The 144,179-nt window shown below is 42.9% G+C and overlaps 1 protein-coding gene across 13 annotated transcripts; it reads right to left on the reverse strand.

Moving 5' to 3' along the window:
- Positions 1 to 3,338: 3,338 nt before the first annotated feature.
- Positions 3,339 to 93,831, reverse strand: BCAS1 (brain enriched myelin associated protein 1). Of its 13 annotated transcripts, none has more exons than XM_005284184.4 (13): positions 93,559 to 93,698; positions 86,899 to 86,980; positions 86,254 to 86,338; positions 64,074 to 64,663; positions 53,451 to 53,594; positions 52,595 to 52,639; positions 45,036 to 45,176; positions 40,822 to 40,857; positions 40,263 to 40,478; positions 26,814 to 26,981; positions 16,950 to 17,015; positions 11,206 to 11,457; positions 3,339 to 4,320 (listed from the first exon to the last, which is right to left on the reverse strand). In XM_005284184.4, exons 2-13 carry the CDS (start codon positions 86,968 to 86,970, stop codon positions 4,246 to 4,248), a joined length of 1,890 nt encoding a protein of 629 aa, XP_005284241.2. In that variant the 5' UTR covers positions 86,971 to 86,980; positions 93,559 to 93,698; the 3' UTR covers positions 3,339 to 4,245. The 13 variants fall into 13 exon arrangements, with proteins under 13 accessions (XP_005284241.2, XP_042714288.2, XP_008170707.2 ...); XM_042858354.2 differs by lacking the exon at positions 93,559 to 93,698 and adding an exon at positions 92,821 to 92,959; XM_008172485.4 differs by lacking the exon at positions 45,036 to 45,176 and having other exon boundaries at positions 93,559 to 93,700.
- Positions 93,832 to 144,179: the final 50,348 nt, after the last annotated feature.

Consider the following 144,179-nt stretch of genomic DNA (forward strand, 5'->3'; position numbering starts at 1 on the left):
GCCATGTTCAAGCGCTTCTGCGGCAGCGCTTTAATGTTGCTAGTGAAGACGTGCCCTAATATGAAAATGTTAAATATACAGTAAGGTGTAAATCTTCAACAGAGCCACCACCTGTATAGGCACACACCGTGAGCAATTCTACGTTTGCATACAGTTCAGTTTGGTTGTTTATTAAAGCTTTTTTTCCTATCAGATAAGAATGTTATAGGAATAATATCTATGCCACAATGCTTCCATAATTAATCTACTTTATTCATCTACTGAATAGTTTTTATTTCTTTTTGATTTCACTTCAGTAGCATCCTGGACAACATGCATTTTTTTAAAATATAAGCATCAACAGAACTTTATCTGGATCTCTAGTCACAAATAAGTCTTCCTCTTCTTGACCCACATGTAGGGAAAGCCAGAGAAAAAAATGAGTTATTAATGCTACTGGCATTACAATCAGAGAAGGAACTTGCAGGAACGGCACTGAACTAGAACCCATTTAAACCAAGTTCAGTTCCCAGCTGCAGACTCCCTGAGGGACCCTAGGCAAGTCACTTAGGGTCAGATTTTCAAAAGCCCTCAGTCTGAATTTTGTTGTGCCTCAGTTTCCCATCCATAAAAGAGGGATAATGACACTTACTTTTCCCCACCCTTTGCCTGTTTAAATTGTATGGCCCAGATCTACAAAAGTATTTTAATGGAAGTTAAGAGCCATTTGTGGATCTGGGCTTAAGCTCTTTGGCAAGGAACTCTTCTGTGTCTGTACAGTGCTTAGCACAATTGTTGATTTGTATTCCTGTAGCACTTACGAGCTCCAGTCATGGACCAGGACCCCATTGTGCTAGGTGCTGTACAAACACAGAGCAAAAAGATGCTTTCTGTCCCAAAGTCTTGTTGTCTATATATAAGGCAAAAGACAACCATTAGACGCAGCCAGACAGATGGGGGAAAGAATGGGGCTCTGTTTTTGTACAGGTCTCTAGGCAATACTTAGTACAGAAATAAAACACTACAATCAAATTCCATATTTTGGCTGTTTTTAAAATTCCGCTTCTATTTCTGCATAAAATCCACATCAGACTGTTTGACACTGGAAATTACATTGTTTTACTCAAGTTGTGCTACTGAGTCAGCTCAGGACAGTTCCAGGCTTGAAAATATCAACTATTTGCCTCTTCTAGTTTAACAAAATTGGGCACCTGGCCAGTTTCCAAAGAGAGAATTTGTTTGCAGGTTGAAAAATCTGCAGCATGAAACTTCACAAGAATCTAATTGTTTTTCTGCATTTCCAGTGCATAGCCTGGCTGAAAGAAAACTAATCCTGTAACGAGCAGAACACATGGCTGTGGAGCACAAAACAACTTAACTGTTGAATGAGCTCTTTTATGGAGGGCAGTCCATAAATCACTGTCAGTTGGAGGGAGGCATTTCTTATGCGAATGGCAGCTATTTATTTAAACTCATTTCCTAGGAAGTTTACTTATTCCCTAGACAGCAGTTTTGGCTTTAAAATTTTATTTCTTTAAAAATTCTACTTTAAGATCACTGGATATTTTGCAATATTCTGATGTAATGTGGTTTGCTATTCAAAAGCTTAAATATAAAGAGAGAGCTGATTCAGTAAAGTTCTTCATGTGATTTCTTGACAACTGGGGCTCAGTGCAGTATTTTGGTGTGGGAACTAAGAAACATTAGCAACCTTTCCCTTTGTCTTTGGCTGTGGCTTTAACAAAGCCCTGCCTCCCATATAAGCTCTCAATCTTTACTTTATGTGAACATCTACCATCTAAAAAATATTTAAATTTAGTAACATGGCACTGGGATCGAGGAAGCTCAACTGAATGGTGGATTCGTCCCCTACGACCTTTTTTTCCTCTTAGCATGTCGTGCTGCTTTATGAGAAGGCTGACGCTGCTTCTTCAAAGCTTGTAATCTTCCTGTTATCAGAGAGGAATCAAATGAAAGGGGTAGTTCCTGTGTAACGGGGCCCTGCCGAAACTAACCACTATTTCATCAGTATTAGCCACTCGGTGGCATGAAGTCATCTGCAATCGCTCTCGCCTTTTTTGAACTTCAAAAAGGTTGAGATGGAAATAAAATGTTTAGATTTGGTTGAAATAAAAATGTTCAATTTTTTTTTTTACATTTTTGATTTGCGCCACCTCTCTCCCCCCAAAAAGACCTGAAATGATTTTTTCCCCCTAAAAATGCCAGTGAACCAAAAAAATCCATTATTCATACTGCTCTGTGTGGCAGTCACTTCCCTGATTCCATTGTAGAGATAAATTTCTCTTCTAAGGAAGGTCTGGCCTTCACACAGACTTTTTATAACAAGTCAGCTTAGGGGAGTGACCTTTTGTTTTGTTTTGTTTTTTTGTAACTGAAATAATTATTCTGGTACAACCTCTATTGTGGCTGCAGCTATACTGTGATCAGCTATACTGATCAACAGGCCTTGCACCAGTGTAACTATTAGGCTTATTGCTGGTTTCGTGCCACATTAAACTTTCCTATGTGAAGTGGAACAGTGAGAAAATGGGACGTTAACTTAAATCTGATCAACCTGGATATAACAGGACTGATTCTCCTGTCACTTACACTTGTGTAAATGAGAATTAACTCGTTGCAGTCAATGTTATAACACAGATGTAAAACCAATAAGCTGTGGATCAGGCCCAAGATCCATATAGTGGTTTTCTACAATTACTCTTGATTTATATCACTATATATGACATCAGATTAAAGGCCCATTGTGGTTGGGAGAAGAATAGACAGGGCTGAAATTATTAAAAGACCAATGTAGCTTTCTGATGCTGGCGCTAGTTTTGGTCATCGGTTGCAAGACTATGGGTTTGAGAGGTCCACTGAAGCATTATTTTCTACCTACAAAAGATCCTAATGAGAAAGACAGATCTCTTCACCTCTTCTTTCATAATACTAATCAGGAATATAGTTCTGTAGAGGCTACAGAATCCATCTACCTACAGTGATGATATCTGGAAAGGACCGAAGTTTGAAATCTGAATTCAGTTCTAATCGATTCTTGCACTGAGGGAGTATGACATATTTATTCCACAGCCAAGCATGGTGTGGATGTGTAATTTATCCTTGCTTCCATATCAATGATCAAAGAACAGGGACAACCTGAGTCCCTGTATAAAGATCTTCAGTTAAGGACTAAAAATTCAAATGATTATTTTTTTAAAAGGAAACACATTTGGTTGTATATTGATTATATGTATGATTTAATAATCTATCATTCAGATGCTACTATGCATTAAAATGTCAGTCCCACAGTTCCCTGTTTGAGTTAATATAAGGGTTTAATAAACCACAGAAATCTGAAATCATTTGTAAAATTTATTAACCCTGATTATTACAAGAGTTTAGTAAAGCAGGGAGAATTCTGGTCAGTCTTAGGGTTGCTTTTTATTAGGATTAATTACAGATATGAATGGAGATGAGTAACTGACAAAACAACTAAGGTTTTTATTTTTTCTAAATCTGAAAAACATTAACAACATAAGATTGTAGATACATCCTCTGAATTAGTATAGTGGAGATACTAGCGCCCCCTTGTGCTTATGAATAGTTTAAGTATTTGTATTTGTTATTCTACCTCACCAAGTCAAGGAAGAAACTGTGCTTTAAATCATTTCAAGCCTTTGCATTTTAGCCTTTTAATTTACATTAATAATATGCAGGCCAATCTGAAGCATAATCTTAAAACCACTGATTCTATTATACGGCAGACCTTGCTAATTACAGCATAATGACAAACTACATAAGGGTTGGTTGGTTGGTATTTACTTTTAAATATAAATTTTATCAAAATATGATTTTTTTTTTCATGACTGCTTTAAAGCTCTGTAGCTGAGAATTCTTTGTTCACTGCTTTGCCACAAAAATTGCATTCCTTTCATCACATGCACTTACTCTGCTATTCATCTTTTTCACTGCCACTTGCTGACCTCACCTATACTTCCTCTCACCCCCATAGACTTAAAAATCATTCACATGACCTCCCTTTAATTATAATATTACAGATTGTTTCTCAATGACCTTTACAGTTACTTACTAACATCTAATGAACAAATTCTGTAAATGATACACCTCAAATGTACACAAACATTGCCTTTAGCCTTCAGCATGGCCCTCTTTTGATGACGGCCATATAAAGGAAAATAATGAGACATCTTTACTGCAAGGGAGCTCATAGAGAGTGGCTGATTCTTCAGCAGCCAAGCATATTCATTACTTGGATTTTCCAGCAGGTAAAATAGACACTGGATCTGTTTGCACTTCAGCATCAGACATCCGTTTCGGCCCCTGGGGAAGAATATATAGAAATGTAAAAATAATTGAACAATGCTGAAGAACAATTACATCTGCAATTATGTTTTAGTTCTTTGCAAACAGACATTTCCATTGATGTTACTTCTCTTCTCCCCTCAATTCTCCTCCTTTAATCAATTTTTAATACTATTGAGAGCTGGAGCCACATCTGCACACTCCCCACAATGGGAGAAAAATGGTGCAAGCCACAACTATACCTAAACATGGTTGTTGCTCATTCTCTCTGGTTATTGTTTTCAGAGAACTGCACTAACCAACCATGCTATGTTATTGTGGTTCCAGAATAGTTCTCAATAAAATATCATTGTCCAAACTGGTTACTGCACCCATACTGGAGCCCTTCAAATGGGCTTAGGAGTTCTGCTCCCAGTTTAAAGGAACATTAAATGCCTTTACATATATAGGTATTTGAAAATGTCATAATGATCTTGCATTTGTAATACCCTGTCTACACTACAAACCCAACTGTTCCGGTAACCGTTCATGACACTCCTCTGTCCCGATTATAAGAAACATGGTTGAGTTGCAACAGCTCTAGTCACAACACAGACATGGCTCTGTCTTACATTAGGTGAAATTTTCCAAGCAGTTAAAGCCATTTTGTGAACCCAGTTTTAGGTGATTTGGGGTGTCCTGACCCATTTTTAGTCATCTTGAAACCAGCACAATAAATATAAATATGCAAAAATCAGTTGAATAATTCTGAAGGACAGGCGTCTTAAACAGTCTAAATCCAAACCCATGTCTAAACTACACAGCTAAACAGTTTTAAAATTTCATTTAGCTGAACCAGATTTAAAACCGGTTACAAGATTTTCTGCAGTAGACCAGTGCCATATGTTAGCTAGGCTTACGCAGCCATACCTACCATTCTGTCTAACTGTGTGTATTTAGTACATTATTGGAAAATCTAGACCTCTATCACTCACAACTTCAGCAGTGGGTCTATTGCCTGGAGAGGATGTGCACACAGGGTGGCACCAATAATGCACAGAGAATGGCACTCTGGGACATACAGTTTCACAGAGAAGTGGGAGAAAGGAGGACTAGCCAAACTAGTCTCACAAGCATGGTTAGGGAATCCTCCCCCTTGCTCGTGAAGCAACAGCAGATACTTTGACATTAATCCACGTGGCCATGGTAATGACCTGTTGGCTGCTGGCCATTTTATTTTTCTCGTTCTAAAAAATTGCAGCATAACACCCCTCCACCCTTAAAAGGCACCACCACCACATCAGTTGGCCAAAGAGGGCACTGTTTTATCCTGTGCAATCTATGTTGCCCCAGATGCAGGCAGGTGCGACTCCAGTGATTGGAACTGAGTTGCACCCGCTTACACCAAAGTTGAATTTGAACCACTGTGTCTAGAACTAGATGGCTTCTAACTGGTTATGCCCTGCAGGCAGCACAAGCTGTCTTTTTAAACGCATCGACATTGGTAGTTGACCGTAATTATAAATCAACAACACAAAACAAGCTAGTCATTCCAAACTGAGCCAGTGAAAAGAGTCTGAACATCTATTAAAAGATTTCCCAATGTTAGATGATTAGCTTGAAGTCTGTCAACTGTAACTGTGTCTGTGCAATGCATGACTACATTAACTTGAGAAATAAGATACTATTGTTTGCCCCATTTCCTATAAAAACTGCAAGCGGGAAGTGAACTCATTTTAACTAACTTAGCACACTTGCCAAATAGCATCATTTATTAATGTTCACCTATAGTGCATCCTGATCGCTGTGCCCATTTTCAAAGTGCCTTGCTAAATAAAACTGGAAGCTGGAAAGGATGCTGGCCTGTGATTCTTATTATCTAGAATTTTCAAGGCTCTTGTGTCTATGAAACAAAGTGTTGATACCTCTGTTTTAATAAGCAAGTTCCAGATCTGCCCTCAGATATATGGGTAGGCATGGTTCCCATTGGTCCAAACTCTGCTCTCAGTTATTCCTGTGCAACCCCTTTGAGGGCTAACCTGGAACACATTTAATTTGGATTGTATCTGTTCTAAGTGCGGGACAGGAATGTAGTGATATAACGGCAGTTCTGATTCAGAGCGCACTCAACAAAAGCATTGCCTCCATGCACACTGTACCGAAGATCCCGATTCAGATAGTTCCCGAGAATGTTTTCATGTGTGAAATACCCACAGTTTCCATTTATTTCATTTTGAGTTGTCCTATTTCTGAAAATCAGCCATTAATCTCGAGCTTTAGTAAATGTACATTTTCCTGATTCTCACTCTACCCTAAATTCCTTTGCATTTTATTACGTTGTGAATTCCTCTTTTGCTTATGTAACAGACACAGAATTGTGTAGCTTCTTTCAATGAAGTTCAGATAGTCAATGACCCTTGTTCTCTGACAGACCAATGCTATTGGTGCTGTAATTTTGTCTAATAGCATAATCTGTTCCACTAGTAGCTAGGAACAGATGCCTGATCTCAACATTCTAATCTAGTGCATCCCTGCACATTCCGTTCCCTTTATACTACTCTGTGAGCTGAGGGGTGAAAACATTATCTACTATCCTTTTCCAGAAGAATCAATGGTTTCAGGGCAGAGTGTTTTTTAAAACAGCTGGCCAGAATTAAAGGGACAATCCAGTGGACTTTGCCGATGAAAATGCACAATGGAGTATGGAGACAAGTAAGGTCTAGAGAACCTCCGTATCTGCTAAAATATCTTCTATCCCCATTTTATCAGTCCAGAGCTCAGCACTTTATCAGAGAAGCTGTTACCAGATTTCTGGACTGATACTTTGAATGGAGGATACTATGATTGGCTTATGTATAGTCTAATACTCTGAGTTTAACTATTACAATTTGTGGTGTGGACTTTGCCACTTATTTTGGTTTGGTCTCCTCAGAACTATCATTGTTGTATTGTAAAGTGTTGGTCTCTGGAAGGATTGAGGATTGACTTCCTTAGACATGGATAAAAAGTTGAGACATAAATGTATGAAGGAGTGGTAATATGCTGTCAAATATTTCAATCTGGGGAATACTTCTGTTTTAAATGCTGAATATTCTTCCTGATTGGAGAGGTCAAAACATCCATCTCCTCTGTGCAGCAAGATCTGGTAGTGGATTGGCTTTCCCAGTTGGAGAGCTAGCCAACTGGCCAGATAAACTATAAATCTAAAACCTTTCCACTATATATATACATATAAAAAGGAGTTATTCTGCTCACGAAAAAGGAAAGATACCAGAGTATGTTAGGGCTTTGTTAACGCAACAGAAAATGATGCACTGCATGGCCAAATTCATATCAGGCATGAGAAATACAAAGTAGCAAAGAAAAATATCTCAGAGAATCTCTCTTTCTATTCTCCCTTCACTTTACTTGCTTGTAGCAATATCCACCTCTCTTTCTCTGCACACAATCTCATCTCTCTTGCTGCAAAAGCCTTCTCTGCTCTGTGTCTGAGACATCCTCCTGCCTCACTGACTCTTATATAAAAACATATTCTCTTGTTTGCCTCCTAATCTCTTTGCAATTATTCTAATGCTGTAGCTATTTAAGGCCATGTCTACACTTACAAGCTTACAGCGGCACAACTGTACCAATACAGCTGTGCCACTGGAAGAGCGCTCATGTAGCCATGTTATGCCAATGGGAGAGAGCTCTCCTGTCAACATAATAAAACCAGCTCACCGAGAGGTGGTAGCTATGTCGGCGGGAGAGCGTCTCCCACTGACACAGTGCTGTGCACATGAGTGCTTATGCCAGCAAAATTTGTTGCTCAGGAAGGTGGTTTTTTTTACACTCATGAGCGACAAAAGTTTTGCTGACATAAGTGCTAGTGTAGACATGGCCTAGCTGTATGAAAAGTTTCTGGTGCAGCTTGTATGAATGACACAATACAAAATAAAGAACTATTGTCTACAAATACAGAACCCCTTTCTCACTCATTGACTTCACTGACAATTTTGACTAAGGCTACATCTTCACTACGGGGGGGGTGTCGATTTAAGATACGCAAATTCGCGTAGCTGAATTCGACGTATCGCAGCCGACTTACCCCGCTGTAGGGACGGCAGCAAAATCGACCTCTGCGGCTTCCCGTCGACGGCGCTTACTCCCACCTCCGCTGGTGGAGTAAGAGCGTCGATTCGGGGATCGATTGTCGCGTCCCGTCAGGACGCGATAAATCGATCCCCGAGAGGTCGATTTCTACCCGCCGATTCAGGCGGGTAGTGTAGACCCAGCCTAAGAAAAGACATTGGTATTTGGCCCACAGTATTTAATTTCTGCAGAATTCAAACCAAGCAATTCTCCATTATCTCTAGAAACAATAGAGGTAGTAAATATTTGCATGGTCAACTTGTAACCCATGTGAGGACGCCCTCTACTCAGTTCACATAAGAGGTTAACAAATCTACTACAGCTACCAGCTAAATCGTTTAGATCAAGCAATAAAAGCTCATGGTTTTACACCAGAAGATCCCAGGTTCAAACCCTGCTGTTGGCCAAAGTGGGATTGGTTACAAATATACATAATATGAGTCGAGTTTTCCAGACACGTGAGTACACTGTATGCTTGTCAGTCATGTGGTGCATACACACACATTTATATACTTGTGCATATTGGGGACTTGCACACAGATTTGGGAAAGTACACACGCACTCAGGAGCACGTGTCTAATAACTGGGACCAGTTTGTACAAGATACGAACAGTAGGTATAAACAAGGTCCTGCTTCTCCCAGAAGATGCTGAGCAACAGGACCTACCCTTGACTTCAGTGGGAGCTTCAGACAGTGCTTAATTTGTAATGAAAGAGGTACTGGGGCTCAAGCAATTTTTTACTTTAATAACTGATGCGGCAAGCACAGTGGTGCTGGGGCTATGAACTGCCAAGCCTAGAGGTGTTGGGGCTCAACCCTGGCAAGCCCCAGCACAAATTAAGCACTGGCTGCAGATGAATGGAAATCAATGGAAATTATTAGTACTTAGCATCCCTGAATATCTGGGGTGAAATTCTGGCTCCACTGATTTCAAAGGCAAAATCATCCCAGATTTTAAGAAGGCCAGGATTTCACTCAAGGCCTCTAAATGATACATATATGTTAAACAGGAAAAAAAATTGTAAGTGGCTTCATTATTATGAAGAGATCATGCAGAAAGAGTTAAGTTTCTTTCCTTCTCCTTCCCCAGCCAATATACAAATTTTTTGTAATGCAAATAGCACAGTGTAGGATAGATCACAATTCTGTGAAATGAATGTAAATCAAACACTCCTTATGATGTGGAAAAACATCTGCCACAAAATGAGTCATATTGTTCTGAACAACAGCTTAACTTTATAACCTAATGTTCTAAAAGGGCTAGTTTTCAAATCAGTGTCAATTTAAATTCTGTTCTACTTGCTTTTTCCTCTTCCGGGCAGTGGTGGTTGGCTCTGTTTTATTTTCTTTCCTAGTCACTTTATGAGCAGAGCCAGGGGGAAAAAAAGTTTTAAATAACCTCGCACAACCAGATTCATTACAGATAAGGTGGCCTCATCGTTTTGTGTTCTTCCCACCACTGGGTATTCTTGGCGATGTCCACTTGGGATGTAAAAAGATGTGGCTAGCCTTGGATGAGGGTTTGAAGTCAGGAGTGATCCCATAGCATGTTGTACTCAGTCTCTCTGTTGTGGTAGGGAGAGCGGAACAAGTTGTTTCCTGCCAATTGATTTTATGAAAAGCTACTAGAAAATGCTTGACTCCTCTGTTCCTGACATTGGTTGTTTAGAGAGAAGGCATCTTAACAGAGGCAAGTGGCTATCTGTAAACTAGCTTTTGCATTGCTCACCATGAGAGAGACAATGTCAGTGAGGTAATATCTTTTATTGGGCCAACTTCTGCTGCTGAAAGAGATGTTTTTGAGCTACAGAGAGCTCTTCTTCAGGTCTGGGAAATGTAATCAGAGTCTCCTAGCTAAATACAAGGTGGGACAGATTGTTAAGCATAAGGAGTTAACACATGTTGCAAGAGACTATTCACAATGAAGTGGGCAATGAACACCTCTGCAGTCATAGGACAAAGGAGGATTAGTAGACTGCAGATTGTTGTAATGAGACATAAAATCAGTGTCTCTGTTCATGACTTTTAATGTCTAGCAAAGTTATGAATTTTAGCTCCCATACTAAAACTGCACAGGTGTGGTGCAGCTTTTCTTTGAGGATGAAGACTGAGAGGTCAGATATGGAGAGTGATGGTTTTGTAAAAAGCGTTTACCCGCAGGTGATAGGGTATTTCTGTCTGATCATTTTTTTCTGTGTCAGTTCATTTGAGAGCTTAGTGATTGTCTGGTTTTACCCACATTGTCGTTCTTCGGGGGGACTTAATAAAAGATATTACCTCACCCACCTTGTCTCTCTCATATCCTGGGACCAACACAACTACAACAACCTTGCTCGCCAAGGCCTCACTAGATGGGTGAGAGAAGGGAAGCGGAAGGCGCCATACCCATTGTATACCCCGAACAAGCACTAGACTCGTTGGCATCCCCCAAGCTCATGAGAGTTCAGATGTTCAGTCAACAACATTTTCCCCAAAAATCTAAATTTCAGGGGTGTGAAATGCCACAAAATAAAGTGGCAAAGAAAAATCCACGCATGTGTTCCCAAGATATTTTCCACCTGCTCTAATGTTGATTGGCAGCTGTGTTCCCATTTTCCCCTGCCTCTGGCTGAAAATGTGCTGCCGTAAGGGCCTGATCCTGCAAGCTGCTCCATGTAAGTGAACTCCAGTGCCAGCCCATTGACGTTAATAGCATGTACCAGTGCAGGGGTCTGCTCACAGGAGGCAGCTTGCAGGGTCGTCATTTAAATCAGCGGAATCACGATTTAAAAGCAAAAGTTAATTTAACGTACTAAGCCCTTAAAAAAGCCTCCAAATGACTGTCTCTTCTCCATTTTCTTGAGGGGGGAGTCCTTCGCAGTGTCCCCTCCATTCTGGATTGAGTCGGTGGCTGTGGTTTGCTGTTCTCTGGAGTCTTGCTGATCTTGGGTTTCCTGTTTGCTCAGCTCTGTTGTAGACGTTTTGTCTTTTGAACTCTCCTTGCTCTTCTGGCCCACAGGTTCACTTTCCGTTGGGGCGACTGGCCTCTCTGTGGAGCCTGATGTCTAAAGCAGTTTCAAACAATGGTTATTTTTAGTGGAAAATATAAACATTTTGGCAGGAGGTTCATAAATATAGTAAAAATCAAAGGCCACCTCCAACATACAGAGCTTGGGCCTGATTCAGCAGCCTTTACTTAGGAGAGTAACCCCAATGAGACTGAGATCACTTATGTGAGTAAAGACTGAGGATCAGACCCTTTCTGCATAGCCTTTATTTTTATATATTTCGACAGTGAAGCTTCTTCAGCAGGCAGCGGCACGTGATTTAAAAAAAGAAAAGACCGTATATTTATAGATATAGAGAATTACATGCATGCTCTCACAGCTGCAAAGATATAACCGTCTCTGTATCCCAAGCTGCAAAGTCACCATAGAAGCTTGAAAGTGCAAGGGAAGGAGCGATAAAGACAGGTAGCAGGGCACATAAAGCAGAGGTAAAAATATCCCGTCTATAAAATTACAATACTCCACCAGGTGATTAACAAGCCATGATTTGGCCAAGGAAGTCCAGTGCCATAGAAAATGCTGCATGGAATTGCAAAAGGAGACACTGTGAATTCCTTAAAACACAAACAACATTACAGAGCAGACAAATACAGTGAAGGTAAGAACTCAAATTGAGAAAACAAGTAGATAGGGTCAAAGTTCACAAATCAAGATTCAGATTTGAAGAACAAATAAAATAACATGATGATTCTGTCAGTTTCTGTGGTTGTAGATTACTGGTTACATCTGTGCTAAAACATTTGCTTGCAAATGGGAATTTCTTTTTGCATCATACAAGACTTGTCAAAACTATATTGACTTATATATTCAGTTAAAAAGAATCATGGTAGTGGAGCCTACAAATTAGACATATTTAGGCCATCTGCAAATTTGGCCCTTGCAGCCTGAAGATGCTCCCATGGTTTAACAAATTGCAGTGTTGCCAACTCTTCTGATTTTATTGTGAGTCTCATAGTAGTGGTTGATTTTCTTAAAGCTCCATATCCTGGAATCATGTGATTACAGGAGAATATCAGCTTTCATTAAAAACAAAGTAAGTCTTTAGCTATCATGGTTACAGAGAAACTTCGAAGTATAAACTCTAAAGCAGGGGTAGGCAATCTATGGCACGCGTGCCGAAGGCGGCACGTGAGCTGATTTTCAGTGGCACTCACTCACACTGTCCGGGTCCTGGCCACCAGTCTGGGGGGCTCTGCATTTTAATTTAATTTTAAATGAAGCTTCTTAAACATTTTAAAAACCTTATTTACTTTGCATACAACAATAGTTTAGTTATATATTGTAGACTTATAGAAAGAAACCTTCTAAAAACATTAAAGTGTATTACTGGCACGCGAAACCTTAAATTAGACTGAATAAATGAAGACTCGGCACACCACTTCTGAAAGGTTGCCGACCCCTCCTCTAAAGGCTCAAAAACCAGGAGACAAAGAAAAAGAACTCCAAATCTATTATTAAAAAAACCAACCCTCATGATTTTTAAGCTCATCACATAATTTTGGGGCCTGATTTATGATTTTTGAATTCCTGGGGTTGGCAATACTACAACTGGTCAATTTCACATAAGTCCCTCTTTCCTTTTCATTATAGAATCATAGGGTTCGAAGGGACCACAAGGCTCATTTAGTCTAACTCCCTGCCAAGACTGCAGAATTTGTTGTGCCTAAACTATCCAAGACAGATGGCTATCCAGCTTTCTTTTGAAAACCTCCAGTGAAGGAGCATCGACAACCTCGTTAGGCAGTCCATTTCATTGTCCTACTGTTCTTACAGTTAGGAAGTCTTTTCTGAGATTTAATCTAAGGCTATGTCTACACTAGCATGTTTGTCAATAAAACTTTTGATGGTCAGGGATGTGGAAAAAAAGACACCTCGCCCCCCTGACCGAAATAACTTTCACCGACAAAAGTGCCTGTATGGACAGCGCTGTCGGTGGGAGACGCTCTCCCACTGACATAGCTACCGTTGCTCATTGGGAGTGGTTTAATTAACCCGACAGGAGAGCTCTCTCCCGGCAGCATAGAGCAGCTACATGGGACACCTTACAACAGCACAGCTGCAGTGGTACAGCTGTGCCGCTGTAAGGTCTGTAGTGTAGACAGAGCCTAAATCTGCTATGGTGTAGTTTGAACCCATTGCCTCTTGTCCTGCCCTCTGTGACAAGAGAGAACTTTTCTCCATTTTTTAAGGCAGCCTTCCAAGTATTTGTCCTCCCTTAATCTCCAAACTAAACATACCCAGTTCCTTCAGCCTTTGCTTATATAGCTTGCAGTCCATCCCTTTGATCATCTTCGTTACTCGCCTCTGGCTCTGTTCCAGTTTCTCTACATCCTTGCTATATATGTACTGCTCACACCAAAATCTTGCAGGTCAGAGAACCTTTGATTCTATATCCATGCCAATTCCCCTGCTGTTTAAGATTGAACAACTTAATTCCTTGACTAAGGCTACGTCTACACTACAGCCTATGTCAGCATAACTTATGTCACACAGTGGTGTGAAATCCCCCCCACTCCCCCAGCAACATAAGTTATAAAGACATAAGCACTCATGTGCACAGCGCTATGTCACAACACAGCTTCTGCTGCTGGCGAAGGTGGTTTTATGATGCTGACGGGAGAGGTCTCTCCTGTCAGCATAGAGAGTCGAGTCTTCACCAGACGCGCTGCAGCTGCACCTGTATTGGTACAGCTGCGCTGCTGCAGTGCTGTACTTATAGACAGGGCCTCAGTTATAATATTGTCTTTATTTTCAACTGTGAACCCTTGTTCCTTTTCTTTTGGGGAGGTAGTATGTCTGTGTATTGCTTGCTTGTATATTGATTTCTCAACCTTTATATAAAATCAAACCTATATCATTTCTCTGGAATTCCCTCATTCTGCTGTGGCACATAAGACGACCCATCAAATTTGGAGTTATAATCGGGTTTATAATGCGGTTTCAGCAACGGCATTATACACCATACTGAGGCTAGCTGTGTCTCTTAGGAAAAAAGAATATTCTTAAGGCAAACTCAGAGCTATTCAGCAACTGCCGGATTTATCTACACCGACACTGTATCTTGTAAATAATTGCATATGGGGTAAAAGAGCTGATTTTTATGTGTTCTGTGGGCACCCAAAACTTACAAATCGGGTTTCTGGGGGTGCAAAGAATGCAAGGAAAAGTGCTGCATAAAACCAAATTTAATTCTGTCTATCCTTATTCTGACTAATTTCCATGTCAAACAAGAAGCACTCATTTGCTCGCCTCCTGCTTTGTTTGACAAGATACTTGTCCCTCTTATTTGCCATAGATTGCTTTTTGAAATGTCACTATTTAGTGGATTCGCAGACCTGCATGAACAACTAGAAATAATCAAAGTACAAAGATTCCTGCACTACAACATGGGATGTGTCTGAGGTCATGTCCACCCTACAGGTATATAATGGTATAATTGCTTCCATCATTGTAGGAATTCCACCTCCCCAAGTGATGGTAGATAGGTTAATAGAAGCATTTTTCCATCAACCGAGCTGCATCTATATCAGGATTAGGTCAGCATTGCTAGAACAGTCAATGGTGTGGATTTTTCCACGCACATGAGCACCACGGCTATGTTGACTTAAGTTTTAAGTGCAGACTAGGACTAAGTTCCAAGATGTGAGGACAGAGTCTAGCCCTGATAAACACCCTATGAAATCAATGGGATCATACAGGTTGTAAAGTTAGGGCAGATTCTGTCCTATCATGTTTATTCAATTGTGTGAGTTCCTGATAGTTATTGTAGTTTTTCAGGCCAAATCCAAACTGGCTTCAATGGGACTGTTCTGATAAATGTAGCAAGCAGATTTTGGCCTTTGATGTTACTCAGAAAAAACACTTTAAACAATATCGGTAATATTTTTTTCAGACAAAGCAGAAAACAATCAGATAATCTCTTTGAGATGTTTCATATTAATCTTGAAAGGCAGGAAATTGACACATTTAATATTGATGGGAGTGACATCAGGAAATACAAACTGAAACCTATGAATAATGAACCATGTTAATGTTTCTCATTTTAAAGGTTGATCTGCATCTGACAAACTGCATTACCTCTTTTGGAGTTAATTTACTCCCACGGAAAAAAGTAATAAAAAAGATTAACAGGATAGTATTTTTCCTGTCATGTTTTACTAAGGCTTGATCCAAAGATTTTGAAGTCAGTAGAAAGCTTCCTGCTGACTTCATCGAGCCCTGGATCTGTCCCCTAATGCAGTTATTTCACATACAACATGTCAGTAATGAAGAGAGAAATGGAATCAGAGCATTCCAAGAAAAGCTACAAAAGATAAATTAAGGCAGTTGTTTGATACACTAGCATAACCAGTTAAAAACAGGCAAAACAATTAAAATAAAGTGAACAATGGACTGATTCTCCTCAGTGCAAGTGAGAGGAGAATCAGGCCCAATACATACATGTTTTTTCTAGAAATATGGTAGGTAATTGGTAGCAACTGACAATTTAAAAAAAAAAAAAAGGAAAAGAAAAAGAAAAAAGTATAGACTATGAGCCCAGGACGATAGTCATCTGAGAAGTCTCATTGTAAGTAAAGAATTGTTAGCTTATAAGAGTAAAGATTTCAGAATCAGACCTTGTATCTTCTGTGATCTCTATAAGAGAACCATCAGCTAAGATTAGCTTAAACTATCAGCGGATGTTACACAACAGAAAAACACTTTCCAGATGATAAAAATGAGAATGAAGAAAGAAGGTCTGATAGGTCAATTTTCATCACAGCTTTAATTTTGCTACTGAGTTACAGAAAACCATAACAGTCCATACGTGGCCAGATCTTTAGCTAGTGTCAGTTGATTTAGCTCCAGTGACTTAAATGGAGGTCTGCTGATTTGCACCAGCCGAGGATCTGGCTCATAGTAAAGATCACAGCTTTTGAATTTCTACTAGAAAAGTCAGTGATTTTATAAAGAAATCTTGGCACAATAAGGAATATAAAGGGACACGATTGGGTAGTTTTGGCTCATGCTTTAGGTTTTGTTTAAAGAAAAACAAAACAAAGAAATGTTTTCCTGATTTTTGTTAAATTTCAGTGAAAGTTTTTACTTTAAATTTAACTCTTCTTCCATAGTGTTTGTTGGGAAATAATCTCTCTCCAATAGTGCATGTGATGCTCTAGAAAATAACCGACTCAAAAGATATCTGGTTAATTTCACTGTCCAAGGTGATTGAAGTGCAAAAGTAAACAAATAGCATAAAGGCTGTAAAGGAAAATAGATTATAAAAATTGGTTCATTTTACTAATTATTATGAAAATGAAAAACATGAATTTTTTTTTAACCTTCATTCATCCTTATTAAGCAACAACGAATGGAAGAAATTCCATGGACATGATACCATCTTTTTACAATCCGTGATTTTTTGTACTAAAAAGCCAATCAGATAATTAAGTGGGAAATAAGCTACAGTGAAACCCATCACCAAGAGATGAATAAATCCAAACACTTACTTGGTGACTGGGGTCTGGCCCATTTACCTCTTCTGAGCTGGTAGCCCCTCCATCATTTTTGACTGACTAAAATAACAAAGGAATATAGGTCTTCCACGCTTTAAGCATAGATTCAATATTAAATCAAAAGTCTAAAGGCTTCATTTAAGCACATCATTCCTAACAGTGTAAACGCAAAACAAAACCATCACATCTCAAACTGTCTGCAAACACTATTGAAATGGGTCTCCTTCGATGACTGTATCATTGTATTTCAATGCAGCACTGTAGGCTTTTGGAAGGCAATTTTCCTGTTGAGGGCTGTACAATATGAACAGCGTCTCACTGGACTGATGATTGTGCAGTATGATGAGTGGGATGGATGGTGCTATCATCCCTGCCATCAAAGTTAACTAGGGATGTGATTCTGGCTCACCGCTCTGAGACAACTCGCCTTATAGGATTATCCTCTTGAGAGGTTGTACTTGTACTTTATTTCTACATATGTGCTTAAAGCTGCGGTTGACAATTAAAACCTGTTGAGATTTGCACATTTTCACCATTGCTCTACATTTCCCACCCCAAATTACATATTTTGTTTTATGCCTTAACTCTCAAAGGAGCGTGTGCATATAGGCAACAACCTTTCTTGGCCTCAGCTCTTCTTGGCCAGAATAATCAAAGTAGACCCTGAGGCTGTAGCACAGGCAAGGTGTTCAAAGTAAACCTTGACTCTGAATTACATTTTAAAAGAATGATCCGATGTCCCCATATTTTTATATAATATATAATTAGTTTTATGGATGGATATGACAAAAGGATTAATTAAAATTTGGGTTAGGTTTTAGGTTGGAATTAATACTTAAAAAAATTACTAGAACAATGTAAAAATAGGTCAAAGTGTCTGATTGGGTTCTGTTTCCAATAATATAACATGGTATTCTGTTGCGATTTGTTTAGCCATGGAGTATTAAAGCATAAAGTGAACCCCAGTATTTCAAAGTTCCCGAGCTTGAATGTCATTTTTCATTGCATAAGTGCAATGAAAACAATGAAAGGATGTGACTTTTGCTCTAAAGATAGACTAAGCGGATTTGTGGTTTTCTGCAGCTTGTAGATTTATCACTTGCAATACAACATTATCAGCTCAATCCTGAGTGCAATCTCGTAGCAAATATCTCTTTTTGGTGTATGATTCTTTTCTTTTCTCTCTAGCTGTTGAAAATCAATACTAAATAGGAGTTTGTTCCAAAGCTAAAGATTTTAAAGGGGTTTATTATGGGTAACCAAATTTGGGGAAGGCATTATTCTTTTAGGAACATGTCTTGGCTTGGTTGATCAATTACCTAGTTATATTAACGATGGTTGTTACCTGTGGGAAAGGTTGAAGAAATGGGAGAGAGGAAGCACTGTGTGATCTTTGTTACATTACAGGTTAGTACCCTAGTCTATGGTGTATGATGACTGTATAGCGATAAGATCGAGTTTGCATTTCTATTTCAGTGACTCTTATTCATATATGTTTAAGATGAATTTTAACAATAAGTTTACCAAAATAGGAGCCACTCTACTGCCTTTTATACATAGGAAAGAAGAATAACTTTAACAAACCTTCAGTAATCTCTCAGAATTCAAACTACTAATTATCAGTGGAGCATAGTTAACTATGGGCTAAATCAGTGGTGGGCAACCTGCAGCCCGCGGGCCCCACACGGCCCGTCAGGATAATCTGCTGGCGGGCTGCAAGACAGTTTGTCGACATTGACTATCGGCAGGCACAGCCACCCGCAGCTCCCAGTGGCTGCAGTTTGCTGATCCTGGCCAATGGGAGCTGCGGGAAGCGGAGTGGGCTGTAGGCCACAGGTTGCCCACCAAAATCCTACAATCCTTACCCAGGGAAAATTCCCATTTGTTTCAATGGAAGTTTTTCCTGAAGACCTCACCCTAACTAAGTGCTCTTTTCTTGTGTCCCACTTTAACCAATTTAAGGTTGCTATTGATGGGCTTTTGAAAGTGTTTCCATGACAAGGAAGGCGGGTCAACATGACAAGATAGTGGACAGGGTGGGGACAGGGAACAGCTTTGCTAAATACAGGCTACACTTTTGTGAGTAATGACTGTCAGAATTGGGTCAGTGTAAAATACCTATATCTATACTTAAGAGGAAGCTGTTACTAAGGACTTGTCTACATTGGGAAATTGACTGGTATAGTTATTCCGGAATAACTCCCCACATGAGCACTCCATTCTGAAACAAAATGTGACTTTATTCCAGAATAATTACTTTGCTTCTGAAGCAGATTAATAATTCTGGAATAAAATCACTTTTCTATTTCAGAATAATGTCCACATGGGGGAGTTATTCCAGAATATCTAAATTATACCAGAATAGCTATAGCAGAATAGTTTTTCTGGAATAGGTAAGAACGTAAGAACATCATAACTGCCATACTGGGTCAGACCAAAGGTCTATCTAGCCCAGTACCCTGTCTTCCAACAGTGGTCAATGCCAGGTGCCCCAGAGGGAATGAACAGAACAGGTAATCATCAAGTGATCCATCCCCTGTTACCCATTCCCAGCTTCTAGCAAACAGAGGCTAGGGACACCTTCCCTGCCCATCCTGGCTAATAGTCATTGAGGTATGCCAGTCCATTTCCCCCACATAGACAAGAACTCAATCCCAGCTTTTCCATTGACCTCAGGTTTATAGCTCCACTCATTGTGGTCAGAGAAAAGAGAGAAATTTTATACTGTTCAAAAGTTTCCTCATAATATCTGCAGATATTCATGGCATATGATACATACTTGTTTTGATCAATTAAGCCTGAGTAGCGGGACAGGATTTTGCATCCATGCTTGATTACAGATGTGGCCTATAGTTCAAGCAAAATAATGCTGACATTCCTTTATGTTTAATATTGTTATAAGGGGTTGGAGTGAGTCAGTACTTGGTGATGCATCCTACCAGCCCTTCCCTAGTGACTCCAGTAGGTGTTGTTGTATTTACTCTACATAACAAGGTTTTAGGATTGGCTCTCTCTGAGTCACTCTGAAGGTTAAAATGTGTGAGTTAGTGTGGAATGATGGAACAGCTATAAGCATGGTTGAGAAGCACTTTTCGCTCAGAATATCACCAGATTGAATCATAACTGGGTTTCATGGTCTGTTACTGTCCAATGTTTAGTTCTCAGACATTTATATTTCACAAATTACATCTGTGTGATGTACAGGTATGGTGTACAGCTACGCCATGCTAAGAGTCCAAGACCATTATGATATCAGAGGTAACTCAACCGAACACCACCCTTTCTCTATAGCTAATTTGCATGCAACAATTTCATTGGTTGTATGAGGGAGACTGTACAGCTGGGGGCCCAATTGCCACTCATACAAACCAACATAAATCTGCCAGCACAACCCCTCTGCGGGACACACCATCACAACCAACCACACAGCAACACAATAACCCCAAACACATATAGTCCCTCATGGCAGCACACACTTCTTATCCACCACCCACACAAATCCGTACAACTCTCCCAGCACAATACAACACAATTAGCACACACAACCCCAAACATTATTCTGAGGGCTAGAATGTCTTTTGAGTCAGTGTGAAGCAATGGAAACAGCAACAAGCATGGCTGAGCGCTCTTTTTGTTCAGAATATCATCAGGTTCAATCATCGCTGCAGTCTTCTACTGTCCAGTTTTTAAGTTGCCAGCTGTTTTCAGCTTTTTTATTATCTATGACATTATGAATTACTCCGAGTTACAGTATTTCATTAAAAAAAAAAAACCCACACATTTCTAGCCCTTACAGTTCTAAATGTCAAGAATGTTAGCCATACTGATGCTCATAATTTTAGCCGAAAAGCCCAACTACTATGGACTTGTAACTGAGGGTTATGCTCTTGGCAAAACTTGGTTTGAGTAGAGTAGCACCACGTCCCCTTGTCCCCCACTCTGCCCCCTGACTGTTATTACAGTCTTCTCACTCATGGTGAATTGAGGGAGAATGGATTCCTTGGGATTGGAATCATATGATTGCAGGGGAACCTGTCTCAGTCAAAAGCAGGACAGCAGATGGACCAGAGTTGTTCTGCCTATACTCTCTTGTATAAAAGAATAATCAAGAACTCAGGAATAGAAGAAAGACAACACTTCATCCAGAGCAGAAACCTGACAGGAAGAGTCTAGTCTAGGAGAAAGAGGAACAGTTCACCCAGATAGTCCAAAAAGTTTTGTTCTATTCAGGCCTTGGTTAGCTTTGATCAACCTTTGCCCTCACTATATCGGATAAACCTCTCCTCTCCTTGCTCAGCTGAGAGGCCGTAAGAATATTTTCACTGTCTAATATCCTGTGGACCATAGATGACAGAACATGCGGTCCAGGGCATTTCTCAATAGGCACACAGGAAATAATAACTTGTTCCATTTCCTCTGTGGAAATCTAATCTATGAATTATAAAAAAATAGGGACCTCCTTCTGTCAAAGGTAAACTATATAAATCTTCGTCAAATAGCCTAAGGCTCTAACTTCTCTCTTGTGTTTCACTAAGGAGAGAGCTCTTCTGCTCAACCAAAATGGTAGAAGCAACACTAAAACTGCTGTAGGCTCTGAACATCTCAAAACCAGATTTTTGCCTCCAATGAAAAAAGAACAAATTCCACCGTTCTTGCATATAACTGGTTCATTTTGAATAATCTTTGGATGGCCATTGGTTTTTGTCCTCACGCTGCCAAATTGCTCCAGACTCAGGACCCCCATTTGTGAAAAGTCCACCAGGGAAATTATTGTTATGGGAAGTGACTGCTACCTCCATGCTGATGGGGAGGCCCACACTGCCCAAAAGTGAATTGCAGAAACTGGAAAGGGGTCATGCCCATGGTGCATGGCATGTACTGATCCCTTGCAGTAGCTTCTCCCAACAGGTTTCATACAATCCTGGAAGTCTATGGTGACAATACTGACTGCCCGCTCCCTTGCTAAGAATCCTTCTCTGGGTGCAGGGGGATTAGTTGGCACTTGGTTGAATCCAGGATCTTTGATTTTTCTTTCAAAAGTAATAATTCTCCACAACTGCTCCCTTTTAATGGGGGAAGAGGAACTGATAAATCGCTCCTCCATCTGGAACATACTTTACCGACAGAGGAAGGTGTTAGAATCCCTATAAAGATTCCAGTTATGGAATAACCCATCGTAGGCTAGTGCTTGGTTGGCTTGTATCTATCTAGGTCCATATAGAGCCCCTGTCACCATAATATCGGAATACCTTACAAACAATCCTTGCAGCACCCCACCAGTTGGGGATAATATTATCCCCATTTTACAGATAGGGAACCACGGCACAGAGAGATTAAGTGGCTTGTCTAAAGTCACACAGGAAATCTGTGGCAGAGCCAGAAATGAACCTAGATATACTGAATCCTAGTCCATAGCCTTAAATAGAAGACCGTCCTTCTCTTAAGCTTCAAGATTAACATCTCTTTTTGTTTTTTGGGGTAATATAATTGTGGATGTTCTCATTATCCATATAAATATGTGCTCTGGTTTTGAATCATGCTGAACGCTTGGCCCTGATGAGATCTTGTAGCAGAGAGTTCTACTGGCAAATTATTCATTCATTTATATAATATATATAGAGTATTTCCTTTTGAATAATTCTTAATATTGCTGCTTTTCATTTTTATTGACGGCCCCCTTGTTCACCTACCTCAGAAAATAGAAGTGAAGGATCCCTTTACTTTTCTGACTCATCAGGTTAACCTGAAGGTGTCAAATGAAACACAACATAGACAAAATCTTGTATATTTGTAGCCATTGGGGAAGTGAGAGCCTTTTGGATCCCCTTCCACAAGCAAAGGGGAAAAAATAGAAACCCAGGTAATCAATTTAAAATTAAGACAGTTCCTACTTCAGGAACTTCAATAATTGTAATGATACATCTATTGCCTAAAGGAATATAACAGCAGCTAAGCTAGAGATAAACCAAACAAATAAAATGCTATTAAAAGTCCCAGCCAAGAAACTTGTGGCCATGCAACCATGAGGCCCTGCAACATTCCATTCCACATACAAACTCCCTTTGTAATAATCATTTAAGTATCAGAGGCCTTGAATAAATATTTGTTAAGATACTATCTTTTAAGGATTTATTGCCTGTTTTACCCTTGACGAGGGAACAGGAGATTTTTCTAAGGAAGTGTCAGATGAGTTGGTGGCCTGTATAGAGTGTGTGGCACATCTTGTACAGCTGAGAGTATTTCTTTTAGTCATTTTTCACAGCTCCAGTAGCCTCCTTGCCACAGTGTCACATGTTATGACTCTTCAGGTGTAGTATCAGGAAGCACATTTTGAAACAGGTTGGGTTTTCTCCTATTTTGTAGGTGAGAGTTTTATAAAACAGATCTAAACACATACGTCAGTGCTTTAGCTTTGCAGCTTTAGGTAGCAGGTGCTAAGGATTAAACTCATCACCCACACGTAGGAGACATATACTGTAGGCAGCGGTGAAAAGTTGAAAGGTACAATCCAAGCACTGTGGGCCTGATTGTTCAGTCAGACACCCCATAGTGTCCCTCCCAGGGAGACGTACAGATGAAATTGAATAGCTTTTGAGTGGAAATTACAGCTACTAGCACAGGTCCCCATAGTACCCAGCTGTTCTGTGCAAAGAGATTCCCCACCACACACATCTCACATCTCTGTACAGTACCAAGCACAACTGGAGCACAGGAACTTCTCCCTCCATGTGATTCCCTGCAGTGGAAGATCATGCAAGGGGAGCAGGATGAGGTGGAGAGACATGAAGCTATACTTACCCAGCTCTAGACAACAGCTGGGGAATCCTAAACACTTCCTACATATTTAAGCATGTGATTATTAGTCGAAAAATATTAGGAAAGTTTGTTATTCATCATTTGTTACCCTTCTGCTTTTAAAAACTTTCATCCAGTTAGAGAGCAGAAAATAACACCATGCAACTTAGGTGACCAATCACACATCAAATAATATGCTTACTCAATATCTAGTATTCTAGGCAAGCAGATGGATAGTATCCAATAAAGTGAAAATCATTCAGTGAAATTATTTGGTACATACTTCAAGAACAACAAAGGAAATCAGGGTCTGTTTGGGAATGATTGGATACACCAAAATGAGCTAAATCAACAATAAACAGTTCAAAATGCTGTAGGTTCAGTTATGCAATTAATACAATTCTATTTCCAGCATGGAGGGGATATTTGTCGTCTTCTTAGTTCCTTGTTTTTATTCCTTAACAATGAGGATAACATATCAGCTTCTTCCTCTTTTAAAGAAGCAGAAAACAGAGAAGCTGAGCCAAGACCAACTCCTTGCTCCGATTAGAGCAGTGTTACATCTAGTGCTTTTTAACAGAGTCTTGTTTGTTTTGCCATGGTGACTTAAGCTGTGCGTGGAACAGAGCTTTATATTTAACCAGTGCGACTTTTTAAATTTTTCAGTAGGGGAGGTGTTTTGAAGTTATGGTTATCTCAGAATTGAAGCCTGATGCACATGGCTGCTGACTCGTATGGCCTGCTTTCCTAACGAGTTAGGCAGGCATTCATTTACAAGCTTACATGATCAATCGGGTGACACATTTTTATGTGCAATTACCAAATGTCCATATGCAAACAAAGATTTGAGGCTGGAGCTGGATTTAAAAAAAAAAAAAGACCCAGTGTTAAGTGTCCAGTTCCCTTTGAAATTAAATGGCTGTTGGGTGCCTAACTCCTTTAGATACTTTAGAATATCTGAAACTAGATCCTAATTGTATTGCTAATCTGTATGGTGTGCTGGATGCCTTCCATTCAGTCTACATGGGGAAGCAATTAAATCCCTCTTTGTTCAGTGTGTGACAGTGGAAACAGGGAGTTTGATTGGATTGCAGTACTGAATATGTCCTGGGTGTCAGAAAAGAAGCAGAAAGCTAGCACAAAAGCCAGGAGACAGCCAGAAAAGCACTTTTAGGATTGCCTTAGGAAGAAGCAGAGAGAGAGAGAGAGCGCAATTTGGTGCAGAGTGCTCACTGGAAAGAGGCTTGGAAGTGCAAGCTTGCTGTGTTCAGGGAAACAGGACTTCGTGTACATTCTTTGTACATAAACAAGACTGCACTTGAGAAATTCCTGACTCCATCATCAATTTCTCCAACCCGCAAAGCCCCAAGCATTGATTAACCACTCAGACCTAAGGGACAACAGTATGACAACTTGTTCTCTTTACTGTCCTTCATCTCCACTCCTCTCCATTTGTTTGTCTCAGCCACATGTTTCATCATGTCACAACCAAAATGGTGAATTCTTTGGGGCTAGGACTGTTTTTTTTTTTTAATTGCATGACTGCTCAGCTCCTAGCACAATGGGGCTCTGATCCTGTATTGGTACTTATAGCTGCTACTATAAACAATTCTTCCCAATCTTCAGATCTACCATGCAGGAAGCTGGGGATCTCAGAAGTATAAGGATGCACAAACCAGCCTCTTTCTTCCAGGAATACCCAGTGCACAGAGGTCTAGGACCAGGAGATTGTGCAGAGTTGCTCTTTCAGCACTATGCCCCCTGGATATCCCTTATAAATCCTCAGGGAATTGGTTAAATCAGCTTTCTAGCTGCTTTCAGCAACTGGAGCAGACCCAAGAATCCACGTGTGCTGAAAAACATTTGTGAATTCACTCGTGGCAATGGTATTTTCAAATTAGACATGCAGTGGTCCAGCCAAATGCACACCTAACTTGTTAAAAGAATGTAGGGTGATCCCGATAATGGCTCGGATTCCAAAAACTGTGCATCCACCTAATTTCGGCATACAGTTTCCACAATTATGCATGCACATATTTGAAAGCATGCCATTCTGACAGGCTGAGCCACTATATGGTGTCAGATAAAAGCTAAGTTTTATACAGCTATGACTCCATATCAGGTAACTACCTAACCAATAAAACAGCATCTGAACCACCTTGCCAAAACAAATAAAATGCTATTAAAAGTCCCAGACGTGATAGTGTTTTAATCAGAGCAGCAGGTTAGTTCTATACTAGGACTGTTTTCTTTTCTGCTTCTTTAGGATCATTTGAAGAAGTGACTTCAAGTGCAGTGAATGAGTGTACAATTGCCGTTTAGATTACAACATTGTCATTTGCATGTGCATTCACCATGATAGTGGTTCGTGTCCATGGAAATAATAAGATACATGTCACTTATTACCTTCATCACTTCCTTGTATGTTGTTCCCATTTCTACCCCACTTTGTCAGGAGTTGAGGGTTATATTTTGATTTTGTCTTTTAAGACTGGTGAAGTAAGGGGCTGTATCTAGGTAGCTAACCCCACTTGGGCTGACAGCGGGGTTTGAACCTGAGACCTAAGCATAACCCTCTATCTCTGACCTAAAGAACTAGCTGCCTGATTCAAAGTCCACTGAAATTAGTTAAGACTCCCATTGACTTCAATGGGCTTTGGATCAGGCTCTATCTCTGCTACTTAGGCGCTGTTAGCTCTAGCAGACCCATAAACGTTTGTGGAGCAGCCACTAGAGGGAGATATGTAACACAAAATAAACATGGGTGACACTTACAGCACCTAGCACATTTTGGGCTCTACAGAAATATAAATAATGATATCTTATGTGCAGTAATAGTAATTTCACATGCAAAGTAGGCTCACAAAGGTTTTCATAGTATTACAAGAGCATTTACGTGCCTCTGGTCAGTTATAAAGATTGTCTCCATTATTTACATATGTAGCTTTCATTGCTGTACGCAAACAGAATTGTAAACTCATTATGAGAATTGTTTAAAAAGTTACCAGCCACAAGTTTTGAACAAGGCTCCCTCAGATCCTTTTGTTCAAAGCCTCTGCTTACCAGTTTAAAAAACTTCCTCAGGTTTGTTTTGGGGTTTTTATTTTCTTCTCTTCTAAGTTTTACTTCTGCAGTTTCTGGGCTTTTAGTCTCATCTTTGTCAGGAGCCACTGCTTCTAAAGATGCCTCCACTTTCGCATTGATTACAACCTCTGTGTCTTCTGGTGCAGTCTAGGGTTTTTTTTGACAAATATTAAGAAGGCAGAAAATCATTCATCTGTCATACTCTTTAAATCAGAACTTTTTTTTAATGCTGTTATAATGTAACGATGATGTTCTGAGTTAGAAATGCAGGAATTCTATACAGAAAGAATGAACATCAGGTACAATTATTCTAGGAATTGCATTACATCCTTTAGGGCTGGGGTGACCAGATGTCCCGATTTTGGGGGCTTTTTCTTATATAGGCGCCTATTACCCCCTCTCCCCACCCCGTCCCGATTTTTTACACTTGCTATCTGGTCACTCTATTTAGGGCTCCCAGTCAGGAAAGCACTGAAGCATGTGCTTAAGTCCATACCTATTCAAGAAAATGTTTAAATCAGTGGGATTTAAGCACAAGCTTTGTTAGACATGTGTTTGAGAACTTTCCTGCAAAAAAAGTGCTTTCTTAAATTGGGGCCTTAGTTCCCAAGTACAATGTTCACCTTTACTCACAATTTAAAACAAAAATTTAATCAACAGAGAATGTGAACACTTACAGTGGTATAAATCAGGAGTAATTTCACTAAAGTCAGTTATACCTTTATAAAATGGGCATGAGCGAGAAGAGAATCAGGCCCAGGGGGTTTGTAAACAGAAATGGGAATAAGATTAAATAACTTGTGAAAACAATAGTGGGTCTGATTCTTCACTGGCTTTCACCTGGATTAGTCACTCACACCAGTACAAAGGAAATGTGGGGTGGATGAAAGACATCAGACTCAGAATTCTCAACTCAGTCATATCAGTAGTGCTGTCACACACACACACACACACACACACACACACACACACACACACACTTTGCAAAGGTGTAAATAACTACATGAGATGCAAGGTAAAGGAGAATCAGATCCATTGTCTTACCAAGATCCTGATCCTAGAACACCTCCTGAGTGTGCTCAACTTCCACTGGCATTCATGAAAGTTAACACGTGCTCAGCAATTTGCAAGAGGTACTCTGCATTTAGCAGGATTGGGGTCCAAATGAGCTCTAAAGTATTAATGAAAAATGGTGTCTATTCACTTGAATGCCTCATTCCACAGTCTACTCAGGGCCACACCTCTGAGAGCTTATTGTGTTCAAGTGAGCAATGCAAACTGCACAATACAGAGAACACAACCAGGAGGAACATAGGTGCCTCATCGATGTATGGATGCTTCAGATCCCACCTGGACATGGGGCTAAACGTGCATTTCCTTGGCTGACTGTTCTCTCTTATATAACTGCCCAGGTACATAGGTGCTAGAACTAGGGTGCTCCTGCACCCCTTGGCTTGAAGTGGTTTCTATCAGATCCAGGGTTTACAGTTTGGGTCAATGGCTCTCAGCACCCCCACTATAAAAAAATTGTTACAATACCCCTGCCCAGGTAGACAATAAAAAAGTCTTTCTCCTGTGCACTAAAGAAATGTTAATTAATTTGGAACTCACAGTCACCATATAGAGAACCATCTTCTTTTCTGTCTTAGATACCAAGCTATTAGCATGGAAATAACCCAAATAATTTGACCTGAACCCAGCCTTTGCAGCATTTTACAGCCAATTGCAGAATGATGCATAACATCATAAACGCATCTTATTTTGCATTCAGCACCTTATACACCAAACTAAAATGAAAGTAGTTACACTAGACATTGACATTTAGACATGACCTGCTGTTTACATTGCCAACAAAGTGAATATAATTTAAAATATTGTACAAACCAACTGCTGTAAATGTGTCACATCAATTTATAGACATGCATGCAATATTTATGTACACTGTATAGAGTTACTTTTAATGTGTGTGCCTATAGGATGACCTCCTCTTGGCTTACACACTGGGGATTGAATTGGAGACCTAAAAAGCATGAGCCGCTACAGTTTAAACTAAAGAACCACAGCTCTATTGCTATAGGCTGTAACACCTGCTATCCTTTGTGTCCTGGGCACAGAGGGAAGCTGTAACATGCACACGCAGGTGCCCATGGTATAAAGCATATCGTTTGAATGTTTTAAAATGGGATTGGTGAAGTGCATGAATAATCTGCAGTAAATAATCCTGATTGTCTGGATATAATGCAACCTTTTGTGAGTGAAATGCATGGAGACTGGTGGGGGGAAGGTTGCAGGGGAAGATATCTATTTCACCCCCCCCCCCATCTCAAAGGCTCTACAGCACAGCCGCCCCTTCCCCATGACTGTTACTTCAGCTGATGAATGACAAGTGGCTGTAGGCTCTCTGCACTGCGCATGTGAAGGGCCCACAGGATCTCTATAATTGTTTATCCCCATTGCCGACACTGCCCTTTCTTATTATTTTGTTATGATCATTTGGACCCATTAAGGGCTCAATTGCAGCTTTGCTACAAGCCCCCAAGAGCATAGTCACGCTGCCTCAGGACCAGGCACAGTCACAGTCTGGTTACTGGTTCTCCCCAAGCTCCAGGAGAAAGGTAATTTGAGCCAGCCCTGTACCTGCAGATAACTTTCCCTGCCACCCTTGCTCCACTATTCCAGAAAGCACACTCAAGGGGCAGAACCAAGGCCCTTCTAATACTGCATGCTGCCATTGGTAATGTGTGTATTTACCTCCTTACTCCCCTGCTCAGCACATAGCCGTGGTCAAAACTGTGCCCTACGTATCTATTGGCCCAATTTTGCTATCCTGATTCACACTGCATAGCACCTTCCCACAAAAGTAATCCCATTGACAGCGCCCTCCAATGTAACAGCACCCTCCAATGTAAGTATGACAGGTATATGAGGTCAGAGAAATTAGCCTCAGATTTCCTAGCATGCATTGAAACAGATTGTGATATATTGCTAAACATGGGTTTGTCTGATCTATTCTTTTCCTGGGTATTTTTTTCTTTTTTCGTTGGGATGAACGGTATTTTGACAGGAATCAAGATTAGATGTTCAGAATCGTAACTTTTTCCAGCTTTACATTTAATTGCAATGTTCCTCTTAAAGAAATTACTGTGTAAATCTAAAGTATGTTTAAAATAACTCTATGAACAGAATTTAAATGTATGAAAGTTAATGAAACAGTTAATCATTAGTAATAATTTTAATCTGTATTTCTATTTTATCTGCTTTATGAATACACATAATCAATTCACCATTTCTTTGCTAAAAGGAAATAGTTCATTGCACGAGCTGGAAGAGTGGCTCAGTAAGGCAGTGACTTAGCTTCTAGGAGCTCATCTTTCAAAGATTAGCATTTGGGATCCTATTACGGCTACTGCTGTTACAGCTGCAGCCCGAATGAGTTTTCTCTCAAGCGCTTTCTGTGCAGGGGGTTTAGTTTCTCTAGTGATAACAATTGCATCCTGGGAGGAAATGCCAAATACTGGAGGGAAGGAAGGAAGGAAGGAAGAAAGAAGAGCTGTCTGTTAGAAAATATTAAGAGATAATCAGCCATTCAGGGGGATTAATTTGTTGAATATTCCATGCCTCACAACACTATACTTACAGTAATGAGGTACTTTTATTCGTTGGTCACTAGACTGTACAATTTAAGAGTAGGAAATTTAGAGTCAGAAACCTTTAGGAAAGTTAAATAAAACTTGCAATTTAAAAATAATATCAAGCCTACTTTATAAATACAATTACAGAGCCAGATTTTTTTTAAAATAGACATGTACAAAATGCACATCTAATTTGCAGTGATGACAACTGCATATGAAATCTCTCATTTTACCTGGGCAATGTTGCTAACGCACATTTTAATTAGGCATCCCACAGTGTTCCTGAAGAAATTATAAGGTGCCTTGTCTGCAGTTCTTAGTCTGCTATTAGGAATGACATTTTTATAATAATTTGGTTATAATTATTATGAGGAAGGAATCCTGTACAATTGCATATGTGTGTGCACATACACTAGAGCCCCCTTTATAGTTTTCAGAGCTTTTAAAGTATTTCCATTAACTTGACCTGGAATACTTTCTTTGAGGTGAAGCTTTATGTACAGTTATCACATCAGGGTTTCTTTATACTTACAAATATACATCAAATCTAATTGTTTTTAAATGCTAGCTATGTGCTGGCTTTGGAACTCAGGCCAGAACTGTGAATTATTTTTCAAATGTAGATGTTATTATATAATGACCCCTTACTACCGCATTCATACTTTGCATTACATACATGTTGATCCACTACTCTCAGTCAGAACTTTATGTGCACTTTAGAGGTTGTACATTTGTGTGCCTAATTTGCACAACCCAGTACTGCAATTGTCAGAGCTTCTGTGCTAATTGATTATCATGGGTGAAATTCGTACCCTCCTGAAATCAATGAGCGTGTTCCCATTGCCTTCAACCGGGTCAGGATTTCACCCCCTGCATCTAACCAGTCACTGATAGATGAAATCCCTATAGCCATTTTGAGTGCTGTTACTAGATGTGTGTGTACATATTAGATGTACACTTGCATGTGTTTTTGTCATAGTATACCTATTTTCTAAACCCCCTCAGCCTGAGTCACAGGGTTTGTGTACGTTAGAGATTCATATCGGCATAGCTATTCCAGCATAGCTCTGTAGTGTAGATGCAGAAGAGGTTTTTCTGTTGGTGTAGGAACATCACCTCCCTGAATGAAGTTAGCTACATTGACAGAAGCTCTCTTCCATCAACATAACTGTGTCTATGCTGTGGGTTATGGCTGCATAGCCTCACTGGTCAGGGGTGCGGTTTTTTCACACCCTGACTGACATAGCTATGCTGATATAACTTTCAAGTCTAGAGCAAACGACACTCTCCCTCTCTATTTCCTATAGCATTGAATACTGTAGATACGCCGCTACAGCTTCTGAAGTACAGGCCTGGCCTGTTGTTTCAGCATGATGAATGAGACAGGAAAATGACTGCTTTCATCCTGTCACAACCTATTTTGTGTGTTATACTTACAAAAATGCATTTGAAAGTTCCTTATTTTCCCTCAGCCCTGTAAAGTTCAGACCTTTCATATTCTTGTGGCTCCTATTATGCTTTACATGCTATAATGATGATTTAACTTTCAGATCTTATTTTAAAATACTTCACTCCAGAAAATGAAATTCCTTCAGAATGTGCTTTGTAAATAAAAGCTGAAAGAGCACACCAGAGCTGCTGTACAAACAGCAAAATTCACTCCATTGCTGCCATGACATCACAAAGGAAATGTCACTCCTATAACTATAAAGAGTGTTTCCAAACTGCTGCTGTGATTCTGTCAAGTTCCAGTTTTATTTCACCATCTTGGTTGACATACCGAAGCTTGGCTGTATTTAGTTTTTCCATGCAGGATGTTTCAATGGAATGCAAAAACTTTTAAACTTACACACTTATATACAAAGCAATAAAGGGTCAAATTGTTACTTTCATTGCAAAGTATGAATAATTGGGCTTTGTAGTAGGGACTTCATCCATGGGTTGGGGGAGGGCCCTGGACATAGAAAACTTATCTTCTCGAAACCCTGCTAACTCTAGGGGGTTAATGCCCAATAACCTATTTAATATTTTAACAGTTATATTCTTCATACCACTAAACCTCAAGAGGAAGTAGGGGCCACTGGTTACTTTCCTGGGACTCTGGAGATCCTTCCATACTCTGCCACAGACCTCCTGTATGACCTTGGGCAAGTCACTTAGGCCCAGGAGGGATTCAGAGCTCAGGTTAAATGGTGAGTGGTGTATAAATTGCTGTCTAAGTTTTCTGTTGAAAGAGGAACAGGGAACAATAGGAGGTTGAACTGCAATGGGAGTTAGGCACCTAAATATCTTTTAAGGATTTGAGTCTTAGGGCTTGTTGAAATGATACATTAGTATAGGGTTGTTGTTTTTTTTTTAAATGGAAATATCCTATCTCCTAGAACTGGAAGGGACCTTGAAAGGTCATCAAGTCCAGACCCCTGCCTTCATTAGCAGGACCAAGTACTGATTTTTCCCCAGATCCCTAAGTGGCCCCCTCAAGGATTGAACTCACAACCCTGGGTTTAGCAGGCCAATGCTCAAACCACTGAGCTATCCCTCCCCCATTTGAGAAAAGGTTCTCAACCTTTTTCTTTCTGAGGCCCCACCGCCCCCCGCTATAAAACTCCACAGTCCACCTGTGCCACAACATTTATCTGCATGTAAAAGGCAGGGCCAGCATTAGGGGGTAGCAAGCAGGCAATTGCCTGGGGCCCCACGCCACAGGGGGCCCTGTGAAGCTAAGTTGCTCAGGCTTTGGCTTCAGCCCTGGGTGGTGGGGCACACATTAATAGGTATTATGCACCTGGTATTAATATAGTATATATTAAATGAGAGTATGGGGAAGTCATGCTAAATTGTATTCTACTTACTTACTTATGCTAAAGAATACAGCCCACAATACCTTTTAATAGTACAATTCAACATTTGGCATTGGCAGATAGGAAACCTGTCAAAGTCAAGATACATAAATGTACTGTCCTGGTATAGGCTTGGGATGTGCCTCAATGCCCATTGGCACCAGGGGTGTACTGTCCAAAACAAAAGATAATGAAAGGCCAGAACTGGTTATGGACTGGTTGGTTAGAACTCAGTGACGTATGGAAAGCTCTAACTTGTAAACACTATTTGATATAAATACAAGTAGTTTTGGAGGCATATTTTGGGAGCAGACCTTCTGTGTGTGGGTGAACTGAACACCCTGCAAGAAACTACTTCCTGGAAGGATTGGTGACATACTAACTCTTTCCTGTACTGTACTGCTTTGTCCTTAGACAATAAATTGGCTGTTTGGTTACTTTATCTCTTGAATATTTTTAATATCAAACTGCAATAGTCAAGCAATTGGTTAAACTTTGAGTTATACAGTTGACATACTTATGCTGGCAAAATCTTCGGTGTAGATGCAACTATGCCAAGAGAAGAGGGTTTTTGTTGGCTTAGCTAACGTCATCGGTAGGTAGTGTAGCTATGCAAGCCGAACTTCTGATGGCTAATGCTGCATCTCCACTAGGGGGCTATGCCAGCATAGCAATTCCAGCCAAGGCTGTGCAGTGCACACAAGCTGTTCAACTGTCACTACGATGGTTTTGAACGTTTTACCTGGTATGTTTTTAGGCCCTGGAACATTCTGAAGGGTCCTGAAGGGTTTATTAGGCTATTTTGTGAAACAATGAATGTTTATGGTGGTTGAAACCACAAGTAGCCTTTTCAAAATTGAAAATGCTGGCTTCCTAAAGAGAGATTATCTTTAATTAGGCTGTCTCTCTAATGGATGTTCTTACATATAGTGCTGACTAAATTAGAAATCGGAGTTTGTGAAGAAGAGTCACAGTAGGATATGCAAACCTGGCATTATATGAAAGGAAACTTTAAAGGCACCACGCAATTCCCATAAGGTAAGAGAGGCCAAGTTGTCTTACATTTTGCAGATTCCTGGAATCTGACAGCACATTACAGAATAGACATAACTCCTCTTAATTTTAGAGAGTGCTGTGCACAGTCTTCCAAAGCCAAAACAACCCCTCCAAATTACAAGGTTTTTTTTTTTTTTTGACATACTTTTAACTCTCTGCTTCTGATGGAAGGCCAGAAGAAATGTTCTTATTTACCATCCCAAAGATCTTGAGAGATGCCCTTGACAGCAGCTGAAGTTTAATGGGAAAAGCCTGACAAAGATGAATAGTCAATAAACTTTGAATGATTTTACATTAACTTAAATTCTCCTCTAGGGTATGGGCCTGTCTTCCTCTTTACTCAACAAAGCAATAATAAAAATTCAAAATGACACTATGTTCTGTGATTAGTTTTATAAGGCAGAATCTACAATTTGTATAATAATAAATTATAGGGAGAACAATTTTATCAACTTTATTTGTCTTGAATACACAGTGATATTCCGATAGCCATAAATTACATTGACTGAGCTTTCTGGATTTATAAGTCAAAATTCTGCTGTCAGTTACACTGGGGTAAATTGGAATTAATTTCACAAAAGTCAAGAGTCTCTTCTGATTTGCACCAATGTGACTGAGCTTAAATTCCTTAAAAAGAGAGAAAACAGACTTTGCAGAGAACAAGCCCAAACCTTGGAATAGCATTTCAAGGCAAATACCTTGTTTGAAGGAATAAAATTAAATCCACCCACTAGCCTCACTATTACAGAGCTACAATTGTATTTTTGTTATTTAAAATAATAATTTTCTCGGCCTCTGTTGTGTTTTATAACAGTATTTTACAGCTTTTTTGCTTCTTTGTTAGTTGGAAAATACTGTTCTACTTCCTATAAGATACTGTTTTCTGTTCCTTTTCCTATAAAAACGTAGTGAAAGTGGTAATGGTGGTATCTGTATAAGTTATTGTCTAAACTCTGAATTCTTCCTCTGACTTACAAGACTTTCAAGCCTTCCTACAATTCAGTAATTGATGTTGTACCAGTACCTAGGAGTTTTCAGTTCAGTGTTTTCTTTTATGTTAGTACTATACAAAATAGAGTGAAAGTTGAAAATGTCATTTATTTTCGGGCCTGATGTAATGAGCTGGTTATAAGGGTTTGTTTCATTTACTGAGCATCCTTTCTTAAGTTTAAAGTAAATCCTATACCTTGCCTTCTGTATTATTCTCACATGGCAGCTTCAGCGTGGTGCTCCCTATCTGAGTCTAATCTCCATCCTGCATAAGACTCTATTTTTCTTGGGCCATGCATTTGTTAGCTAACAAACCAAACTGTATTTTCTTGTAATGCATAAGTATTAATTATGCTCATCTTTTGCAATTTTTTAATTTAAAAAAAATGCAGCTGGGTGTGATTTTGATCTCTGCTGCTTAAGAGGCACGTGGTAGAACTCATAGCTCAGTGGGAGAAATATAATGGCTTTAAGCTATTTTTGTGCCCTTCTGATTTTGGGTGGCCCCTGTGTGACTTAGAAAGGGTCTGTTTTAGTTACTGCAGCCTGTCTCTGCCTGCTTACGGGAAGTGGCACTGTCCAGAACCACTATAGTGCCTTATGCTATGGCCCAGCTCTTGATACCCGTCCCATCTCTAGGATGCCCGCTACATTAGGACTTCCAAGGGGCTCCTCAGAAATCAGCCGTGCCTGTCTTCCCCAGTTATTACACAACGGAACTTCCCTTTTAAAGCCCCTTTATGTTGCTTTGGCCCCTTTAGTCAGGATAAAAGGACCAGAGTTCAGATGATACCCTCACCCTCTACTCCCGTGCAACTTTTCCAGTAGTACATTCTATAATGGAGGTTGACAAAGCACTTCAGGGACTTGATGAGGCCTGGGTAATACATTATAACCATCTTCTCCACCCAAATATTCGTTTTCCTTCTCTATGGGACTCACCCTTCACGTACTGTTTGCTCTGCAAATCCCATGGTAATGACTCAGTGCTGAAGGTTGCTGTTTGATACATGCTTATCATACCTGCTGGACAGCTGGGTTGCTGGCTATACTATCAATAGATAAATCCTCCCTTCTCAGTAACAAAGGCAGGTCTTTTGCTGATACATCTATGACATCAAAACTGTAACAGCTTCAAATTGTGATTTTCCCCTCCAAAATGTATCCATTATTTGAGATAATTTAGTGACCAATTTTCCTGAATCCTTCTTAGCCTGCAGCTGGTTTGTGATTATTCTATATTCAAAATGGCCATGTGGTATATTTCTATGCCTAGACACGTTCAAGTCCTGGAATCAGGTTTCCAGTGCAAATAATTGTGATTACAAATGCAAAATGTGCTTGTCCGTTAATATTCATCGTTTGCTTAAAAATTAGAAAGCGTACGTTGGCAAATATTCCAGCCATTTGTGAGAATATTCCTGGAAAGTGATCACAAAATGGGGCCAAACACAGCAGAAATGAATTAATTTGGAAAGTTAAACAAGCATTCACAGATATTATTTTGCACTGTTTACCGAGCTCTCATTAAAGCATTAGCACTACAGTCTGTTGACAGTCATTTCATTAGTTCTGTTTTGAAGTGAAAGCTCCTTCTAGAGACAAGCAAAGCAACTTGAGTTTCAGGCTACCCTATGAGGCTAATCATTTTGTGCAGTTCTGCATTTCTTTGGCCTCAGCTGATTAGGTCACCAAGATTCCTGATTAAAGGAAATATAATATCTTCCTCTATCAAGAAAGCCTAAGGAAGTGATACAAATCTTTTGCTGGTAAGGGATAATCATTCAAACCAAACAGGTAATTTTATTTTTTTTAAAACAACTAAATATAAAGGGCCAAATTCTGTTCTCAACTACACCTGTTTATATCTCTTGTAACTCCATTGAATTCAGTTCTCCCTGGTCAAATCAATGGAGTTATTATGGAGTTTGCACCAATGTAGGGTTCGGATTTGACCTACAGTACCCATTTCTCAAACAGAGAGAAAAGTGAGATTTCCAAAAGACAAAGGGCCTAATTTCCCACTGGTTTATACCCCTGTAAACAAAATAAACTTCAATGACTGTAAACCAGTGTATGTGGGAGAAGAACTGGGTCCAAAGATTATTTTAAATTAACAGAATATAGCATCAGAAGCTCAGGTGGTGTAATTTATCATCGTTCCACTGGAATCAATGAAGAGTTAATTCAAACCAGCTGAGAACCTGGTTCATATTTTTAATTAGCCTAATTTTGATTGTGCCTGCCACGTATGAGATAAGATAAAATAATTCTTCCATGGCAATCAACCTTCCTTTGACAACAACTAGTTCATTAATGGAGACAAAAGATATATTTTCATGTATTTTAAAATCAGCTACATTACAGTGAGAGAGAGCGAGAGAACATGAATTAACAAGAACACCCCACAGGGAGTTGTAGACTGGTGTAATGCATTATTTCAACCATTAAAGCCAAGCCAGGAATTTTATTATGAAGTAATTACAATATGTCTTGTTTCCTACCGAGAAAACAAAACATTTAAAAATAACACCTGTTCAGCTAACAATGCAAATATTTTTCAACTTGTCTGAGAAAAGTCAAGAGACTTCTAAAGCTAGACAAACACTGGTTTGGATTAAATAAAAAGCAAGACAGGAATTTCAGACAAAATTCAAAACAGAATTTTTCTGAGCTTTGTAAAAGTTGGGCAATTTCCCCAATTTCTCTTATTTTTCATTGTCCCTTTATTTGGCTCCAGTGAGCTCATGATATTTCTATCCCATCTGGAAGCAGGAAAGACTAGAAATCTCACAACAAATCTTGTTCTCATAAGACTTCCAGCCAAAGTTTGCAGAATCAGGAAGTTTGGAGAGTTCAAAATTAGGCAGAGATGGACCCATGCAGCAAAATTTGGGTCCAGGTTTCAAAGACCTCAAAAGTTCACGGGTCTTTAGAGTCAGGCATTTGGTGAAGGCCCATCTATACTCAGAAAGTTGTGATAGTCACCCATATCTGCTGCAGCCTATGTTAGGTCTGCACAGAGATATGCAGAGCTCTCTCTAGTCCCTGTCCACTACTGGGGCAAATTTCTACTCTGATCACCCAACACCATTTGGATGGTGAGGAACATAATAAGTGGAGTGGGGATGGAGCCAGAGCACTGGTGAGACTCTTGTCTTGCAGTGATAGTATTTATTTTTGTTCCAAATTTTGAGGGCCACAAGGAACATTAGTTAGGATAGTCAAGCCCTTTTTGTGGGCTCAAAGATGGCCCACATGCCAGGAAGGATCTTGAGATGTCTTTATACCCCTTCAGTCTCCCTTCAGATTGACAGAGGTTAAAAAAAATAAAGAAACAAATGGAGGGAGTTGCCTGGGCCTGACATATTTGGGCGGGATTGTGGTGTGTGAGGGCAGCTGATATTCACAGTGGATGGAACTCACCACCGTGCAGAAGGTCTCTGCACTACTTGAGTCCAATAGAAGCCCTCAGGAGAAGTCTTTAGTGGGACTCCCCTAGTGCAGAGGCTTTGTGTTGGCCCTCAGTAGAGGGCAGAATCTCATTTATTAGTCCTAATGGAATTTTGGCCGATAAATCTTCAATGAGAGTTAATGTTCAGGGACGGATCTCCATTTCCCTTCTTTCCTCTTACACAGTAGACTAGGTTACTTATTTATTAAAAACTGACAACTTGGACTAAGTGAATTTCTGGTACAACTCCCATTGACATCAATGGATTTACAACATAATGGATTTGTCCCTTTGTTTTCAGCTGTTTCTCTTCTTATCCCATCTTGAGGCTCAGTTGAGCCAGACATATTCAGAAAGTGGATATGGTTTCCGTAACAATATGAAAGCTCTCAGATATCTCTTTCTCCACTTTACAGGCTTCCTTTCATTACAAATACCTGATTCACCCAACGCCATAGCAAAATAATAAACCCAGACAACTGCTTTAAACTGTCTTGGATGTGAAATGAAACAAGCAAATCATGCTTGCTTCATCTGTGAACTAGTAAGCACCATAAATATTCAGTGTCAGTGGCATACACAAACTATGTCTCCAATTCCTCTGTCCATTACAGAAATTATAGACAAAGAAGCTCATGGGCTTCATTTAATCAGTATCTATTTATTTGGAAGCATTTCATTGTTGGCATCTAAATCTGAATAGTAGCCCAGGAGGGCAGTTACTCACAATACAATGAATCAGTATAGTTTAGTGCAGGTCCTCTGGTAAATAAAATTAGAAGGGCCCAGCTTTTTGTATATGTACCACAAAGAAACATAGAAACTGCAGCTTCATTTTCATAATTCCTGCTAGTTTCTATCAAATACACTGTTTTAACTAAGGGCTGCCAAGCAGTCAATCTGAACCCACAAACTTATAAGCAAGTTCATTCTTGTTTGAAACCCAGCAGAAGAAACAGACCCAGAGAGGGACAGATTTTCAGACCGTTAAATAAATCAAGTGACTCCTATAAAAAGAAATAGATTTCTATGGAAATTACTCTAAAAACCTATAGAATTTATTAAAGAATAATATAATCTCTAAAGGATTTTGAAACCAATCTATATCATTTAATAGAGATTTATATCACCTATCATAGGGTTAGTTCAAAAATTCTATAGAAAGTTATGACTCTTTATTAAATCATATAGGACTTTTCCAGAAGAGTCATAACTACACACTAGTAAAGTAAATACATGTGCAAATAACCATCAATAGCCATTTGCACAGGCAACTGCACAAAGCACACGCACAATGGTGGTAACTGCACAGACATTCACACTTACCTACCTTGTTTAAAAATGTGACTCTGCTTAACTTCTTGGCTTAGGTTCCTTCATCAGGAATCCAGTTATATCATCTCCCAAAACTGGGGAGGTGGGGAGTAGAGGAAACAATTCTGAAATCTAGACATACCTTTTTCCAGAAGAGTTTGCTCAATGGTGTGGAAGGAGGTGCAGATCTCTCCTTAGTCATATCTTTGGGGGCTTCGGTAGTTGCTGCTGTTGCCTGCTGCTGAGTTGCAGGTTCAGAGGCTTTTGCATTCTGCTTTGTGGTCTGTGATTCTTGAGAGGGAGGGGCATTTTTTTCAGATTTTACATTGACAGAGGTGACAGGCTGTTGTTCAGCACCCTAGAGACATACACAACAATCGTTACAGCATCATTAACACTTTGTAAAGGAAAACGGACTCAAAACACACTCAAGCATCGCTCATGACAAGAGCTATGACCCAATAAACCATGATTACCCAAGAAATATAACACGGTACAACACAACTTGTACAGCATCAGTCATACAAATTGCATTGCCATACACTTCAGAGTTAAGTAATGCAGTGAACTCATGGCAAGGAAGATGTAAATGAAGTAGAAATCCATCCACTGCAAAGTCTGTTAACTGTTACATTCATACATTGTGTCAGACTGGATGTGGCAGTGACATTAGTTAAAAAATGACGGCATCATCTACTCACTTGGACATTAGTTGTCTGTTGGGCCTCTTTTGTGGACTAAAGGGAAACAAAACACAAAGGCAAGTTTGTTTTGAACAATACCATTCTTCACAGTTACACAGTTTAGGAATTGGTTGAATCTCTAATCATTTTCTTTTCAGTGAATATTTGTGTGTATGAAAGTCCAGACTCCGGCTGCCATGTAAATTGAATTGGACTGCCCTGCTTCTCCCTACCCTTTTTAAGAAACAAGGCAGCTGTAGTTTGAGCAGCTCCAGCAATAAACCTTTTGCTTGACCTACAGGAATTGCCCTTTAATAGAGAATGATACACACTACATCAGCTCTACCTTACTGGAGTAGAGCTGGCTACTAAAAGGTGTTGGGCTTTCATACTTAATTTATGGAAATCACCAAGCTCAAACTCATCCACTAGTACATCAGTCACCTTTATTTGGTGCATTTTGTGTCCTTTTCCCACCCAATTATTTATATCTTTAGAAACACTGGAGTTTCATGTCAGGTGCTTTGTGGCCAGTTCTGGTGCATTTATTTTCACAGACTTGTAATTTCAAGAAAAAAAAAAATCTCCAACTCATTTCCTTGTATAAGTCATAACAAATTAAAAAAAAAAGTAGACATAGCTTTTCAAAGGCACTCATTTGTGTGTGTGCACCTGCATATGCATGTATGCACATACAACCCTCAATGCATGTGTACAAACACTGGTTTATGTTTATAGATGGGGACTGTTTGCAAAATGGTGTCTTTGAAAATCTGGGTCTTAATTTCTGGGATAAGAAATGTTGAGTGATAAATGCTATACTGCGGCCTATGTTTTGTAGCAAAATGCAGATAAGATATTGCAAATAGTGCTGCAATAATTGCTTAATCAGGCCTTTAAATGTAGCTGGATCTGATTATACTAGGTGCGGCTGATGTAGAGAATTGTCTAGGATGGATTTGGGGCTATACAGGGCCGTGTAATGTTTGTTTTTAATTTCTGTTTTGAGGCCTGGTTAATATTTGAGCTATGCCCATTACAAATGACAGTGCAAGTAGATTTTTGTTGTTGTTATGATTGTTTGAGCATCAGGTCTTATTGCAGAGTTTTGCAAAGCACTGTATGCCCTAATTCAGTACTGAAGGTAAATGTTCTGTAGTCTTGAGACCTTTAGGGAGTAATATTTACTCAAGTTCAGAAGGTCTGCACACACCTTTAAAGCACCTGCGTTTTGTGGTAAGGCTATGCAGGGGGAGAGGGAGATGGCAAAGAGAGAATGGTCACACAGTGGGGCATCTCTGCACTTTAAAGGCCATGGAGTGTGCCTGGAATATATCATCTCTGAATATGATCAACAGACAGAGCAGACCATTGGGGCAGCCTAGGGAAGAATCCATGAGGTCCACACTTATGTAGATCCAGGGGCTAGGAATTTCCAGTCTATAAACTGGTGTTGTGGCTACAGAGAGGCGGCACTGGTGGTTGGAGGTTGATTCCATTGCCACCACCCTTCCTCCCTACAGAGTTCCCTACCAGGGCCAATTTATAATTTTATGTAAAAAATCAGGTAAAACTCAATGGTCTTGGCTGGGATTTGCTTTTCAATTTGGGAGTTTGTTCACATGAAAAGTGTGATCTTTGGGGTTATTGCGACACTGGTAGCCTTGCAGCATGCAGTTTATGCAACCAGATCCAAACTTCACTGAACCAGTTATCATGACCCTTGAGCTGCTCACTCCAAATGATAGGGAATCTTATATTAGGAAATTCTCGATTTTGTAAATGGAAGAGAATCAATAAACTAGAATATAGGCAAATGCTCTTCCTGCTTCTCTAATTCTAGGCACCCTGCCATGCTGTTGGGAGATTTCTTGAAAGAACAGGTGTGAGCGTTCTGCTGGAGACATGAACTTCCCCTTTTGTGGTTAGCTTCAATGGTCCAGAGTAATTTACAGAACTCCAGGGTGAATGCCAGAAGCTGACTTCAACTGTAGCACCTGAAAGTTAATTAATTATTTCTCGCCACCCCAGATGGAATTTCATAAATCAATAAAGTTATATTTAAGCATAAAGCGATATACACTCAGGATCTGGATTTAGTGATGCACAGGGATTCAGCTGGGGGAATCCCATCAAAGCTAACAAAATCCCGGGGTACCAGGCTTAACATGTTTCCAGTTACTGCTCACAAGCAACATTTGAAACTTGTTTTTAAATATGCTTATTGTGACTAGAAATTAGTATTTTATAGAAGTGACAGCACTGAAAAACAATGGATTTTTAAAAAAATCTCAACCATTGCTATCCTCTTTCAATTAGGATGGATACTTCAGGATTATTACTGAAGCTAACAAGACTATTAAATACAAAAAACTCCAAGTAGCCAAGTGTTCTCAAAATGCAGTGTTCACCGTTACATTTTATTAAACCAATTAGCCATCATTTTAAATACATTAGTTCTTTATCTAATTGCCTAAGAAGATGTGTCATGTTTAAATTACAGTTTGTCATGTCATAGGACCAGAAATTAAGACATGAGGCACTCCATTGTAAAGTTACTAATGTCAGTAATTTCAGATTTTGAAGCAAATCAACACAAAGGACTGACATTCCTGTGGTGGCACAAAAGGTAGTGTCCTGATTTGAGACCTCTGCCACAACTAACGGGGTAGTGTTTTAGCCTCAACTTTGAACTTTCTACCTTTTTCATTGGCGAGTGTCAATTTGTGGTCCCAATATTATTTACACTTGTTTTATAGTGTGGTAATTTCTTATATATTTAAACACAAAACACTCACACACTTTGAAAAACATAATAAAAAAATCCCCACAGAAGGAGGAGTGAGATTCAACATAAAAAGTATGCATTTATAAATACCTTTTAAAAACATATTAGTTAGTCATGTTTGACACTAGTGGGAGGTCTAGGGGGTAGACTGTGACCAGCTAATTTATTTTAAATGCATTAAATACTCTACACTATTTAAAAATGTGTTCGTTAGAACATGTTAGATGTCATGTTTTCAAAACATGACCTATTTTCCTAGTCTAGACAGTGCCCAATAGTTTTAACTGCAGCGGAAAGACTGTCATCCCTTCCATGAGAATTAATGAACATTTCCAGTCTAGAAAAAAATGAAGGAACATGGAACTTTTAGTGAACAGTGGAGAATAAAATGTTCTTTTTAGTTTTGAAGGGCTTCCTCCCCACCTCTAACCCTAACATAGCTACTTATTATAAAAGCCCCCTACTCCCAAAACATTCCAAGTGGGTGTCTGAGTGGAATTTTTGCATGCAATTAATATTATTTTCCTCCCCTCAACTAAAGAGTCTCTGATTTTACATTCTTTGGGATATAATGCTACTGTTCTTTGCCTCCCAACCACAGTGCATCACAACATAAATCTTGATCATCCTTGTTAAGACAAAAACTTTGATTAAGATCTAACATACTAAATACTAGGACTGGGTTGAAAATTCTCTGTCAACACTCCTTTTTCCTATGGAAAACTGGATTTTCAGCTACATGAATTTTTTTAATGGAAAGTGTCTGCTTTCCTCAAGGTTTCATTAGGAAAAACAAAAAAGATTTTCAACCAAAAACAAAATTCAGTTTTCAGCCAAAAATGTTTCAGTTTTACAATACAAATTCAAGCATTTCAGAGGAAAAATATCCCATTTTCCAACCAGCTCTACTGAATGCATGTTTGGGTTTATAGGCCCCAGTTCAGCAAGGTATTTATGCACATGCCTTATTTAAGCATGTGAATAGACCAATTAAGTCAATGGGATTTTTTTCATTGTCTTCAGTGGAAGTTGGATTGGGCCCTTAGAGCTAGCATCCCATTGAAGGAGATCTTTTTTTTCAGAATTCATTGTTTGTCAGTGCCAATCTTCTATGTATTCTGGTTATGGTCATTGTAAGTTTAGTTAGTGTTAATGACTTATTACAATAATAAAAGAACATAGGTTTTAGCGGATTAGAGGGATTCTTTCAGAATCCTGAATTCACAGATGGTATATGAGGGAAGTTTTTCCATGTTGCAAAACACTTTTTTCCTATAGGTTTTAGGTATATGCTCATGTAATTATTTTTCAAATGATTTAAGGGTTGACCAGATTCCGATCTCAGTTGCACCATATTAAATCCAATCATTTTAATACTTCACCCTGCGAGAAGAGCCATCTGTTACTGCTCAGGGTTCCACTTTTGCTAGAATCATATACAGACCTTATGCCTAAAGAATTTGCTAAATGTTTTGTGTCCTAATTTGGGACTCTCTGACTTCTTTTTCTTGGCTCCTTTAGCTTGGGATTCTGCTGCTGTCTTCTGAGCAGGATGCCCACCATGGCCCTTTTCCACTTTGGATTCCTTTTGTGCAACAGCATTCATAGTCTATTACATACTCCATTTCCTTTAATGCATTATTAATTATACATAATTAAGTATTAATTAATACATAATAAAACACTTACATGTGGTGTATTAAAGCCAAACATTTCATTTCATCCACCTGGACAATAACATGCCAAAAGAATGTTATATTTTTTGTTTAAGTGTTATCTCTCAGTTCCCATGGACTTTGTTTCAGGTGAACAGTAGCAAAATTTGACAGTCATCACTTGGCAAACCTCCTCTTTCTGTTATTTCAGTGGAATTCAGGTGATTTGAACAGAGTTACAAATCAGAGACGAATTTGTATGTGAATGTTTAATCTGAGTCCAGTGGGCCAAAGTCGGAATTAATTTAAACCAATTAAATCCAAGATTAATTTCACTCCAGATTAAACTAGTATAAATGAGATCCAAATTTGGCCCCAAATTCATCATTATGAATTCTACAAAGATTAAAGCATTTACTTAATTTTGAGCACATGAATAGTCCCTTTGAGTTCAGATGGATTATTCATGTGCTTAAAATTAAGTGGGTGTGTAAATCTTTGCAGGGTCAGGGTTTATCTTTATTATTTAGGATTTTTCTAATAATGTACTGCTGGTTATATAAAAAGGGTTTCTGAATAATATGTATAAATAATAAAGATGTATTAATCTTGCATTAATGCATTAATCTAAAATGCATGTGCAAAACATTCTGAGATATATGGAAATGTGTAAAACACTTATGCAAATGTCTACCAGCCATGTTGAAAAAAAAATCAGAGAAATATTAGGAAGTGGGCAGGTACTAACGTTCTTAAATCAGGAAGTAAATGTTTTAAAGTCACCCCATTGTATATTCCCTTAAGACAGTGTTTCTCAAACTGGGGCCGCCATTTGTGTAGGGAAAGCCCCTGGCGGACCGGGCCGGTTTGTTTACCTGCCCCGTCTGCAGGTCCAGCCGATCGCCAGGGTCGTGGTTTGCTGGTCGTGGTTTGCTGCTGCAGGCTAATGGGAGCTGCTGGAAGCCGCGGCTAGTACGTCCCTCAGCCTGCGCCGCTTCCAGCATCTCCCATTAGCCTGGAGCAGTGAACCACGGCCAGTGGGAGCCGCGATTGGCCGGACCTGCCAACGGGGCAGGTAAACAAACCGGCCCGGCCCGCCAGGAGCTTTCCCTACACAAGTGGAGGCCCCAGTTTGAGAAACACTGCCTTAAGAGGACACTGCTTCTGGGAATGATCTTCCAATCTGAGCATGAATCAGGAGTATCCTACTCTCTGATACCAGAGCTAGAAGTATGGCTTCAAACAGCTGGAATTTCCAGAGCAAAACCACTTACATTGACTGTCTGAGGAAGGCTGGTCTGTTAAAATAGCTAACCTGTCTGGGAATCTCTGAAAACCTCTTGAGTGGAGCTGCATGAAAGTTTTCAGTTGGAATTCTTAGATGAAAAAATGGCTTTTTTCAAAGCTGAAAACTTTCTTCAGTATTTTGGACATTGTTGAAATTTTCCAATTTTTAAAAAGGAAAACAAACCAACCCAAAATTTGTGATTTATTTCCAAGTTTTTAATCCCCTCACCCCAATCTTTCTAAGTGGCAAAATAGTAAGAGGTGATAGGGGAAGGGGAGAGGAAGAGAAAGAATGTGAGGGGGGGAGGAGAGGGAATCCTCTCAGTTTTTCAGGTTTAATTATTGAATTTATTAATTAAAAATAGAGAATACCATGTTTTTGCAAACCATACATACAACTTTTTGGCCAATTCTCTTCCTGAACCAAACTAACCTCATTAATGTAATAACATTAATGCCAATACTCTATAGAGTTCACAGGTAACACCAGTTAAGATTCCTCCTTTATCCACCTCTTAGAAAAATTCAGCCTTTTTATAAATGTATGAAAGTAAGGTGGTGTTCAATAAAAACATGCAGTGTATTATACATGCTCTTTAAGCTTATAGATTATAAAGCCAGAAGGGACCATTATGATAATCTCATTTTAGGTGGGATGGTAGAATGTTTTGTTTTATTTTATTTACATTTTATTTTTTTTATTGAATGTATTTAATTAAATATATTTATTTAAATCTAAGTTTGTTTTATTTGCTATTTGCAAATGTCTTGGGCTTAATTCTGATCTCTTATCCCACTGTAACTCCATTTATCGCAAACAAGGTACTCCTGATTTATAAATGAATTAAAAATCAGGCCTAATACATTCAAAAATATGAATATGCCAGATTAGACCAATCAAATCCAAAATGTAAACTACCAGCTGATCACAGGCTTTTGAACGCTTTGACCAATCAGAGTTGACTGACTTATAGAAACCACAAGAACATTGAGTGGTCCAGGTCCCAAAGCAATAAATATTGTTTGGTCTACAGTGCCATCAATTAAATTAAAGACACTATTGTTCACTGGATCATGCAGGATAATATGAAATATTTTGTAGGAAGCTCTGAAGCCGACATAGAACTAGATGTCATCCTGACATCTAGATCTTCCCTTGACATGCAGTTTCCCCTAACTCTGTTGCATCCTATCTCTTGGATCTTTTATTATATGATAGTTGAGTTTGCTATTAAATTCTTCTTACCCTCTTCTGTCCTGCAGTGCTCTTGATATTCCCATCGCTCTACTAAAGGGTTGAACATAGTGGGACAATTTCAGGAGTACTGTGAATGGTTGAATAGGGTTGAATAGATCGTTCAGTTGAGGGCAGATTTGTTCCAGTCAAGTAGATAACTTTGGCCAATAACAACTTGTAAAAAAACAGCGAATCCTATGACAGTGTGATTCAACTCAACAGAAGAGGAAGGTGAGCAGGAACAGTCAACATGGATTCACCAAGGGCAAGTCATGCCTGACCAACCTGATTGCCTTCTATGATGAGATAACTGGTTCTGTGGATATGGGGAAAGCGATGGACGTGATATACCTTGACTTTAGCAAAGCTTCTGATATGGTCTCCCACAATATTCTTGCCAGCAAGTTAAAAAAGTATGGATTGGATGAATGGACTATAAGGTGGATAGAAAACTGACTAGATCTTCAGGCTCAGTGGGTAGTGATCAATGGCTCTATGTCTAGTTGGCAGCCAGTATCAACCGGAGTGCCCCAAGGGTCAGTCCTGGGGCCGGTTTTGTTTAACATCTTCATTAATGATCTGGATTATGGGATGGATTGCAGCCTCAGCAAGTTTGCAGATGACACTAAGATGAGGGGAGAGGTAGATACATTGGAGGGTAGGGTTAGGGTCCAGAGTGACCTAGACAAATTGGAGGATTGGGCCAAAAGAAATCTGATGAGGCTCAACAAGGACAGGTGCAGCATCTTGCACTTAGGATGGAAGAATCCCAGGCACTGCTATAGGCTGGGGACCGACTGGCTAAGCGGTAATTCTGCAGAAAAGGACCTGGGGATTACAATGGATGAGAAGCTGGATATGAGTCAACAGTGTACCCTTGTTGCCAAGAAGGCTAACGGCATATTGGGCTGCATTAGTAGGAGCGCTGCCAGCAGATCGAGGGAAGTGATTATTCCTCTCTATTCAGCACTGGTGAGGCCACATCTGGAGTATTGCGTCCAGTTTTGTGCCCCCCACTACAGAAAGGATGTGGACAAATTGGAGAGAGTCCAGCAGAGGGCAACAAAAATGATTGGGGGCTGGGACACATGACTAATGAGAAGAGGTTGAGGGAACTGGGATTATTTAGTCTGCAGCAGAGAACGGTGAGGGGGGATTTGATAGCAGTCTTCAACTACCTGAAAGGGGGTTCCGAAGAGGATGGAGATATGCTGTTCTCAGTGGTGGCAGATGACAGAACAAGAAGTGATGGTCTCAAGTTGCAGAGGGGGAGGTCTAACTTGGATATTAGGAAACACTATTTCACCAGGAGGGTGGTGAAGCACTGGAATGGGTTACCTAGGGAGGTGGTGGAATCTCCATCCTTAGAGATTTTTAAGGCCCGGCTTGACAAAGCCCTGGCTTGGGATGATTTAGTTGGGGTTGGACTAGATGACTTCCTGAGGTCTCTTCCAACTCCAATCTTCTATGATTCAAGTTACTTTGTCATCACTGTGCTGCACACAGCTTGTGTCACTAAGACTTTTGGGGGCATATTTCATGGTTCTTGTGCTGCAGTAAGAAGAAATGCTCTATGATTCCTTCCCAGTGAATTGTGGGAGAATCTGTTTGTCCCGGGGGGAATTGTGGGAAGACTCTGGAGGACTATCAGAACTCAAATGCATCCTCACTGCAAAGTGGGTGGATTACCAGTTTGAGATGAAGTGGAACCCGGACTCTAACCCTTAAGCACCAGCTGTGCCAGCTAGCTTGCGTTGAAAGCACAACCGAAGTTGGGTGAAGACATGAGTGGAGTTAGGGGCAACATGCAGGTAAGAGTATGGGCTAACTCTGCAATGAAGACACATACTTAGAGAGAACTTATTCTGTGGACAAAGTGGTTGCACTATAAAAACCGTTCCCTGTTGTATTCATGAAGAAAAACCTGCTCCTGCTCCCATTGAAGTTGATGGTAAAACTCCCATTGAATTAACTAAGGGGAGGACCAAGTCCTAACTGGAATTAGGGTCAAATTTTAGTACTCCTGTTTGCTGACAGGGTTTTTAATATGGTGAAAGTGGCAAAATTCCTGTTTTGAGCAAAATCATTGATTATGAATTCATCTCTATCAGAAATGCATTATTTGTTCCTCGCTCTTTTCCTACCAAACTGATTTTGAAATGGGAGGGGAAGGGGGAATTAAAATTTAGTGCAAAACAAACCAAACACACAAAATGTTATCTTCTTTTTATTTTAGTTTTTTCTTGAATTGAGTGAAAATATGATTTCTCACTAGGAGTGAGGATTTATTTGTCTTGCCAATCTAAATGCTTAATCGTGGTGTTAATTCTGGAAAAAAGATTATTGGAAGTAAAAATGTGTTCTTTGTAGAAAGCACTCCCAGCAATCTCTGTATATTGTGCACAAAGGCTGATTTGCATATCCTGCTGGAGGCACCCGGACATGTTTACTTTTACAGGTGTGCCAGCAAACCAAACCCAAACAGCATATTTGTTTCCAAACTTCAGTGTGCCTATATCTACAGTCATATGTTGCAGAAATATCAGTCTGGTTTTCACAAAGTCAGGCATGCAACTGTCTATGTAGGCTGGGATTTTAAGAGGCTCCTGAGACAGCTAGATATTCAAATCTCATTGAAATTCAATTGGATTTGCGTGCCTTACTTCTGTTGGCTCCTATGAAAATTTCATCCCTGGTAGTTAGGGGCAGTTGACAGAGTTGCATGGACAAGTTAGGTAACTGTGTGCATGACCTATGACATGTCCAAACAATCAACATTTGGCTGGTTGTTAAGAATTAAAGGGACATAAAGAATAGCAGGAAATTGGTATAAAAGAAGAACTACATTAACGGTTATTTTTTATTACTGAATATACAGACGTCTGATGCTACTTTTGAAACTGTTTTATTCTCTTTATGCTATTTCTCTGAATGCACTTGATAAAATCTAATGAATAAAAATAATGTAGGAGGTTATTTAGTTATAGTCATATGAACTCATGACCAGGTTCACCGGGAATTCCTGTCTAATTCACACTGTCAACAGTTTTCCGGTAGGCTACTGTAACATTGCATTATTAAGCTACATTATATATTCAGATGGTCCAATTCTGCTGATGATGAAGCCATTATGATTTTTGACACTGACTTCACAATGGGATCAAGAGCAGCCCTTCAAGGCATACTTGTTTCTATTAGAATGATTTGTGCTTTTAAAAACAGCCCCCAGAACATATGCAATTGTCCCAAACTTTGGACAATGCCAGGTTTCAGATATGCACAAGAATAAGACTATTACCATAATAATGCTTCACAGAGCTACAATAATAACGATTCCTGGAGCTCACACATTTGCTGGGCCAATTTTTGCTCTGTTACACCAGTGTAAATCCAGAATAACTTCAGCGGCAAGACTCTAGATGTAACAGCATGTAGAAATTGGCACAACGGGCCATATCTTCAACTAGTATAAAGGCGTGCAACTCCAATAAAGTCTGTGCCTATGAAGGTTATGCTGATTTTCACGAGCTGCTAGGCGGTGGGAAGGAAATGTCACTGTAGGAGAGACTGCAGTCTGCACGCTGCATTACATTAGAAGAGTCTGGACATTCTTTCTACCCCATTTTAAAATCATCATGGAGAAACTGACTCTCACCTCCCCATGTCCTCAAATGCCTGAATAAATGAGAGAATTATACAGAGGTGGGGGGAGGGCAGAATTTACCTCACAAATCAGGAGCAGGGTACAGTTTTCATCTGCTTAGTAGGAATAGTACAGCCCCTCCAACTACAGCATGCGCCTAGTGTGGATGCTAGAGACACACAATGAAGGTGTCAGGTCTGGTCCCACTGAAATCACTGGAAGTCTTCCCACTGACTAAAATGGGAGTTAGATCAGACCCCTTGTGGGTTTGTTCCCACCAATGGCATCTGGTTTAGACCCCAGCTCCAGCAAGAGCAGAATTCAGAGGAGCAGCCGTGTTAGTCTGTATCCGCAAAAAGAAGAACAGGAGTACTTGTGGCACCTTAGAGACTAACAAATTTATTAGAGCATAAGCTTTCGTGGACTACAGCCCACTTCTTCGGATGCATATAGCTATATGCATCCGAAGAAGTGGGCTGTAGTCCACGAAAGCTTATGCTCTAATAAATTTGTTAGTCTCTAAGGTGCCACAAGTACTCCTGTTCTTTTTTCAAGAGCAGAATGTGTTGTCATCTTCCTATAGACCTGTTCCACTGCTGGCCACACCCTATACAGAATAGCTACAGTTCTGCTGTGCTGAAGGACTTCTGTGACCCTCTGTACAAACAGGTGAGAATGTCTCCCTGTATGCAAGGCCTCAAGAAAAATATCTATATTCACATTTAAATAATAGGAAGTGAAAACTGGCAGCTTTGCACATCTGTATAAGCAAAATCATAAAGAAATCCTGACCCGATAGTAGTTAATGGGAATTTTGCAATTGAACTCAGTGGGGCCAGAATTTCATCCAGAAACCCCAAACTCATCTAGTTTGAGAATCTAAATAATTTCCAATATAACAATATTACTATTTCAGCTTCAAACATCTAACACGGGAAGTGAATTAAGTAGTACATTCAGCACAGTATTTGAAACAGAATGGAAAAAATAGACTAGTCTATGGTCATCTTTCTTCTTTTGTATTTTATTTCTGAAAGGTTACTGTTTGTTTCATTACAACAAACAGTAACCTCATGTACAGAGGAAGGGAAGGCACAGGAGAAGAAAGTATAGCATTGAAACCAATCTGAGCACACTGGAATGGTAATAACAGAGAGAAAAACATCAAGCAAACTGCCTACCTTGTCCTCAGAGTCACTTTTGGCTTCTGATTTGCTTGGTGAAACCTTAAATATTTGAGAAAACAAAATACTGTAATAGTGGATGAAATATGTCCAAATTCAGCTTCTTTTATTAGGAAGGATCTGAAATTTCATCAGTTAGAACCCAGCAGGCTTATCTATGACAATAAGGGAAAGAATACACATGCAACCTACAAATATCAAACTCTATTTTGCTTTCCAAATGGGAAAGACTTATTGCATATTAATATGAGATGAATTCATTTCCTGAATGTAATTTTGAGACAGTGTCTGGAAAGATACAAAATAAAAATAAAAAATACATTAGACAAACCTGCAGGTTCTATTATTCCCTAAAGGTGAACCCAATCATGACCTATGGCATTTGCTGTCCTTTTGCACTGCTAATTTAGTATTTTCATTACCCAGCTTCCTCTCTCATTAACAACTATTATTCTTCCTTGTACTTAATGGTTTTCCTGTCTCTTCCTTGACTTACATTTGTGCTGCCAGTAACTGATGATTGTTTTGTTTGTATATTTAGACATTTTCAAAGCAAGTTTTAACTCACGGAAAATATTTTTAACAGAACTGAATGACTTGGGTTCTAAAATAGTCTATAAGAGTAGAGGCCGTTTTCCTAATCAGTACCATTAAGTAACTATTGCACAGTCTCTTTCTCTCCCTATCAATCTAAGCATTCTCTACGGCATCAGTTCAGTTTTACAACATTAATCTTTGGTACCCGAGATAATGAGCATATTAGACATTCATAGAAGCATATAGATTGGAATTTAATAAGCAGTCTTTGTTCTTAGATGTTCCCTATATAGCAAAACTATAGGCAAAGACTTACCAGCGTTTTAAAGAAACTCATGACAGAATTATTGTTGTCTGTTGTGGCAAATGCCTTGGGGTTCTCTTGTTTTACTGCTGCCTCGTCAGTATTGACACCTGCTGAGCCTTGCTGCACGGCTTTTTGGTTGCAATCATCTATGTCCTAAAAAAGGAGCACAGTTTCTTCAGACCCAGCTTGTTTAATTTCCAGTGGAATGTAAAAGTAACACTTGTGATTTGCATCCTGTTGCTCTCAAGAGTCACAACCCCAATTCCAGCCATACTTATCCAGCCTACATATTCAGAACAATCGAGCATTTATACAAATCTTTTTGCCCCCTCTCTTCTAATGTAGTAAACATTTGCAGATGGCAAGAGGAACACTGTTCTGAGCTACAGAATATAACACACATAGCAAGTAAAGTTGCATGCAGCATCCAAAACAACCCCCCTTTTCTATTAACATGGCTTAGCGCTTGTGGACGGTAACAAATGGCTGAGATTTTGGCCTTTGAAGTCGCAATGTCTGATTACAACATACAAAGAAAACTTCTGCTCCTCAATATAGTGCAATTTCCAGAAATAATTTTTATCTAGAAACCACAAACAATATTAAAAAAACCTCTCAAACCACCAGCAAACATCAACAATAACTCTAGCTTTTTAAGCCACACAGAGCTGTCTCTCATGTATGAGAGGCCAGATTTTCCAAACAGTACAATCAGGAGAGTTTTCCTATGCTCACACTCAGAATTGGGAATTTATTTTCAAAGAAGCTCACTTCCCATATAGGCAGTGAATAAGGGCCAGATTTTCAGAAGTGCTTAGTAGCTGCCGTTAGCACATTTACAGTCTGATTTTCAAAAGAGCGCAATATCTACCATGTTAAACTTTTCTGAAAATCTGGAACTCTTCGAAAATGTGGCCCCTAGACTGTCTTCATAATTTACAATTTTGGCACCACTGATGACTCATAAACTATCTAAAGAGCTGTGCAAAAAATTCACCTCCCCCTTCCCAAATATCTTTTACATGAATACCTAAAAGAAATAACATAAAAGCGTGAGTCCTCACACACCTTTAGGTTTTGATCTTGCAATGTCCTAAGTGCATTTTGAGAGGTACTGACCATTCCCATCTTCTCTGAAATCTGTGGATGTTGAACACCTGGCAGGATTGGGCTCTGGGCTTTAGGGACTCCGTTAGCAGACAATTCAAATGCAGTGGATCTCATTGTAACTAACAAACAACAGTGTGATGAGCAAAGTGCAAGCAGACCAGTTAGGGATCTGTTCCTAGTAGATAACTTTGTAATTGTTAGCACTAAAGAGGCTAATAGATCAGTTAATCACAAGCCTATGGATTTATACACATGAAAATGAGTGAATTCAATTTCAGTTTACAGTGTCTTACATATAAACGACTCTTTGAACAACGATTGGGCATATTCTTCTTTTCCCCCTTTATTAACACTCAGGTTCCCTTTCTCCGTTAATAATTTATTTGTTGGGCTTGCTCCTGAAAATCCTACTTATGTGAGCAGTCCTGTTGCAGTAAGTAGGACCGACCACATACAATAAGCCAGGTTCCTTCCCCTGTTCTAGCCTCTCCATAGTGCTGTGATGGCATCGAGGGCCAGAATCTGGCCATAACTGGTCAGCTGAATTCCTGGCATGGGAGAGTGCTCAGCTTGTGTTTCTGTGCCCAGAACAATAACAAGTGATGATTCAAACTGCACTCTATCCTGAGAGGGGAACACATCACAGAGATGGGCTGTTTCCTCAACTTCTCCCCTTTTGGGCTGCCCATATCCACCTATCTTGAGGGAGCTGAGCTTTTTCCAGAGGCACAAGAAGCAACTTCACAGTGGGTGCATAGTTATCTCTCACTTTCCTGGGGCCTCCCCACACCTACTCCATGTGTTTAGGACAATTCTGCACCTTTCTATGCTGCAAAAGGAGAGAGGAGAAGATGGCCCAATTGTCTTAATTTCAAAAGCCTACATGAAGAGCAGCAGGACGTAGAAGATCTATCAAGAACCCGAAAAAGAGCTCTGTGTAAGCTCAACAGCTTGTCTCTCTCACCAACAGAAGTTGGTTCAATAAAAGATATTACCTCACCTGCCTTGTATCGCTAACAGAAGATCACAGTGAAAAAGCAAAAGTCCGACCAGCTAGGTATGCAGGTGCACACATGGGACTGCTGGATGGGGTATGCAAAAGAAGTGTTCATACAAGCTGAGGTTGGGTTGAGGTTCCACTGAAAATTGGGCCCCATATAATTTTAATCCAGATAGTTTTCTGTACTTTCCTTGTATCAAATGTCCCTGATTAAGGACTGAGAAATGCTCCTTCTTTCTAAATAGATCATAATTATATAGGTTTCAGAGTAGCAGCCGTGTTAGTCTGTATCCGCAAAAAGAACAGGAGTACTTGTGGCACCTTAGAGACTAACAAATTGATTTGAGCATAAGCTTTCGTGGGCTTGTTACTAACCCTGCCATTTCTTCTTGCTCTTCCTTTTTCATGGCAAACAGCACACCCCAATTGTTTTAAATGACTCCAGTCTGTCATGCTTGAAGGAATGACAACACATGCAAAGTCTGTTTATAGATCAGATAACCAATATGGAACCTGGAGCCTTTAAAGCTTGTGGGTTGTTTTCTGTTAAATGGGTTTGTGGGGTTTTCTTTAATTTTTGCTTACATCTCTTGAAATAAAGCTTCATTATTAAACATCATAACAAAAATTAGAAACTCTCTTGCAAAAAAAAAATAATTTTTTTTCTTGGAACTGTCAAACTTACAATTTTTTGACAATCCATATATTTTTTGTAAAAATAATTGGAAAAAAATCAAAAACTTTTGACAAATTTTGAACAGTCAAAATTTTTCAACCAGCTCTAATTATAATCTACTAAACCATGGCAAGAGAAGAGATTTCATGCGGGAATGATGTATGCAGTATTGTACCATAAGTGTAGTCCACTCCTGTATTCAGTTCACTGATATTCTGATTCAGCACTGTTTCAATGCATTGTTGACTTGGGGCCTAAGATCTTATCAGTTACTAGTTTTTTACCCTCTATTCCACACCCACCAGGGGTGCAGATATTACAATGAAAAAAGGAAAGAAACCAGTAGAAAGAGAAATATTTCTGTACCCTTTGGTGACATATTCACTAATGAACTAAATAAACTAAAATTGAAGTGCATTTTTAAATGCATTAGGACATACTGCCCTTTTCACTCCCTCAACAAAGTTTACCTCCTCTCCAGGCTGTAAATATTGGTATTTTGAGGAGGTACTTTAGTGTCTAGATAACTGTAGTGATGAGTGCAGTACAGGGCAGACAAATGCATCTGAACTCATATTGATTCGTTTACTTATACTTATATCAAGCTGCCTGCCCCAGGGTGAGCACAGGAGCTCACTAGCCATCGGTGGAACCTGCTTCCTCCTGTACTACAATCCTGCTTGATGGGCTGGTACAGGGAGCATTGAAGGCCCAGCCCCATCTCCTCCCTGCCACTCCCATGGGTAGCGAGCACCTCCCCTGTGAGTAGGGAGGAAGGGGTTTTTGCACAGGGACTGAATTCAGCCTTGTCTCTAGATGTACTACATAAGTTGGGGCGTAAGGAGGGTATGGAAGGAAGGTTCCTTGTGCCCTTGTACCTCCACTTCTCATGGAGCAGGCCACTGTTATTTTCTCAGGGGGGAGGATGTTTAGCATGAAGGCTGCTATATAGAGCTGTGCTTGAGTCCTAAAAAAAGAAGCCCTGATGTCACCACTGTGAGTCGAGGTGCTCACTGGCAGCAAAAGGGGGAAGAGGGGTTCTATACTCCTGCCAGGACCCTTCAGCCTGTGCAGCAGTACAGGCCTCCCCTCACCCTGGGGGGAAGAAGGGGGTGCCTGTGGCGCTGACCATAGGGAAGGCAGGGATAAGGCACAATGAAGGCATGCCCAAGCCTCCCCCTTGGCCGGCTCTGAGTGTAGACACAGCAGCTGCCACCTCTCTTCCTGGCCATGCCTTGGCCTCCCCTCCTAGCCCGCAGTGCCAGAACGCCAGCAGGGGCTCCCCATTGGGTGAGGATGCAGGCAACAGATCCCTCAGTGCAGAGCCGCCCCACACTGCTGGCTTGGGCATGCCCGTGATGAGAAGCCATGGCTTCTGGGTCGCTGCTCAGAGCTGGCAGTGGGAGGAGGGCCTAGCTCCCCATCCCGCTTTTTTGTGCCTCCTGGCCTCCTTCATTGTGCTCCCCCCTTCATTGCACCTGTCAGAAATACCAGAACACGATTCTGGAACATTCCAGCATCGCTCAAGTGCTGATACAGAGGCTGTCCACACCTCTTGTACAGCACTGATGGACAAGATGAGAAAGGGACACCCATGCAAATCCGATCACCAGAAATCTCTGAGTAGTAGGGTAGGCTCTAGACTTGGGAGATCAGGGTTTGTTTCTCAGCTCTGCTATAGGCTTCCTGTATAATCCTGACAAATCACACAGGGCCAGATTTACAAAGGTATTTAGGCACCTAAAAATGCAGATAGGTGCCTAGCTGTAGACACAAAAGCACCTTTGGAGATTAGGCACCTAACTCCCATTGGAAGTCATTAGGAGTTAGGCATCTATCTGCATCTTTAGGCACCAAAATACCTTTGTAGATCTGGGCTTTAATATCTCTGAGCATAATTCCTCATCTGTAAAGTGGGGATGACATTAATAGTACACTTCTCCAACCCTTTGTCTGCCTTGTCTATTTAGATGGAGCTCTTCAGAGCAGGGGCTGTCTGTCTGCATACAGACACGCATGTGCGGGTGCACAGACACACACGTACACACACACACATACACACACACACACACACATACACACACACACACACTCAATAATTACAGTGCCAAGCACAAGGGGGCCCTGATCTTGTTAGTGGCCTCTAAGTGTTATTTCAATACAAATAACAACTTATAATAATACAGTATATTTTCTTCAAACTGCAGTATGGATTTACCAGAGGCAGAGAAAATAGTGACACAAGAAGTAGTAATAGCCATTAGGAGATGATGTTCCCACTTTTTTGAGGCACAAAATTGAAAAAAATAAGTTGCCAATGTATCTTCAATAGGTGGTATCTCTGAAATACCTTGAGAGAAAGGACTAGCTGGCGTTATAATGGCACACAGGAGGTTTCTATCAACCTGTCATTAGGCTTTTTTATCAGTCTCCACTTTTTCAAAGAAATAGTCCTTTGGGTCATGTTTCTGAGATTTTCTTCCTCTCTATCATAGAATTTTAAAAGAACTATTTATATATGATTTACAAAGGAACATATATTTGTATGGGCAAGTGGTGGGTTGGGGGAGGAGGGGTGAGGAATTCTGAGCATGTGAAATCATGAATGCAATTAAAAAACTTTACTAGAGGGCTTCTTTGGCACTGTGAAGTGTGCACAGAGTGGGGTACAGTCTTAGACCTGTATGCAAGGAGTTAAGTACACAGGTTTCATTAGCAATAACAGGATTTTACCTGCTTAAATCTCCAGCCACCATTTTGCAAATCTACCACAGAAAGATATTCATCACAATGGCTCAGAACGTTTTAACAGGCTATTTAGGAGTTTCTTGCAAGGACCTGACACAATAGTTTGTACAGCTGCCAATTACAGGCCAAAGCCTTTCCAAGAACAGTATGTTCCCTGCAAAACACACGCAGTCTGTGCCAGTTTCAGTGGCCATTCTTCCAAGGATGCCATGTATAGTGGTACTGGACACATGATAAAAGCTAGCTCTACTTCAGATGTGAAAGGGACAGTAAAGTGTGAGGCACCAGACCAAAAAAACAGGATGCAGAATATACATTACTAAGCAAAACTAGCCTCAGCAGAGTGCTTGAAACTGGTGACATCAGCAAAAGAACTTCAGTGAGAATTGTTTAGTGACTTTAACCTGAGTTTCTCTCTCTCTGTCTCTCTCTCACACACTCAAATAGAAATGAAAGAGAGAGACGCACACAAACACAAACACACACAAAACCAAACACAGGACTATCTAGCGACCATCACTGGTCAAGTAGGAGTAGGTGTTCTACATTCCTACAGCCGTCCCAACGCATCTCATTGCTGACCTGAAACACTCGCCTACGAGAGCCAGACTACACAGTGTAGAGAGAGGTGGAGGATGTAAAGAGCCTGAGGCACCATGCTACCCAGAGCCACCTCAAAACCCAACATGCCACAAGCACAACTAAATCCGCTATCACCCTTTCTTCCCCCTAATAGACACACACATGTTGCATAGTTAAGCTCATATTTTCATATGCGGCAACCAAATTGCATCAGCAAAATAGGTGCACATAGGAGCAAACAATCAAATTGCACTCACAGGATACACCTTTTTCTCTGGACAGTGGGCAGTTTCACACACAGTTACCTTTTTTGCACTATAATCACCTTTTTTGTACGAAGAGCTCCCCTAAACTGTTAGCCTCCATCAGCATTCAAGCTGCAAACTCAGACCCAAACCTGGGTCTTGATATGGGGCTTTAATTGTGGCCCAGCACTAACTTCAACAGGAATTTTGCTGGAGTAAGGACTGCAGCATCAGGCCTTTACAGCGTAAGTCAGGAGGAGATAAAAAATATAGAACCTCACATTCTAGAGTCATATTTAAATACGCACAAAAACTTCTGCATCAGCGCATTCCATAATGTGCTCAGCAAAGACAAATGCTAATGAAAAAGCCTCTGGAAATAACATAGGAGGAAAATCAGCATTAGGAGCTAAATGTTCCTGGGTAAATGTTCCTGGGTAAATGCATTTCTGTAAGGAGCCAACCTTTTGAGTAATTAAGGGCTTATACTATAATCTTAGTTCAGTCATTAGAAAAACATATCAAAAGAATGTATTCCTGCCAACACTTTTGTTTGTATGAATCCTGGCTCAGTGAAACATTTCAAGCAAATAATTTATCTTTTCTTTGGCTTAAATAGTAAATTCTTCATCAATTCATGAATCCTGTCCTTGTTTTAATTATGCTGTGATGTGAATGTAGTTTTGTAGACCACGAAAATAAAGACTGGTTTGTCAAACACTGAATGCTTGTGCAACTCCTAAGCTAAACCTGTGGAGTCTATCCTTCACTTACCAGCAATGTTATTGGTTATTTGTTGGTGCTTAACCTCAGTGATGCTTTGACTTGAACAGGCTCTTACAGAGGCTACAAATCACAATCCACCAAAAACGATAATGGCCAACAGCAATAACTTGAGTTTCTTTTTAATGGTGTAACATTGTGCAGACACAATCAAGTTAAATTAACAGCTGTTTGGGAGATTTTTGGTGTAATTATAAATCTTAATCCTTCTGCCATCATACATGCAAAGTAACCAGTTTTACAGGAAACATAGTATGTATGTATTTGAAGACAGAGGCCAGGTCTTAGTTTAATCAGGTGGAATTAAAGCAAAGCTCAGCAACTCAAGAATAATTATAAATTTGACAGCATTTTTTATCACCCCTTTTCATCTGGCTATAAAATGTTCATTCCTGGCTCATCATAAAAGGTCTCAGACTCCCTCACCTCCTGTCTTTTTGTGTTCTGTCCCTCAAATATACAAAGAAATGCCAGGAAATTCAAGGCTAAGGCTGAAGTTTCACTATCACATTGAGTACCAATTGAGGCCCTTACCCTACAAGCACCTATACACATTTGTGACTTCACTGGGACCATTCACATGCTTAAAGTTAAGAGTATTTGCAGACTCAGGGAGTTAGTCCACAAGCAGTTTCACTGAATTCCAAAGGCATTATATGCAAACTCAGGCCCGAATCCTGCAAATACTTATGCATGTGCTTAACTTTACTACTCCAACTAGTCCCATTCATTTCACTTGCATTGGTCGTTCCAGGATTGGGGTCAAAGGTAGTATTCAACATGAGTAAGGGTAGCAGATGTCCAAGTATCCAAGCTAGAGCTGTGGAATAGAAGAAACATTTCTAACGTGTAATTGTTTGAGTTGGAAAAACTTACTTTGATTTGATCGTGTTTGTGATACATTGATGTTTGCTTTTAACAAACGCTCGTGTGCTTGAGGTTTACACATGTGAGAATTTGTTCACAACAAGCAAATGTTTAACTCTAATTCCTAGTGAAAAGCTACTTTTGTTTATATATTGCAGTGTACAATGTATGCTTCACGTTTCACTGCTTGCACCAACCAACACAGCATGAACTGTACACTGCCCATTTTATAATCAAATATGCAATTTGAAATGTGTGCTTTGTGGTTGCTGAAGTCTTAACATAAAAAAAGAGAATCATAGGCCAACTAGAAGTGTCTGCCAGTCAGAGAGGGGTGTGATTCCCTACAACGTTTTTATACCAGCAAAAAGCCCTACTGTAGATGCAGTTATACCAGCAATGTTGTTTTGCTGATATAGCTTATTTTGTGTGGGGAACAGGCATAAGCTATAGCTCTAAAAACATTCTTTATTTCTGGTATCAGTTGTGTCTTCTCTCAGGGGTTTTGCCTATGAGCAAACCATTGCTAGTAAAGTGAAATGGCACAGGCCTGGTCTAAAGAAAGTCACAAACAAAGGAAGAATTGTGAATTTTATACTTAACTGTAAAGGTAACAATTCTAATCAGCTATAGGCCAAGACTTAAGCTTGAAGAAATTTGTAAATATTTTTGAATCCTGGCAGAATATCAGTCTTTCCCTGGATAATTTGCAAACTGAAAGAAAAGGCAATAAGTACTGAACACATTATTCATTGTGGATTATTCATTCAGCTCTGCTTTAAACAGTGAGTGATTTTAGATTCCATGAGTCCAAGTCAGAACACAAATACACAAGTGTGCATAGGCACTATATCCCATATGTTATACATTAGCTGTCTGAGATACCCAGTGATGTGCACCATTTTTGAAGGACAGGCACAAAAACACATTTGTTATCAATAAACTTCTATTCTTTCAAACTCTTATCTTAAAACAAACTGGCAAACCTTAAAAAAAAAAAAGATAAATAGATTTATTCTAGGGCTGAGATCCTCCAGAACTGAGATAGCAAACCTTGGGGCGGGGAGAGGATGGGGGGGAAATGAATTTCAGAGTAGAAAAAGAAAGACTTATTTTAGAAACAATACTGCAATAATATATTCAGAAGGCAAACGGATCTCATTCAGAGATCTGGTCAGTGCTGCTCAAGGCAGCAGTTACTGATATTCCACCATTAGTGTAATTAGAGGACTTATGCTAGAGCCATCAAAATAATAATTGCTCTTAAAATTGCCTTTTCCTCCATAGAGTCTGATAAACAGCTGCCAGTTTTTATAATGTCTTTTTTCCCCAGAGGTCATAAAAATATTTGAGCTAGATTCTTAGCTGATGCAAATTAGCACATTGAAGCTAACAGTGGAGTTACACCACTTCACACCTGTTGAGGGACTGGCCCTTTGAGCAACATAGCCATGCTTGAAGTGCCATGATATGCAAAATCAACCTCTAGTAATGTTGATGGTGTAAAAATTTACAGATGAAGCCTGAACGCATCCCTTAGAAAAAGTTTGGGCTGGATGCTCAGCTGTTGTAAAGTAGCATTACTGTGTTGAAGTCAATGAAGCTATGTTGATTTGCCCCATTAAGTTTAAGAGCCTATTAATAATCATTTAAAACCAGAAAGAATTCTGATTACATTTCCTCCTACATTCCACTAATTCTACTTCAGAGTGCTGACAGCCCTTCATAAATAAAAAATACAATAAAATTAATAATAAACCACTGCACGTTCTCCTTGCTACTACCCGCTATTCTACAGGAAGAGTAAAAAAAAGCCATCACATTTGAGACAAAGTATAAAGCAACTCAACAGTAGCGTCAGAACAATTGCTATAGATACAAAACAATTGTTTATCTCAAATGCTGAGATCTTATCTATAAAGCGCACACAAGAGAGTCAAGGTCTATTTCCAGCTCTGCTACTGACTAGCATATGACCTTGGGCAAGTCTCTTAACTTCTTAATGCTTCATTTTCCCTGTCTCTAAAATTCATTCCTATCCATTCTAAAGAATTATCATTCTTTGGATGAAGAGCACTATATATACAAAATGCAAAGAGTTACTACGGTATTCTAGGCTTCACTAAAGGTTGTGACCTAGTATGTATGATATGCAATAAGTAGCTAGTGCATAAAATGAGTGAGTTAGTATTTTATAAGCTTCATGTGAAATATGCCTAAAGAATTTCCTAAAACCATTCAATATCACACACTGAGCTCCTAAAGCATGAAAGTCACTTGTGCTCCAAGTACATTTTTTACACGTGCAGCCAGCTGCTGTTCATCATCTAGACTAATGAAGCATGAATATAGCTATCTTGCCCAAGTCTTTGGTAAAAATACAAATGAACTTAAACTGTAGGTCAAACATCACCAATTTTGTCATGAAACAGATGCCACAGCTTGTATTAGTCTTCCAGAGATTGTTAGATTTCCCTGATAAGTGGGGGAGTCACACTACAAAGCAAGAATATTTGCTGCCTGATTCACACAACCATCAGAACATGATGCTGTCCTGCACCATTAATAATCCTAAGAAATTTCATTAAGGAAGAAATTGATATTCCCATTCAAACACTTGCCTTCCCCTGTGGGACATTGTTTGGTGTGCTCTGTAATCCAGCAGCCTCTTCCGCTGTGATGCCTGCGTCAGGAATGTCCGCAATCTGGCTTTCCTCTTGGGTTTCAACTTGTGTCTTACTCTTTTCTTTCTCCTTCCCCTTTTCCAGTTTGAAGAGTCTGTCAAAGAAAGTTACTTGTTTTGTCTTTGATGAGGCTGCGTCCTCTGTCTCAGGTGATGCTAATGCTATTAGTTCAGTGTCACTAAGTTCTGCTGCAGAAGGAGCCTGGCTTAGGTTTTTATCAGACCCTTCCTCCAGCACAGCTGTTGCAGAACTATCTACTTTCTCACTTGATGCTTTGTTCACTTCAGGCATCTCTGAACTGACATCAAGCTTAGCTGATCCAACTGATGAGTCTGTAGCTTGCTCTTCAGTACGTCCTGGTACAGGCCGTGAAAAAGAAAAGACAAAACGAGATTTTGCAGCTGGCATGGGTTTCTTGGCCTCAGTCCCAAGATTTTTTCCATTTGCATCAGAAATGGAGCTTATCTCTGTTGTCTTCTGGGAAGAAACGGCCACATTATTCTGTTCAACACTTGTCCTTGCATCCACTGCAAATAGAAACATAAAACAGCAATTATCCAACAAAGCAGGGAAGTTATCCTATGAATCGTGGTGGTCTAGAGCTTTAATAAACTCATTCTAAAATGCAATGCCTGCGTGAAGACAATATATACTGCAATGTGTTAAGTAAATGTGGTGTTCTCTGGTACAAAATGTGAGCTTCTGCTTAGCTTTGAGGCCTGGTACTCTGAGTCTTTGATGTTCTCTGTTCTCACTGAAGTCAGTGGGAGTTGTGGTACTCAGCATCAGTCCAGGATCAAGCCCATTATTTCTTTTCTCAGACTAATACCCTAACTAGAAAAAGACTAACAAGGGGAGGGGGTAGGAAGTATTTCTATCTTCATTTTACAGATGGGAAACTGCAGTACAGTGGGATGGGAGAGGAAGGATGGCCCAGTGATTAGGGCACTAGCCTAGAACATGGAAGACCCAACTTCAATGCCTTATTTTGTCACAGACTTCCCATGTAATCCCTTGGGCAAGTCACTTAGCCTCTCTGCCAGTTGGGCACCCTCTACATTTTGCTTTATTTTGTCATCTAATATTTATATCGTGGCCACGCCCAAAGATCCCACTCAGAACAGGATCCCGTTGTGTTAGGTGCTATGCAAACATGCATTGCTGTAAAATTTGCTAAAATGCCCATTTTAACACAGAAACATTAAAAAAATTTCAAATGTTGAAAGTCCAATTTCAAATGTTAAATTTTAAAAATTTCACTTAAAATGGGCCAATTTTTGCTTTGAAATGGGCTCATTCGTGGGGAAAGCACCCATTTTTTTTAGCCAAAACCCCGTGCAAAATGACCAGTTTTTCAGTAAAACGGACTGTTGTCTACTTGGCAATGAACTGTGAAAAAAAATCCTCAAATTTCACCTTGTTTAGCATTTTGCCTTTAAGTTTTTGTACACTTCAAATGAAATGCTTGAAAGGCAACAGTACTAGCGGGTATCACCTAAGAAGCAGCGGTATAAAGAAGCAGTTCACGTTCAATGACATGGCTGAGATGATGGCTTAGTTCAGCGAATGTCAATTTGAACATCACAGCGATGCTGCCTAGAATATTTCATTTTGATCCTTTCCCGTTGCGCAGTAAGGACATCATAGTCCTTGAAGATCAACAGGATGGCTCTGCTGAGATTTTTCTTGATAGTGCACAGGAGAAATCCTATCTACACCAGCATGCACAGTGTAGCTAAGATGAATATATTATTTATATTGTGGTAGTGCTTAGGAGCGCAGTCATGGATTGATACCCCATTGTGTACAGATACAGAATAAAGAGAGAACAATGAGAAGTCCTTGTGGCACCTTAGAGACTAACAAATGTATTCGGGCATAAGCTTTTGTGGCTAAAACCTACTTCATCAGATGCATGAAGTGGAAAATACAGTAGTAGGTATATTTATACATAGTACATGAAAAGATGAGAGTTGCCTTACTAGGTGGGGGGTCAGTCTAATGAGACATTTTAATTATCAGTAGAATTCCAAGGGAGGAAAAATCACTTTTGTAGTGACAATGAGGCTGGCCCATTTCAAACAGTTGACAAGAAGAGAGGGTTCCTAGGTCCATACAGAACAAATAAATCAAATTTACACTCTGGTCATAAAGTTAACTCTTTGGGTAATTACTTTAGACTCAAGACACTGCTGTCTCCATTCCACTACTGCCTACCAACTAGCAGCAGGTGGGAACCTTCTATAAACTGGAGTGACAAGAAAAACACAGAGCTTTAGGAGTCAGCTGATATGCCAGGGTGAATGTAAATTGAATTTGCTGAAAGGCTTGCCAGCAGAGAAGGAAACAGCCGATGAAAACGGAGGGCTGTGACAATGAGATTCATCACTAAGGCGAGGTTCTTACCATATGCCAGAAGGGCCGTTTCATTTAGTTTCTCTACTTTTACCACTTTCATTCTGGTATTTTCCTCCTCCTTCCTCGTGTGGGTGTGAGTGTGGGTGGGTCTGTTTCAATATCTTGTGTTTTATAGTTTGTCAATAAACAGATTTTTTCCTTTTCCAGCTCTGTACTTTAAAGGGTAAATTGTCTCACATTTTAGGCACTCCCTATTACTGCTTATGTAAGAAAATAACTTATTCTGGCAACAATTTTGTTAGCCTTTAATAAAACAATATTATCTAAATGCTTCTGCAGTATTGAGTGTGCATCTGTTTGAGCATTGGTGCATGCAAAGAGAAGTTTGCATACAATTATTCAATAGCTACTCCCCTGATCAATTAAGGTCTACTAACTATTGATATCTCTCTAAGCATACCAGGACAGATTGTTAAAGGTATTTAGGTGCCTAAAGATGCAGATAGGCACCTACTGAGATTTTTAAAGGTGCCTGCTGTAGTTCCTGAACTTCCTCAGGAGTTTTGCCTGAGAAGGGACTGCAGTATCTGGCTTTCACTTAGTAATTTAGAGAAAGAAAACTTGAGAAGGAATTTCAGGAACTCAGATAGGGATGTGGAAGACAACCCAGAAAAAAAGAACAAAAAGGTAAATGGACATTATCTTTCTTTAAGTTAATAACAAGGACAAGAAAAGACGCTTATATCATAAAAGATGCTGTGTTTCTGTTATGTGTCATAGACAAGCACTTTTTAGGGGAAAAAATATTTTAGTACACAAAATAGGAAGACAATCTTGTTAAATGCTCATTTTTTAAAACACAGCTTGTGAAGCAAAGAAAGTACTTATGTCTCTAATTACCATAGAAGGAATGAAAGGCCTGGAAAGTATCATGCACTTTGTATTAAATTTGTATTAAATTCTGCTCATTCACCGGGCAAAAACAGGTCCTGCCATCAAAAAGAAGAGCGGTTGCACTGGGTGAGCTTGGAGTTTTTCATGTCTTGAAGGGAAGGTTGAGAATAGTCACATATACCACTCCTACAGCCATCCAATCAACATTAAAAATCTAGTTTAAATCCATAAATACAAAGACATTCCGAACTGAATCTTCTACTCTTTAATAGCCCCCTGGTCATTTGGGTCATCTGGGACTAGACTAGCAAATGATCACAAATGAGTTTTATGAATTTATAGTAGTTAATTTTGGTAAACAGACTAGATGAATTGCCAACTAAAGCAAGTACATGACTAGCGCTGGTTGAATTTTTGATGGAATAGTTTCCATCACAAATTGCAGTTTTGTTGAAATCAAGATGGTTTGGGGGAATCTGTTGATTTCAACAAAATATTCACAATGAAAAGTCTAACAGTTGAATTTCAACTTTCTTGTTTAGTTTCAGTACTGTCAAAATATTTCATTTTTACTTTATCATTTTGATTATTTTTGTTTCAATGTGTATATTATATTAAAATATTAAATATAACATCATATTTTAAAAATAATGCTTTAATATCAAAGTCGAAATACGATGACTAAATGTTATCAAAATGAAACACTGCAATGGTTTCAAATAAAAAAAAAGAATTTTTTTTCTATTGGAAATTTCCAGAATTTGGCTTTTTGTTCTGATTCTGAATGAATGTTTTGTAAATGTCTTAATTTTCCAAAGAATGGAAATTTTGGTTTCCAACTAGCTCTACAGGACATGATAGCCATAAAAATGATCTGAGAACCCATGAAAGGTTTCATAGTCAATGATCAGCAATGCATGCTAATCAGGACATGTAAACTCCTCAGAAGAGGGAGCTTGTCTTATTATCAAAACACTTTCAGGTGCTGTATTACAGTGAGTACAGTAAAGCTATATTATGCTGGTTACTAACATCAGTGGAATAATCATTGTCTCCAAGAAGCAACTGTCAAATAAACTATATTTACACATAGGAATAGATGAACAGGAAAGCAGCATTACCCTCCACGCCCAGCATGACTCACAGAAGACCTGCTTTCTTACTATGTCCACATACAGACTAAGGGTTTTTTTGTTTGCTTTTGTTTTGTTTTTTTAAAGGGTCCTTATCTTAGCACTTTACTTTGCCATTAAGTGTGAAGTTAGGATGCAAAATTGACTGTGGGAACAAATCCAATTAATTACCTCATTTCTGAGTGTAATCAGGTAGCGGAATGTATAAATACTAACATTTACCCTCACATTTCAATGCACATTTGCATTTTGCAGATGCAAAAATATGGTCACAAAATTAGAGAGCATCTTCACAAATGTAGCCTGAAGTTTCCATTTTCACTCAATCCTCTTTGTGACTGTCTTAGCTAACTAAGGCTGATCCATTTCCCAGTAAATTCAAAGGGAATTGAATTGGATACCAAGTAGCACAACAGTTCCCTTTCAGCATCTCCCAGCAGTTCTCTTCTCTCTCAAATGCCATTCGCATTCAAGCCCTCCATTCTTGGTCTCTCAAGGTGCATTTGCTAGCATCCTATTTCTCTAGCATCTATGGTCCCAGGACAATGATAATACCTAGCTCTTATATAGCACTTTTTATCAGTAGTTCTCCAAGTGCTTTACAAAGGAGGTCAGTATCATTATCCCTATTTTACAGATGAGAAAACAGACACAGAGAGGGGAAGTGACTTCCCTAAGGTCACTCAGTAGGCCAGTAGAAGAGCTGGAAATAGAACCCGGTCTCCCCAACCCCAGTCCAGTGCTCCAAGTACATTTATTCTCTTCAGGACACTCCCTCTGAGTAAAAACATTCCTTATCACTGAGTGGCTGAATCAATATACAATGATCTACAGCACTGGACATAGTGACTCATGTTTATTGCGTTTCACCCTACAACATATCTTGTACTTTTTGCAAGTACTTAACAAAAGAACCTAATGCTATACGAGATTTGCAGGGTTTTTTTGTTACTCTTAAAAAAACCCAGTTCAGCAAGGCATTTAAGCATGTGCCAAACTTGAAGCACACACCTAACTTTAAGCATACACGTAGTTCCATTTAAATCAAGGTCAAAGGGACTTAGGTAATTTTCAAACTTTTACCCTAGGCCCTGAACAACTCAGGGTGACTAAAGTCTAACCTTGTTATTGAGAACACTAAAAGAGAAGCTAGCACTTCTATGCTGGTGTTAGTCTTCAAAGCACTTTAACAATGGCTTAACTAATAAATACATAATGCACAATAAAAATAAGGAACAAAAAGAGTAATAATACTATTTTGTATTTCCATAACCCTTTTCATCCAAAGATCACTCCCCATTTTGCAATAGTGGGCCAGTATTATTTCCATTTTACAGAACAAGAAACCAAAGAACATTAAGAAAACAACAACAACAACAAAAAAGTCACATAGTGCATCAGTGGGAAAGCCAGGAACAGACTCAAGGTCTCTGATCATAGTGTTGTGTTCTTTAAGCACATGCATTTTATAGTGTATTATAAAGATAGGGCCAGATTCTCACCTGGTGTATATTGGCATAGCTCTATTGACTTAAGGGGCTACCTTTTTAAACCAGTTGAGGATCTGATCCGTGGGGGGAGGGATAGCTCAGTGGTTTGAGCATTGGCCTGCTAAACCCAGGGTTGTGAGTTCAATCCTTGAGGGGGCCACTTGGGAATCTGGGGCAAAATCAGTACTTGGTCCTGCTAGTAAAGGCAGGGGGCTGGACTCGATGACCTTTCGAGGTCCCTTCCAGTTCTAGGAGATAGGATATCTCCATTATTATTATTATTATTATTATTATTATCTCAGTTCTTAGCAACACTGCCCACCCAGACTGGAGTTTAAAAAAAAAAGAAAAAAAAGAAAAGAAATAAAAACCAGTCGTTCTCTTCTGATTTTATTTCATCTATTTTTTTTTTTTAGAACACACACACTTTTTAAGTTCTGATGTATCATTTCTGTGATCGACCAAGCCAGGTATGACTCAGATCATACCTGCCAGATAAAAGCTTAAAAAATAGCAGTGTGATCAGAACTGCTCCCTTTCAGGAAGGGGCTCCATTAGGGACTTGGTAGAATAGAATCCTGGCCCCAGTGTTTTTCTGTCTGCTGCAGATGAAATTACAGGAAAATGAATTAGATCCTATTGAAGGCAGGGGAGGGAGAAGAGGAGGGGGGAGAAGTACAGAAGAAAATAGCTTCGGGTTTTATTTTTAGATGAATGGAAAATACGTGACAGGAAATCACAGAAGTGCTCACTAAAAAAGTCTACATTACACAAGACTAAATAAAATGTGATACAGCATAATTTAGTGGCCTGGTCTGAAACACTTGAGACAACCTACGACCACAGGAGGGGGTCAGTTCAGTGCTTCATATCCTCGAGCAGCAGAAGAACTACATTTTCTGTGCAGAGAGCATTCAGATACAACTGTTAGATCTTAAGCAATATTTTCAGAAGCACCTACATGAGTTAGGAACCTAACTCTCATTGACTTTCATGAAAATTAGGCGCCTAAGTGCTTGTCACGTTTGAAAATAGGATTTAGGCACGTTTTCTGCCCTACATGGACATTAAATCTGGGCTTGGACTATATTTTTGCAACTCCTGTAACGAATCACATAAGAACGGCCGTACCAGGTCAGACCAAAGGTCTATCTAGCCCAGTATCCTGTCTACCGACAGTGGCCAATGCCAGGTACTCCAGAGGGAGTGGACCAACAGGCAATGATCAAGTGATCTCTCTCCTGCCATCCATCTCCATCCTCTCACAAACAGAGGCTAGGGACACCATTCCTTACCCATCCTGGCTAATAGCCATTAATGGATTTAACCACCATGAATTTATCCAGTTCTCTTTTAAACGTTGTTATAGTCCTAGCCTTCACAACCTCCTCAGGTAAGGAGTTCCACAAGTTGACTGTGTGCTGCATGAAGAAGAACTTCCTTGTATTTGTTTTAAACCTGCTGCCTATTAATTTCATTTGGTGACCCCTAGTTCTTGTATTATGGGAATAAGTAAATAACTTTTCCTTATCCACTTTCTCCACATCACTCATGATTTTATATACCTCTATCATATCCCCCCTTAGTCTCCTCTTTTCCAAGCTGAAAAGTCCTAGCCTCTTTAATCTCTCCTCATATGGGACCCGTCCAACCCCCTAATCATTTTAGTTGCCCTTTTCTGAACCTTTTCTAGTGCCAGTATATCTTTTTTTTCAATGAGGAGACCACATCTGTACGCAGTATTCGAGATGTGGGCGTACCATCGATTTATATAAGGGCAATAATATATTCTCAGTCTTATTCTCTATCCCCTTTTTAATGATCCCTAACATCCTGTTTGCTTTTTTGACTGCCTCTGCACACTGCACGGACATCTTCAGAGAGCTATCCACAATGACTCCAAGATCTCTTTCCTGACTTGTAGCTAAATTAGCCCCCATCATATTGTATGTATAGTTGGGGTTATTTTTTCCAGTGTGCATTACTTTACATTTATCCACATTAAATTTCATTTGCCATTTTGTTGCCCAATCACTTAGTTTTGTGAGATCTTTTTGAAGTTCATCACAGTCTGCTTTGGTCTTAACTATCTTGAGCAGTTTAGTATCATCTGCAAACTTTGCCACCTCACTGTTTACCCCTTTCTCCAGATCATTTATAAATAAGTTGAATAGGATTGGTCCGAGGACTGACCCTTGGGGAACACCACTAGTTACCCCTCTCCATTCTGAGAATTTACCATTAATTCCTACCCTTTGTTCCCGGTCTTTTAACCAGTTCTCAATCCATGAAAGGACCTTCCCTTTTTTCCCATGACAATTTAATTTACGTAAGAGCCTTTGGTGAGGGACCTTCTCAAAGGCTTTCTGGAAATCTAAGTACACTATGTCCACTGGTTCCCCCTTGTCCACGTGTTTGTTGACCCCTTCAAAGAACTCTAATAGATTAGTAAGACACAATTTCTCTTTACAGAAACCATGTTGACTATCGCTCAACAGTTTGTTTTTCTATGTGTCTTACAATTTTATTCTTAACTATTGTTTTGACTAATTTGCCCGGTACCGACGTTAGACTTACCGGTCTGTAGTTGCCGGCATCACCTCTAGAGCCCTTTTTAAATATTGGCGTTACATTAGCTAACTTCCAGTCATTGGGTACAGAAGCCGATTTAAAAGACAGGTTACAAACCTTAGTTAATAGTTCCGCAACTTCACATTTGAGTTCTTTCAGAACTCTTGGATGAATGCCATCTGGTCCTGGTGACTTGTTAATGTTAAGTTTATCAATTAATTCCAAACCCTCCTCTAGTGACACTTCAATCTGTGACAGTTCCTCAGATTTGTCACCTACAAAAGCCGGCTCAGGTTTGGGAATCTCCCTAACATCCTCAGCCGTGAAGACTGAAGCAAAGAATCCATTTAGTTTCTCCGCAATGACTTTATTGTCTTTAAGCGCTCCTTTTGTATCTCGATCATCAAGGGGCCCCACTGGTTGTTTAGCAGGCTTCCTGCTTCTGATATACTTAAAAAACATTTTGTTATTACCTTTGGAGTTTTTGGCTAGCCATTCTTCAAACTCCTCTTTGGCTTTTCTTATTACATTCTTGCACTTAATTTGGCAGCGTTTATGCTCCTTTCTATTTGCTTCACTAGGATTTGACTTCCACTTTTTAAAGGAAGTCTTTTTATCTCTCACTGCTTCTTTTACATGGTTGTTAAGCCACGGTGGCTCTTTTTTAGTTCTTTTACTGTGTTTCTTAATTTGGGGTATACATTGAAGGTGGACCTCTATTATGGTGTCGTTAAAAAGCGCCCATGCAGCTTGCAAGGATTTCACTTTAGTCACTGTACTTTTTAACTTTTGTTTAACTAACGCCCTCATTTTTGCATAGTTCCCCCTTTTAAAATTAAATGCCACAGTGTTGGGCTGTTGAGATATTCTTCCCACCACAGGGATGTTGAATGTTATTGTATTATGGTCACTATTTCCAAGCGGTCCTGTTATAGTTACCTCTTGGACCAGCTCCTGTGCTCCACTCAGGACTAAATCTACAGTTGCCTCTCCCCTTGTGGGTTCCCGTACCAGCTGCTCCAGGAAGCAGTCATTTAAAGTATCGAGAATTTTTATCTCTGCATTTCGTCCTGAAGTGAAATGTTCCCAGTCAATATGGGGATAATTGAAATCCCCCACTATTATTGGGTTCTTAATTTTGATAGCCTCTCTAATTTCCCTTAGCATTTCATCATCACTATCACTGTCCTGGTCAGGTGGTTTATAATAGATCCCTAATGTTATATTCTTATTAGAGCATGAAATTTCTATCCATAGAGATTCTATGGAACATGTGGAATCACTTAAGATTTTTACTTCATTTGAGTCTACATTTTCTTTCACATACAGTGCCACTCCTTCCCCCCCTCCCCCCCCCCCGCACGAACTGTTCTGTCCTTCCGATATATTTTGTATCCCGGAATGATTGTGTCCCATTGATTGCTCTCAGTCCACCAGGTTTCTGTGATGCGTATTATATCAATATCCTCCTTTATCATGAGGCACTCTAGTTCACCCATCTTATTATTTAGACTTCTAGCATTTGTGTACAAGCACTTTAAAAACTTGTCACTGTTTATTTGTCTGCCCTTTTCTGATGTGTTAGATTCTTTTTTATGTGAATGTTTATCATCTGATCTGGCCCTTACATTATCCTCCTCCATCCTCTGCTCCTGAAGATAACCTGGAGATTCTCTATCATTAGACTCTCCCCTAAGAGAAGTCTCTGTCCGATCCACATGCTTCTCTGTAGCAGTCGGCTTTTCCCCCATCACAGTTCTTGCACAGTCCCATGAAGTAATGTGGCTGCAGAACCCAGGGAAGGAAGAAATGTTAAGGGACAGGCTCCGCAGTCTTCACATTGAGTAGCACTAAGGGCTTGTCTACACTGGCAGCACTTTAACGTGGCTTGTGTAGTCACAGCAGAGCGCTGGGAGAGAGCTTTCCCAGTGCTCTTGAAAAACCACCTCCAAGAGAGGCATAGGTACCAGCACTTCGGGTCACTGTTTACACTGGTGCTTTACAGCGCTGAAACTTGCTGCACTCAGGGGGGTGTTTTTTCACACCCCGGAGCGAGAAAGTTGTAGTGCTGTAAATTGCCAGTGTAGACAAGCCCTCAGTGTAGCATATACGCATTCATATGAATACTTAGGGCCTGGCTACACTTGCAGTTGTAGAGCGCTGGAAGTTAAACCAGCCTTTGGAGACCGCAGCAGGGAAAACGCTGCTGAGTGTTTACACTCTCAGCTGGACGTGCACTGGTGTGGGCACATTAGCAGCTCTTGCACTGCCACAAAGAGCAGTGCATTGTGGTAGCTATCCCAGCATGCAAGTGGCTGCAACGTGCTTTTCAAATGCGGGAGATGGGGTGGAGTGTGACAGGGAGTATGTTGTGTGTATGTGGAGGGAGAGAGGGTGGGTTTTGGGGGGCTGAGAGCATGTCAGCATGCTGACTTGTAAGTTCAGACAGCAGCGGACTTCCCCCTCTTCTCCCCGCCTCTCTCTCACTCACTCAAAGCAAGCAGCATTCCTTTGTCCCGGAGCAGATAAGCAGCTAGCTGTCAAAAATGAAGCTTTGAAAGGACATATCCGCATTCCTACAGCGAGTTCAAAACAATGACAAGAGTGGCCAGTTGACTTAAGGGGATTATGGGTCGTTTCTGGAGGTCAATCAGAGCTCAGTAATGCAATACCCCATTCACACTTGCACCGCGGTGCTCCAGTAGGCGCACAGCAAACGTTATTCCACTCGCTGAGGTGGAGTACCAGCAGCGCTGTAGCCGTGGAGTCAGAGTGCTCTACGTGCCTTGCCAGTGTGGACGGGTAGTGAGCTAGTGTGCCCGGGGCTCCTTTATTGCGCTGTAACTCGCAAGTGTAGCCAAGCCTTTATTTGGCAACATGAGTAAGAGTTACTGAATCTGGCCCTAAAATAATGTAAGTAGACCCCATCATAAGCAGACAAAAACTGAAGACAACATATGGGATTTTTGACAAATCTCTATTTTCAGCAGCAATGCTGAAGGTGTCTCTTGAACAGGCAAAAGATAAGGCTGGCTGTTGAGCAAGCCACTGCACAATAAGATAAGGCCAGAGAACTCCATATGAAGTAACTTTTTAAAGGGTTTTTTTTAATAGTGTATCTGATGGAGTGTCTACGCACAAGCCCTGGAGGGGTTAAGCTGGCTAACTTGGCCAGTTAACTGCCCAGGCTGCACCTGGAGGAGGAGCAGGGATTAATGACATGAGATGGATGTTCAGATGGATGGGAGCAGCTGCTGGGTGTAAGGCTAGGCTGACTTGACTCCATTCCACTCCCTGGGAGAAAGCAGGTGTGTCTGGGGCTATAGAGGCAAGTAGCCTACAGTCTCTGCCTAGGAGGACAGAGTTGGACTAGCAAACCCCAAGAGGAGGGAGAATTGGAAAGTCTCAGGGGAAAAGTAGCAAGGTATAGGATAGGGCAGAGCTTGGCTGCGGATCAGAGGGCCCTGAGGTAGAACGTGGAATAGAGGGCAGGCCTGGGTTCCCCTATTAGCTATTGGGGAAGGGCACATACCAGGCAGTGGAGAGTGGACTGCTTGCCTGGGACAGTTTGCCCTGAGAGATGTTGATACCTTGGAAGGGTAAAACATGCTTGGTGACCTGGCTGGAGGACCAAGTCATGAAGAAGTCTCTCCAGCCATCTCTGCAACTCTGGGGCTCCTGCTAGAGGAGGGCACAACAACTGAAAGGAATTAATCCCCACAGCTTCTAGGAAAAGGCACCCTAGTGCTGAGTGGACCCTGTGACAATTATCCTTTGTAGGGAGTGTTTTAAAGCAAAACTGAATGTTTACATGTCCTTTGCCAGGAAAGGTTCATTCAGATTCAACTGGTGGAAGTAAGAGCTGTTCATAGTACTCCATTGAAGAATCAGTCACTAAAGTTTCCCTTACATACTCCACTTTGTGAGTTTTATAACTCAATCATAAACAATAGTAATTGGCTGGAAAAATAAATTGTTATACAAGTTCTCTGACTGGAAACACATGTTGGATTAACACAGTGTATCTGAGACCACAATCTTGGTCAAATCTTAACCTAAGGCCCACTGTCTGCTTTTAATTTGGCTCCTTTTTGTTAGTGAAGTGTAAGACATTCTCTGTCTATTTCTCACTCCCATACTTGCCTCTCCCACTTCCCATCTCTCAAGCTACCGACTTTAGATCCCTCTTTAACACTCACCCCCCCACACACTTTTTTTTTTTAAACCTTAAATCACTCATCTCTGCTCTGGTGAGATATATGTGCCCTCATGACTGACATTTATCTGTGGCATCTGTCTAGTCTAAAACCCAGTCTTGTAAACACTTATTCTAGTGAGACATCCCTATTTGCACAATTTGTCCATTGACTTCAATATGACTACTCGCATCACTAGTACCCTTAAGTGGTGACCTCTTCAGCACAGAGACCTCGTCTTTCTACATGGCCTGAAGAAGAGCTCTGGGTAGCTCGAAAGCTTATCTTCCTCACCAAAAGAAGTTAGTCCAATAAGAGATATTACCTCACTCACCTTGTCTCTCTTACTTGGTTGCAAAACATACCAATGATGGTAGGATAATAAGTTCATTGTTTCAGATATTGCAACTTGCCTACAATTCAAAAACATCCTTATGTTCTTAAACTAAATTTTGCATGTCAGCCTAAAATGTGGTTTGATTATTTAGTTCAAAATGTCTTGGGGTTTTTGTTTGTGGCTATTTTGGATACAAGCACATGACAAACAACTTGGACATTTTGTTTAGAAATGTAATTACAGCACTGCAGTTGCATTATCTTGTTCCTAGGAGTCCACTGAAAATCAGAGAGAGAACAGAGTTTAATGGCTGTGATGAGGCCATTATTGACTCCAGAAAACATTCTACATTTTAAAAGTCCATCAGTGTTGACTAGCATGATGGACTGTAATAGCCTTGAATGAGTCACTGCAGTGTTTCTGGTGAATAATACACATTTTAAAGGATTCTAAATATGTAGTCATACAAGAAGGATTTTTTCTATTTGAAATTTTCACCTTTTCATTTAATTTTCAGTATATCTAATCGGTGTGTATGAATTTCTTTTCACAGATATTTAAAATGTCCTTGTTATTGTATTAAAATTGCTATACATTTAAGAGTCCCCCACTGCTGTATGTATTTACATATGCAGAGTTGTTGGTCCCAAGATATTATAGAGACAAGGTGGGTGAAGTAATATCTTTTATTGGACCAATTTCTGTTGTGAGAGACAAGCTTCCATAGACCCGCAGAAGAGCTCTGTGTAAGCTTGAAAACTTGTCTCTCTCACCAACAGAAATTGGTCCAATAAAAGATATTACCTCACCCACTTTGTATGTATTTACATGGCACACCCCAATGGTTTGCAAAGAGAAGTTATGATCTGACTAAAAGATCATCTATTTTCAAAGGTATTAGAGCCTCACTTACGAGCACAGTAAATTTGTTTTCTCCCTTTTTAAACTAATATTCTTTAAAGAATTTCAGAGGGGTAGCTGTGTTAGTCTGTTTCAGCAAAAACAACGAGAAGTCTTGTGGCACCTTAAATTTATTAGTCTTTACGGTGCCACAAGACTCCTTGTTGTTTTTTCTTTAAAGAATGAAATTCCCATTCAGAAATCTATGTTATAGGGCAAAGTTTCAGACTGGTGGTGGCTGGATGACTTTGCTCCATGACTGTTACTTACTTTAGAATTATCTAGCCAAATCAACACTTGCTTCTTTACAATGTACACCTGAGAGTTTTATTTAATTTTCTTGTTTTCATTAATTTAACAAATGAGCTGCTTTCATCCTCCCCCATCCCAAACATCGTGTTCTTTACAGACCATATGCAACCAGCACTTTTGATATGTAACCGTTTTGGGGTTGCATTGTTGTAACTGTTTGACCGCTCAGCAGCAGCATTTTACAGGACAAGCAGAGAAGAATGCCATTTGTTATAGTTACCAAGCTAATTGCACTTCTGACCCCCCCCTGGTCTCTTTGAATGTACTCCCTCAGGTGTCGGGCCTTGAGCAGTTACTTCTTGGATGGGGGAAGGGCGGGAAGAATTATATGTTTCTCCTAATCTCATACCAGTCCTTGGTGGCAGTGGCCTGTATATCAACTGTGGTTACCTCAGCAGATCTGAATTAGGTTCAGTACCTGCAGTTCTGTTCTCTCCAGTAGCAAGGACAGTCACAAGGCAGCCTTCTTAAAACAAAGTATTTAGAACAAAAGCATTTCAGAGATTTTAAAACACTGAACCGACCATCTTCCTGGTAAATCTAAGCTTCCCATAGACTGCCCCCGCCTCAAGCCCCTGAGACTGCTTGGGTCTGGGTTGCATAATCTGTTCCTTTATGTCACTAACCAGTTCCCTCAGTCTGCATAAGGGAGAGGTCTTTAAAACTGCTCAGTCTTTTGATCACCCCATCCAGGAGCCAAATCACTTAATTGTTTAGTGTCTCTTTGCTCTCTAGGCTCCTAGACTTGGAAAACAGCTGTGTAACTTTGGGCTGAAGCCTGGATCTAGGCCACTGACCTGCAATTTCCCCTGAAATGTTTGTTGGGAGGTTGCTTATTGAGCGCCATTGTGTTACTTTCCTTTTGTTTTTCCAACAGTCCCCTGTTAAACTAGATCAATATGTTCATGCAGAAAAGCTTTACAATCCAATATAACTGTACTGTAACTTTACCTCTGCCTCCAGCTACCGGAGCAGTATACCTAGGGAGGCAGCCACCGATCCGCCCACACTGATGAGTAGCAGATGGCAATGGAGCCTTCCAAATAATGTTATTCCCTTTGGTTGTATCACAGGAGTAGTTTAACTATCTGGATTACTTTTGTTATATTAGCAAATGGGTGTGTGAAGTCTACCTATTTACCAAATATACTGTTAAATACAAACAACTCTCACATGGTAAGGGTGGTGTTGGAAAGCACAATAAGAAATTAACAAGATAAAGATTTGGACCTGGTAGAGATGATGCATAACTGTTGGCGGGGGCACAATTGAAAAGTTCTGGTGGTATGCAGTGGGGTGAACAGGCTATTTAAGATTTATTACAGCCAAACAGTATGGAATTGAGGCTCTGCACCATAATGCAGCTGAACATTCTCTTACTGTTCCAGAAAAATGTTCAAAGGCCAGATATTTCTATTGGCTGTAACGTACTGGTAGTTTTCACTTACTAATAAAGTTCTAGATAAGACTGGAAACAACATTTCATAGCTGATATGTGTAATGTCCCAGGCAGGAGAAACACTAGTAACATTCACTCTGCTGTATCTGTATAAGATGTGAATTGAAACAATAAGGCTACCAACCAGTGCTTTCTCAGCACGTAGCAGGATGCTTGACAAGGCTTCAAAAATAACAGGTGGGAAGAGAAATTAAACAGTTTCCAAAAGGAAAGCAAAGAGACATTTAAAAGCTGTGGTTGGCAGCATGGAACAACTGTGCCTGAGCACTTGTGGCCAAATTTTCAAAACAGCTCAGGGCCAAATTTTCAAATGTTCTGCACCCAGAACTGGGGCCAAACTTTCAAACAAGATCAGCTCTCATTTAGGCATCTAAATAAGGGCCAGCTTATGACAGTGCTCAGCACCCATAAGGTGCCATTGTGATCTTTACAGACAGATTTTCAAAAGAGTGCAGCACCCAGCATACCCCCTTCCTCCCCCCGTGCTGAGCTCTTTTGAAAATCTGTCCCCTGTTGTTGGTGCTGAGCACTCTTGAAAAGTGTGGCCTTACTCATCTTTATTGGGATTCTTTAGGAGTCAAAGGGTCTGATCCTTCACCTGTTGAAATTGATGGAAAGCTCTCATTACCTTGAGTGAAACTGACCCTAAATGGCTTTTCTTTGAGAAAATGCACATTACCACCCCCCACGCATTATTGGGTTCTTTTCAGGCTATATTCACAAAGCTGCCTAAGGATTCTGGATGTCCAATTCCTATTAGAATTAATGGGAACTGGATATCTGGATCATCAAGGCAGCTCTGAAAAATCCCTGCCTTAAACCACACCGTACTTATATTTTTTCTAACGTAGCAGACATTTAGGCTGCTACCTTGCAATGGTCTCTAGATAGATCCCTGACATCAGTGGGGCTCTATGTCAGTTCAGGGGTCCATCTAGATGAGATTCATTGCAGGATTTGGGCCTTCGGGGACAATTAGGAGTATATGGTCACTATTTCATTTCTCATTTGTTTTCTCTGTGTCTCATAGATATACACTAAAGATGTATTAGAGACACATGATGAAATGCAAAACTACTTGCACATCAAGATTTACGTATTTCCTCTGGTAATTGATTCTATGGAGCAAAAATGGGGCAGTAAAATCAGTCTTGTTTCTAAGTGAAAATGGGCCCTTTTCTTTGAGTGATTAATTTGAAAATTAAAACTAAAGAATATAGACAGGTCAGGGGGCTGGGTTACATGATGTTTGTCTTCAGTTAAATAAGTCTTGATCTTGCAGTATAGATGGGATTGAGCACGTGAAAGCATGTTTTTGGTACTAAAAGTTTAATTGCGAGTTTAATGAAATTTGGGGGGGAGGAGGAGGGATGTAAAACTGACATAAAACATCAATAAGGCTCAGAGCAAAAGGTTTATATTAGGTTATTTTTAAAAAAATCACAAAGTTTGGAGGCATATTACGTACATTCATCATACATTAACTCACCAAGAATCAAAAAGAAAAAAAATATGGGAAATCATGAAATTCAAAATCATGGAGCATTCTTCCCTTGCTCTGGAAAAATAACCTCTGATTATAAGTATAATTCCCTGCTTCATAAATTTCACCAGGGCTTTGGCTGATACCTTAGCTAACTGCCTGCCAGCTCACCACATGGACATATTTGGAGAAAAGCTAAATGTTGGTAACAATGGGAGGTGTGTGTATGTGAGGGAGAGAGATCCATAAACAAAGTCGAGACGGGATCTAACTTTCTTAGCAAAAGAGAGGTGTACGTATGCAATTTTGAAAACAGTCCATGCATGTGTCAAGTAACTAATCAAAGCTCCATTTTTCCCTTCCTGGCAATAACTCACATAAGGGAGAGGAAACCAGTCAAGTTTCTGACATTCTGGCATGGGGGATTTGAACCTCTGTAGAGTAAGGTAGGAGTTCCACTGACTTAATCTGAAGGCTTCAGGGAACATGTAGGAGACAAGGTCATACAGGCAGATGGCTCTTTGCTTTTGCTCTACAGTTGAGCCCCATGGACAGGAGTCTCCGTGGACTGGTCATGAAGGTATATGTGTAGCACACACTGATCAGTGGGTTCCCTCCCCATCCCCTAACACACACATGTGCATCTCTCTCTCTCTCTCTCTCTCTCTCTCTCTCTCTTTTCTTACAGTATTGTGTGGAAAACAGGAAGGAAAAGGCAGCTATATGTGAGCTGAACCAAGTCAAATAGTGTTAATCATTCAAGTATTGAGCTAACACCCACAATTTATACATGATATTGACATATGTTCTATGTACAAAAAGACAGGGCTCCACCTATGTACTATAGTTATACACAAAATAGTAAACTCATATCCAGGGCAGACTATTACAGTCAAACAGGTCAGGGAGCTGAATTACATTATGATAGTCCCCAGACACAGATAAAATGATTTAGTTGGTGTTGGTCCTGCTTTGAGCAGGGGATTGGACTAGATGACCTCCTGAGGTCTCTTCCAACCCTAATATTCTATGATTCTATGAAAACAGGCTTTGGTCTTGCAGTGTAGATGTGACTGAATCCTTGGTTAACCATATTTCCAAACCATGCTACAGTCCTGATTGTCACAGATATAGTTATGCTGTGTTGTTGTAACTGTGTCGGTCCCAGGATATTAGAGAAACAAAGTGGGTGAGGTAATATCTTTTATTGGACCAACTCAAAATATATTACCCCCACCTGGTCTCTCACATATGTAGCTATGTAAATTAAGATTTCACTTCTGTGTACTGTACCTTTAAATTTCTAGACATCTAATGAAAGCAGCTGCCATTTTATGTTTTGTTCAGGAGCAGCCTATTACATAGAAAGACACAAACTGTGTTCTCCTGGAGAATTTACTTTATTTAATAACTAAGTGTATGGGTGATCTCTGTAAATAAAAAACACTGTTAAAGTGCCAGTCAGTGGCACAATTCAGGATCATGGTTAGGTAACCTCTACATGGCAAAACAGATCAGGTCTGGGGGACAGTCATGTTATTACTGCTTTCCCCAACACATTCTGTGTCTGTACTGTAGATAGCATCAAAAACAATCAATTCACTAGTTTACTGGCCTTTTACCCACTAACATCTCTTGTGTTAAGGGTGTTAGGACTTGTAAACGTCTTGCCTCAACTTATTGCTTGTACTAATATACAAATGTAAAAGAAAGGAGGTTCTAATAGTTTTTTCTCCCCACAAATAACTAATGATTTTTCAAGTCAAAACAATATCCCAAGAGTAGCCAAGAACATAATCAGGAATCAGAAAATTAGTCATGAATGTTTAGTAGCACATGAGCATATGCAACATTCTTACCATGACACTTATTAAAATTGTTATAGATCAAGCCAGAGACATAGATTAATAAAAATGCATATTGGATGTGTTTTCTGTCTGGAACACAAAAGTCAGGGCTCTAGAGGCTCACCTCCAAGCCTGAGTTTGCACATTCCCACCCCCTGTATTTTAGAATAAGCAAAGTGATTTATTTGCAATCAGTGTGCTGATTTTTCTCCAATTAAGTAAAATTTGTATTAACTTTTGGAGCCCTGACTTTTGTTTTCCAGACAGAAAACTCATCCAACGTGCAAGATTGTACTTGATTTTAGCCAAAAGTTGAGAGATGATAAAAGGGAATGTTTACATGTTTTTTATTGAAATTCCTAAGGAACATTCATTTGGTTTCTAAACCTTCCTTTCATTTAACACCACTTTATTTTGGGACCTTGTAATAGGGTGCTGGCCAGGAGGTCCTGAGCCAGGTCCCTGTTAGCCCAGCTCCAATTAAGAAGCATTAATTGGGGCTGGCTGAGTATGCCACACCTAACTGCTAGAAGGGAAGCACCTGTGGGCCTCGTTAGCCAGGGGCTATATAGGGCTGCAGGAAGGAAGGGGGAGTGGAGAAAAGAAAGGGAGGAGCAAAGCGGAGCCGAGCCGAGCCGAGCCGAGCCAAAGACTGTGTATCCCTGCTGGCTGGAGAAGCTATCTGTCCCCCAGGTTACTGGTTTGATGCATACTGTAACGTGAAGGTGGTGGGAACTGACAATGAAAATAAAAAACACTGGTGATTGCACTCAGAAGAGGTCTCTGGCTGATTTGTTGTGAGGGCAAGCGTAGGCCTTGTTACAAACCTAAATCATTTATATATACTAATAACCTCATGTTTTGGTAGCTGTGCAATATCATGCACCTTGTCCTCCCTTACATCCCAGTTTTGTTAGCAAGCTAGAAATATGTCTTAAATCCTGAAACTCTAACAATGTGTGTGTATGTTGGTAGACCAGAATATAGTCACTCTGAGCAGATTAAGGTCCAGATCACTGGAGCTAGATTGATTTATACTAGCTGAAGATCTGGCATGAAACTCCCTCTTCCCCCCACATCTGATTTCTTTGCCCTGATCTTACATACACTCTTAATGAAGATCAAAATAATCAACCTGTATAACTCAATAGCAAACAAGTCAATATTGTCACAGGTCTGCAATATTTTTTTCAGCTCATTTCACTGGCCTCCATCCTCTATCAATATCAGGTGCATCTTAACTTTCAAGGTTTTCCATGATTCTGCCACACCTATATTGACACTACCATTAGAGTTCATCTGGCAATTTTAGAATAAACTTTTAAATTCAAGGCATTTTATTGGCATAGTTTTTATTTATAAAATTTTTTTGCTCATCATACATTTACAGTCATTGTAACATACATGTAAAGATGTATTAGATGTATGTTACAATGACTGTAAATGTATGATGAGCCAATTCTTGAGCAACCCTGAGCACCTTCAACCTCCACTGAAGAATACTTTTGGCAAAGGGGCACAGAGACACTGAATAGGCAAACATTTTATTTCCTGTAGGTCTGATTCTATTAGAAATGGTGGGATAGGAGCACTTCAAACACTCTAATGTGTTTCCCCATTCTTCCAACCCAGCTGGGGTGGGGGTGTCTACCCCACACAAGGCTTGAGTAGGAAAAAAGGGCCAATTAACCCCATGATAGGCTGCAGCTGGAGGAGAGTCAGGACTGATAAGGCCTAATGGCTGATGAAGCTGAGCTGGGCTAAGTACAAAGAGGAAGTTTGTAGTAGTAGGAGACTTTAGGGAGGAACTCTGGATAGAAGGGGAGTTGGAAAGAGAAGAGGAGTCCTAGGGAATGTCAAATGCAGATTCTCTAGCCACAGGGAGTAGAGAAAGCTCCAATAGTAGCCCAAGGGGGAGAGGGGCTGAAGAAAGATAGGACGGAGCCCAGGGAAAGAGCAACAGGGTTTGAGATTTCATACATTGTAGTTGCTAGACATAGGGTCCCTGAGATGGAACCTGGAGTAAAGGATAGGCCCAGTTCCCCTACCAGCCACTGGGGAAATAGCACAGTCTAGGCAGTAGAGTAGAAGACTGCCGGTTGTCCAGTGGGACATTGAGACCTTGGAAGGGGAGAACTATAGTGACCGGGCAAGAGGGCCAAGCCATGAAGTGGGAGCAATGTAGTCTGGAAAGTGAGAGAGAGAGAGACACCACATGGCAAGCAACCAAAGGAGAGGGCATCAGATTTGTCGAGAGCTAGTCCCCAGGTAGGTCCCTAGGAGACACTCCAGCAGTGAGTAGTAAACCTCCTGACACTATCTACCATCTATTCTGTTGCTTGCAGGAAGCGTTTGCTCCCATCAACATGTTACATGTTCTCCTCCGTTCCATTTGGTGACACATCTTCCCATCATGTACCCATAATCTCAGAACATCTCTAAGGGGTGGATTCATCCCTTCACTGGCATGGGTGCAAGCACTGGGACAGAGAAAAGGTAGTTTGGGCCTCTCTTCCGGAGCTTCCAAGGGTTGGTGGAGCCTTCGGGGCTGCCCTCACTTGTACCCCTTGCTGCAGTGGCTCTTATGGAGCTATACAGGGGCAGAAAATACTTGGGAAGTAAGCTGTCCCAGCCACACTGCTTCCCACCCCCATAATTCATTTCCTTCCTTGTTTGCCCCACCTACACCAACTCCAGTCCATCCTCAGTCCACCCCCGAACACCCCCTGCACCTTGGGCTCAGGCAGAGACATAGAGTGTCCCTGTCCCAGGTCTTTACACCTGTGCTTAACCCCTTTGTGCCAGCCTGGGACAATGATTAATCGGGTCCTAAATATTCAGTCTACTGTATATCTCTTTATAGTTCAGGTGGAATTTGCAGCTGCAAACACCTAATCTGATTAAACAAACAGCTTAACGAGAGTATTTGAATTAGCTGCTCTCTTTGCTATCTAATCTTTTGAAAGGCCTAAGCTTTGAAAACCACAAGCGCTGATTCACAAGTCAGAGCTGACACGAGTTAATCTTTTCATCTGACACTAAACATTGCTTCTTATTGCTTCAGCTTTAACCTTGTATCTTCCTAGCTGCTAGCAAAAGCAGAGTGGATGTGACAGTCTTCCCTTTCCAGTACATACCTTTATCGTTTTCAGAAGAAACAGTCTGTACAACCTGAATTGTGACAGGTCCATTTTTAGCACCAGTAGGAGGTTCAGACACAACCTGAAACATCAAATAATATATTGTTCAGTTGCATGCCTTAGAATAAACATTTGCATTAATTTGCACGCACCAGTGTAGCAGAAGATACCTGGTAATGATTTTTAAAGTGTTTAAGTGACTTGGAAGCCTAAGTCCCATTTTCAAATTGACTTAGAACCTTAGAAACTGAGTGGAGCAATGCTTAAATATCTTTAGAAATCTGGGTTTTTCATACCTAAGACCCAGATTTTAAGGCATTTAGGCACCTAAATTATGGAATTTATTGCTTTGTTGTTCCCATCAAAGGGGACAGGAGTGAAATTCTCAATGAAGTCAATAGGGGTTTCCCCATTGACATCAATGGGGACAAGATTGCACTTCAAGATTCTGGTATCCGTGCATCCTTTCCTCCCATACTATACACATGAGAACAGGGAATCCAGAATCCAGCCCTTAATATAGAAAGGTTGTATACAATAAGGGTGGAATTTTCAAAAGCAGAAAAGGGAGTTAGGCACCCAAATTCTTGTCCATTCTTATTAAGGTAACAGTAGCCAAGGAACGTTAGATTTTTCGGTTACCTGATAATTCTCTGTTGTACACACATTATCTTGGTCTTCAGCTTCTTCTTGAACAGTCAAATTATTTCCCATATTTGCTGTGCTATGGAGAAAAACAGTTTATTAATACAAAGTTGATGCATGCCTGTGAAGGAATCTATCAAATTAAGAGAAGGCAACTGACCACAGGTTTTTACAGGCACCTTAGAATTCCCGGAAAGTCCCATCTGCTTTGCAGAAAGTTGCTTCTTTATTACATCACTGTCTCTTTGATGCTACAGGCCTCATTATTTGGATACCGCCGCCCCTACTGACAACTGCTCACCAAAAAGGGGGGAGATTCACATACATTTCTGGCTTCTTCACAAAGTTTAGTTGCAGCTGACACATGGTTTGCTTGTTAAGACTATATGAACTGTTAAGATGTGTGAAACAAGAGCACAGAGCGTGTGTCTGCTAGCTGGAAAGAAGGCATAGGGCATGCAGGGAATTGCTCACTATTAAGACAAAAGGCAAAACACCATGAGAACACTAGTACTGAAACAACCAGGGGATGGGAGAAATTATCCCAGCAGCTTTCACACAAAGGGCAATTAAAAGGGGAAAAAAGCATGCATCTAGGCGTTTTGAAAATCTGGCTCTTGTCAGAGGAATAGTGTGTGCAGTATGGCAAATCCTACAGTTCTTCCCCCATTCCTTCCGGACAGCCTCACATGCCTTGCCAATGGCATATAGAGGGTATAAAGGCACCAGATGGTGTCAAGGAGAGAATTCCCCTGGCACAAGAGCAGTGTAGACCCACTTGCAGCTCCAAATGTTGGGGTCATGTCCAGGTGGGGTATTTTAGTTAGGTAATAAGTTTAATTCATTAAGGACCAGATCCAACACTTATAGAAGTCAATGAAGAGACTCCTATTGACTTCACTGGGCTTTAGGTCAGGCCTTAGATGACTGGGTTAGGCATAGGCAATAAGTTTGAGTTAATCAGCAAGGTCTCTCTTTGACTGTGTTATATCATCTGAACTTTCCAGATCTTTAGACTGTAAGCTATTCAGGGCAAGGAACTGCAGCTTGCTTGGCACAATGGGCCCAAAACAAAACCCACTGAAATCAATAGAAAGGTTCCTATTGCCTTTCATGGGCTTGGGGTCAGGACCTACATGCTGTCCAAGCTAAATAAACAAAAAAAAAAGAGCCTGGACCAGACCTTAAAACAGGACACTCTGGAGTATTTTAGGATTGTTCAGTTCTACAGTCTTTGGCCAATTTAGTAGTTCATTCCACTTCATCCCATTCCATCTATTAAATGATGTTATCTGAGTGCCGCACAGAAATAAACAAAGCAATCTTAGGCCCAAATTGTCAAACATGGCAGGCAGTTCCATGTTTCCCTCTTTGAAAATGTGGGATCCAGTTTATTATTTTAGTTAAGCAATAAGAACCAAATTTTGCTCTCACTTACCCCCACATGACCCTGGTCATGTTGCACAGATATGCCTCTGAAGAGAGATTTTTCTAGGTGTTTTAATTAGACCATCATTAAATATTCAAGAGGGAGGAAATCCAGGGGTTGTTAAACCTTGTTGGTCAGACTTTGGTTCTGCAAAACTTGTTCAGAAAAAGGTCTCCCTGTAGCTGAAGCCACCAAGGTTGGAGGTTCAAATAATTGGTTATAGGTAGGTCCCAAATTCAGCTTAGAGGGGCCAAAACCAGGGATAGTTTTGCTAAACCTCATCAAGTCGGTTTTTCCCCCCCAGGGATGGTTCAGAACTGGTTCCTTTTGTATGCAAACTCCCAAATTTGGTGAGATTATGGCTGAGCCTCTCTTTCGCATCCCTGGTTACTGTGCTCTATTAAAGGCCTGATACTGGACTGAAGTGAACATTGAAATAATCCCATTGATTTCAGTCCATAAACAGAGCTGATATATTGACTTCAATAAGAGTACCTGTGTGAGTACAGATTGTAGCACTGAGCCCTGACTTCAGACTGCAGAGAAGTTTTACAAGAGGTTTATCTTTTCAGCTGATATTTCAACTATACATCAGAACTTTTGACTTATTGTGGAAAATAGCCAACATTTCCCCATGGATGTATAACGGCCCCTTTCCCTTGTTGGGTAGTTCTGTTGCCTAGCAACAAAGTAGCATGCTATCTGGAGATAAAAAAAGGGTTTCAAATCCTGCTTAATCTCAGTGGGGAAATTCAGGGTCTAGTTGAATCTGAAGAATTTATTTCTGTTATCCATGCACAATGTTACCAGGTTTACCTGCTCACACATACAGACTATACAATTTACACAGAGTAAGCAATATTTGCAAACGATGTGTGTCACTTCCCTAGTATGCATTAGGTGTAACATACGTGCATTTGAAAGAAAAAGAACACAGTATCTAGTTATTTTCACAAGAGTCTGGGGTCTGACTGTAATCTCACTTGCACCAGTTTGATATCAGTACAACTTTAATGATTTCAATTGCAGCTGCGTGGTATATTACTGAGATCAGAATCTGGTCTCAGAACTTTACGTTCGTACATAGAATTAAATTGATAAATTTGATTGAAAAAATATAATTCCAGCTGAAATAAAACATCTTTTGTTATTAATCATTTATATTACTGTAGTGCCTCAGGGCCAACCCAAAATGGGGCCCCGTTGTGACAGGCACTGTACAGAGTAGCAGGCAATCAAAATAACATTCACACTGAAATTCAAGAAATCCTCAGAGCTGCCTATCTCATAGAAACCCAAAAGAGGTAAAAGCTCATTTGAAAGCTGCTTTTGATAAAAGTCTGGGATTAACTTGTTACCTCATTGGCTTGGATGATGTTGAAAATACTCACACAAAAAGCCAGAGAAAATTCCATCATGTGAGTGTTTGTGATATTATCCATTCAGACTTATCTCAGGTCACAGCAATTGGTCATTATTATGCATTACTAATGGCTGCTCTACAGTCTAAGCGGAAATGTGGTTACTGAAAAAAATTAAGTAATGAGTCTCTTGCAATTACTATCTGGGTACAAAATGACATTGCCTGGAGTCAAGTCATGACTCTGATTCTCCAATATTGCTTTAAAAAAAACCCCAACAAAACATACATGTTGCTGATATTCAAGAAAAAGCGATATTCAAGCGAAAGGTCACTGCCACCTCTAGACAAACCTAAGCATCAGTAGAAATGATTATATTAACAACACGTATACATATAACTATGCTAAACCAGCATCACTTACATTTGCCACAACGGTCTGGTACAGACTTGTGGTAACCTCTCTCCTGTAATCCTGTCATTATGTTTAGATATCACTGTAGCAAAGATTGGTATGACAGATTTTCAGCACCCACATTTGGAGCCAGATTTTCAAAAGAGCTCAGTTCTTATTGAGGCACTTAAATGAAATGGCCAAGTTGCTTTGTTTTTTCCTCAGAAGTGCTCAGCATCCCACAGCTCCCATTTTTAGGACTTTTGTTCATCATAGCAAACCTACTTCTCCAGCTTCGAATCCTTTGCAAGCATACATACTGCCCACTGACTTCACTCTAGATTGCCAAACAGCAGCATACAACTAGGTTGCCAGACCCAGAAGATGCTACAGCCCCAAGATGCATGCTGTCAAACTCAAGGTTTCACAAAGAGCTGCTGTATTTTTTCAAATATCCAAATATTTCCATCACCTAGCAGGGTAGGTTGCCTCCAGGAGGTTGGTTAGGTCTATTATCGAAATAGTTAAGTCAGCTATGCAATTCAAATCAAAGCTGAATTTCTCCAAGTGCAAGGCGACTAGGATCAGGGCCCCATTTAGGGACCATTTCTCTTCTCCTAAGCTATTTCCCAAGGAAAGCGCTTGTTTGGCAGGATCTTTTTGCACACATCTAGTCAGAATGGATAACATCTTCCCAGGAGGCTATTCCAGCTCAGATGACAGAAGCAGAACTCAGTTTAAGGCAGACCCTCTCATTTTTAAGGCTGGTTAGCAAAAGAGCTGAAGCCCAGCTCCATTAACAAAATGTGAGTGCATAATATGCGCACAAGTAATTGGTGCAAACCGTGACTGACTGCCGACTTGGCTGGTTAGAGGTCAAGCGGCCATTTGTGCATGCAAATAAGTTATTTGCACATGCAATTTCAGTAAATGCACAAATTAGGCATGAAAATGCACACACTAGTTTACATGTGCCTCTGAGGGAAAACCTCACAATGGCAATTAGGAGCATTATGAATCCCTACTTCCCTCAGGACAGGCTGAGCACCATGTAATAAGCAGTTGGGCCAGTCTGCTACTGCAGCACGTTACCTACAAGCACAGTACAATCCCATATAACGACATTAAGGTGGAACCCCCTCTTTCTCCAGGCCAGTGGTGGGGTGATTTGATGGGTTGCTGGGTGGAGGATGTGCACATGGCTGCATTTTTTGGTATATTTGTTCTCCGGACTTTACTCTCCAAGGCTGTCATGCCAGCAACTTTCAGCACCAGCAAACTTACTTAGACCAGTGTTTTTGAACTTGGGTTGCCTAAAGTTAGGCTCCAGAATCCATTTAGACACCTACATAAAAGCTCATCTAAATGCATGCCTTTCAAAGGTGCTAAGCAGCTGCACTTCACATTGATTTAAGTGAATTGAAAGTGCTCAGTACCATTCAGGGACTTTAAGCAGAGTATAGGCGATGTTTTGGTGCTGAATTAACTGAATGCCTGAACCCTCAGATGTACTTTTCTTTAAATTCTATGATCATCTGTAAGTTTTCTTGTAAGCAGAATCTGATCTTGTCAGTCGCTGTCTGAGAGCCGTTCACTTTTTCCCTCAGAGCTCCCAGTTGGGTTCTCCTCATGTCTTCAATCAGATTTCACATTTTAGTAGTGCATCACTTTTTATTTATTATATATTATATATTATAGTTATTTCTACTGTGGTAGCACCTAAGACCCCCAGCCATGGACCAGGACCACATTGTGCTAGGCGCTGTACAAATACAGAACAAAAAGATGGTCCCTGCCCCAAAGAGCTCGCATCTTTCAGATACAGGCATGCAGGCAAAGCATGATTCCACATGAGATTTGCTAGCAAACTTCTCCCAGACCTAGGTTGTTGTGGGGGGTGAGTATTGATTTTTTGTAGAGAGAGACACCATCATGGAAATCAAGTTGTAAAATAAAGTCCTTGCCATGGGGTGGAGGGAGTATAAAGGTAAATTTGCCATCAGCCTGGAGGTTTCTTTTAAGAGGATACAGATTTTTATATCAAGTTGCAACTGTAACCTGCAGGAGGATCAATCAAACCTGGAGAATAGGAATGTAGTCTAACTGGATTTAAAAGGAACGCACGCTATTAACATCCAAGTCAGACACAACCCACAAACAGTTCCTCTTCTGAACTGTTTTTCACCTCTTCTACTGGGAATAGGGAAAAGAAATCCCAAAAGAAATATGTGAGTTTTTTTTAACCATAGCATTTTCCACAAGGGAGAAATTCAGTCCTTGTGTGGCTCTCTATGTAAAGGTGAATGTCATCCTTCCTTCCCCCACCATCCAAAAAACATAGGTTTGGTTCTGCTGTGTGTATATGTGGTTTTGCAGAGTAAAGATTGAGAAAGTAATAAATAAAAAGTGATCTCTTGCCTGTGCTGTGTGAAACCAGTCTGAAACTGACCCTTTAAATGCCATTTATTGACCAATCTAAGATTATTACAGCAAGCTGCGTCATATAGCATTCCATAATACAGGAAAGTACACAGTGAGCTCAGGCATTCAGTTAATTCAGCGGTGAAGCGGCCCATATGCTTTGCTTAAAATCTCTTTACAATCAATCAGGCTCAGTTCTCTTTTTTAACTATGTTCTGTGCCTAAGGAACAGCGAGTTTTGCTGCTGATCTGAGCCATATGCAACCAAGGAAGGACTAGGGCTGGGGCAGGGCCTTCAGAAAACCCCCTTCCTACCTTCACAGAAGTCATCCAGCTCTCAGTCACCCTTTGCAGAAGATAGCTGGGACAGGAGTTGGGTTCTGAGGTGGGAAGGGAAACAGGACTCTTGAACTTCAGCTAAGGAAGGAGAGTTTATCCACCTTACACGGAACGGAAGGGACGGGACGGGACAAGGGAGGAATGAAATTACTCACTCTAAACAAACAAGAACCACCCTAGAACAATTCAAACAGCAACAAAGCTGTAGTCACCCATTCAGAAAGTGCAAAATTAAAGTCCTTAAGGTTTCACATTCAATCTTTGCAAGACAGGAGTGCATTGCAAGACATGCATTAATCAAACGGGAAGGGTAAACTATAGATAAGACTGGCATTTACAGTCACACCTCAGGCTCTCATGGGAAATCTTACCAGGGAAATGACAGTTCAATAAGTACCAAGAAGGGTTTAATAGTCCCATGCAATTTGGTAAGAATCTCTCTTGGAAAGTCTGTTTCCTTTTGTCTTTCTGTCAATTTGCACTAAGCATCAGGTAGAAAATGCTAATGCACAGCAAAAAAACCAAAAACAAAACAACCCTACACCAGCCACGTTGAAGAATAAACAAACCAACACACAGCTTTGCAGCTGCATACTTGGCAGAAGTTCACGTGAGAACAGACAGATCTAGGCTGAATCGTGGGGTAGAAATGGTACGCTATGAAAACAACAGCACAGCCCAAGATACAGGTGAAATCATAGCAGTGTAAATTACCTTGTACAGGTTCTTGCCAAAGAGTCCCACGACCACTGAGCCAACCTGGAGCTGTTCAGGTGGAGGTGCTGCCGTCCCTTAGCAAACAGCTGCCAGCAGTGGCTTGTTGTGCCTTTAGTAATCTGCTGTCAGAATGCTCACTAACACTAGGTGCAAATATACAGAGGGGTGGAGTGCACTACTCCACCAGCCCTGTCAAACTATTTTCTGTTCCTGGACTTTAGGGACACTCAAACCTGTTCAGTTACATCCATTTGCTTCATTTTTTTCCCCTGCTGAGTTCTTACACTGGGCTGTCCCAGCAACAATAAATTCTCTCTCCTCCTGGGAATAACAACTGTTTGCTGAACACTGTTTAAAAAAAGCACAATTCTCCCTCACATTGGCAAAATAGACCAAGTGAAAATTATTCATTGCTTTTCTGTTCAGGGTATATGAGATGGATCTTAAATTTCCACCTGGAAAGTGCAATCATATTTAGCAATTTAAAGCATTGTGAAATATTAACTATTTAATCCTTATGATGCTCTTAGGTAGGTATTCCTATTTCATATATAGACTTTGGGACAGGGACTGTCTTTTTGTTCTGGGTTTGTACAGGGCTGAGCACAATGGGGTACTGGAGCATGACTGAGTCTCTGTGGTGCTCCCACAAAATAAGTATTTCCTGTTTTACAGATGGGGAAAGTGGAACACACAGGAGTGAAAAGAGTCACACAAGGACACACAGCAAGACAGTTTCAGAACTGGGATTAGAACTCAGAGGTTTCGGTTTCTCGGCCCCACACACAGAGTATTAGACCATGTTGCTTCACTTAAGCAACAGTGTAAAACCAGGAGCTTCATGCTTCTTCAAGCCGTGGTGGTGTGACATACAATGTGAAAATTATCTTAAGTTATTACTGGAGTGTCATGTGGGAGGCTTCCCGGAGGTTCTCTCTCACACTCCCTCTGCAGCTCTGTCAGGATAGCACAGATAACCTATCAGTTTCAAGTGTTCAACTCTATTAATCAGCTTGCTTCTAGCACTGCAGTGTCTGTGCAATACCTGATCTCAGAACTCAGCTAAATTAGAAAGCTAATGCATGCCATACATTTCTTTCCACATCCCATCTTGCTCATTTCCCTTTTATTATTATTCTTGATACAGGAAGAGACCCCTGGTTTAACTGCTGTGGTATCCTGTCCCCAAGAGTGTCAATGCCAGAGGCTTCATCCACCAGAAAACCACACAAGTAAAAATCCCACATAACTGTGTAATATACCATTGGTCCAGGTCTATGGGAGTGAATAGGAACACATCCTGATCCCTGTTGGCAGGGGCGACTCTATATATTTTGCCTCCCCAAGCACAGCAGTCAGGGAGCCTTTGGCGGCATGCCTGCGGGAGGTCCGCCGGTCTCGCGGCTTTGGCGTACCCGCCGCTGAATTACTACCGAAGCTGCGGGACTGGCAGACCTCCCGCAGGCATGCTGCCAAAGGCTCCCTGACTGCCGCCCCCACAGCGACCGGCAGGCCATCCCCCGCGGCTTGCTGCCCCAGGCACGCGCTTGATGAGCTGGTGCCTGGAGCCTGCTGGTGATCAACCCATACCATGAAGCATGTGGATTATCATTTCACCACAGCTAATGTCACTTCAGGTGCTGTTTTTGTTAAAAAACAACATTTTTTTTTAGCTTTTTATAACCTTGCTAGGCTATTTGCCCAAATAACACTGTACAGCTTGGGCTCACAACCCCACAGAGAGCAACATTTGATTGTTGTGGCCACAGCCAACTGTCAAAAGAAAGGTTTTCACTGGACAGCAATTCGGAAACTGCTTATGCAGAAGTGAATGGTAAATTGAATGCAAAGTTACAGTATAAACCAACTGCCAAATTCTAGTTACATCCATTAGAACCTGTCAGTCTCTGTTTGCTTCACTTGGTCTCCATTGGCTTTAGTGGGATGACCATTAGCCCCAGGAACCTGGCTACTTATGAAACCTCGCTGGGAAGCTTGAACCCCCAGAGGCCCTGGGGTTTTTTCGCCTTCCTCTGCAGCGTGGGGCACGGGCCACTTCCTGGAAAATTCTCTGCACCTTGAAGTCTTTAAACCATGATTTGAGGACTTCAATGGCTCAGACATAGGTTTACAGGAGTGGGTGGGTGAGCTTCTCTGGCCTGTGTTGTGCAGGAGGTCAGACTAGATGATCATAATGGTCCCTTCTGACCTTAAAGTCTATGATTCTAATTGAAAATTTTCAATTAGCACGTGCTGTATGGCTCTCTGAACTTGCCCTATATTATCAAAGAGCCACTAGGTATAACTTAACATTTATTAAGTTGGGCAGGAAGTGTATTGTCCATTCTGGGAGAAATGCCACAAGTTGGAGTTGTTTTCCCTGTTCTGAAACAGAATGAAGATAAACATTTTGAAATTTCCCATAAAACAATTCTGGGGAAAAAACTAAAATGTTTTCTTTCAATAAAATTAAAATGCTTTACTCCACTTGGACATCTGTCATTTTTATAATACAAATTTTTTAAACAAAAAAAAAAGCTGTTTTGAAATGAAAAACAAAACTTCTATTCCAAAAATGTTGAAACTGAATGTTTTGACATTAAAACACTTCATGATTTTTTTTCTAAAATGGGGAGAAACACATATCAAAATTGACATTTCCACAAAGTGTTTTGCTTTTGACAAATTGGCAGTGTGATGGAAAAATGTTGTTAGAAAATTTCTGAGCAACAGTAACATTTATTCCCTGATTTAAAATCTAGGACAGGGGTGGGCAAACCTTTTGGCCCAAGGGCCACATCTGGGTATGGAAATTGTATGGCGGGCCATGAATGCTCACAAAATTGGGGGTTGGGGTGCAGGAGGAGATGAGGGCTCCGGCTGGGGGTGCGGGCTCTGGGGTGGGGCCAGAAATGAGGTGTTCAGGGTGCGGGAGGGTGCTAGGGTGCGGGAGGGTGCTCCGGGCTGGGACCGAGGGGTTTGGAGGGTGGGAGGGGGATCAGGGCTGGGGCAGGGGGGTTGGGGCATGGGCAGGTGTCAGGGGTGCAAGCTCTAGGTGGCGCTTACCTCAAGCAGCTGCCAGAAGCAATGGCATGTCCCCCCTCTGGTTCTTAGGCAGAGGCGCAGCCAGGCGGTTCTGCGCACTGCCCTGTCCACAGGCACCGTCCCTGCAGCTCCCATTGGCCATGGTTCCCGGCCAATGGGAGCTGCAGGGGCAGAATCTGGAGGCCCCTGGCTGCCCCTACACATAGGAGCCGGAGTAGGGACATGCCACTGCTTCCAGGAGCTGCACGGAGTAGGGCAAGCTCCTGACCCCCCTCCCTGGCTGGCGCGCCGGAGTGGGGCAAGCCCCAGACCCTGCTCCCCAGCGGGAGCTTGAGGGCCAAATTAAAACATCTGGAGGGCCGGATGCAGCCCCCAGGACATAGTTTGCCCGCATCTGATCTAGGATCTTACCTTGCAATCATTTTCTTAGTTTTTAAGTCTACTTTTTACTCTATCTTGACTCTATCTTGACTCAGGCAAGTCTCAGTTAATAGATTGTCTGAGTAAGCACTGAGGTGAAGCAAAGCAAGGACCCCAGATTTCCACACCACAGTCCTTTTCAGAATTCACTATATGTTATCCAAAAAATAACGTTGACTGTCATCTGCATCATCATGTATAGCACACTGAGACAAAACCAGTCCCTGTCTCTCTGTGAATAAGCAGGACATTTTTGGTATTCAGCCTCTAACCCATGGTATTTACACTATAGGCTGTTTGCTTTCTTTTATTTACCAAAGGATTTTCTTTTCACCATTACTTACCCAGGCATTTTTCCTCCCTGTGTCACTGGATTTGGTTTGATCTGGGTGGAACTCATGTAACATTTTAATCTAAATGCTTGTTGATTTTCTGCTTCTCTGCAGACATCAGTGGCATGAGGCAGCAGCTAAATCTGCTTCCCTTATCAAACTAATCCCAATTCCTCCCACCTTGGAAGTGAAAGACGGAGTTTGGATCTCTCTCTCAGATTCCCAGCATGTTCACAAACAGGCTGATCCTACACAGAGTGACAAGATGTTCCGGTTTTATAGGGACAGTCCAAGTATTCAAGGTTCTTTCTTATATAGGCATCTATTACCCCCCATCCCCGTCCCAATTTTTCACACTTGCTATCTGGTCACCCTAATCCTACAAGGTGCTCAGGGCCCTAAGCTCCCATGGAGCTCAATAGGAGTCTGAAATCAAAGCCCCACACTCCCTTTATAACTCATTTTCTCTTACCTGATTTGGGAAGAAGTATTTGTGACAGCAAAAAATAACCCGTTATAGTCCTATATACACTGAAGTCAATGAAGTTACGCCAGGGATGAATCTACCTTGGTGAGGGCCCAGATTCACTTCTTGTAAATTCAAAGCAACCTTTATGAAGTTAGTGGAATTCCCACTGGCATAATTGAGAGCAAAATCTACTCTTATTCCTGTTAAAAGGGTTTTATTTTTCACAGACATCTCTTAATGTACAATTACCCACTGCCAGACCATAGCTGCTTCTGAGAAATATTTCAGTACCGCTTTTATTGTCCCTTTTATATCCAATTCAAAGATAGTCTAAATATTCATACACTGAAAGAGATAGGAGCTGACATCCAGTACAGACCAATGGCCCGTCTAGTCTAGTATCCTGGTTTTGATAGTGGTTCCTGCACAATGCTCCTAATTATGCAGTTATTTACCCTCAATAGAGGGTCTGGGAGGAGGGAGATGGGTGCCAGGGAGAATTCCTCCTCGAGGAAAGGAAACTGTGTGCTGTCCTGGCAGAATGGCTTCAATTATCTCCCAGCAATCAAAAATGCTGCATTTTCTATCAGGAATTTTTAATGAGACTGTCACTATTGAAATCTTGTCTAGGAGGTGCTTCCCAGAGCAGCTCAAACTGGTGCATCTGACAGCTTCATAAAGCTTCCTGTTAAATTATAAAGGGGTGCTGGACCATTAATTAACTAGCTAGTCATTTTCATTTATTCATGGCCAAAATTTATGGCGGCAGAAACCAAATGTTTACAACTGAAGAGAGGTTTAAAAAGTTAGTCCATTTGTGCACCCATTTTGTTCCCTGCATTATCTGTGATCCTGTAACAGGGCTGGCCCATTGATTTGGTATCGGGGTAGAGATTGTTAACAGGTTATTCTATTTAAAGCTGATTGGATGAACAGGAGTAAGTAGGTAACAATCCATACATACCAACACTAGAGGGAGCTAAGTAAGGCATCCAGGGGAGAATGGTGGAGAAAAACAAGGTGGAGCTGTGATTCAGTTTAATCCTTATTGACTAATTGCTTATTTCAACCAAAGTGCAACACAGGGTATAAATTGTCCTTCCCCCTTCAGTCCAATTGGCAGAGGGATAGACTGGGGTCATGAGCGTCTCACCTCCTCCCCTTCTGTCAGTAGGGCTAAGATTGAGTTAACCCTTGTGTTTTCCAACCTGCATAGGGACCCCAAAGGAGAGGATCCTGTGGTGCTGAAAGCCTTCCATCTTCTCTAAGCAAAGTCACTGACCGTGAAGGGAGAGAAGAATCAACATTCGTTGGTCCCTTGATAGGTCTCTAAGTTTATTGTGGCATGACTCATGAGTTCAGCTATGAAGTCTGAGTCAACTCCCTACTGATGCTTGTTTAATTCACAATTACAAATGGGCATTACAAAATAAAAAGATTTCCACAATGAAAAATTCCAGGTTCACGGAGTTCAAGTGCATTATCACCCAAGATGCCTGAATGGGGCAATCTGTAGGCATTTCTGACACCTTTGAGGTGCATCTCGAGAAAACCAGTTAAAATTCACAGAACTCCTCAAGAGTAACTTAACTGGGATGAATCTGATATAGTTACAAATAGTCTGGCAAGAGGACAATAATTCTGTTTCACAAAAAGTTGAAGTTACAAAATTTGTACTCTTTCCTATTGGAATGAAACCAAACCCCTTTGGAATTTTTCCACAAGAAGATATGAAAGAGACAGCCCCAGAATAATTAATAGCCCTGTGGTTAGAGCACTCAACTTGAATCTGGATCCCCCACATCCCATGTTAGTGACCTAGCCACAGGGATATGGAGCAAGTCTCTCTGGACCAATGAATATTTAATTATTTATACAGAAAATGTCTCTCTAACCCAGTGATTAGAGCACATACCAGGGATGTAGGAGAGCCAGGTTTAAGTTGAATGTCCTAGTCACTGGGCTATTGACTATTCTGGGGGTGGATCACTCTCTTAGACCAGGAATTCTCTCCTGGACGTGAGAAACCTTTCCCCTGAAAGTTTATTCAAACATATATTCCCAAGAAAAGTTTTGGTCTTTCAATTAAAAAATCATCAACAAATTCCTGAGCAGCTTTAGTTACATATTAGGTGATTCCAGTGTCACTATCTACAAGTATTTGAAGGGAGCGTAGGAGTGAATAAGGAGGCATCACTAGTGATAATGGGCTAAAGCTAGTGGAACTCACTCCTATGTAGTCTTTCAACCCCACATTTAACACCAAGGTATTTCAATGTTTCTGTGAGACTTTTCCCTACTAAAGGCATTAGGATTTGACCCCATAGGATTAAGAAAGCTAGGAAATTTTATACTGAATATCAGGGGGGAAAAAACACTTTCACCTTGAGGGCTGTTGCCTGGTCTTGCAATAGAAGTGGTAGAGGCGCCATCCTTGCTAACATTTACATCTAAACTTGATAAAGCCCTACAAATTATATTGTAAGAAACAATGGCCTGTCTTTTTCCCAGCTGTAACATTGTTGCTAGGAGAGTGAGACTGGGAACTCTCAGGGTCAGACAATTTTATCAGTTGAACATACGTCCCTTACTTAGTACTTAACCCACCCTGGGATAGTTTTCTAGATAGTCAAATGAAATGCAGTGGATAAAGTTGCTATAGCTTTTATGCTTAGTGATCCCTGATGATAACCGGAGGAATTTCAGCTTTCAGCAACCAGTTGATTTTTTTTTAATAGACACCATAATAATTGTTAATGATGTATTTTATTGAGACACTGCCATTTAAATAGGTAATGAAAAGCAGAGAATAATTGCTTCAGCACAGGAAGCTCTAGGAAACCAGAATCATCTGTAATTATTGCCATACTGCCACTATTTCTCTGTGGGAACCAAGAGCCAAACTCTGTTTAGATCTCTCTGATCTAAGTAACTTCACTGACCTCAAGAAGTCTTTTCAGGTTTACTTTGGGGTAAGAGCAGAATTTGGCATAGATATTTCAGTTGAAACATGGCTGAAAATAAAAAGCATTTGCTAATGTTCTTTAACAGACAGTTTGGAGTGTGATGTTACAATTTCATATCATAGTTCATCGTCTCTGCTGTTAAATGGGAAATAGGTTGTTTTCCTCTTCCTCCCCAGGAGAAAAAGTTTTTTTCTGTCTTTAAAAGAGCGTTACAAAATATAAACCAGCTATTTCTTCACGTGGGAGCTTCCAGAACAGATAAAAGTTTACTGTGTCAGAACCGAAACAGGGAGTCATTGTATGTACAGTTGTTTAGTGGGTGGAATGGGCATTTGTAACCACAATCATTCTCCTGTATGAGCATTTTATGTTCCCACCAAATATGCACTGACGATAACAGTACAATGTTAAACATTTCACTTCATTAATACAGCTTCTGCAAAGCCCAAATAATTATTTTCACCAGCTGTCAGTGCTTTTGAAGCTTTATGACCACAGCGTTCTCTTTGATATCTTCCATCATCCCCCTCAGAATGACACACGAAAGACCCGATTTCTGAAAAAATGGCTTACTCATGTCTAGGCTGCAGTATATCAATCTGCACTTTGCTGAGAAACTAGCTTTTTGGCAAATCGTTCCTATTGAGCAATTCAGCAGCAATATTAACCAGAAGGGTGGGTAATTATAAAGATCATGACTGTGTTGGTGTGCATGGATCATAGGCTCGCGAGCTAAAGAAACATTGAGAAAAGACCAGGTCTGTGAAGTTTAGGATGTGCAAGTACAGTATGGGATGTACAAGAATGTAGGAGTATGGTGTCATTGGAGCAGCATTACTTTCTCAACTCCTCAATTTGGGTCTTCTCTCTACAAGCACATCACACCTAAGAGAGTTCTGTGCATACAGGCACCACAAGACTATCAGCATCAAGGTCCTGACTTCTAACCTGGGCTTTTCTACCAACTCCTTGCATGGCTTTCGGCAAGTCAGTTTGTTTCCCCTTCTGTAAAATTATCCCCATTTTACACAAAGGGATAATACTTACCTGCCTCTGAGAGATCTAGTGATGAATGGTTCATGCTTACAAAAGGCTTTGAAAATCTCCAGGAAAGCAGTCTGCACAAACTATCACAGAATACTTTGCAGAGTGAGCTAATTCAGTCAAATTATACTATAGTTACTTAATTTATGGCTCTCTCTTCTACTAGAATGGAGAACTGTCACTGAAGGCTAAGGATGCTGGAACCACTTTTTCCCTTCAAATATTGGTGTAGTAAGTTATGATATTTCACTTTAGGGATGGCTCAGTGGTTTGAGCATTAGCCTGCTAAACTTAGGGTTGTGAGTTCAATCCTTGAGGGGGCCACTTAGGGATCTGGGGCAAAATCAGTACTTGGTCCTGCTAGTGAAGGCAAGGGGCTGGACTCAATGACCTTTCGAGGTCCCTTCCAGTTCTAGGAGATAGGATATCTCCATATATTATATTATATTATATTATATTATTATAATGAAAAGTACAAGACAGTATAGACAAAAAAGACAACTGTAGCTGTAGTGCACTGGCCAGATGAAAGCTTTATTACTGACTACTTGAATATTTTTTCAGTTAATGGAGACAAAGTGCTTTATCAGCATGAAGGTAACTTTGCTACTATTGTTAGGATTTGGGATTTTAGTTTGTCTATTTCTAACACCCCTTTGAAGTCAATGGAACTATGCTGAATTGTTCCAGCTGAGGATTTGGCCCAACTTTTAGACATAATCATAAATAGTGAGTTGGGAGGAATAAGGGAGGACTTACAACTAGGACGAGAAAGTTTTCTGCTAAAGTCTTCCCAGTTCCAGAAACTGTTGCTTTCACATCCCAAGGGACATGACACAAGTACTGTATAAAATCCAGGATATATGTAGCTGATGGGCGTACTCTACCCTTTTGCAGTTTGAAATGCATCATAGATATCTTTTTATTTAGTTTTTTTCCCCGCTGACATTTTCTAATAAAAAAAAAAATCAGTTAAAAAGGGGAAAAAACTTGCCAATGTACAAAAGTGACATAAAAAGGAACTATAATATTCTCACATGAATCCAAGATTATATTGCAATTAATGAGCAAAAGGGCATGCCTGATGGCTATAGCTCACTATAAATTCACCAATATTTGACATAAATGTCATTTTTGTAGGGGATACGATTGCTTTTTAATATACATTTTATGAATGAGTTTAGTATTTAAGGCTGTGAGGTAATAGCATTGGCTACTATTACTCTATCTGCCAGTAGGGACAGTATTGGCACAGACTTCACACATACAGCTCTGACACTTACAGCTTACCTCTAGTATCAGGGAGTAGCCATGTTAGTCTGTATCTACAAAAACAACAAGGAGTCTGGTGGCACCTTAAAGACTAACAGATTTATTTGGGCATAAGCTTTCGTGGGTAAAAACCTCACTTCTTTGGATGCATCCGAAGTGAGGTTTTTACCCACGAAAGCTTATGCCCAAATAAATCTGTTAGCTTAGCTCTAACCTACCAGTGCAGCATTTCTGCTGTGTCCTACAGTATGCAGAGCTGTGCTCAATGGTGCACTGGTAATTTTGCAATGTGGGCCAATTTCCAGTAGGGGCAGAGATGAAAAAAGCTACCAAGCGGATTTTCATTTGTGACCTAAACTGACAGTTGAACTAGAGCTTTGCAAAGCTAGCAGAAACAAAAACAGTCTCCTGGCCTACAAATTTAGCTTTTAAATGAAATTCAGTGAAATGACTTTTTGCACTGAGGTGATGAGTCAAGTGTCAAATGTTGTGCTTTGAAGCTGAATCTCTGTCCTTCAGCTTAGCAGTAGTTGTTTGAATTCAAATGCTGATTGAATCTCAATATAGTCCAAGGGAGACTTGCAGCTGGATTTGATGCTGCAATGCTATTCACTGGATCTTTTCTCATGCAGCACAGCCAGTTGTATTTTCTGAAAACGAAGAACCTCATAGCTTTTCTCTTTCCTTCATTTTACCTGGATTGTCTGAACCTTAGCTTCTCTGTACTTACTGGGTTACTGTGCCACAAACAAGCAGTTCAGGTTTCTGTTTTGGACAGGAGCTAATTTAATTTTTCATTTTACACACTATCATTTTGGCAATCTGTCTGGAGGAGGCAGAACTTTTCATGTATGACATTGAAGCCTGAGTGAAATGGCATTACCTTGGATTCCATATGTTTTGGCCTGTTTCTTGTGGTGATTGTGTTGAAACAGCAACATAAGAAAGCTTCACGACTCAAGAGGCTCCTTAGATCCCACCTACTACCCTCTACTATTATATCCTGGATACTTATACTTAAACTAGCACAGGAAGAGCCTCCAGTCCCATTTCCTTTTAGGATAGATAGCATTAAGGATGTAACGTCTCACCTGAAAAGCCTTTTCTTTCTTGATTCCACAGACAACAAAACTATCTTTCCACTCCCACAAAACCAACTGGCTACACCCATGAGTCAGAGCTGAAGTAAAGAGAAATTTTGATCAAGCCCCACCCATGGGCTGGTGATATGCCTCAGAGATTCAAGCCCAAATTCCCAAAGGTATTTAGGTGCCTATCTGTCTCTCTGGGCCCTTATGTCCACCATTTAGGCACCACTAACATTTTCAGAACTAGCACTCAGGTGCCATGTAACCCTGTAGGCACCCAAGTCCCTTAAGTTCCTACATTTCTGCTTATAGGTATGTGCATAGCCACCTAAGCCCTGACACCACCCTCAGCTAACAAGCAACTCAGAGCTCTAGCTCACACCAAAGTGTGGGAGGCATTCTCAGCCTAGATGTGGGAAAGCTATCTTACCAGCTGAGCATGATCCAGTGGGCATGCTCCAAACATGCCTAGAACCGGATACTTGTCAGACCCCACCGCAGGAGGGTTGGATGCAGGCCACAACACTTGCACAAAAGATAGTCCGGGGCCCAGAGAAACATAGCAAGAGTGAGAGAGTATTGAGTGTGGAGACAGGGTATATGTATGTAGCAGCTGGGCCAGTGCCTGCCAGCACAGTAGATAGACATGAACTAGGTCTGCTTGAGCTAGCACCCTCAAAATAGCAGTGTAGCCGTGGCAACGTGGGTAGCGGCTCAGGTAGGGTGACCAGATGTCCCGATTTATAGGGACAGTAGCTATCTAAGTACAAACCCTCCCAACCCACAGGGTACATATTCGGGTGGCTAGTGTGAGCCAATGCGGCCACAATACTTTGGGGAATGGGCACTTCAACAGTTCACCTAGATTAGGTGACTAATTCCAGGGGGTTACAGCTAAGGAGCCTCAGTAGGGGGTGGCTATCTCTGGCTTGTCAGCTGGGCGCACCAGGGTCAGCAGCTTAGGCACCTAACCCCTCTCCTCAGCGTTTCACTCCTGGCTAGCGTAGGTTGCTGCCATCTAAGGATCTCTTTCTTACGCACCTAACTCTCCCCATGCACTCTATGGGGAGCCTGGGCATCTAGCTTAGGGCTGAGGATTCCACTCGGAGGCAGACAACACTGAGCAGAGCAACACCAAACTATCTTTGAGGATCTGGGCCCCAGTCATTGTTTCCCTCACCACCTACCCCAATAATGTGCTGCCCATACTGTAACATTGGCCTCTTGCAACACCACCCTCCACTGAAGACATGGATGCTGGAGAGTGAGTTTTCCCATTTCAACAAAGCCATTTGCATGACAGTGGCACTGTAGTGAGGCCGTATTGGTGAACCGGGAAGTGGGCGGGCTTAGCCGCCCACTACGAAAGGCCCCTCCCCCAACCTAGCGGGAGGGACCACTGGACCCAGTACCAAATGATTACGTGGGACAACTAATAAAAAAACAAGGAGCGAGGTGACGGTCATAGGTTCAAAATCAGGGAACCAGATGGGGACACCGAGCAGAGAACCCCGGACAGCGCCCACTGCTCCTCGAAGGTGGCAAGGGAGCCAGCAGACGCTGCCCAGTGAAACTCCGCCCGGAGACGTGAAACCAAAGAGGTATGAAAGTAGGCCCCACAGTCGCAGAGCACCCCCTCGTCCAACTTCTTCTCCCTGGTATTATAGATGGTGAGTTTGGCCAGGGCCAGGAAGAGGTTGACGAGGAGGTCCCGCGACTTAGTGGGGCCACGGACAGGGTGCGCATAAATAAACAAGTGCGGGGAAAAGTGTAGCCAGAACCTCAACAAGAGGTTCTGGAGAAGCCGGAAAAGGGGCTGCAACCTGGCGCACTCAAGGTAAGCGTGCGCCAGGGTCTCCCTAATGCCGCAAAATGGGCAGGCCTCAGAAATAGGGGTGAACCGCGCCAAGTACACGCCCGTGCTCACGGCCCCATGAAGGAGCCGCCAACCAATGTCCCCGGCGGGCCTTGGAACTAAGATGGAATAAAGGCTGGCCCACCGGGGCTCCTCACCCTCCACAGGTAGCAGATAGTCCCTCCACTTGGTGTCGGGGCGGGACACGAGGGTGAGGTGATGCAACGTGTGGAGCACGAGCGTGTACAGGTGGTCTCTGGACGCGGTCCGAAACCGGACCGGCTGCAAAGTGTGCAGCCGGCTCGGATTATGGGAACGGGGGAGCCGGGGGGGCTCACGGAACAAGGGCCCGAGAAAAAGGTCCGGAGGGCCTGGGGTGAGGGGTGGGCGGGGAGCGCCCTCCCGCAGGGCCCACCACAGGAAGCCGAGAGCAAGAGGTGACAATGCAGCGCCCACCTCCTGGAGTACACGCAGAGGGGTCGCGAGGGTGGAGAGCCCCATGCGCCGACCAAGCGCGCGGGGATCCACCCAGTCCCCTCTGGTGTAGTCCAGGAGGTCTCCGACCCTGGTGGTTTCCGCCAGGACCAACCTCCGGCTCACCGAGGGTGACTCCGCCACCTGCACACGGAGATCGGGATTGTGCAGCAGGGGCTCCGCGAGGAGATCCACACCCTCGGTGGCCACGGTGGACCTGGTCGCCGAGAAAAGCTTCCAGGTCCGGAGAAGGTCCTGGTAGAAGACCGGCAGCTCCGAGAGGTCTCGCGGAAGACCTCTCGGGTGAAGAAAAAGGAGCTGCCGGTCGTATCGGAGCCCTCGGAGGCGGCGGAGGAAGGCGTGCGCTAACGCGCTCCATGCCGGACTACCCGCACCGTAAAGGAGCCTCTGCAGGGCCTGGAGGCGGAAGACATGGACCTGGCTACGAAGGCAGACCAGGCCCTGTCCCCCCTCCTCCAGGGGAAGACTCAGAACCCCTGCAGAGACCCAGTGCAGTCCAGGCCAGAAGAACTCCAGGGCTATCCTCTGGAGCCTGGCCAGGAGTTCCGGGGCCGGGCTCAGGGTGTTGAGCCGGTGCCAGAGCATGGACAGGACGAGCTGGTTCAGCACCAGCGCCCTCCCCCGCAGGGAGAGACACCGGAGCAGTCCCGTCCATCTCCGCAACCGCTCACGCACCCTGGCCTCCAAATCCAGCCAGTTCTCCGACGGAGAAGGATGCGTGGCGGAAAGATAAACGCCTAGATAGAGCAGCGGACCCACGCTCCACCGAATGGCTTGAAGAGCGGGTGGGAGGGAGCCCGCCTGCCAACCGTCCCCGACCACCAGGCCAGAGCTCTTGACCCAGTTGACCCGGGCGGAGGAGGCGGCCGAATAAACGGCCTGGCAGGCCTCCACCCGCACCAGATCCGCTGGGTCCTGGACCACGAGGAGCACGTCGTCGGCGTACGCCGACAGGACCAGCCGCAGCTCCGGCTCCCGGAGCACCAACCCTGCCAACCTCCGACGGAGGAGGCAGAGGAAGGGCTCGATCGCCAGAGCGTACAGCTGGCCCGAGAGGGGGCACCCTTGCCGTACTCCCCGCCCGAAGCTGACCGGCTCGGTCAGGGTCCAGTTGAGCTTGACCAGACACTCCGCCTCAGCGTACAGCACCTGGAGAAAGCCCACAAACTGGGGCCCGAAACCGAACGCCCGCAGAGTGCCCAGGAGATACCCGTGGTCCATCCTGTCGAACGCCTTCTCCTGGTCCAGAGACAGGAGGGCGAACGACAGACCATCTCTACGTCCCAGCTCCAAAAGGTCCCGGATCAAGTACAGGTTGTTAAAGATGCTCCGGCCCGGGACGGTGTAGGTCTGGTCGGGGTGGACCACGTCCGCCAGCACGGACCCCAGCCGCAGCGAGATGGCCTTCGCTACGACCTTATAGTCCGTGCTGAGGAGCGAGACGGGACGCCAATTTCGTAAATCGCGGAGGTCCCCCTTCTTCGGCAACAAGGCGAGCACGGCTCGCCTGCACGAGAGAGGGAGGACCCCGCCCTGCAAGGACTCGGCCCAGACGGTGACGAGGTCTGGGCCGAGGACGTCCCAGAACACGCGGTAAAACTCCACGGTCAGCCCGTCCATGCCCGGAGATTTGTTAGTGGGCATGAGCCGGAGGGCTGCCGAGAACTCGGCCAGAGAAAGAGGCAGCTCCAGCCGGTCTCGGTCGCCCGCGCTGACCGTCGGGAGCTCGGTCCAGAGCACCCTGCGGGCCTCGGCGTCGGTCGGATCCGGGGAGAAAAGAGCGGCGTAGAAGGCTCTGGCCCTGTCACGCATCTCCTCCGGATCCGTGAGGGGGACGCCGTCCTCCGCCAGGAGGCAGGTGACATGCCTTTTGGCCCCCCTCCGTTTCTCCAGGGCGTAGAAGAAGCGGGAGCCGCGATCCATCTCCCGAAGGAGACGGATGCGGGATCGAACAAACGCGCCCCGGGCCCGGTGGTCTTCCAGGGCCCGGAGCTCCTCTCGCTTCTCCCGGTACGCCGCGCAGAGGGGTGAATCCTCGGGGCCGGAGGCCAGACGCCTCTCCAGCTCCAAGACCTCCCGCTCCAACTGCCCTATCAGCGCATCTCGCCGCCGGCTGGCGCCCCGGGTGTAGTTCCGGCAGAAGAGCCGCGCGCGGACCTTCCCCACGTCCCACCACCGCCGCGCCGAGGGAAAGGCGCGCCGCTGCCCCCGCCAGGCCAGCCAGAACTCCCGGAAGGATGCCACGAAGCCCACGTCCTCCAGCAAACTATTATTAAAATGCCAATAGGCCGGCCCCGGCCGCTCGGAACTGAGAGAAGCCGTCACGGTCACCAGATGGTGATCCGAGAACGGGGCCGGCCGGACGCTGGAGGCATGGGCCCGCGCCAGATGAAAGCGGGACAGATAGATCCGGTCCAACCGGGAGTGGCGCGACCGGTCGTCCTCCACCCGGACATAGGTGAAGGTGGTGTCGTCGTCCGGGTGGTGTTCGCGCCAGACGTCCACCAGGGAGTGATGGTCTACAATCTCCCTGAGGACGCCCGCGGCCGCCTGGGAATTTTCAAGCCCGGAGCGGTCCCGGTCCTCGAGGGTGGTGTTAAAGTCCCCGCCCAGGACCAGGCACTCGCGAGAATCCAGAGTGCCGAGGAAGGCCGCCGCCCGCTGATAGAAAGGCACTCGTTCCAGGCCCGCGTTCGGGGCATAGACGTTGACCAAGTTCAGAACCAGCCCCTCCACACGGGCCCGGACGTGCAGCAAGCGGCCCGGCACGACCTCGGCGACCCCCAGTACCTCAGGCCGCAGCCCCGGGGAGAACAGGGTGGCCACCCCAGCCGAATGGGCGCTGAGGTGGCTAAAATAAACCCCGTCTCCCCACTCCAGCCGCCAGCTAGCCTCGACGGCCGGAGCCGTGTGGGTCTCCTGCAGGAAAATCACAGAGTACCCCCCCTCCCGAAGGAAGGAGAGCACCTGGCTCCTGCGGAGACCCACCCTACAGCCCCGAGTGTTCAGCGAGGCAAAGGTGGTAACTGTCATGCGGAGGGCTGGGGCAGATCCTCACGGGCGGAGGGACCATCGGCCCCCAGTGGGCCCCGCAAGATCCCGGTTTCGACTCCGAAGGTCAAAAGGGAGTCGCGGAATCTGCGGGCCCGCCGATAGGCCGCGATGTCCCGCCGACCGGACCCCCGCCCCTCCCCCAAAAGCGCCTGCACGGCCCGGAGGACGAGATGGAAGTCCCCCCAGCGCTGAAGGGCGAGCTGCACCTTACCCTGGGAACCACGGGAATCTGATAGAAAGAGGCGCAGCTCATCTCGCAGCGCGGAGGGGGAGGCAGCGGCCAAGCCGCCGCCATCCTCCGGAGGGGCCCCTGAAGGGTCCTCGCAGCCCACGGTGACGGACATACAAGGGGCCGAGTTCCGGCGCTGCTGCGCCGGGCAGCCCGTCCCCATCCCCGGCAAAGGAGAGGGCGGCTGAGGGAACAACACAGCCCCCACAGTGGCAGGAAGGGGAGACACGAAAACCGCCCCCTGAGGGTTGTCTGCAGGCAACGGAAATGCGACAACCCCGGGGGCGGCAGTAACACCAGAGGTGGCAAACAGAGACACCTCGGGGACAGGATCTGGGGCAAGGGTGGGAGTAGGGGCGGGGCTCGAGGCGGGAACAGGGACTTGGGCAGGAGAGGGGACAGGATCAGGGACGGGAGCGGGAACGGGCTCCTCATCTCCCGCTGCCAAGCCGCTAGACTGCGGCTCCCCTCGGCCAAGGTCAGCATCCGAGGGGACGGAGGCAGCAGGGACAGGGGAAGCCTCAGGGGCAGGAACGATGGAAGGGGCAAGATCGGGGGCAGGAACCGGCCGCTCAGCAACGGCCGTCGCCCCGAGGGGCTCGGCGGCCGTGCACGAGATGGGAGTCGCGGCCGGGCTGGCAGGTAGGGCTAAGGGTTCTCCCAGGACTAAGTCGGGAGCGGCAGAGTGGGGTGAGGAACCGGGAGCAGGAGAAGGGGGCGGGACTAAGCCAGCACCCGGATCGGGGCCCGCTGGCGGAGGGTCGTCCTCCCCCTGGGTAACCGGGGTCAGACCCAGGGCCTCGATCTCATCGAAAATGGAGGCGAAAGCGGTCCCCTCGGCCCCGGCCACCTCCCCGCCAGTCACAGGAACAAGGGCCGCCCCGGCATCGGCGGCGGCGGCGGGGGGGACAGACGGAGCAAGGGCCGGGAGAACCGCTGCTAAAGCCTCCTCAGGCGTGGGCCCAACAAAAGGGACAGAAGTGTCCCCAGCCGCTGCCACGGCATCCACGGTCTCCATGGCCGGCACCTCCTGCTGGGCACCGTCCGGGGGCGCGGAAACAGAACTAACAACGTCGGCCCCCCGCGGCATCTTTCGGGGGGCCTGCTCTCCCTCCTCATCAGAGGGGAGGGAGAGAGCCCGCGACCTGCGGGCGCCGCGCTTCCCCCGGACGGTCACCCAGCCCCCCGAGGCGGAAGAGGAGGTGGAGGGCCGGTCAGCAGGGGCAGGGCCAGAGGGCAAGGGCGATGGCTTCGGGGCTTGGGGCGGCAGGGTCGGAGGGACAGCAGGGGAGAGGGAAACCTCCCCCTGGGGCGGGCCCTTCCCCGCAGCCGGCGGAAGCTGCCCCGCCCTCTCCCCCACATGCCCCGCCGATCCAGGGTCGGCGACGGCAAGGCCCGCCTGCCCGGCCGTCTCCGCGGCCAGAGCGGGAACCGCGGCAGAAGGAGGAGGGGCGGCGGCAGCAGCAGTGTCCGAACCGCCAGGGTTGCCGGCGATGACAGGGCCGGCACCCTCCCGGGCCCCGGGGGTCTCGGACGCCCCTCCAGGCCGGGCCAGGGGACAGTCCCTTCGGACATGCCCCGGCGCCCGGCAGAGGAAGCACCGGGCCTCCCCCGTCGAATAATGGACCCGATAATGGGCCCCCCGGTAGGGCACCAGGAAGGACCCCTCGAGCGCCACTCCGGCACCCGCCGCCGGTGGCAGCTGAAGCTGGACCTGCCGGCGGAAAGACAGGATGTGCCGGAGGGCAGGGTCCTTACAGCCCAATGAAAGAGAGCTCAGAATGGAAATGGGCTTCCCCAGGGTGGAGAGGGCCGGCAACAGGGCGGCGTTGGGGAGGTAGGGCGGGACAGAGGTCAAGAGCACCCGTACGCCCAGGTCCTCCAGGGGTTCCAAAGGCACAAACACGCCCCCCACCGCCAGGCCTCGTTCCACCGCCTCCTGCGCGGCGGCCACCGACGCCAGGAAGAACACGGCCTTCCCGTACATCTTGGAGGCCGCCACGATGGCCGTAGGCCCCACCACCCTCGCCAACGCCCGCACATAAGTCTCAATGTGGGGCGAGGCAGGCACCAAATGGCAACGGACGCCATGCCTCCTAGTCAGCGAGGGGAAGGGGCCGTGGTCACCAGGTACAGGTCCAGAGGCGGCGGTCGGGGCGGACGACGCGGCGGCACGCAAAGAGGCGGCGGCCACCTGGGCGTATGCTCTGGGGGCCGGAGGTGGAGCACCACCAGAGCTGGTGGAAGGGACGGCAGGAGAGGGAGGGGCCGCGGCCGATGTCGGGGCCGCAGCGGGGACCGTAGCCCCGCCCGCAGGAGGTCTGGCTCCACGGGCAGGGCCCTTGCCCTTCTTCCTCCCTTGGCCCTTCCTGCCGGTGGAGGGGGCAGCCGTGGCAACGGCAGTATCCGGGACAGGGCCAGCCGAGGGGCCGGCCACTGGGGTGGGCGGGGGTTCAGGGGCAGGGGCAGGGGCAGGGGCAGGGGCAGAGTCCCCCGCCATTACAACCTGCAGCCGCTCCTCCCCTCTAGGCAAAAGACAAAACGAGGGAAAGGCAACCACTCCCCCCCGCTAGGCTGCAGGCTGGGGAGGAGGGTGCCAATGGAGAGGGCACACAGGAGCGAAAAGAGAGGGGTGGGGCACAGGTGCCAAAAAAGAAAGCCGGCTCCCCCGGCTACACTGGGGCGGGGAGGGGACTACAACAGTAAAAGGGGGGGTGAACAGTGCAAAAGGGGAGGGGGCAACAAAACGGGGGCACAAACGCGCGCGGGGGGGCGAAGGGGGGGGGGGTGCACCGGAGCAGCGGCTCGAAAACAGAATGGAATGTCCAGCCAGCTGCAGCCCAAGGACAAGGAGGGGTAGGAGGAAAAACTCCAGCCAGCCGCAGCCCAAGGACAGGGCCGGGAACACAGCCAGCAGGCTAGGAACCGAGGGGGGGGGGGAATGGGCACCAAAAAAATAAACTGAAGGGGCTTAAAAGGAGGGGGGTAAAGTAGGGCCAACTAATACAAAGGGGGCTACAGGGAGGGGACCCCACCAGCGAAACATAGTTGGGGGGCAGGAAAAGTCCAGGGCGGGGGAAAAGGTGCACCCACAGCGTTCGCGAAGCGCAGGCTCTGCCGTTCACTGCTGTAAGTAAACAGTCCCGGACGATGGAAATGGCGGGGGGAGCAAACAGCCCCGCCGAGGGGCGAAAAGCAGGTCCAGGTGGCACGCGGGGCGGTGGAGGGGTTGTCGGCAGCTGTCGGCGGTGGGGGTGGTGGTAGAGGGGGAGCAGATGGACGAAGGGGGGGGGCACCGCACCCCCCCCACACCCCCTTCAACAGTCCGCTACGGGGGACGGGATAGCAGGCTCCCAAGTCGACCTCGGAGCTTCCTGGCAAGCGACGGCTTCCAGTCCGAGGAATTACAAACGAGAGGCTCAGTACCGTCCACACTCCTAACGCGACTGGGGGCACCACCACCCCAGGAGTAAAGATGGCAAAGTCACTCAAAACACAGTCCTCAGACAACCCCCTCCACAATCTCCCGAACCAGGGACGCAGTCTCTTCGCTCTCCGCGACGGAGGCAGCGGCTCCCACACAGGAACAACAGCAGCAGCAGCGAGCGGCAGTCAGCCGGCCGGGCAACCGGCCAGGCAGGCAAGCAAGCAGACAGGTGGGCCCCCAGATGGTATCGGTGTTGGCGTAGGGGGGCCGATGCTTCTCCCTCCGGAGGCGAGGGCGAAGGGGAGGGCAGGCCGGCAAGGCCCCCCCCTCCGCACTCACTCACTCACTCACGCAGTAGCGGCAGCGGCAGCGGCAGCAACAAGGAGAGCAGCAAGCAGCAGCTGGAGAGGGCCAGGAAAGGCCAGAGGGAGAAGGGAGCACAGAGAGCTCCTGCAACCTGTAGTGAGGCGGCCTGGGCCCCGACCGCCCCTGAGGGAGAGGAGCCTGAATTGGCACCCAAGTGGGCGGAGCCACCGCCACCTGTTCCCGCCCCCCGGAAGTCAAGGGGCGGGACAGGAAGTATAAGAGCCAGGCCCCAGCCCTCAGTTAGAGCCCAGCGGCCGGAGAGGCCAGACGTGCCGGTGCGAGCTCCGGCTAGACCGAGCCTTTCCAGAGCCAGGTATCCCGACGCGGACGGACCGAGCCTCCCCAGAGCCAGATACCCGGACGCCGGCCGACTGGACCTCCCCAGAGCCAGGTATCCCGACGCGGATTGGCCAAGCCTTCCCCAAGCAAGTTACCCTGACGTAGACTGGCCGCACTTGCCCCGAGCACGGTACCCCGAGGAGGGGCCCGAGCGCCCCCCTGACCGGAGACCGGAGGAGCGACCCGACCCAGACGACCCTCTGCGAGCTGAGGAACCCATGGTGTGGGACCCCGCTGTCGAGCCCGGCGAGGAGCAGGTACCAATGGAGGGGGAAATGGAAAGCAGCCCGGGGGTAGCTGACCCCAGTCTGGCTACAGCAGAGGAGCCAATGTCGGTGTGTTGCGGTCAGGACCCCACCGACACAGCGGCAGACTAACTGCCGCTCTTAGGGCCCCGGGCTGGGACACAGTGGAGTGGGTGGGCCTGTGTCCCCCCTGCCACCCCACTTAACGGGTGGCAGCCTCCCCCTCCAGCCAGCGCTCTGGCACCGCAACTGAGCTATTGTTTGCTGCCCTGAAGGAGTGCTTGTTGCCCCACCCTGACTGAGGGTCTGGGGCGTCCCGAGTTTGTCCGTGCTCAGTTCCTGATACCCAGACCTGAGCCCGAACCCCTGAACTATTATTTGTTGCCCCGCCCTGACTGAGGGCCAGGGCCTACTAACTCTGTTTGGGGCTCAGCCTGCAGGAAGGTCCTGAGCCCCTGAACTATTGGTGGTTGCCCCGCCCTGACTGAGGGCCTGGGCCTACTAACTCTGCCTGGGCTCAGCCTGCAGGAAGGTCCTGAGCCCCTGGACTATTGTTTGTTGCCCCGCCCTGACTGAGGGCCTGGGCCTACTAACTCCTGACTTTACTGCTCAACCTGAAGGAAGGTTCTGAGCCCCCTGGACCATTGTGTGCTGCCCCGCCCTGATTGAGGGCCGGGCCTGAACCCCTGACTTTACTGCTCAGCCTGAAGGAAGGTTCTGAGCCCCCTGGACTATTGTGTGCTGCCCCGCCCTGATTGAGGGCCGGGCCTGAACCCCTGACTTTACTGCTCAGCCTGAAGGAAGGTTCTGAGCGCCCTGGACTATTGGGGGTTGCCCTCCCCTGAATAAGGGCCTAGGACGTCCTGAGTTTGTCAGGGCTCAGCTCCTGATCCACGGAGCTGAGCACCCGAACTATTGTTTATTGCCCCGCCCTGAGCTAGCGCGGGGGCTTGACTGACTTTGTAATCCCCAGCTCCGGCAGTGAGGACCGGAGCCCGGGCCTGAGTTACTGCCGGACCCTGACGGAGAGCAGGAGCTCATTGCAGAGGCCGTGTACCTTTGGCCTAGTCCCTGCCAGAGGGGCGGAACCCCGAGACCGATCCAGGCCGTGTAGTGAGGCGGCCTGGCCCCCGACGGCCCCTGAGAGGGCCCGACCCCCGCACCGGACGTTTACAGGCACCTACAGAAATTGTTCAGTACTCCCTCTCATTGTGCAAGGCACTGTACATGCATACAGTAAGAGACTGCCTGCCTGCCAAGAACAATATAAATAGAGAAAGGTGGGAGAAAGGAGCACTGTTATCTGCTACAGAGGAAACGAGGGCCAGATTTTTAAAGGTATGTAGGCACCTAGAGATGCAGATAAATGCCTAGTGAGATTTTCAAAAGCACCTAGGCATGCACAGGTGCCTACATACCTTTAAAAATCTAGCTGAGAGATTAAGAGCAAATTCTCTCCTACCCCAGAGCTTTGCTTGTTGTAGTATAACTCCCTCCAGCCCCCCCACTGACATGCATCCCGATGCTATATATTTCCTCAGGAGTTCAACTCTGAAGACATACAGCTACCGCAATCCAACTGATTGTGACTGCTTAGCCAGAGCCCAGGAGAGGTGCTGTCAGTGAAACTTGGGTCCCAAACCAGCTAGGTAATCAACACCTTGAATAGCACATAGAAGCGAATGTGGACTGGGTAAAGAGCAGAGAACATGGGAGTTATAGGCTCACATTAGCCTTCTTAGGTGCACTTTGTCCTCAGGAATGCCCCAAACTGAGTGCATTTTAGATGTACAGACTGGAGGTAGAAAAGCACATTATACAGCTGGCCTCAGTTATGGCTTGGATTGAAAGCGTTCTGTAGATGCCCCCAAATATTTTAGTACTGAGTGAATTTAAACCCCAGCAATTCTGTTAGGTGTAACTGAAGCATTGACACACCCCAAATTATAGCAAAATACTTTTGTAACATAGTCACAGCTGCTTCCTTCTAGACACACCTTGGCTGCACTGGACTGAAAATGAGATGCATTATTACAGTCACTTAACGGTAACAAGCGTGAAACAGGGTTTTAAATACACCTCTACCCCGATATAACGCTGTTCTCGGGAGCCAAAAAATCTTACCACGTTATAGGTGAAACTGCGTTATATCAAACTTGCTTTGATCTGCCGGAGTGCGCAGTCCCCTCTCCCCCGGAGCGCGGCTTTACCGCGTTATATCTGAATTCGTGTTATATTGGGTCGCGTTATATCAGGGTAGAGGTGTATTCTAATGAAATCCACACAAATCCAGGCTCCCTTGGCAATAGACACTCCCAATAATAGGAAGTGGCTTGAATACCTGGGCCAGCAAACACCATTTATTCCATAAAAAGCTAATGAATCAGCAAGTTTATGCTTAGGAGAGCACATCCCTCTACCCACTGTGAGCATGTATATCAATCTGAGCTTAAATGCTTGTATCAGCAAATTGAGGATAGGCAAAGATTTAACTGCTTAGAAACAATAATACCGTTTACTAGCATTTTTAAAAGAAAAAAAAAGTTTCTTTGTATCTTTATAACTATTTGTTCAGAGGAAAGTGAGTTTTCACAATTATCATTTTCTGAATGTAATGAGGCATATTTTGCACCCCCACTCTTAAATTAAACTTCGCACCCCACAGATTCACAGCTTGGGTAAAATCCTATCCCCACAGGGTTCAGTGGGGCCAGGATTTTTACCTCTTGTTTATGGGATGGCCTCAGTGATATAGTGATACACTCTTACTCCAGCAAACTTCAATACAAGATTAGGGATGGCCATTCTAAAATACCAGCCACATTTCAGTCAGCATGGTCTGGATGAAAACTGAGGACAATGGCCCCAATGGTACAAAAACTTATGCCTGTGTTTTAACATTAGAGAGTATTCCCACTGAAGTCAATGGGAATACTCCCATGCATAAATGTGTGTTGGGTTGGGACCACTGTTGGAAATGAGGAGTTTGAATTCTAACCTACCTTTGCCACCGATTTCCTGTGTGGCCTTGAAAATGTCATCTAACTTCTCTACCTCAGTATTCTAACACTGTGTGGTTTAATCTTATTACCACTATTAACATCTTGTTTGATGCACTCAGAGTCCTGTTATAAACTCTTTGAGGCAGGAAATGCCTCTTCTCATGTGTGTACAGAACCCAGCACAGTGGGTCATCATTGCTATGGGGACCTCTGGTAGTAATACTACCTGATTTACCCAGTTAGACTTAAATGTCCCAGTCATGGGGCTTCCACCACTTCATCCAAAGTTCACGCTAACACAGTGGATTTCAACCTGTGATCCACAGACTCCTGGGGGTCCACAGACTTTCTAAGATTTCCAAAGGGGTCTGCACGTCCATTTGAAAAATGTTAGGGGTCCGCAAATGAAAAAAGGTTGCCCTAACAAATAGGCAAGAAAAAATACATTCTCTACTGCTAGGATGATTCTAGCTTCTAGAAAAGAACACATTAGCTACCAAACTCCCAAGAACACCTACCTTGTTAAGGTATTAGGTAGCTCAGTTAAGCTGGACCCAACTCCGTTTCACTAAATACTCTGTACATTAGCAATGCCTCCATTTAGGGCCAGCAATAATGCAAATGTTATCTTTCTCCCTGCCAACCAGGTGAATATATCCTGTCACACCTAGGTGTGTCATGTTTTATATTGACAGAACGTCTATGGTCATATTGTTACTTTGGGCTCCCCGTCTGACACATTCACCTGTCTTTTGTTTTATACTTAGATTATAAACTCTTTGGAGCAAAGACAGTGTTTTGGTTCTGTTTGTACAGTGGCTAGCACAGTGGGTCCTGTCCATTTAGGTGCTAGTTCATTACAAATAATAAACAGCATTTTTAAAAGAGATTTGAGGAGCACCTTCGTTATTAAATGGTGAAAATACACAAATTAGGTTTCTATAACTAAAGCCATTGTTGGGCCTGTAGACAAAGGTTAGCTAACTCTACGGGTTTTATTTGGAAGGCCTATAATCAAAAGTTATATCTGGGTCTTCCCAGGCTGCACCTTTGTAGTATTTTTAAGTAAGTCCCAAATGAATAAGGCCCTGAAAAAATGAGTAAGTTAAACAAGACGTTTAAGCCTTACCACTTAAGAAGTGAAAATGGGGACTGAAGCACCCCAGTGGAAATTTTCTTCTTTAATATGATTGCAAGAGAAGGGAGATGGGGAGGCAAAGGAGATTCTGGCAAGCAGATTATTGTTCTGTGTCGTACCTTGGGTGAACCATGAGAGAATTCAGAATTATTGTCACTATACAGCCAGTCAGTAGATGGCAGTGCTGAATCATTAATCTTATGTGCACTGGTGGCCTAGTAAGAATTTCTGAACCAAAAATAGTGTTGCAGAGACAGGCCTGAACTAAAACCCTGGATTTGAACACCCTGACACTTGGGAAGGCTGGTGTCTGAACGCAGATTCAGATTTGAATTTCAGTGGTGCCCCGATCTGTATAATGGGCTGTATCTAATCCACTGATCCAGAACACCCCTGAACTTTGGAGTTCAGAATTCAAACCCCCGATATGTGTCTGAATTTGGGATCTTAGGTTCCTCTCTACTTCTTTGGAAAGTCAGATATATCCCCTAGATCTAGAATATGCACAACATGCCTCGGGCAGTAGGCATGCCCTCAGATCCAGTGAATAGGGCACTGGAATGGGAGACTATCAGGAACCCTGCATTCTTTTCACAACTCTGCCAGATTCACTATGGGATCTTGGGCAACACTCAGCATCTCAGTTTCCCCATCTATGAATAGAGACAGTCCTTCCACGTGTATTTAAGCAAGCTACTCTCCATTTTTGAAAATGTCACCCCCAACTAGGTTAATGATTGTGTGTGCATACCCCCCCACTTTCTCCCCCAAGCCTCAGGCACACAAGCTCAAGACAGAGTGCTGTTTGGACAGAATAGTATGACATCTACACTCTGTGTGTATACATGCCCTACAACACAGATGCTAAACAAACATTCTGAGGGAGGAAGGGACACCCTGTATATTACTACAAGGGCTGTTCTGCCAGAAATACCATTTTTGTGATAACACTTTCCCATACCTCTTGCATTGGTTTGTACTTGCAGTAAATGTACTAATAAATCAACAGAGGCCTTTCATTTGGCAACCCCTTTATGAACTGTCACTTATGAGGATTCTGCAAACTGAACAGGGAAAATGTGTGCCTCATTAGCTACAAAATCAATGGGTCAGATGGCTGGAAGAAGAAAGCTTTCTCTTAGCTTTAACGTGTATGACTCTGGCCAAGTCAATTATTATACTTTCTGCTCCTAGCCTCCATAGGTAACTGGCCTTAGTAATGTGTGAGGCTTCATAGCTAATAGAACAGAAGTACTTGTGGCACCTTAGAGACTAACAAATTTATTTGAGCATAAGCATCCGAAGAAGTGGGCCGTAGCCCACGAAAGCTTATGCTCAAATAAATTTGTTAGTCTCTAAGGTGCCACAAGTACTCCTGTTCTTTTTGCGGATGCAGACTAACACGGCTGCTACTCTGAAACCGTTCATAGCTAATGTTTGTGAAGTGCTTTGAGTTCTTGGATTAAAGAAGTTAAGAGCTGTGGTTTAGGTGTATTTCGCTATCAGTTTGTTTTCTCAGCACCGCACCTTTACATTTCTCAGGAGTCTGCCAATTTTCAAGGGCAGCTGCTATTTTGTGGGCTGAAGCGGCGTGTTTACAAAGGAGATGCACGTACCATGCTCTCACTGAGACTACTCCCCCGCCCTTTATTTTGTTGTTTTCCTTAATGCACAAACAAACAAAGTATTTCAGACTGAAAACATTTGCCCTTTGTTTATGGAAAGGCATAGCAAGTCCAAAGTAGTAGTATTGTTAAGGAAACTGAGCTTTGTGACAGAAGACAGAATGACTGGCTAAGCAGCAGTTCTGCAGAAAAGGACCTGGGGATTACAGTGGATGAGAAGCTGGATATGAGTCAGCACTGTGCCCTTGTTGCCAAGAAGGCCAACAGCATATTGGGCTGTATTAGTAGGAGCATTGCCAGCAGATCGAGGGAAGTGATTATTCCTCTCTATTTGGCACTGGTGAGGCCACATCTGGAGTATTGTGTCCAGTTTTGGTCCCCTCACTACAGAAGGGATGTGGACAAATTGGAGAGAGTCCAGTGGAGGGCAATGAAAATGATTAGGGAGCTGGAGCACATGACTTATGAGGAGAGGCTGAGGGAACTGGGGTTATTTAGTCTGCAGAAGAGAAGAGTGAGGGGGGATTTGATAGCAGCCTTCAACTACCTGAAGGAGGGTTCCAAATAGGATGGAGCTGGGCTGTTCTCAGTGGTGGCAGATGACAGAACAAGAAGCAATGGTCTCAAGTTGCAGTGGGGGAGGTCTAGCCTGGATATTAGGAAACACTATTTCACTAGGAGGGTGGTGAAGCACTGGAATGGGTTACCTAGGGAGGTGGTGGAATCTCCATCCTTAGAGGTTTTTAAGGCCCGGCTTGACAAAGCCCTGGCTGGGATGATTTAGTTGGTTTTGGTCCTGCTTTGAGCAGTGGATTGGACTAGATGACCTCCTGAGGTCTCTTCCAACACTATGATTCTAAGTGCCCTGTTACAAGTTTTGACAAAGTGTATGTCTTCATTGCAATCCAAGGTGACTGCAGCTTAGGTAGATATGCCCATGCTGGCTTCTAAAAATAGAGATGTAGATGGGGAGGCACAGGTTTCAGCACAAGCTAGCAATACTAGTGCATACACAGCGTCCCCAATAGGTTTGTACAGCCCACACTGCTGCATCTACAGTGCTATTTTTAGCCATGCTAGCATGGATACAGCTAGTGCAGATATGTCTACCTGAACTGCAATCACACCCTAAAGCAAGTGTAACCCACTGGTCAGGGGGTGCCCAATCCACTGATGTTATCAGTCTGTTAGGGCCCCAGCTAGGGTGTTTTAGCTCATACCGTGCTTTATAGTTCTGGAGGTTCCCTGGTTCAAAGCCCAGTTGGCCAAGATAGCACCCATCACACAAACATAGTCTGAACCATGATTCCATTGAGGCCAATAATTTAGCAATATTCCAGTAGGCATTGGACATCTATATGGATAACTAACTATTATAACTCTGGATATTCTTATTAACCAATTTTGGAATGGATATTAAACCTCATGCTTCGGGGTTTAAAACAATTTTCAGCTAAGGATTAGGAGGAGACAATGTGAGGAACACATTATCCCACGTCTGCCTAATGCAAGGTTTCTTGAACCTTCCTCTGAAGAATCTGTTACTGACCATCATTGGAAACAGGACCCTGGAGTCAATGTACCACAGGCCTGACCCAGTATGGCAATTCTTATGTTCCTATGTTTTGGCTGATCTGAGAATTCAGACTGCACCCTTGATGTAAGAACATTCTATATATTGACAGGCAAAGGAAAACATTAACATTCTACCTTTGCTTCCATAGTATTTCCATCAAAGGTATAATATAATATCCCGACAAAATGCTATTCTGTCACTTATGAATCTGTGGGGTTTTTTGTTTGCTTGTTTTGTTTACTATTCACTCAGTTCTAGTAACTATAGAGCTGTTAAACTGCAAACAGTGGAGTAAACTGACTTTATTCTGTGCAAATGGACTTTCTACCTATGCTTAGCCCATGCATTTAACTCTACAGGAAAGGCTTTTGAATAGAGCCATCAAAAACATGTTTAGTTTCATTTGCAGTTCACTATGTTGACCTTTGTGTAGGTTTTTTGGAGAGTTAGTTTATGTAATTCAGATTAGAAAGAACTCAAAACCTCAAGTGAAATTCAGCCAAAAGTACTGAGTTTTTCCTGGAATCAGTCCAAAAGCATAGTTTTGCAATTTTTCACCCGCAGCTATCAGTCAGCTACAGGCTAACTTCAAACTTTGCCCCAGGTTGCCTGAAATTCAGCCCCAGGATTATTAGAAATGCAATCTATGATATCTGGAAAATTGGCTTATATATGTTACCTTGAAGCTTGGCCTATGTACACTTGACACCTGGCCTACACTTACCTGAAACTCATCTAACCTGGCCTTAATTAAGGTTTGTAATGAATCCTAGAAGCAGGCAAGGGTTTGAGTCTCAGGACAAGTGTTATATAACTCTTCTTTTAACATTCCTGTCCTGCCACTATTGTCAGACAACAAGAAAGCCTCTGCCCTACTACAAAAATATTTGTGCCTTTTCTCACCTGTGGCAGCCTACAGTAAGTAAGGGTCCTTATTTTTTAGGTTTCTGGGTTGTTGGTTTTTTTCCCAATCGGAGATGGGATACTCTGCCTTTCTACTCTCTGTAGCTGACTGCTGAGTATGTTTTCAGACTAGTCTAGGGATATCACCAGCCCTCTTGGGAAAGAGTTTTCTGTCCCCTCAGCTGGTTTCAACTAGGAACAATACTGCTAAGCTGCAAAACAATGTGAGTGTGTATAGGGGATGGGGAGAGAGACAGAGATAGTAGAATATGATACAAATAGAAAAATCAAATTGAAAGTGGCATTTTTGTTATTTAGTTGTCTTCAGACTATGGAGAAATAGTCACCTTATTAAATACTCTTTTTTTTTTTTTTTTTTTTTTTTTAGGCTGAAGGCAGCTTCATGTCAGCTTCTAGTTCTATCATGTGCATTATTATTAACTGTTTTATGTTAAAGAGAAGAGTTAGGGAATAGAAGCTAGAGTTGGCTAGTCTCACCTTGCCAGTTAAACTAGCCCTATGATCCCTTTGCACCAGCCAAGCAGCACAAACTAATCATCATGCACTAGAGAATCTGGGCTGTACGTTTTTACTACAGATATAGGGCCAGATCCTGACCTGGTGTAAAGTGGTGCTACTCCACTGACTTCACTAGAACAACATCAATGTACACAAGATGACCCTTTTTATATCATTGTTGTTTTAGTAATAAGATTTGATTTTGTGCACCAGAAGTCTCATTCTATGATAAGCTGCCTTCAAAAAAAAACAGTTTATTGCTGTTAAAACTTGTTTTCTAGGAGTTCCAGCTATGGGGTCATAAAGTGCATGTTGGAGCTCTCAGCTGAGGTTAATTATTTAATACGACTCATATGTCAGTGTTAACTCACCACAATGTCATAGCGGATCTGATAGATGACTCACACAGCTTTCTTATCACTGCATTAGAATGGTGTGCTCAGAGTACAAAAAAGGTTCTAAAAGGGAAGCAGTATGTTTTTCATGGTACCTTTTCCAATTGTCTTGAGTGGTATTGTTGCCAGTTGTGTAAAATGATTAGCTATCGCTTATCAGAAAAATACTGCACTGCCCTATATACGCTAGCCTGTGGCCTGGGTTTAAAGAGGACAGAGTAGTTACTGTATTTATAGTTAAAGTGTGACTTCAATCAGAGGGAGAGGGTGTGTAATTAGTGATAAGAAAATGGGTTTGTGTACCAGGGGACAAGTGTCACTGAGTTCAAATGATGGAATCATTTCAGGCCTGATCCTAGCTCCTTTGAAGTCAATGGAAAGCATCCCATTGACTTCAGTGAGCTTTGGAAAAAAGGCCTCTACTGTGCATGCAGAAGTGTAGCCATTTTAAATAAGAACATTATCGAACTACACGCACACTTTGCATGTGAAGAAATCTAAAATCAGACCATGCTGGCAGAGAGAGACAGACAGTACAATAGTTCCACAGGAGTCATTTGTATTTTATCGAATGCCTTAAATAATATTTTCCTTTCTTGTTTTTGTAAGTAAGGTCATAGACTAGAGTCTTCAGATGGACAGAAGCCACTGAATGTTGCCAGTAGATATGTAACACTTTTATTTTTTTCTGGCCATTAAAACAGCTAATTTGTTTGAGAAACCCCCAAATAACTGCAATCCTGAATTCACATCGTGTACAGGTGATGGTGGATAATCTCTCACACAAAACACTACCCCTGAAAACTTGTCCGTGTGAGTGACAGTTGGGTTTCTGGTCTATAGAGAAAAGGGATGGTCAAAAATTTTGCTAAAACTGTTTTTCAGTAGAAAATTGGAGCTTTGATAAAATAAAGCTGTTCGTGAAAAGTGTCTGCTTCCTGTGGAAAATTTCAATTTTTTATCAGAAAATTAACATCCATAAATTGAAGTATTTTGCCCAAAACTCAAAATATTTCCATTTGGAAATACTGCAGATGTGCCTCTTGGGAGTTGTTCAGCTATCTTTTGTCCCCATTCTCCTCTGTAAGCTGGGCTCCCCACCAGACTTCATCTCCAATGTGGGCTGCTGCCTTAAACTGCATGTGGCTCCCTATAGCTCAAAAGGGTCATTCCACCAGCCAGGATGTTGTGATCATATCTTCTTTCCCTCTGCCATGTCCCCTACATCAGAATACTCCACAGAGGGTGGAGTAGAGATACCAAGCAAGCTCTGTGTTGCCATGGTGAAAGAATTCTCAGGTAACTATCTCAGCCAACTTTAGGTGCAATTGTCTTTGCATGTTCAGTTTCTTTATCAGAAGACGCTAGCACTTCAATCTTCCTGGACACTCAATAACAGACTTAAAAGTGGCCATTCTTCAACAAAAAAAAAATCAAAAACAGACTTCAACAAGAAATTGCAGAACTGGAATTAATTTGCAAACTTGACACCATCAAATTAGGCCTGAATAAAGACCGGGAGTGGCTAGATCACTACAAAAAATAATATTCCCTCAGGTGATACTCACACCTTCTTGTCAACCATTGGGAATGGGCCACTTCCACCATGCTTGAATTGGCCTCATTAGTGCTGACCCCCACACTCGTTAAGGCTACTCCCATCTTTTCATGTGCTGTATATTTATACCTGCCTACTTTTTTTCCACTCTATTCATCTGATGAAGTGGGTTACAGCCCACGAAAGCTTATGCCCAAATAAATTTGTTAGTCTCGAAGGTGCCACAAGGACTCCTCGTTGTTTTTGCTGATAAAGACTAACACGGCTACCCCTCTAAAACCAGCACCCAGCTAGATTTCTGTTTTTACATACAACAAATGAGTAACTTAAATATACTAGTATACTAACCAGGGCTGGCGCCAGGCACCAGCCTAGCAAGCAGGTGCCTGGGGCGGCCAATGAAGAGGGGGGCGGCACATCCGGCTGTTCGGCAGCGGCGACGTTACTTCCTCTCAGAGCAAAGGACCTGCTGCCAAATTGCTGCTGTAGAATGAAGCGGCGGTAGAGCTGCCGCCGCTTGCGATGGCAGTTTTTTTTTTTTTCCCCCTGCTGGGGCGGCAAAAATGCTAGAGCCGGCCCTGATACTAACAACCAGATTCTCTGATCTGCTAGAGCTTTAGATGGAGGAGAAATGGATGGTTGGGAACAAAGGGGCTTTTGGTCACTTTTACAGCTTCCTGATCTTCAGCTGGCTCAGCACTGGGTTAGTCTCCCACTGTGGATGAGAACAGCCTAAGGGCTGCTCTGACTACACTGGTGCAGCTGGGGTAGTAAGGATGAGGGAGGGGAAAGGTGGCTCTAAACCACCTTTGTGGATTTGCCTTAACTAACTCCACATCTTAAATTGTAGTCAACATGTGCAAGCATTGGGCTTCACCTGAACCATCTTAGTAGATGGTACTAAAGTTTGACACCACGTTAGCTAACACATTCTAACAACACTCCTCCACATCCTAGGTAAGAGAACCAGTTAACCAGCTGCCATATCCCCCAAGAGCACATTATGTCAGCTACAATAGTTGGAGTATGGTCCTTTCCCCAAGCTACACTTCCTATGTGGAGGACTGCAAGGGGGTTGTGTAGAGCTCACTGAGGAAATTCTCACTGTAGTGGGGACAAATATTGGCCTATATTTACCTAATAATGAGAAAAGGTGTTTAGTTTTTTTTTTAGACCAGGGAATGCCTTTCCCACATTTAGCTATCATATGTATCTTTTATGACCTGTGTCTCACTCCAGTTTGGAAGAGTTTTCACAGATATGTGATTCTGTCCCCATATCAGCATAATTCAGGAATAACTCCACTCACATGAAAGCCAGTGTAAGTGAGAGCAGAAGCATAGCATAGGTGTAGAAAAACTGTTCTACAAATCATTATTTGAAGTAGAATAACCAGACTTGCTGAATCAGGTCAGAACTTTGCCTTTGGAAATGGATCACGAGGCAAATCGTCACTTTCGGTTTTCTCATTTCACTTTTGAAGTAAACATGTCAGTCAAACATGCAGCGTTCTGAAATCATATAGGTATTTTCCTGTTCTCTTATCCCAGTTTTTCCCCACTGCCTCGTCCCACATAGAGCTACCATTCAGCTCATTTCCTCTGGTGTAGCATGGCTGGCACATGCTGTTTATCCAGACAGCGACTATGCCCACTGCCGGTTACTTGCATGGTGAATAGCAGCATTCTTGTCTACAACACTAACCATGTCATCATTGTGCAACATTAAAAAATAACAGAAGGATCTAGGACAAGCTGTTTTAAAATTATTGGCATCTTATTTATTGCTTGCTTATTGAATCACTGTCCTTCCATACATCCCAGATGCATTGGGCCTCAAAGACCCAAATCAAACACCTCCAGTTTTCAGGAAAGCACAAAATTAGATCCCAGCGATGCAATTTGGGCCTATTTCTATTTTTTAAACTAGATATATGTTGCATTATTATCTCTATAATGTCTGTGTAGCATTCTGGGCCAGATTGTAAATGAAACACAGGTAGCCTGGTCAAGGGAGTAACGGGTCAACTATCACCCGCTTCCCCGCAAGCTGTGACAAAAAGCCTGAAACTGAATGCAGGTTGAGTTGAACAAATGGAACTTTATTAAACACTGTGGATTACTCTGTTCATGTGGCTGAGTTGCTCCTAGCTTTAACTTTCCCTGTTCCATTGGTGTTCCCTCAATATCTATCCCTCCAGAGAACATTGGTTTCACTGATCATGATATATCTTCCCTGTTTTACAAATCTGAACAGATGACTACACCTGGGATGACCTCTCTCCCCCCTTTCTCTCTCTCTCCCTGTCCCATCTCTGAAAACTCTCTGTGTCAGATCTCCTCCCTCCCTGTTGCGTTGGCCTCTGGATGGTTCTCTAGCTCTCTCTGTTCTCTGATGATCTCCGAAGCTCTCTCTGGGTGTTGTCTGCTGGCTCATAAGTGCCACCTGTTCCCATGGGTGGCGGGTATCATAGGCTGGGAGAGGCTGTGCCTCCCCAAACAGCCAGGCGTGGCCCTGCCCATGTTCCATCTCCAGGTCCCCCTCTGTGGCTCCCCCTGTGCATTGGCCCCAGCTTGGGCTGGGGCCGTGCCACTGGCACTGTGGGAGCTGGGATTGTGCCACCGGCGCTCCCGGCACTGGGGGGTGGGGGGGATGAAGGGACACTAGCCGGGGGCAGGGGCTGGCAGTGGCGGTCAGGGGGGCTCGGGTCTCCAGCAGGGGGGTGGAAGGCATGGGTCCTTGGGCAGAAGGGGCAGGGCTGGGGACTAGCCTCCCCCAGCTGGCAGTTCACATGCCACCCATGCCTGTTCCTTTGGGTCACTTGTCCCTCTTGAGTTGTCACCTGATATGAACTGGGTGCCACTGAACCTCACACAACTCTTTTAGCCCACTCCTCCTTTTGCTGTCTCTCTAATGGCTGGATCCTCACAGGAGTGCCTGTACCTAAGGCTGATCGATACTTGACTGACCTCTCATATCCTAGTGCCTGCTATCTCTGATTGTTGGCCATCTCCTCTCAGCAGTGACTTCATCATTCTGGCTGCAATGGGAGTCCCCTGATGGGTAGTAGGGTTTTGGTCCTCAGTCCACCACAGGCACCGATGGAACAATTTTGTCACTCCCTATGATGGAGTATTCCTGTATTCCCAAAATGCTAACAAGGGTTCTGAACCAGAAGAGACAGCCTTGTGTAACAGTCTCTTAGCTGTTTTCACAGCTGATTCCACTTTATCTTTACTTGGTGGGGATGCTGGAGAAGTGGTGTGGTGATTAAACTCCTATTTGCATGCAAATTCCTTGAATTCTTCCTAAGCAAACTGGGGTCTGTTGTCCTTGAATACAGAACCTGGAATGTTATATCTTGCAACATGGGCCTTCAGTTTGCCAATCACTGACTTGCTTTTTGTATTAGGTAGGGCATCGATCTCTCAAAATTTGAATAGGAGTTCACTGTAACCAAATACTGCATTTCTTTGAAAATAAATAAGTCTGCTCCCACCTGTTGCCATGGTCAGGTTGGCAACTCTTGTAGTAACAGGGTTTTTTCTGCTGGTGGTTATTGCATGACTGGCACGTGTCACACCCTTCTCTCAAGGAGCGGAGTTGTGTATTCATTCCTGGCCTGTAAACAGTCTTCAGCCCATCTAAGGCAGCTGTCAATGTCACATGCCAGGTGTGAGGCATGTATTTTTTTTGCATTACCTAAGGATGGTCTGAAGTAGAGTCAGCAGTACTCTGTCACCGAAATATGATTCCTTCCTGTGTACTCAGCTCATCTTTAATTTGAAGATCTGGTTCTGCTCCTAGCGGTAATTGGCTTGTAGTCTTTTGAGCATCCTGCTAACATCACTCACATGACAGCTTGTGGTTGGATGTCCTTTTCCATAGCCTCCTTGATTTCCATCAGCTTTGCTGCTGAAGCTGGGAGATGGTTTTAATAGATTCAGTGTCCTGACCCCTTCCCCCAACTTGCTAATGCTGGGTATATATGTCCAGCTCAGGGTGTCAGTTAACACCAATAACTGTCCTGGATAATATCTCAGTGCTACCTGGTAATGCTAGAGGTACATCAACATGTGCAGCAGACTCTGGAGGACTAAGAAGGGGCTTTGCCATGACTGTCTCCAGGGGCCGAGGTCTGATCGCACTACTGCTAGGTGGCTATAGCTGTACTGATGGAATTGCAACACTCCAAATACCAGAGTCAGAAGCTCTTCTTCTATTTGGACGTATACCTGTTCAGTCTCTGACAGGGCTCTGCTGACGTAAACGACTGAGTGCTCTGGCAAAAGAGCTGCACCCAATCTTTTCACCGATTCATCAGGCTAGAGGGTCAGTTGCTCTCTTGGCTGATAGTATTTCAGGACAGGGGTACCAGTTGTTTGTTTCAGCATGTCAAATGCTTGCTATTGGGGACCTGCCCAGTCCCACTCAGCGTCCTGCTTGTGAGCTGATGTATAGATGCTGCTAGTGCAGCCTTAGATTGTGCTGCTCTTTGTAATGGGTGTGCTCAAGTCCAATTCCCCCCAAAGAATCATACTGCAAGAGGCCCAGCAGAAATTGCACAGGATGATTTCCCAGTTAACATACACAGAGATTGGTATTGTCCCTGCTTGCTTTTCTGTCCTGAGAGTCTGAACCTGATATGCTCTCAGACTCAAGGAGAGAGTCAAGATGTCATCACTGCTGTTGATGTGCCCTCTTCTTCTTGTATATGTCTGACTGACTCTTTCTGAGACCTCCCTCTGCTCTTGCACAAGTAAAATAGTACAAATTCCCACATTCCTTGTGGTGCTGTCCTAATGTCAGGCACTTCTCCTTTACGCATTCATTCTGTCTCCTACAGTAAATGCATCTCACTATGGGTAGGGGACCTTGGCCGCCTGCATTTTGCTCTTCTCTCATGAGTTGTACTTTCGGGGGTACTCCTAAGATTTTCACACTTTCTCTTGAGGCTTCCACTGCAAACCCCATGTCTGAGCATCTGTCTAATGTGAGATTGCCTTCCCAGAGGTGGTGCTTCCAAGTGCTGGAGACTATCCTTGTTCCGAATCAGCAGGGCTGGCTCCAGGGTTTTGGCCGCCCCAAGCAGCCAAAAAAAAAAAAAAAAAGCCGCGATGGTGATCTGCGGCAGCAATTCGGTGGGAGGTCCTTCGCTCCTAGGTGGAGTGAGGGACCGTCCGCCGAATTGCCGCCGAATACTTGAACGTGCCGCCCCTCTCCGGAGCGGCCGCCCCAAGCACCTGCTTGACAAGCTGGTGCCTGGAGCCGGCCCTGCGAATCAGGGAGTCTTGACAAGTCCCCAAAATTGCGTGAAGCAGGCGAAGTGTATAAGGCAGTAACATAGGGGGCTATTCCCCATGCTTCAGATTGGTCTCTAGTGTGTTGCTCCACCATTTTGTTCTGCTTTGGGGAGCAACAGTTCCCCAGGAGACCTAGGACCACTGTGAGGCTTGAGGCAGTGGTGAGCTTCAAAATGGTCCAGAGCTCCCTGTCTTGTACTCCACTAAGGTAAAATAATAGTTTTACTTTCCTGGTATTGTCATCTTCCTGCATGACCAGGTCGTTGTACAGTTTGAACTCGTCCCTCCACCATCACTGGGCTATGTTTGTGCCTGCAAAATTCAGGGCTCAGGGGTGGGATGGGAAAGGGCTTCAGTTCAAGGTCCATGGCTCACGGCTCACAGTGCTAGTTGTTGCACTGCAGAGAATTGACACCTCTGATGCTATGAAGTATGTGTCCAGTATGAAGCCAAATGCAGTTTAAGTTGAACAAGTGAAACTTTGTTAAACCCTGTGCACTGCTGTCCTTGTGGTTGAGTTGCTTACAGCCTAAACTCCCCATATTCCTTGTTCCATGGGGGTTGACTGAATAAGAGTCCCTCCAGGCAACAGTGTCCCACTAATTCCAGTTCCATTGATCATGACACAACCTGGATCACAGGAAACAGTCTGGGGACAACAGTAGCTTCCACAAGGCCGCTACATTCCACCCCTTCCTTTCACATAAGCAGATGGGATTGGGTAGGGGGTAGGCAGAGCTTGGGATGTGCATGCGGCAACGTGCAGGGTATGGTAACTAACAAAACAAGGAAAGTAAGCTACCCCAGTTATAAGCCTAGAAAAAGGTACTTCCCCCTCCTCCGCCCCCCCCCAGAGCAAAGGGGAACTAGGAAGCACACTGTGTCTCAGAGTCACAGGCTGCCTTCCTGTTAACTCCGGGGCAGTGCAACCACCTACAACTTTGTACTCAAGGATCCAAGCGGAATTGTCTATTTTTAAAAAGCTAGGTACCAAGTACTAAAGTTCACAGAAAGATGTTGTGAAGAAATGGGTTTATGTTTATCGTGCACTGATCCCGGTTACTCATTGAAGACTTTTTCTATTAATAGTAAAGCACCATTAGACAGTCAAGAGTGCAAGTTCACCTGGTGCCATTTGCTATTAAAGTGAGCTAAAAATAGAATTGCAAAAGTCCAATCCAAGTAGAACTTTAATTTCTGAGTTAATAATATGTACTATACTAACTATATAACTTTGTCATGCTAAAAAGCTTTGCTCAAGGGTATTCACACTTCAGCTCCCTTTTAAATTGCAGAATAAATTATGATTTTTGGTGCATAGTTTCTTCTGTTGTTCGCCTCTCTTTTGGTATTATTCCCTAGTCCAAAAATAGCTCAACACATGGTTTGTTTACTACAGTTCTTCTACTGTGAAGTTTTAGTATTTTTGTCAGTAGGCTGAAATGTGGCTCAAGGACAGGGTCACAAGGTTTTGATGTATAAGTAGAGAATATTTCTCTGCAACTGACTTTCCATTTAGTCAAAACTAGGCTAAAAATGTTCATCAAGGCAGATTCTGATCTCAGTTGCAGCTCCGTTAATCCACGGGTGTCAATGGACGTCCTACAGAGATACACCAGGGCAGCTGAGATCAAAATCCAGCCCAATATATTTTCCGCTGTAGTTAGAAATTGCCCATTTAGGACCTCGACATGCATTCTTGCACACTCCAGACTCCCAGTGAAATTGATGAGAGTTTTGGGTATGCAGGTTTGAGCTCTTAAGTATACAAATCCTTTGTGCAACAGCAAAATCTTCTCCAAGTCTGGAAAACTGATAGCCAGAGATGCAGAGAAGAATGATATCAGCCTTGAATGTGTTGTAGGAGTCAAATGCATAGACCCAGTGGAAAAGAATAAGATGGAAGGATGATGAAATCATGGAATCTCTGTCTCTATGTGGAACACAGGGCAACTGCGCATAACGTTATGGTGATGGGTGTTCCACAAATACAATAGCTTCCTTGCAGTTTTCTTTTAGGGTTGACTTCAATGGGTATTGAAATAATTGCAGGAAAACTCTGCAGGTGACACTTTAGGTAGGATACATCCAGGTTATACCCACTCAATTACTTTTTACAAAGTCAAACCAGATTGAAGAAACAGTCAGATGTGTCTATAACATTACCTCGTGTGCTCCAGGCACTACTTGTGGAGAAGGGGATGTAGGTCATCTCATCCCACCCGATGTTATTGACCAACCTCTCATCCCACCAAACCTTCCTGGGTGTCAGAAAGAGTGATCTCTTGCGTTTATAACCAGCACTAAAAGCAGAATAAGGCTGAAATTAAAATAAGGTTGATAACACAGTGTAAACCCTCGTATTTCCTGTGCTGCTGAGATGACGAGATCATGAGCTAGCTTTCCTACTGTCAGTGCTTATCTCTTATAAATAAAGATTATGATAGTTAAGGAGGCTTTCACCCATCTATTTAATTTCACTGCAGCACCTTTGTGTTTATTTAATCAGAGGCCATCCAAAATATTTTCTCTCAGTGCTCAGATACACGTGCAGTCTCTGTGTGCATTCTAATATAAGCCAAGCTGTTTATCTATACCTGTGATAAAGAGTAGTCACAAGTAATTTGTGCCATGACAATATACCATGACTTTTTTAGTTCTTTTCATTCTTATCTGCTTAACGCAGTAAAGAAACCAGAGCTTCTGTCTCCGGGCCTGTGCTGAACTAGATGTACTCTGGTTGCTTCACAAGCATCACACCTAAGAACTGATCCAGATACTTCAGGATGGACGCTTGGCTAACTTCTTCCCATAATCTTCTGGAGAAAAGGCAAGGATAAATAAATGAAGAGCAGAAAGTACTTTGGAGAGCAGAGGCATAGTGGTTATATCCCACCTTTCCCCTACTAGCTGCTGCAGCAAGAAGTTGCAAATGTCATGAATCATCATTTTGTCTAGACATGCAAGGCGTACTGCTTGTTCATCAGCTCCTTGAGGAAGATTCAGGACATACGGCATGTTTCCTCCTGTATCAGTCCTAACATATAGTGCGCAGAGGGTAACAGGTTCATCTACATCCCTCACCTTTCTGCACACTGGGCTGCTAGGGCACCACACCTCTGCACAAACATAGGCATTACAGTCACGCTGTGACCATTCAGCTGTGTGTATGCAGTGTTTGAACTCCTCTTGATTACTCTCCCCAGTTTGGCTCACCTCATATCATAAAAGTTTATGGCAGAGACTGAATAGGTCTAGAGAATGATGGCAAACATGAGTAGGGCTATGGCCGGACTGGCACGTGCTGTCTGAAAGCCTGGCAAAAACTGGGATTATTTAACATGGAAAGGGGAAGAGCTAGAAGGAACTTGATTGACTGAGAACAATTAGGAATTGTAGTGAGAAGTGATTAAACCTTGATTTTTCACCTGGTCACCTAAAATGACAACAAGGAGACACCATGAAAGGAAAGAGCAATACATTCAGAGCTCATAAAAGAAAATGCTTCCTTTTGCAACTGAGGATCAAATGCTGTTGTTGGATTTTTAAAAAGAACTCCCCACTTTAATGACTATTAATAATATTTGTAGCTTCTATGCAAGTTAAGAATATGATAAGGCTGGCTGTCAACATACTCCTACATCAGGTTCTAAACTAAACATAGCTCAGGAAGGCAGGTTTCCCCCCATGATCCTGCAAATCTACACAAGTACTCCACCACACACATGAGTAAGGATTGCAGTCTCTTGGTTACATGCGCTGTGTGTAAGAGAAAGAGGGGTCCCCCCCCCAAGGTTTCAGATGTGTCAACAGACAGACAAAAAGATATAACACTGGATAGAAGTCCAGTCTAGGTCTGGCCTGAAGTCATTGAGGGTCTTTGTATGGTTTTCTGTGGGTTTAGGATCAGGATCATGTGTATGAGAAGTGTGCCTAATATTTTAATTTTAAATGTCTTTTAGTAATTAATTTAGGATTTACAATCAGGGAAAGCTATAAAAATGTCCCCTTCCACGATCAAGTCTGTACTTAATAAGGTTCTAATTCACAGCTAAATTACATTGATGAAGTAGTCTTGCTGGGCAAGATAGCTAATTAGGTCAATCAAAAGTTTGCTGTAGGAGACATTAAATAGATCAAGGAGGTTTCTGTGTTTAGATGTGTAAGTCACTAGGGCTTTCAAACAGAGAAATGTTATTACTATCTTGTAACCAAGCTTCTTAGATGTCTTTAGATGTCTGTTGTGCTTTCAGTGATAATTAATGAAGAAGGAGCAAATCAGTGGATTACAAGTTTTAAGCATGAAGGGAAAGTTTTAAAGGGGAATCAACAGCTTTCCTAGACAGTTACCACACTCAGAACAACTTTGTGGTGTTGCTGAATTGTGCCTGATAAGGATGACGTGATACTGAGACTGTATGGGAGACCTTAAAGACAGATGCTTTAGCCCTTCTTGCACAATGACATGGCCAGCGATTATCCTGAGCAGGAGAGAAGCCGTGTGGGAGTAGGCAACTTCCTAGTAAATCTGAATTCTTCTACCCATATTATTACTATTATTAACGTCTTCAAAGCCCTGTACAAATACTAACATTTATTATTTACAATGGGCACAGTGCAAGACATATGCTTCATCCACAACATATAAAGAAAACAGATGATTTAGATAGACAATATACAGTGGGGTGGAGAAACAAAAAGCAAGGGATAAGCAGCACATCAGGTGTTTCTGTACATTTCTTCTATGGGCTAGGGACATAGTTTTCTTTAGTGTTTTCTCTGTTTAGCTCACACTTATTTGATGGGAAGTCTAGGGTGCATAGGCCACATGGAGGGACTTGAAGGATGGAATAATGAGGGCATTAACGACCTGGAAAGGAGGGCCCAGGTGTAAGAGGCCACATGGGAAAAGGCCAAGGCAGAGAGTCAGGTTAGTCAAATGGTTTGCGTGGCAGGGAGGGGAGAGGGGAGGTCAAGCCCATGTCCCTTCCCTTTGTTATCTCCCTCCAATTCTCTCTTCTCTCACTTGCTACCTCCAGGATCATTACCCACTCATCTGTGCTCCTGACACCACCCTGTGTTTACAAAAAGAACTGGAGTACTATGTGTGAAGCTTTCACACTTTCTGCTTTTTGAAGTATTCACTACCATCCATCTTTGCTCCTGAAGACAAAGTATCATCTAGGTTTTTGGGTTGCTTGCCCTTTAAAGGTATACCTGGGATTTCGTTATCAAATAGTACAATATTCCCTTCCCTGAATAAATTACTGTCAGTGTGTCAGAGAACTTTCAGAGTAGCAGCCATGTTAGTCTGTATCTGCAAAAAGAAGAACATCCGAAGAAGTGGGCTGTAGTCCACGAAAGCTTATGCTCTAATAAATTTGTTAGTCTCTAAGGTGCCACAAGTACTCCTGTTCTTCTTTGTGTCAGAGAAGATTCATATGTTTCTATGTTGCTACCAATTGGTTTACAAGTGCTTCCATGGTTGATTAGAAGCATGGACAGCTGGTGAACTGGCCGTTGGGGGAAGCTAGTCCCCGTCCCCTCCCCTTCTGCCCAAGGCCCTGCCCTTCGCCATCTGTTCCCCCTCCCACACCTGAGCACGACTCTCCCCACCCCCACCCGCAGCCACCAGCCTCCGCCCGAGGCTGCCCGAGCTCTTGCAGCCCCAGAGTGCCAGGTGGCAGGGCAGTGCGGCCGCACCCTGGGCGCGGGGTGGGTGGCGTGGCCACAGCCCGCCTGAGCCATGGAAGAACAAGAACTGCAGGAGGGAGTCTGGGGGCGGAGTGTGGGTGGGGTCACGCCACTCTATTTGGGGAAACTCAGCCTCCCCCAGCCTATGATACCCATCGCCCATGATTATAAGGTAGCTTTTGCATTCTGTGTGGGGTTTGTTTGTTTGTTTGTTGCAGGTGGGGTTCAATTTTGCATGCTGATTTACCAGAAGCAGGACATAGAGAGGTGTAATCTAGTGAGCTGACCACAGGAATAGAAGCCCAAAATAGTCACATTTGTTTGGTACCATACATGACTTTGATCAAGTGTCCACTAAGTTTGGATGCCCAAGCTTGAGGGAATTTGCTATCTTCTGCTGGGAATCCAAAACTAATTGCTCAATTAGGCAATTAAAATCAGGACAATTAACTTAGGAACTAATATCTGCATTACAATAATACCTCACAAGGCTGCTATAAGGCTTTTAAAGAATTTTGAGACTCTTTCATGAAAAGTTGTTATAATCAGTTTGTTAGTCCATAAACTGCATGATATTGTAGGGGGATGCCTGCCCTGTAGCACCTCCTGCTAGTCAAACATATCTTTTCAGGCAATCCCTGCCTCAGTTTCCCTCATGCAGGTTTTGTGCCTCCCAGAGGGTCACATAGTTCAGCCCTCAGCTGGGTCACTCTCAAAGTTCAATCCCCTTTCAGGGGAACAAGAATCCAAACAAACCAAAAGTACTTTTATCCAACTTGAGCTCCTCTTCAACCCACCCTCCAAACTCAGTTCCCACTTCTTTCTGGGTTACTTTTCAGTCTTCCTACTCTGGGATAAAGCACTGACTCCTAAGCTACTTCCCTACAGCCAACCAGAACCTACTTCAGGACTTTTTACAGGAACCCAACATGTTCCTTAAAACCCATCTCCCAAAGTATGCTTTCTCAGCCCTTTTATGAGGCCCAGGTGTACCTGACCCCAATGAATCCAGCTCTATCATGCTGAGAAGCAGCTAATTAATTATGCCACAGGTGCGGCTGGCTACAATGTCCCTTTAAAGGGGCCAGTCACTATGTGGCAGTTGGGTTTAAGTTTTGGTTTGCTTTGCACTAAGCTGCTAGAAATCTAGCTTACCTGGAATCCTGAGGGTTCCCATCTGTAAGCAGAATCCCCAAGTGGTGAAGTATGGGTGTGACAGCTCCTAAATCACTCCTCTCCTGACTCTCAGCATGTTGGGGTTATTCCTACAAAAAAGTGGCTAAGGCCAGGGTATCCCTCCAAGCTGGCCCCCTGTTTGAACAGCTCTTTGGGTTGCAGGTAATCAGGTGTAAATTAGAGCTGCCTTTAGTTACTGCAGGGTCCAACCCTCACTCACCTCTGGGTTGGTCCTGGGTTTGGAGTAAAGGAAAGCTGGCTGATAGTTGCCCCTTTTTCCTCAGCTGTTCTGAATGCACCTTGGCTGAAGGCATCTAGCATTCTGTGTCTAAGTGGGTTTCTTCAATCCATTATATATTGATACTAATACACGGCATCACCTCTTGTCCTTATCATAACAATGCCAGGAATACAGCTTAATTAACTACTGCCATATCCTACCCCAGAGGTGGCTTCATTTTTGGGATGATTGAAGTTGACAGCAGTTACCTATAGGTTGTGCGTGGCTTTGGCCTTTGTGTGGGTGCGCAGAGGGAACCGAGTAAAGGATTGCCTGCACAGGGACCTGTTGCAGTTGTGGTCCATGCATTCTGGATTGCCCCCTGCTAGCATCCTGTGGGCACCACCTCATTCCAAATGGGGTGGGGAAGAGCCAGAGCTATGGCCCAACATGCACTGGCCATTCAGAGATTGATGCAGGGATTGTGCTTCCACTGCATTTTATACAACTGTGGGAAACATAATGGTTGCCTGAGGCCCAATGCCTCCCAAAAGCTATTTCAGGGAGAGCACATCTCTACAGCCTTCCCAAAGCAGGCCTGTGCCCCATGGTAGCATCTTACCCATGGTTTGCAATAGGATAAAGCATCTTGATTCTTGCAAAAGGTGCTGTACAAACCAGTCATTTGTAGTATTAATGGTTGTGAGATACTGAAATAAATACATGTTCATCACCTGGTGCAACTGCTAATGGAATATTGTGTCTAGTTCTGGTGTCCACAGTTCATGAAGCGTGATGGAGAGGCTTCAGATAAGAGCCACGAGAATGGGGGAAAAAGGCTGATAGTGAAAGATTCCAGGATCTGTTTAACTTAACAGAAAGAAGGTTAAGGATATCTTGATAGCAGTCTAGAAGTACCTACATGGGAACAGAAATTTGATAAGAGAGGGCTCTACAATCTAGTGCACAAAGATCTAACAAGCTCAAAAGGCTGGAAGTTGAGGCTGGACAAATTGCAGACTAGAAATAAGGCCAATTTAAAAATGGGTATAATTAACCATTGGAACAATTTACCAAGGACTAGGGAGGATTTTCCATCACTGGAAAGTATTAACTCAAGATTGGACATTTTTTCTAAAAGTTATGCTATAATTCAAATGAGAATTAATTCAGTGAAGTCATACGGCCTATGTTTTACAGGACAATAGATTAGATGATCACAATGGTTCCTTCTGATAGCGTCATCTATAAACCTCCAGTCAACATTTTGCAAGATGAATATCCGTGTCACCTGTAGTTTTAAAGAGAAAAACATCTGCTCCTTTTTCAAAGTTAGAACTTGTAGTTAGCACCAGCAAAACACACATGCCCTTTAATGGTGCTTCACATACAGTAGATGTGCACAGAAGTGAAACAACATATTTGGTTTGCTAATGCTGGCTATTAAAAAGAAATGGGTCTTTTGCATTCTTTGAAGGCATACAGAGATTTCACAATTTCACAAGTTGTGCAACGTTTTTCAATTGAGTGGAAAATCCAAGATGCTCTTTGGTTTAGCCTTTAACAATTAAAAATATCCCAGTGGCATGCGAACCACTTGTAAATTAATTATCAGGGAGAGGCTGTTCTTAAGCCTGCCAGTAATGGCTTAATAATAGGTCTAGGATGTTCAATTAGTTGAGAAATATAAAGCAACATGTTACTACATATAAGAGCCCTCTTGGGTTTTTTTTATTTTTTTTATGGAATGTACTTTGAAGCTTTATGATATTCCTTGAAATTAAGACCGTGGACTCACATTTCACAAGGAGCAAGCTACCTTTGGAGTTGACTATTTTTTTTTTTTTTACACCACCAACTTGCAAATGTAGCCTGGAGATAAGAAAGGTCTCTGCCTCTGGTATCAGAATATGGGATCTCCTGAACCCAGCAAAAGCTGAATGTATAAGAAAGTGTTCTTATCTCCTTCATGGAGCCAACAGGCCAGAACCTGGGGCCCACCAAATCAGTTTTATGCTGTTCCAGCTGTGCAAAGCAGATTTAAAGATGGCTTAGGTGGCCAGCTGTAAATTCATCAATAGTGTAGAGCCTTGAGGCTGCTCTTGCTTGTATCAGGGGCTGAATTCCCTTAGCCCTTGGCTCGGCCCAGGATTGGGATGGTATAAAGGTGGTGAACAGCCACATTTGCCTCTGCACCAAGTAGGGTTTAGCTAGACCTGAGGATCCAGCCCCATGGTGTTATTACTGAATTACATTGGTGTAACTGAGGTGAGAATCTGGCTCTATGGTAGTAATTTGATTCTCTGGGTAAGTGCAGAGTATGGCTTGCTTTTGAGGCCTTGCTTCCAGTTAGTCCTATAAATGTAGAGACCATTTTCCCATCTTAAGACATGCACAACTTGCTGTAGGTAATCCCGTGGATGTTCCCTTTGACTGTGAAACTACTCTTTGATGCAAGGCAAGCAAGATCTGGACCATCCCTCTTCTTCTCCCCTACCTCCTTTTAATGTGGAATACTCAGTTGTTAGACAGACCAACAACATTATGAATCATATTTTAATTGTGCTTTATTTGATTTATTACCAGGCTCCTTGGCATTGAAGTGTGATGGCAGAGGCTAAAAGTATCACTTCTATGCATACTAATTTCCAGTGGTCTATGGAATAGGAGGTCATTCCTCAATTCAATTTCTGCTCCATTGCCACAATACATTGCATGTAAGTTACTGGCTTAGTTTGGTTTGCTCTGAGTTCATTGAACACGTTTAACAGTTAAAGGCAAAGCGTTCTAACTTGTCAGCCAGAACATGCCCAAGAAAGCAAAGTATAATTTGCTATGGTTATAAAATACATTCCATTCCACTCTTGTTTTGACACTGTGCCTTGGAGCGAGGTATTTTGTGTTTCATAAGGAAGCCTTTTGTTCTTCTCAGCATGGAGATGGGCCCAAAATGAAACCCAGGATGTGAATATTTGCAAATCTTGGTAAGGTTTAATTCTGAATTTGAATATTATAGCTGAATTTCATCTCTATTTTAATGTTGTTTTAAAGCCACAGGTCAGCACTTACGTGTCCAAGGGAAGTAATAGGTGAGAGATGAGAATAGATGGTACCTTTGTCTGGTAACAGAATTAGATACAGGGTGCTAAAGCAACTCTGAATGACTGGGTGGAGAACAAGTGGACAATAAAATTCATATATGAGTGGTGGGGTGTTTCTGGAAAATATATATTGGTGCAACTCAGTGGAGAACTAGGTCCCTAGTATAGTCTCAAGATATACCAGTTGGACGGCCTTTCATAAAGAATGTATAGGGTCTGATTCTCCTATCACTACACCAGTCTTATACAAGTGTAGCTCCATTGGATTCAGTGAATTTACTCCTGATTTACACCTTAGTAAATGAGAACAGAATCAAGCCCATGGGATCCAGCCCGGGATCAAGTGCTTATAATACATAGCTCTTACTTAGCAGATATCAAAATAATACCTAGCTCATCTCATCAGCAGATCTCAAAGCATGGGGTCAGTATAATTATTCCCATTGTACTGATGGGGAAACTGAAGCACAGAGAGGGGAAGTGACAATGGAAGAGGCTTAATAGAGAATTGAAAGTCATAGCTGCATCTTCAGTGATGTCAAGCCATGGGTTATTTGAGTCACAGATCAGTTCAGCTTTTCTCTGTATTTTCATACTTCTTCCACTTGACACTTAAACAGCCCAGTGTAGATGTTAGTGAATTTTGGTTTCATAACACTTGTGGTTGAAAAGGGTTCTTTCCAAAGCCAGCGCCTGGAATTTGCTTATTGATAAAGCCACCCACACGCTGGTACATATCTAATCTTTTTGAACTACCTTCACACAATGTTCTTGCTCAATAGAGAATTAATGAGAACACCTGCTGCCTCACCATAAATAAGTCCTTATAGTTTCAGCTCCCAGAAGCAAAATACAGCACGCCCTAATAAAAATCACCTCTCATCTGAAGGCTTTCAAATACATGTGGATGGAACAACGTGCTGGGAAGGAGGGAGTGGTGGTGCAACAGCCCACCTATAACTTGCAGCCTAGTGGTTGAAGTACTCACCTGGGATGTGGGAGAGCCAGGTTCAATTTGTCCCTCTCCGGCAGGGAGGGAAAAAGAATGTGAACGGCGTCTTCCACCTCTTAGGAGGCTGAGCGATGGCAGTGTTATCAGGTGCCCCATCAGTCTCTCCTCCATTGAAGCTGTTCCACTGTGGATAAACAATGAAAGAGTGGTTGGAGCAAGTGAACTGGACCTGGGGTCTCCCCCATGAATGCCCTAACCACTCAGATACAGTCATTCCCATTCTCTCTCTTTCTGGCCCACTGACACTTTCATTAGGTAGTCTCAGTAGAACAACTACAACAGGTGACACTGAGGGAGTCTCACAGCAGAATATCCCATAGCTCAGTAGCTAGAGTACTCCTGTGAGACGTGGGAGATGCCTGTTCAAATCCATTATCCCTTCTGAATCAGAGAGAGGGAACTGAACCTGGGTCTCTGACTTCACAACTGTGTGCTCTAATCACTGGGCTAAAAGTTATCAGGTGGGCACCACTGCTGCCTTTGGCCAAATTTTGACTGGCTCCTGACTGGTTAGGTGTCCTTTAAGCATGCCTACCAGATCAGGCCCCTGAATGCAAGCTGGGTGGCCAAATGCCCATCTTCCCCTGCTTCATCAATCACTCTGTGGCTTAGGCAGGAGATATGTGTCTGGATGTGTAGAGGGCAGCTGCAGTGTGCATGCTCAGAGACGGGATCATTATGCTGGCGGATTTACCATGAAACAAACAGTGCAGTGGCACGGGAACCCCAATGACACAGGGGGCCCCCAAAATTCAAGACAAATCTCATCTGACAACCAGGGCCGGTGTAACCCATTAGACGACCTAGGCGGTTGCCTGGGGAACTACAATTTTGGGGGCGGCGACCGTGGCGGTATTTCGGTGGTGGGACCTCCCGCTGCCTCTGTGGGGGGCGGCATTTCGGGGCAGGACCTTCCGCTGCCTAGGGCAGCAGAAAAGCTGGTGCTGACAACCAGCAACCAAGTCCCGGCTGGTGGAGCAGTGTCTAGGGAACTGTCACCCTGAAAAACTTAGGCACTGAGTGAGTTTAAGCACCTACCACACTTGGTGGGAGTTTTGTGATCTGTAACGGAGTCAAAACAGGGGCTTAGGTACTTTTGTGGAATTCGCCCTTTGTTACTACTTTCATAAGAGTTGATCCTCGAACATGAGCCCAGCTGCACAGGAGTGAGTGGGGGCATAACGAACCCCTTACTTCCCCTTTGTGGTCTGCTTGCACCACCAAAGCCCACATGCAGGGAAAGCAGCTACCACTGGGCTCAGACTCATCCTCCTATGTGGGTGGATGTGGAGGGGGAATGGGTGGCTTGACTCCAACTCCCCTACTTCCTCCAGCGAGCCAGCACAGTGTGGGAAGCTGGGTCACAATGTAGGAAATATCCTGCTCCTGGAGCAGACCAGCTACTTTCTAGTCTGCTGAGGACTGGACAGTCAGGTTCCAAAGCAGCTCTCAGTGAAGAGTTTTCAAAATTTCAGCTGACTTTGTTTTGACTGCAAATTTACATTCCTTTGTGTTCCTTTCCCAGAAATATGTTAGCAGATGAGTTTACAGGCACGAATGTTCATGGAAACAGCAAATTTTAAGCCTGGAGATATTTCTGAATAGTGAATTTTGAATTTATAATCTGCACAAGAGATGTTTGCAGGAGTTAGAGTCATCTATGTGCGTAGTTAAAGCTAATCCACACAGCTCAAACTTTGAATTTTACACAGCCAATGCTCATAAGGAAGAGCTTGCAAACTACTTGATAGAGCAAGGATTTTTTACAGAAATTGTGGTTTGAAATAAATAAATAATTTGAGGAAAAACTGTCATCGGCTTATGGATGGTCTGTGAAGAGAAAGAGAACCCAAATTTGCCAGATAAATGATTCCTTATGAATTATTTCCCCAGAACTCATTCAAGGACAGCACACAAGAATGGAATGTTATTCTGGAAGATGATTGGACTTTGTTACTGCTTTCATAACTGGTGACATTATTGTTTACAACCCCTCTTATATGATGACATTATTGTTAGCCAACTTCTTAGTGTTATAAGAGTGGTAATCTGCCATATCCATTTTTTTCTTAATAGCTGTGACCAGATTCTAATGCAAGATGCATGGCACATATTTACATGGATGGCAGAAAGTTAACTGCTGTGCGTCATACATCTTTGGGGATGTGTGTATTTAGACAATATAGGGCAGGTTCTCAGCTGGAGCAAGTTAGTATAGCTCTACTGACTTTAATGCTGAACATCTGACTACTCACATTAACAATGAAACATGTGCTAAAGAGCTTTGTTGCATCTGGATCTTTGACCTGAGGCAAACCTTAGCCATTAACGTTTCTTTGAAGAATTTTCAAGAAATAACTTGGATTATTTGGCAGTCAAGTACAACATGAACTTGATCATACTCTCATTAAAGTCAACATTAACATAGATGGGAGTTTATTTCAAAGAAATAAGGAATTAATATACTTTCTAGTAGGAAAAATTTAGGCTAGTACAAAGTACTAAGGGTGTGACTGCTGCACTAAAATTTTAAAATAAACATAACCATAAAAAGCACCAGATTGGTGGCCTGAAAACTGAACTTCTTTTTTTGCCTACAAACTGGTAGGGTGGGATCCTGGAAGAAACTCAGGCCTTGCAATGCAAAGTGTTGTGGCACCTAACTTTAGGCAGCTAGAAAATCACTGGAACAACACAGCAATCCACAAAACTTCTGTGAGGTGCCTAGGCTCTCTATACAATGAATGGGG

This window comes from Chrysemys picta, chromosome 13, assembly GCF_011386835.1.
Source record: "Chrysemys picta bellii isolate R12L10 chromosome 13, ASM1138683v2, whole genome shotgun sequence".
Classification (NCBI taxonomy): Eukaryota; Metazoa; Chordata; order Testudines; family Emydidae; genus Chrysemys; species Chrysemys picta.

What these genes read in the sequence shown, in the direction of transcription:
- BCAS1 (XM_005284184.4), bottom strand. Translation starts at nt 86,970, where the DNA reads ATGGGAAATAATTTGACTGTTCAAGAAGAAGCTGAAGACCAAGATAAT. An exon ending in ACAATGTCCCACAGGGGAAG is followed by an intron (nt 53,595 to 64,073) that starts GCAAGTGTTTGA and finishes CTCCTTTTTTAG; the next exon opens with GACATAGATGATTGCAACCA. An exon ending in GCAAATTCTTTAGGCATAAG is followed by an intron (nt 40,858 to 45,035) that starts GTCTGTATATGA and finishes GTTTCCCTTTAG; the next exon opens with TCCACAAAAGAGGCCCAACA.